Source organism: Brachycentrus maculatus, unplaced genomic scaffold (assembly GCF_059751285.1).
Source record: "Brachycentrus maculatus isolate JH-2025_06_01 unplaced genomic scaffold, ASM5975128v1 h1tg000315l, whole genome shotgun sequence".
In the NCBI taxonomy this organism is placed as follows: domain Eukaryota; kingdom Metazoa; phylum Arthropoda; class Insecta; order Trichoptera; family Brachycentridae; genus Brachycentrus; species Brachycentrus maculatus.
This window is the reverse complement of record NW_028281064.1, coordinates 3,298,208-3,401,426: the sequence shown is the minus strand read 5'-3', so window position 1 is coordinate 3,401,426 and position 103,219 is coordinate 3,298,208. Positions and strand designations below refer to the sequence as shown.

The following is a 103,219-nucleotide window of genomic DNA, read 5'->3' as shown; positions in this document are numbered from 1 at the left end:
ATAAATCGTGCAACTAAATGAAATTTAAAACGTAACATTATCCATCTCATTGAAGACTTGCCTTATTAGGATATATTATAATATTATACCAAAAAATATTTATTATGACATGTAACATATCGCTCACTCCTTTCAAGAACGTCATAAATCAAAAATCGTCAATTTTGAGTTATGCATGTTTTCGTAATGCCCAGAAAATGTACTATATCCCAGCAAGAGAGGCATATTTTTAACTTAATATTTACCCGCTACAGGGCAGAAAGTGTTATCTTTGCATTTTGAAGAAAAGGTATTGTTTAATTATTTTTTTAAATATGCTAAATATTTTTCAAATGGAGAAAAAATATTGAGGTTTTACCTAAAAAGATCTGTTGCACAGTAAAAAGTTAAATAAGTGGCTTGATATTTATTTTTAATACATTGTATTTTATGTTTGAACTTTAAAAACGTTCTCCTGAAAAATCAAGTTTTTTTTATTTATGACGTTCTTGAAAGGAGTGAGCGATATATCTAAAGGGAAATGTACTTGCAGTCCGTTAAAGTTAAAAGTAAAATGTTAACTTCATATACATACTTGTATGTATTGCTTTAAAAGATTACTAAAATGTTACAACACATCTAAAGACAGATGAAAAATAACTGATTTTTAGAAGGGAATATGGAAGTCTGGACATTTACAGAGTTTTTCAAGAAATACTAATTGCATAATCAAAGAAGCTCAGTCTGAAGGGCATAATTGCTATGAGTGAAAGGAAACGGAGGAAGATAGCAACAATGTGTAAGACACTCGAGTTTGCGTACCTATAATATACACAATATCTTTTTTTAAATGTTTTCTTTGCTTTTTGTTTCAAGCAATACTATGTATTTATTTCAGTTACTGGCACCCTAGCCATTTTGGAGTGTAATGATTGGCATACTTGAATATAAATATAATATTTGTGTATTTATTTATAAAAATATAGCTAAAATATAACATTTTGAGTGTGTCCAAATACTTGTTCACAAAATCTGGATTATCTCCAATTACAAGAGTTATTTTCATATTATTTTGTAACATCTCATCAAAGATGAAGAAACATATGGAAGTCTGGGCATTTACGGGGCTGATGACCGTCATAGGCTGGTTTAAGTGATCACTTTACACACGTGTAACGTTCACCAATTCTACCCATTATTGACAACCACACTATTCAAATTCTTGGAAGTTCTATATATATGAACCAATTTAGAAACCTTGTTCTTGAATCACTAGAACTTCACTAAAGACATCTATTGGACCTCACATACTAATATAAGAGTTTCTGCTTAATAAAGCTTCTTTACATCTCACCAATTTTTCTTCATCTTTGATGAGATGTTACAAAATAATATGCTAAAATATAATATATTAAATTACAAAATTTATTTTGTAATCAGGGAAAAGCACACCAAAAAGTCAGTTTCGAATGTCAAGCATAAAAATTATTTTAAATCATTAAAAAAATATAAAACATATTTAGTTTTGATGTGACATAAAAGTAATTTTTTCAATATGTATTTGATATTAGATAATATTCACATATGAATTAATTGGCTCAATATCTGAAGAATATCTTGCCAACAAAATCCCAGTTTACATGTACTCTCTTTATGTGCAACGTTTTCATAAAATATGTATACTTTTTATTTAAAAATTTGTGCGAGATATTATTTATTAAATTCCAATTACATAATTTGATTACATTACAATAAATTTTGATTACCCAAATTAAGTTTTTAAGTAATTAATGTTATTGGTTAATCAGATTTAAATATTTTTAATTAATAGTCACAAGCTCAATGATTGTTTTTAATCTTATTATTTATTTACTCTGAAATTAAATTTTAAATAAATATTACCCTTAATAAGTAATTTTGTTTTTTGTCAGTAATTTATATTGAAGTTTTTAAAAATAATATTTGTTATAATTCACGTTACTGAAGGAATTAAATCTACCCCGAAAATGTATTTTTTTAATTAATCTCGAAAAAAAGCTTTAAAAATAAAAATCAGTTAAGACTATTGAAAAAATAGGGCATGTCAAAAGTAGGTATTATATCATTCAGTAACATTATTTTTAAATATTTAATTTAAAATGCATAATATACATGTGAATAAGTAAGTACAAGCAATTTTAAAAAAAAATGAAAAAGATTATTTAAAAATTATGTTTTAATTATTTTTTTCCAATACGAAAACTTGTATAAGATGCATCACCAGCAATTTATTATGAAAATAATATCACTCAATTGTCTTTTGTTTAAAAATTTTTTTTCAACAAAAAAAGTACATTTCACAATAAATGTTCTAATGTATTGCTTAAATTATAACTTATATTAAAATCTCATATATTTATGCTAATTTTAAATACTGCATACAATTTTAAATCATTCATGTAAATATGCATTTTATGGGGTACATTGAAAGCTGTCCCACCGCATGCCCAGATCTGATAAAGAAGCATCTAGGCTTCCTGACAGATCTGCTCTTGCTAAGCAATTTTTTTTTAAACTAAGTTGCGAAATTTATTGAAAATGTGAAACAACATAAAATTGTATCCCGATTTTACTGTGAATTTACATTTAAAAGCTTTCAATATGCCTGTCACTGCCAATCTAAATAAATTTGGTGATGGACTTACAATCTTGTATTTTATGGGGTACAAATAATTTTAACAAGTGTAATAAATTGTAAAAAGACCTTAGAATATTTTTATACAGCATTTGATGTTCAAATATCACGTGCAAGTGCCAGGCAATAATTTTTAAATAGCTCATTTGAATAGCATCCTTGTATCGTATATAACACATGCTTTTTCATAATTTGTGTACTAATAGTTTATTATACATATTTATTGTGATGGTGCATCAGACATTATTCATGCATTTGATATTACTCATGAATTAAATATAATGTGTTTTCTTTTTAATGTAGATATTTTCAGAAAATGTATTTTTTTAACATTCCAACGGAAATGTAAAAAATAATTACTATAATATGTAAAAATGATTTTGATTTTAAGAAGGGTATTCATAAAGGTATATTTATTGATGGTACATATTTGTGTTATAATAAATGCATGTTGACATCTCAACATAGATGAACAAGTCTGGATATTAATAGGGCTTATGACCTATCATAGGGTGGTTAGAGGTACACTTTTCACACATTCACCATTCTACCCATGATTGACAACCACACTACCCAAATTTTTGGAACTCGTATATCATAAATCTCATGACGCTTCATAATTACGTTCATGGCAGTCATCTGTCGTTGGTTTAAAAAGCATTTGGCAGTGCCCCTTTATTTAGATGTATGCAAGATCCTAACTGTATTATTTTACATACTGGGAAATTAAAAACATGATTTTTAATTTGAATAAACAGACACACACGCATATACACTCATATAAATACAAACATAAATAATATCCTAATTCCCTAACATGATTTTCACAGTCTCAAAAAGGAACGCTTTTTTAAAATCCTTGGATCAACAAGAATTTCCTACGCATGTGACAATGGAATTTGTTGCCAAATGTCTTTGTTTAAATTGTTTTAAAACTCCCTTCATATGAGAGGTATATACATATGTTACATTAAATATTCCTCCGAGTGGATTACCAGATACCCTGTCTTTTTAACACGTTATTTCGAGTAGAATATACCTTCAAAAATGTATTTCAAAGACTAAAAACTTGTGATGAATTTTTATTTTAAAAGAATATGGTGACCCTCTAGTTTAATTTATTTACTTTTATTAATATTTTTGGGAATATTTACTATTCCTGCGTTGTTTTTGTCCGAAAATGTAAAAATGAAAATAAAAATTGTATTAAAAATACTGTATGATTATTTTTACTTTGTATTTCTTCTAATGTGTGTTATATCAGATCCCCCTGACTTCGGTTATCACTTGAGAATAATTGTCCTTGTCTTGGGCAGCTCTAAACAGCGCCTTGACGGTCCTGATCCCCGTTCAATCTCATATATTTGAGTCAGATCTGTCTTCTTCCCACAACCAGAAACATTGAGTGTACTTATGTATAGGTATCCATAAATAAAAATGTGACTGTAATTTATTTGTTTAATTGTCTATCCAATTTAAGTCTAAATTTTACTGAATAAAAACCAGTATTCCTAATTAATTTTTTTGACATGTTAGTTTATGATGCTGAATACATTGAAACACGTAACACAATAAATTTTACAAAGTGGTGGTATTTACCAATTAAAATTAAAGTTTAAAATTATTGAAATATTGTTTTACTCTCCAGAAACGCCACACGTTACCTATGCATAAAATTATTAGTAATGATGACATATCCACAATGCGTTTTTTGATTTTTTTTGAGTGACAGAGATGCCTTTTTGACTGTTTTTCTTTGTGGCAAAATTGATTTTTTATTTTCGTAGAATACAACATTATATTAATCATTCATATTATGTGATTTATATAATTTTTTGACATCTCATCAAAGATGAAGAAGAATATGGAAGTCTGGGCATTTACGGGGCTGACGACCGTCATAGGCTGGTTTACACGTGTAACATTCACCAATTCTACCCATTATTGACAACCACACTACTCAAATTCTTGGAAGTTCTATATATATGATCCTATTTAGAAACTTTGTTCTTGAATCACTAGAACTTCACTAGAGACATCTATTGGTGAGATGTAAAGAAGCTTTTTACTAAGCAGAAACTCTTATATTAGTATGTGAGATCCGAATCCTGGATTATAATCACACACATGAGAAACGCCAGAAAATACCATTTTCATTTTTATTATTAAGCTTATAATTTGACCAGATAATTTATTTACAACATTTTGAGTGTGTCCAAATACTCGTTCACAAAATCTGGATTATCTCCAATTACAGGAGTTATTTTCATATAATTTTTTGACATCTCATCAAAGATGAAGAAGAATATGGAAGTCTGAGATTATGTGATTTAATTTAAGGTTGATGGAAGATCAACAAAAAATTTCAATAAAAAAAACAAAATTGTAGATCTAGTTCAATTAATTTAAGTTGGGAATTTTCTAGGTTCAATATTCCACCATTCTTCGATTAATAAAAACCATCTATTTAAATTTATCCCAAAAATTCATCAAACTCGATAAAGTGGTCTTATACAATTTATTTTTGTATTTAAATCATCTTGTTTTTCCACAAAGTTAATGCCAAATCAATAAACAACAATATATTTTAAAAATAAAACAAAAACATTTTAATGTAAAAATCATTTAATATAATTATGATACAATCTTTGAATCCGAAGTCAGATAACCCATCTGAGCGTGGTAGAGAACTTCATTCAATAGTTTTTCTGTTATAATTCTCATATTGTTTGGCAGTCTTCTCAAATTAGCAGTAACATTTTTTCCTACTGCGTCAAATTCATCCTCATCTTGCGAAGGGTTTGAAGAGACCAGTCCTTTCTCAAGCTTTACTTTATTTTCAAAAATATCAACCATTTCGAATGGATATTTTTTTGACTTTTCATTTTCTAATGCTGCATCGGAATAATCATCTTCAATTTCGTCTTTCACCTTGAAAATAAAATAAAAAGTTTTGTAGCCATGATGACTTACATGATATAAACATACATAAATATATCTGGCATGAGTCTACGAGATAATAGAATAAGAAACACCAAGATAAAAGAAATATGCGAGATTAAGGATGTCTTTAGGTGGGAAAGGTAATGAAGAAGACAATGGTATGCGCATGTGATAAGTATGAAACCATTCAGACTCCCCCCACGTTACATTGCATAACTAAAGACTCACGGGCAGACCACCAGAGATGGATTGACAGCTGGGAATCAATATCGCAGGAGTCTAATCCCTCTTAAAAAGAGGCCACAAGGCCTACACCAAGAAGAAGATTGTTGTTTGTTTTCTAAAAAAACTAATAAATAATGAATGTTTAATTGATTTAATAATTAATTTAACATTAATTACTCAAGAAAAGAACATGATAGTTAAATCAGTTAAAAAATGTTCTCTGTATTTCCCATTGTTCATAATATCTTAACACACTTAGGACGGGAAAGGTATTTCTACCAGTAGGTTCAGTCAATTGATGATTAAGGACGGGAAGAGTATTTCTCCCTTCTGCGATGGCATAATTTCAAAGTCCGAAAAGAAGGAATTACATATTTAACGTTTTCATATGAATGTTATGTACCAATCTCTTTGTTAAGGTCTTAACTATAACTATATGCATATAATTATCAAATCCCGTCACCAGCGGTTCGCAGGCATAAAAACCACCAGTCGGAAATGTGTTAATAAAGAACTAAATTAAATCTCACCTCTTTTTTAATAACAACTTCCGTAAATCGATCTAAACTATCCTCTTCATCTGAAACAGTTTGACCAGAATTGGATGGGATTGGCTCCTTGTCTTCATCCAAAAAGGTAAATAAATTGTAATACCAAAGTTTTGGCGTTTGAGGAGTTCCATTTTTCTTTAATGTGGCGATAATTTTCTTCCGTTCTTTCCTATAGGTCGATCGCATCGTGCAAATCTTCTTCAACGCTACTTCCTTTCCCGCCCACGGATCGACATTCTTCAACACCCCGAGAACTGTTTCAAGGGCTCTATCCTTCATTTCCCTGTCACGGAAATCCGGAGACTTGCGATCCCACAGACAACGCTGATCCCTATAGGCGTTGATGAACGCCTTCAAATGATACCGCTCGTAGTCGTCCTCCCCGCGAGATGAATTCGGCAGATTCACTTGCTCTCTGAATTTCCTCTTTTTACCATTGTTTTCTATAGATGTTTTTGAAATATCAGTATCCATCGAGATGTATTCTATTTCATAGCTTTCATCATCCATCTGAAAAAATATATTTATAAAACCAATTGATTCATTGTTCAATTTTATTACTAGGCAATAAAAAAACTAAACAATTTTTACAAATCATATTTGAAACAATAACTTTGTAATTTTCCATTTCATAATTAGAATATAACTTTGTTTTAAAATCACTTACAATATTTCATTATAACTCAATAATAATGTCTTCCGGTTTTGTAGCTAACTGCTTCTTTTTCAAGACTGATTAATACTAAAACACAATCTCCTTAACAAAATTAAAAATATTTTGGCTGTTAGCATATATAAATACAACTTTCAAAAAAGCTTTCTTCTCACTTTTTGTATAGTGCGAGAGAAGCCAAAAAACATTGAACAGATCGGAATTGGGTTTCCGGTTACTTGTGATTAGGATACGAACCTAATTAGTATTCTAATTAAGGTCGGGGTTGATGAAAAAGCCGCCCGACAACAATGTGTTAGTAAATAATCATCCCCATTTGATACTTTACTCACCTCATTAGATGCATTACTGTCGGCGTCGTGGTCCTGGCTGTTAGAACTGTTTTCTGTATGTGCATTTGGCAGAGGAGATTCAGAATGTGGTTCATCATCTAAAAACGTCAGTAAATGATAATACCACAGTTTTGGCACGTGGAGTTTGGCTAAATTGTTAGATCCTTCCGTTTTCGGTATGGATAACAGAATTTTCTTTCTCTCTCTCCTGTACTTTGCCCGTAAGGAATATACCTTCTTCAACACTGAGGCCCTCGTCGCCCAAGGGTTAATCTTCTTCAATATCTCGAGTAGGTTCTCCAAAGCCGCCTCCCTTAGCTCCGGGTGATTGAATTCCAGCGATTTTTGTTCCCACAAGCAAGTGTGTTTCTTGTATGCGGTGATGAAAGTTTTCAAATGAAACCGCGCGTAAATATTGTCGATGCGAGCTGTTATTTCAGGCTTAGGTTCATTCGCTATTCTGAGTAGTTCAGATTTAGAACAATCCAGCAAAGGTGGCGATACCATAATTTCTTCTTTATCCCCGGATAGAGAAACGGAGTCTATTTCATTAGTTACATTCGCCTGAAAAATAATAATTAAGGAATTATTAGTCATCCTCTCTTGAAAAATCCGCTTAAAAAGGCAGAAATTAGATATAATTCAAAACAGCACCTACAAAATTACATGTATGTTCTTAGACATAAAAAATTTCAAGAGCCTTTCTTTAGAAATTAAAAATATAAAAGACAAAAACACCCAAAAAAATAAACTTAAGAAACACTATAAACGCACAGACTATACAATAAACATACACAAACCATACAATAAAGAATTAAAAAAAAAACTAAACAAGATAACTCCCTCTCCAAGCACAAGAGCTTTTTTTTTGGGAAGGTACCGCAAAATGCATAATATATACAGTCGGATAAATGATCATTTATATCATACAAATTAGTTGTAATATTACAAAAATTCAAGCCACAAGAACTGGCGTATACTGTATTACGAGTGTGATCAATATATCTAGAAGTTTCAAGAATTTGAGTAAGTGTGGTGGTCAATCAAGTGTAGAATTGGTGAATGTTACACGTGTGTAAAGGGATCACTCAACCAATGCCCAGTAAATGCCCAGACTTCCATATTCTTCTTCATCTATGTTGAGATGTCAAAAAATAATATGGAACATAATAAAAAATGTTAATTCCCACCTCCTCTGACGTATCCTCTGCATCTTCGTCTTGACTCTGATCATCATTCCATTTTTGTCTTCTGAAAGGTTCTGATGGGCACGGCTCATCACTCAGAAAGTCCAATAAACTGTAATACCATAGCTTTGGCACGTGACATTTTTTCTTCCCTTTTGACCCTGTGTCTTTTGATACAGACATGATAACTTTATTCCTTTCCTTTTTGTGAGCTGCCCGTAACGAATTTATCCTCTTTAGCATGGGATCTTTTTCTATCAACGGGTCAATTTTTTTCAGATTTTTCAGCATTTTGCTAATGGCTTTGTTTCTTGCCGTCCTGTTGATGTAGAGTTCTGATTTGAGATCCCACAGACAGGGGTGCTTCTTGTACTCTTTGATCAAAGCTCTCGTATAGCGTCGCGAGCAAATATCCGCCTTGTATAAGGGATGCTGGGAACTACCTTCGCCCGCGTTTTCAAAGTTGCTTTGAATGTTTTGAAAAGGACGATCGCATACATCCTTTGTTTCTGATAATTTAGAAGAATCAAGTGATATATCTGGTTCAGATAAATTATCTGTTTCAATAGGTAAGATATCCACCTAAATAAATTAATAAATTAATATATTTTGTATATTAAAAGCATTGTTTACATTGTGATATGGTTATATAACACTCCTTATTATTCACCGTTCACTTTGTGTAATACCACTTTTATAAACTATTTCGAGAAATAAAAATACTTTGTGTTCTGATCCACTCACATTGTGAGTGGATCAGAACACAAAGTATTTTTATTTCTCGAAATAATATATCAAGATGATCCACAAAGTTAATGCTTTCAATATTCAAAACTTTTATAAACACTTATTTGTGACTGCCAGTTTCGGAATAATCATTCCATCATCAGGTCATTAAAATAATACTATTTGACATTTGTACAAAAACCGACAGTAACGAATAAGAGTTTAAAAAAGTGGTATTACACAAAGTGAACGATGAATGATAAGGAGAGTGTTAATAAATTTAAATTAGTTCATTCATTCATTCTAACACACCCAATAGTGCATAGGGCACTGCATTTTATCGACGCAGTGTTATCTTAATGGTTACTAACATGAAGACAAGGTGATCACTCCTGCGCTTCAGGTACCACCAGGACCTTCAAGTACCAGTGCCCTATGCACCACTGGGTGCGGATAAGAGTTAGTAGCAGCAGTAGTGTAATGGTTAGCACATTTAGCTATCGTGCTGGAGGCCCCGGGTTCAATTCCCAGGGCAGGGTGGAAATAAATACTTGTGATTTTTCACTATAATATTTATTTAATATTACCCTGGAATGGTACCTGAAGCACAGGACTAATCACCTTGCTTTCATATATGAAATGATAAAAATGGTCAATAGTATTTTTATACAGTTATACTTTTAGTAAACGCAATTTAAGAATCAAGCTTTTTTTTTTTTCAATCCCCTTCAAAGTCCCGGCCCTTTTGGTGGCTGTTTGAGGAATAAGTCAATATTTAACTCTTCAACCCTCCGTCAAATTCATAAACAATGATAAAATAAATTTCTTTTGATTAAAACACATGTTTTACTAGTCATTGGACTGCCGCCGTCCGCCAAGCTGTCCCAGTTTGAGCGGCCATTTCATATTTTAGAATGCTCCGTGCCAAATCCACGTCCCAATCCGATTGGCGGAACGGATGACTTGCACGTGCGTGACGTCATTATTGATGATAAATTAGAGAACCCGCGCAACAAAATCCCATGAAAGGGTCAATTCATATAAACGACACCGCTTGGAATTGACATCCTTTCTGCGCAGGTACTACAAACTCTCTAGAATACTCGTGTTCTTTAGTTCGATTCATAGCCAAGAGATAAGAATATTGATATAATATTACTCAACAAATTGATCGCAAATTATACGTTTTTTTCTTCATAAATTAATCCGCACTAATAATCTGAATTATTGATATTTACATCGTTTTTACCATGGTGCTTGGGATATTATTTTAAAGCATGTACTTCATATATTAAAGTACACGTTTGTCAAAAATTAACATTTTTTTATGAAATTAATTCCAGTTAGATGTCGGTAATGTAGGCAACTGCGAGCATAAACAAAAATGAGTAAACGTCAAATCGTTTACAGTTTGAAGGCGTGCTCATAGATACCGCTATTTACCGTATTAATGACAGATAGATATCATAATATTATTATTTCAACGTTATATTATTATGTGTATGATTTTAACGTTAATCTCACCTGATTTGTTGTATTTTGGTCAATTTCTTGGTTAAAACTGTCATAGCTATTATCTCTGCTTGCATCCGAATGTTTTTTTCGATAAGCCTCCGAAGGACACGGCTCATCATCCAAAAACGACAATAATCTATAATACCAAAGTCTCGGAATGTGACACTTGACTTTTCCGTTGGATTTGTTCTTTCTCGACAGAGACGCGATCACTTTCTTCCGTTCCTTATAGTAAGAAGATTTCAGCGCGCTGATCTTCTTTGTGACTATGTGCCTTTCCGCTTTCGGATCAACCTTCTTCAACAACACGAGTAGCACGTCAATTGCGTCCTCTTTCATGTATTTGTTGTTGAAATGCGGTGAATTGGTGTCCCATAAATGGGTCTGTCTCTTATATTCTTCAATGAAGAGCTTCAGACACTGCTGGGAGTATAAGTTCTCTCTGATAGCCATGACGGAGTTGGCGCGTAGCCCCGTGCCGATCTCCGTTCTCTTACTAAAACGTAGTCGCACGCTCGGTCGGCTTGGAATGTGGATATGGCAGCATGGAGCGCAAGCGTAGACACGGCTTCAGTATAAATTTTGCCCATTTCAAAATAGGGCATTTTATTATCTTTACATTAGCGTTTTTATTTATTTATTTACACAAGTTTTAACACTCTTGTTCTTTTTTATTACCGTTTTATTTATTTTACTGACTGCTTAAAAATTAAGGTACCTACCTAAGGTAACAAACCTTCATTTTTAAAATGAGATTTCTACCATATTTATTATTAGATTGCAAAGCCAGATTTAAAAAAAATCAAAGTTTATAAAATTGAACTGACACTTAAAATCGTCATCTAAACATTATTTTTCCTCCTCTTCATCGTCATAAATCATCGCATTACATCACTGTAGTATGTTTTTGTGCACTATAAAAACACGTGTGGTGGACTACATTTTTTTATTGTACGATTCCCATCACTACAATGTTGCAAGATATAGATAGGTTTCTCGCGGCATCGAATATATGGACTGGCGGGAATTTTGAATCAAACACTGGACATCACTATATGGGCGTGAAGGAAGAAGCCAGGAGTGTATGTCAGGACAGAAGAGTGTGGAGTTGCATCTCTGCCTACCCCTTCAGAGAAACGGCGTGATAGTAGTAGTAGCAGGTCGATAACATTGTTCGGCGCATAGCGCCACCGCGCCAAACCAAAGTTCCACTCTGTGAGCTGCCAACCTTGCGTTTCATTCGCCCGTATAAATCGATCGTGAGAACGAGCGAGACGAAGATATGAGACCGAGAAATGTATGTAGTGTGGTATATGGGTGAACATTTCGATCGGCTGTTCTCTGTCAACATTTATCGTCCTCAGTCTGCCTCGCCTTGAGGCGTGACTAACAAGTAACTGTTACTTTTTCGGTTATACCGTTGAGTTGGTTATCTTCAGTGGTGGGATTCGGCCGGTTCGCACCGGTTCTAGCGAACCGGTGCCTAATTTTTTTTAGAGTTCGCCGAACCGGTCCTTAACCCTTTGTTGTCACACAGTATTCCGATGGAGATCATGTATCGGAGGACGCTTGGTTTACTTGGTGCGCCACGTTGTAAAAATATTTTAACCTCACGAAGAGAAAAAAAATATTAGAGGATAAAAAAAAAGTGGAAAAATTCAGTTTAGTTATTGCACTTAGTAAAAATTAGTATCTACTATTATAATTGGAGGATTCTCAGTTGTTATGTGAATGTTCTGTTTAAATGCAGAAGTAAAAACAAATAAATGAATAAATATAAAGACTTTTTTTATGTCTGCCTCCGTGGTGTAATGGTCAGCGTGTTTAGCTACCGTGCTGGAGGTCCCGGGTTCGATTCCCAGGGGGGTGAAAATAAATATTAGTGATTTCGCATTGCAATATTTATTTAATATAACCCTGGACTGGTTCCCGAAGCGCAAGAGTGATCACCTTGCCTTCATGTAAGTAATGATCAAGATAACACTGCGTCAATTCGATGCAGTGCCCTATGCACCATTGGGGGCGGATAAGGGTTATAAGTATGAGTATTTTTTTATAGGGGGGGATAGGGGTAGGGGTAACCTAAAGGGCGAACCGGTTCTTTAAAAAAATAATCTCATCACTGGTAAACTTAGAGATAAAATCAAGAGTTCACGCATTCGTGGAAGCCTGGGTGTAACTGATGTCAATAGTAAGGTAGAGGAAAATATCAATAGTAAGGGTGTGTGTTGGTGACAGTCAACAGTCCGCCTTCTCCTGAGGAGTTTTACGTGGTTTCCTCCCTGCAACGAGCTAATGCTGAGAAGTTTCTGATTCGCGCACACTAGATTATCCCTCCTGTTCCCAACACAGATTCAAATAAAGCATCTTTATTTAGTTAGAAGAAACAAAAGTCCACTTAATGAGTTATAAACCTTGCACATAATGAGCACGGTAAATAAAATAACAAGTACTTATTTATTTATTTTTTTACAAAAATGTTAATAATATTAGCATATAACCATAGATTTTTATGTCTTACTGTTTCGAGACGTACCCGTCTCTTCGTCAGGACAATCACTACCACTCGAAACCAGTAGACATAAAAAAAAGTGGTTATATACTAATATTATTAACATTTTTGTTTGAAAAAAATAAGTAAAAGTGACAAACCACAAAGTAAATGCTTTAAATATTAATAACATTGAGAATAAAATTACAAGGATACAGTTTTTCCACATATCGCTCACTCCTTTCAAGAACGTCATAAATCAAAAAACTAGATTTTTCAGGAGATCGTTTTTAAAGTTTAAAAATGTAATACTATGTATTAAAAATAAATATCAAGCCACTTTTTGAATTTTTTACTGTGCAACAGATCTTTTAAGGTAAAACCTGAAGGTTTTTTCTCCATTTGAAAAATATTTAGTAAATTTAAAAATTAAACAATACCTTTTCTTCAAAATGCAAAAACAACACTTTCTGCCCTGTTGCTGGTAAATATTAAGTTAAAAATATGCCTCTTTTGCTGGGATATAGTACATTTTCTGGACTTTCCGAAAACATGCACAACTTAAAATTGACGATTTTTGATTTATGACGTTCTTGAAAGGAGTGGGCGATATGTTTTATTTGATTAATAACCGGGTTTCATCGTTACCGACATCATCACTGGTGGGAAGCTAGACAATATTCTATGTTATAGACACAACTAGGCAGGGGTTGAAAACCACGATTCTATATACATTTTAAATTTACATTTAAAATTCTATTTTTATACTAAAATCATACTGAAAACGCCTACCATAACTTCTATAATTATAATTAGGTGTAGGTACCTAATTCAATCAATGTAAATTTATTTGCTCAGAATAATTTATATCATAAATATGAAAATATGTACATCTATGTAGTGTCCTATTTTATTCGCCACTAGCCAATACAAATCTCGTTGGAAGGGACAAGGTAGAAAGTGAATTAATTAAAGTCCAGGTGTAATTATTTTATTGTAAAACCTTTATACTGTAAAATGTTATTGTATCTTTTGTATGTAACGTATATAATCTAATAATTAAACAAATAATAAATAAATAAATTGTATTAACATGTAAGTATTTCGGCTCAACACAGACCATGCCTAAAGAGCCGTAATACATTTAATAAAAAATAATAAAAATGTGTGTATCTATGAAATAAATAAATAATAAAAAAATAATTTCGGTAACGACGAAACCAGGTCACTTGTCAAATAAAATAAATATGAAAAAAACTGTTTAGTTAATGCTTTATTATATAAAAAGCAGTTGCACCAAGAAATGTCAGTACAACACTTTAATCTAATAAAAAATATAACATATTATTATATTATATTTTTTATTTTCATTTATTTTATTTTCTCAACAACTTAGGTAATAGTTCTTAATATCCAAAAACAAAGAAACTTATTTACAAAACAAATTTCTTGGGAGTCATATACCTGTATATTAACGTATGCACATGTTATATACGTTATATTTATATTTTGTGTTTTTTTGGGCACATTTCCAAAAGATGTCTTCTAATTTTAGAAACTGTAGTACGGGTGTTAGATATTCCTTTTTTTAAATTCTCATTTGTACCTTTATTTTTTGTATTATTTTATTCAGTAAAAAATATGATCTTTCATCCAATGGTGTTATTCTTCCACAACGTCTTGCTACTCATTCGAAATTCGAAATTCATAACTGCTTGGATGTGGTGCGAGTAAAAAAGAATCGATATCTTTTTTAAAGAAAGAAATATTTTCATATTATTTTTTGACATCTCATCATTTGAAAATAACTCCTGTAATTGTAGATAATCCAGATTTTTGTGAACAAGTATTTGGACACACTCAAAACGTTGTAAAGAAATATTTGTTTTTATTGTTTACAAAAAATACATAAATTAAATGACATGAGTAACATTCATCTAAATTTAAACTTTACTTAAAATAAATACGAGTATAACCAATATCGATCCGATTAAACCGATTTGTAATTCTAATTATTTTGTCAGATAGCAATAATGAAACATGGAGTTGGCAATAGAAGGATGAAATAGACTGAATGCGGACGAATGTGCGGCAAAACAATATATGATAGATGTTCAAATGGTGATATGAGGAAAAAATGGAAGGCTGAGATAAGCATTACCTACAAAATTAAGAATGGTTTTTTCAGATGGTTTTGGCATGTGAATCGAATGAGCGAGGAAAGAACAGTAAAAAAATATGCGACGAATGTGGTTTGTAATAGAAGCAAAGGAAGACCGAGGAAAATTTGGCATTTTCAAGTATTTTGAATACTTGGGCGTGGTCAGGTCAGGAGTAAGAATAATCGACGGGTATGTATGAGAAGATCCATGAATGTGTAAGAGGCGATGGTTAGTTGGTTTGTTAGAGAGCCATAAAATAATAGAGATTGAGCTTAATTATTCGATCACATCGGTAGATACATTATGTAATGTTTTAAAATTTTGTTTTTATAAACCTAAAAAATAAAGAAAAATATTCATGAAAATTAAAATTCTTTTTTGCTTACTACGCCACTGATACTCAATTAGATACTGGTCCAGATTCAAGAAGAACGATAATGACTTAACTTTGGATTTCTGTTCTGCAAAACTGGCTCTTGATCCGTTTGTCAACAAATTAATGTAAAAATATATACATAAGTATATCGTAGTCGTACAGGAGAAATTGACCAACTAACAAAACATAAAATGTTCAGGAGGGCCATTTAACCGTTTTTACACTTTTTGTCATCAATGCAGTCATTTTTAACAAGTCAATACATTATACTTCCACGTTTAAAATCGCTTTGGGATTTTTTTCCAGGTCAACATTAAACTAGTAAGATGTCAAATAGTCAATAATCAAGTTTTTTTTTAAAAATGCACTTTTCTCCTGTATGAGGATATGCAGGGTTTTTTTTTAATATAACGCGGTGGAACGGCGTTCCGGCACTTTTTCACGGATTTTGTTTTTCAAAATCAACCAGACGAAACAATGTTAGCGCTTACGTAATTACAATCTATATTTATATAATTCGTCAAAATGATAGGAAAAGATGCTTAAATTTTATTGAAATGATATTTGAATATAATTTGTTTTGGTAAAAAGCTTGACATGAAGTGATTTCGGGACCTCTTTTGTTTGAAAAAAAGCCTTGCATTTTTAATTTATTATTAGATTAAAACCAATATTATTAGCTTTTCCACTTTTTTATTTGACCAGCGACCGGGTTTCGTCGTTACCGACATCATCAGACCAGTCTGATGATGTCGGTAACGACGAAACCCGGTCGCTGGTCAAATAAAAAAGTGGAAAAGCTAAAAATATTGGTTTTAATCTAATAATAAATTAAAAATGCAATTCCATCACGAAGTGTCAGTGGATAATATAAATCTATTAAAAAGCCTTGCATATTTCCATTCATTGATGATTCCAATTAATTTGTGAAAATATCTCTAATTTTTTATTTCTACGAAAATTTACCTTTTTTATATAGATGAGATAATTTTTAACTTAATACGGCCGGTCCTGTGTTAGAAAGGTAGATATATTTTTTTAAACGCAGATGTAATCAAATTAGAATAAAAACCTAATAAATTGCAATGTATGAAGGTAGGTATTATAGTATAATAAAAATAAATTGCAATGTAAGGCGGTAGGTATTATACCTGTTTTTTTTTTGTTGTAGCTAACTTTACTAAACTAAACTTGTTTTTTTCTCTTTATGAAGAAAGATTAAAATACGTACACATCCTCACTAGAGTCATATCTGTTCATCGATCACTCACATTTCGCTCACTCCTTTCAAGAACGTCACAAATAAAAAAACTTGATTTTTCAGGAGAGCGTTTTTAATGTTTAAAAATATAATACAATGTATTAAAAATAAATATCAAGCCACTTATTGAACTTTTTACTGTGCAACAGATCTTTTTAGGTAAAACCTGAAGGTTTTTTCTTCATTTGAAAAATATTTAGTATTTTTTAAAAAATAATTAAACAATACCTTTTCTTCAAAATGCAAAAACAACACATTCTGCCCTGTAGCGGGTAAATATTAAGTAAAAAAATTGCTTCTTTTGCTGGGATATAGTCAATTTTCTTAGCATTCGGAAAACATGCACAAATAAATATTGACGATTTTTGATTTATGAAGTTCTTGAAAGAAGTGGGCGATTTGTGACAGGTATGCTACTTCTCTAAACGCTACATTAAATAGAGCAATTCTACAGTCCGGCAGTCCGGTTTTGAAAAATAAAAGCGACTACGACAATTTAGCATGATCGAATTTACGCGCAACGTGTTCACGTACCGATCAAGAGCACCGATCCGAAGAAAGATGGACAAAAGCACAAGCCAATCCAAGCCAATCATCGTTTTAAAACGCTAACTGACGTGCCGGACGGTAAAATTTTATGTAATTCCGTGTAGTGCACAAACGCCCTAAGTATACAGTAGAACCCCGGAAATACGAAATTCCGAGAAATGCGAACAAGATTTTAAAGAAAAACATGTGTCTTTGCGTGTATCATTTAAATATTCATTACAACACCATATGTTATCATTTTGACGAATTATATATTGTATAAATATAGATTGTAACATTGTGAGTGCGTCGTGTAACTTGTTCACAAATCTGGATTTTCTCCAATTATATGAGTTATTTTTCATCCTAGTTTTTGACATCCCAACATAGATCAAGAAAATGGAAGTCTGGGCATTTACGGGGCTTACGGCCGTCATAGGCGGGTTTAAGTGATCACTTTACACACGTGTAACATTCACCTATTCTATCCATGATTGGCAACCACATCGCACTTTTTTTTTCGAGTAGTAATGTAATATAATATACTAACTAACTAACTAACCATTACTCCGCCTCCCCGCAGGGGTAGGCAGAGAGAATTGAACGCCACACCACTCTGTCCTTGCAAACATTCTTCGCCTCTTCCACGTTCATGCATCTCCTCATACATATCCGCCGATTGTTTCGACTCCTAACCTGACCACTTTCAAGTATTTGGCATACTTGATCGTGCCAAGTTTTTCTCCGTCTTCCTCTATATAATATACCTCATATAATAATCCTACTTACATATGCACATATTATTTATTTATGAAAATGAAATAATAATAGTTTTTATTGCATAAGTATGTACATTTTTTTAAGCTTTTCATTTTTTTATCAGATTTTTTTAGGTGAGTAAAATTTTGATAGGGGTTGGGGGGCGTGGAGATTTTTAAATCCTTGATGTATGTATGTATGTTGTTGATGAGGCATAGTACAAATAAATTGGGGAAACACTGTTAGATGTCAAAAATGTAAAAAAAAGAACTGCTGGAATGGAGGACCCCAGATTTGGACACACTCAAAATGATGTGAAATAACTAATACACTGAAAAATCACCCGTATTCTTTTGACTCCCCTGAACATTGAACCCGAGACTTCTACACAGTAGCCAACTAGACTACAGAGGTGGTGGATTTATATACCTTTTCTCCATTAAAAAAAAACACCTTTTAAATCTAATTGCTATTTTTATTTAATTTTTCGTTCTCATTCGACTCTGGGCGGCTGTTACGAAAAAAGCTTGGCGAAATGTAACAAAATTGAAACCCTACGCATTCAGTTCATTACAACTGCTCCGAGGTTAGGCACGGACGCACCGTTTGCGGTAGGCTCGGTTTGAGGTTATGGCCGTATAAAATACACATTTCAAAAAGAATTCGGCGAAGAGCGCCGCGTTCTTTGCGAACGTGTGCGCAATAATTAGGTTATGTCGTGTTTTCGGAGAATGTTAGCTTATTGATCCGCTCAAACAGATTAGCGTTTTGCGTGAATTGACTCATCGCGAATTTGGCTTTTCGTTACTCCAAAAAAACACGCATCTGTCATCTGTCGACTGTCACTTGTTTCGTGATTTTGCGCGGGAAACAACGTTTTCGTCGGTGGATTTTCCCAAATCTACGAGGTATGGTAAACATATTTTTTTCATTGACTCAATTCGTCAAAAAAATATATACAGTTTACTTTTAAGTAGTAGATACCTCTTTGCTACATTATTTTCATAACAGCATACATTAAACACCATGCACACACACACATATATACATACACACAGATATATATGTATATATATATAAAAAAAAAAAAAATATATATATATATATATATATATATATATATATATATATATATATATATATATATATATATATATATATATATATATATATATATATATATATATATATATATATATATATATATATATATATATATATATATATATATATATATATATATATATATATATATATATATATATATATATATATATATATATATATATATATATATATATATATATATATATATATATATATATATATATATATATATATATATATATATATATATATATATACATATATATATGTTTGTGTGTGTGTGTGTGTGTGTGTGTGTCTAAAGTGATCACTCAAACCAGCCGGGTCAGGTATTACAGATCGTAAGTCCTGTAACTGGCTAGACATCCATACTCTTCTTTATCTTATAGATACATATATAGTTTTCTGTATTTTAAATTTCACTGATTATTTGTAATAATTACATAAAAATAAGAAGTATGGATTGGGATACAAAATATGTTTTTCTTTATTTTACCGCATTTTTGAGCATTTGAGCATTTGAAATTCTATGCCTTCGTGTATAAATAATTGTTTAGTATGTTTAATATTATATCTAAAAACCATTTGATCCTTTAAACCTCATATCATGAACTATGTATATACTCTACTCCCATTTTGATTGTTAATTCTTGGGACCAACAAACTTTCTTTGTGGGTAAATCGTTGTGGTACTAGAAGATTTTTAAATATTTTTTATATATTTATATTTCAACTTGCAATTGCGAAAACAGGTATGCGCAAAAAAGTTTATCCCTAGAAACTTTTCACGTCCCACATTTGAGGAAACCCTGACATATCCAATTAAATTGTTGTGTTATCATCGAAATACTGCGCCTGCATATTAGTCACTACTTGTCTCCCTAAATAATTTATCAACCAGCTTACAATTAAAATTAAACATTCCAATATGTCGCTCACTCCTTTCAAGAACGTCATAAATCAAAAAACTTGATTTTTCAGGAGAACGTTTTTAAAGTTTAAAAAGAAATCACAATGTAATAAAAATAAACATCAAGCCACTTATTGAACTTTTTACTGTGCAACGGATCTTTTTAGGTAAAACCTGAAGGTTTTTTCTCCATTTGAAAAATATTAGGTATATTTAAAAAAATTATTAAACAATACCATTTCATCAAAATGCAAAAACAACATTTTATGCCCTGTAGTGGGTAAATATTAAGTTAAAAATATGCCGCTTTTGCTGGTATATAGTACATTTTGTGGGCATTCCGAAAACATGCACAACTCAAAATTCACGATTTTTGATTTATGACGTTCTTGAAAGGAGTGAGCGATGTATATCAGGCACACAAAGCACAACACACCAATTGAAATGAGTTACCCACAAATTGGAAAAGGTCAGTTTACAACAAGACCCATTGAGTTGTCGGTATGGCAATATTGTCTTAGCCTACATACATACTTAGTAAGAAGGGTATTAGTACCACTCTTCGACACTGACTCAATTATTGACTTCTTCAATGGATCAATTTCATGATGTGTTATGAGGTGGCAGTGCACAACGGAGTCCGGGTTCCAACTCTAATGTATGGAAGTGAAACATGGAGTTGGCAAAAGAAGGATGAAAGTAGACTGAATGCAGTCGAAATGCTATCTCGCAGAAGAATGTGCGACAAAACGATGTATGATAGATGTTCGAATAGTGAAATAAGGAAGGAATGCCAAGCTGAGATAAGCATTATCGATAAAATTAAGAAAGGTGTGTTGAGATGGTTTGGACATGTAGAACGAATGAGTGAGGAAAGAACGGTAAAACAAATTTATAAGGCGAATGTAATTGGAAAAAGGAACAGAGGAAGACCGAGAAAAACATGGCACGATCAGGTATGCCAAATACTTGAAAGTGGTCAGGTTAGGAGTCGTAACAATCGGCGGGTATGTATGAGGAGATGCATGAACGTGGAAGAGGCGAAGAATGTTTGCAAAGACAGAGTGGTGTGGCGCTCTATTCTCTCTGCCTACCCCTGCGGGGAAGCGGCGTGATGGTTAGTTAGTTAAATTAATATGAAAAATCACAAGACTATCGGTGACATTCTTATTGAAATCTGTAGAGAAGTTTGGGAGATGTTAAGGTTGAAACGTTAGATATTTGAATAAAACGAAATACGGACACCGCTATTGCATATATGGAATACAAAAATTATGTAATATGGATGTTCAATAATGGGAAAAATTATGACCAATTGAAAATAAATCTCTATTATATTCACCGGACCCGCGACGCCAGTTTCTCAGTCGAGCGTCTACCCAACTACGCCACAGCGCCGAATGAAACGAAACGAACACCTACTCGACCTTCGTTTGCTTTGAAATAATGTTAGTTACAACATTTTTAGTGTGTCCAAATACTTGTTCACAAAATCTGGATTATCTCCAATTACAGGAGTCACTTTCATATTATTTTTTGACAAAAAATAATTAGAAAATGACTCCTCTAATTAGAGATAATCCAGATTATGTGAACAAGTATTTGGACACACTCAAAATGTGGTAAATAAATATCTGGTCAAATCATAAGCTTAAATAATAAAAATGAAAATGCTATTTCCTAGCGTTTCTCACGTGTGTGATTATAATCCAGGATTCGGACTTACATACTAATAAAAAAGTTTCTGCTCAATAAAAAGCTTCTTTTCATCTCACCAATAGATGTCTCTAGTGAAGTTCTAGTGATTCAATAATAATGTTTCAAAATTGGATCATATATATAGAACTTTCAAGAATTTGAGTAGTGTGGTTGTCAATAATGGGTAGAATTGGAGAATGTTACACGTGTGTAAAGTGATCACTTAAACCAGCCTATGACGGTCGTCAGCCCCGTAAATGCCCAGACTTCCATATTCTTCTTCATCTTTGATGAGATGTCAAAAAATAATAAAAATGTTAGTTAATAAATTTGATTTTTGAATGAATATCGAGGCAATTTTTTTTTTTCAAAAAATGTGAGGAATTCATATAAGTACGAGTACATACATGTATGTCTCTCTGAAAGGTTATTATTACACATAGAGTTTCCATTGTGCACTCCTAATTCACTTCATACATAATAGATATAAAAATCACAAAAGAGAGGTCAGATAGATCTGTTGACAATATTTAATTTGTATGTTTCCGGTCTTTTTCCATATATATATTACAAATCGCTCACTCCTTTCAACAACGTCATATTTCAAAAAACTTGATTTTTTAGGAGATCGTTTTAAAACTCAAAAATATAATACAATGCATTCAAAATAAATATCCAGCCACTTATTGAACTTTTTACTGTGCAACAGATCTTTTTAGGTAAAACCTGAATGTTTTTTCTCCATTTGAAAAATATTTAGTATATTTAAAAAAAAATAATTAAACAATACCTTTTCTAATGCAAAAACAACACTTTCTGCCCAGTAGCGGGTAAATATTAAGATAAAAATATGCCGCTTTTGCTGGGATATAGTACATTTTCTGGGCATTCCGATAACATGTACAACTGAAAATTGAATATTTTTGATATATGACGTTGTTGAAAGGAGTGAGCGATATTATCAATAATATACACCACCTAACTAAAGGGTCCGCCAAATAACTTTTTTTTTTTAAAACAGGGCGCAAAACATCGAGTGTAGCTTCGGCTGTGTGGCACGTAGCGCCGTCCTGTTGAAACCAAATGTTGCCAATATCCTCCTCTTCAATTTTTGTGAACAAAAATCCGTTCAACATGGCCCGATAACGATCGCCATTGACTGTAACGGCCACTCCTTGCTCATTTTCAAAGAAAAATGGCCCAATTATGCCTCTGGACCAAAATCCGCACCAAACAGTGACTCGTTTTGGGTGTACCGGCTTTTCAATGTATGCGTGCGGGTTTTCTGTGCCCCAAATACGACAATTTTGCTTGTTTACATACCCGCCAAGATCAAAATGAGCTTCATCCGAAAAGATGATTTTTTTGGCAAAATCGGCATCTTCTGTAAGTCGATCGCAGGCCCACTCAGCGAAGCGAAAACGCATTGGATGGTCAGTTGGCTTCAACTCCTGAACCAATTGGACTTTGTATGGCGTCATACCAAGGTCTTTATGCAAAATTCGTCTCAATGATGTCTCCGAAATGTTCAATTGTTGAGAACGACGGTGAATTGATGTTGATGGCGCTTCACGCACACTTTCTGCCACAACATCGATATTCTCGGGTGTACGCACTGTTTTTGGCTTTTCACGCTTTGGTTTATCGATGAGGATGCCAGTTTCTTTCACTTTTTTCACAAGATAACGAACATACGGAGCTGACGGTGCTTCTCTTCTTCCAAAAACCGTACGCAATTTTCGCACACATTCTGCAACATTACCATGATTTTCAAAGTAATGTCGCAATATTTCCCAGCGTTGTTCAAGCGTATACACAACCATATTCGCTCAGCGGAAGGATAAAACTAATTATCTGTCAAATCAGACATGAGCTAAGTGTTACCATTCACGAAATAAGCACTAGTTGAAAAAAAAAACTTTAGATGGCGGACCCTATATAATATGTTTTTCTCTATTATGGTATACCTAATTCGTTTGTTATGCTAGGATTTCATTACATTTTATTGATTTGACTTCCTAAATTTTGACAAAGGTACAAACTTTGCGATCCATATTACGAAATAACATCACATGATTGCATGATAATTCGGAATTTTGAGACGACAAGTACACATTTTATCAGCTAAGGCAAATTAGGAGCATTTAAAATAATGATTTGATGCTACCCGTAAATTGATCAATGTATGTATTTGTAGTATCAAGAGCCGATTATTTTGTCAGTATACTCGTATAAACGGGTCTACCAAAGAATTAAATGACTCGACTGCAAATCAGAAATATTTGAAAAATTGTGGTCATGGTAGTTCAAAATAACTTTAGGGGTGTCAATTTTATATGTTATTTTAAAAGTAAAAAAAAAATCTCGATTAGTCGATAAGCAGGTCTACCTGCTGATGCCCGCTTATCGTTGAATTTAGGGACACCCTGTATATATGTATATATATATATATATATATATATATATATATATATATATATATATATATATATATATATATATATATATATATATATATATATATATATATATATATATATATATATATATATATATATATATATATATATATATATATATATATATATATATATTTATATTTATTTGAATGTTGGAATGCGCTTCCTCAGACGAATGTGTGGAAAATCATTGTATGACAGAATTAAAAACGAAGTTATAAGAAAGGAATGTAAGGTTGAACAAGGGATAATTGAAAAGATTAGGAAGAGTTATTTAAGGTGGTATGGACATGTGAAGCGAATGGATAACGAGTGAATGACTAAGAAAATATATGCGGCGAGAACTGAATGAGGACGGTCGAAAAAGACTTGGTACGATTAGATCAATTAGAACCTAAAATTTGGTGGTGTCAAATCTGCGTAATCGGAGGGCATGTATGAATATATGTATGGATATGAAGGAAGCGAAGAGTGTATGTAAGTCAGGACACACGTTTTTCTTTTTTTTTGAGACGGGATAGGTATTGGCAGTCGTAGTAGTCGTAGTCGTAGTAGATACACATCGTTGTTCTAATATCATAAAAAAGGATAAATTAAGTATTAAAAGTTCATCTATGTATGGCCGAGTAAATAATATCACGGTTAACCCAAATAATATCTCTTAGCGAGGCCATTACACCTACTGGACTGATAACTTGATAAGATACTTTATCTCTAGTGTAGTTACTGTTATATTGAAGGTCACTGTTTCTTCTAAAAAAATCTAGCAAACGCTGAATTTTCAATACCCGGATTTAGCAAGTTCTTTCCAGATTTTTTAACTGCTTGAATAAAATCCATTCGATCAATGAAATGATCGTTTATGGAATTTGAAATTGCCTTGGCGACTTATTTTAATTTGTTAAAAAATAGTGCTATCTCTATTTTAAGTTTTTGTTCATATGTCAAACCAAGGCTTTTTCGCTTCATGAATATCTCTTTTTGTTGTTTCGGATATCGTAGTCGTACAGGAGAAAGTGACCAACTAACGTAAAATGTTCAAGAGGGCCATTCAAGTCACTTGGGAAGAAAATAAAACTCAATGCAGTTAGTCATTTGTAACTCGATATATTTCGATATATTTTACTTCCAAGTTTAAAATTCTTTGGATTTTTTCAGGGCAACATTAAGCTAGAACGATATGAAATAGCCAATGATCACGGTTTGTAAATAAAATGCACTTGGTCACTTCCTCCTGTATGACTACGAAATGTTTCACTTTAAACATTACTGTCCAAATACTTGTTCACAAAATCTGGATTATCTCCAATTACAGGATTTATTTTCATATTATTTTTTGACATCTCATCAAAGATGAAGAAGAATATAGAAGTCTGGGCATTTACGGGGCTGACGACCGTCATAGGCTGGTTTAAGTGATCACTTTACACACGTGTAACGTTCGCCAATTCTACCCATTATTGACAACCACACTATTCAAATTCTTGGAAGTTCTATATATATGAACCAATTTCGAAATGTTGTTCTTGAATCACTATAACTTTACTAGAGACGTCTATTGGTGAGATGAAAAGAAGCTTGTGAATGAATGAGATGTCAAAAAATAATATAATTAATTTGAGTAGTTAATTTAATTTACGTATATAGTACTATAGGATTAATGTACTTACTTCAATATCAGTTTCAGTAATTCGTAATTCAGACTCCCGAAGACGTCTTCTCACGGTTCGTGTTGAAATTTTTATGTTGTATTCACTTTCCAGTTCAACACATAGGTTTGAAGACGTACTTAGACGATTTTTTAATGATTTACTAACTAAAATTTGGTCTTCGCGAGTTGAGGTAATCCTCTTTCTGCCAGTTTTTGGACGGTTTTCATATGAACTAGATTGAAGAAATCTTTTAATTGTTGTTTGGACTGCACACCGGGAGCAGTTAATTTTTTTGGCTATTTCAACCTGGGTCAACCCTTCTGAACTCAATGAAATTATTTGAGACCGCTCAGTTTCACTCAAATCACGCATTCTTGGCATTTTGATATAAAATAACGAAGGCTTGAATTAAAAGTATAAAAACATCGCACCTATTCACTGACTATAATAACTGTATAGCAACGTTGCAAATATTTAACTGACTTGTGAAATGAGTAAGATAAGGGTTTTTAAATAAATCACGCCCCTAATAGTAGGGATAGCAGGTAGTAAATACCAAGTAAAATCCATTATAAAACAATACAATCCGAAAAGATAGCAAGAATTCCAAGAATTGCGGTATTTAAAGACAAAAACTAATTATGTAGGGAATGCCTAAAACATATGGCCATAGCATATCGACTGTCCAAACTCAAAACAAAGTAGGGACATTTTTTTGTAGCATTTGTTTTTGCATTTTTGGACTAAGTAGATTCTACTTAGTCCAAAAATGCAAAAAATGTCCCTTACTGTGTTTTGAGTTTGGACAGCCGGTGTATACCGGTATAAATTCTATTAATTCTGAAACGGACGTAAAGTCCATGTTTATTATATGGTGTACCATATCATCCAACGTCCATATCATAAAGTCCATGTTTATTATATGGTGTCCATGTCTCCTTTACTTTATAAAAGATTATGTATGTATATACTCCTAATTTTCCAGTTCTTGAGTGTTTTACTATAATTTTTATTTGTTCATATAATACTTTTTTAAATCATTGTCTTTTGGCGTTGTTGGGACTTTAATTGGAATTATTTTCACATTAGCTGTGTATCCTTTAAGAACGTAATTTGGAATTATTCAATTTTGTGTTGCATTGTTCTTTTTTCCGCAGTTTTATTTTGGCATTTTTTTTACATTATACGCCACTGTGATTATTTTAATGCCTACAAAATGAGTTTATTAGTTTGCCACTATCCATTTTAAATTGGCCATTTCCTCTACACCTGGATTTCAATTATACTTACTTGTTTATTATCCCTCAATTTCAACAGCTATATTAAGTAGTGGTTTTTCCACTTTAGTGCATGCCACGTTCAAAGTGTCTATGCAGATCATCTTCGGAGAGGTTCTTAGCACTCTGAGACAACTAAAGGTATTTTTACAAAGTAAATTGACTTGTTTTGACTTTTGAAATGCTATTTTAGTATGTATATTATAAAAATAAAGGTCTAAATATATTACACAGATGCAATAGAGGACTATAATTAGATTACTTAGAAATATTACAAATTAAACAGGCAATTAATAATAATTTACAACTAATAAATACACAAGTAAATGATTTTCTAAGAGTCCGTTATTTAATATGTTTCCAATCACTAAATATCCATGATCCCTTTTGACTGTGACTGCCAATCAACACAAAAAATAAAGCCACTTGAGATCTACATAAGCTCCTTAGCCAAACCATCAAAATATTTTGAATTTTGTTAAATAGATAGTTTTTTAGTATTAATCAGTCTTGATAAAGAAGCGGTTAGCTTCGAAACCGGTAGACATTATAATTAAGTTATGATAAAATATTTATTGTGATTTTAAAACAAAGTTACATTTTAATTATCAAATAACACTATTATATCTTAAAATCTGTTCACTAATTTATTGATAAAGGTTTGTTCACCTAAACTTGAGATATTTGTCATAAGCAAAATTTAATATACTTATATGATATTATTTCCAATATTTTATACTCAAATCAATTAATTTTCTTATCTTTCTCATTGAATTACTAGAGGAAAAAACTGTATGCGCCACACACACATTCAGTAAATTCACGACATAACGGTTCAAACATATTGTTTTCTTTTTGACATCTCAAAATAGATTAAGAAGAATATGGAAGTCTGGATATTTACAGGGATTACGACCTGTCATTGGCTTGTTTAATTCGAATTACAAAAAAATGAGTTTTGTGGTTGTCAATCATGGGTAGAATAATGAATGTTACACTTGTATAAAATTATCTCTTAAACCAGCCTATAACAGGCCCAGTAAAATACCCAGACGTTTATATTATTCTTCATCTATATTGAATGTATTGCTTAGCACAATTTTATTTTTATTTATTTTCAAGTAAAAAATAATATTATTTATCAAATAGTTATCTATTTCTTTATCGGTGTTTCTTTTAAATGTTAACTTAATTTACCTAACGTCCAAATGACTTTGAAATCTAGCTACGGCTAATGCAACACCGCTTATCATGGTCCTACTAAGGCTTCAACTTTAAAGCCTTTACCTACTAGTGAGTGTATTTACTCTTTATGTTTTAACTTAATATGATTTCATGTAATGAGTGAAAATTCTAAGCAAAACACTTAATAATGTTGACTTATATAAAAAAAAACCTTATTTTTTACTTTAAACGGGACTAACCTTGTTAGTCAGGCAGTGCAATAAAAATATTATATATATATATATATATATATATATATATATATATATATATATATATATATATATATATATATATATATATATATATATATATATATATATATATATATATATATATAAATTAAAAATTTACACATCTATAAAGTGATCACTTATACCAACCTTTAACAGGTCGTAAGCCCATAAACCTAGACTTCCATATTCTTCTTCGTCTATGTTGAGATGTCAAAATGTAAAAATAACTCCCAAGTGGAGAGACCCAGATTTGTGAACAAGGATTTGGACACACCATTTGAAAATATTTTTCTCTTTTCTGGCTATTTTCTTCTCCTTCTTCTTCTGATTGGCCTTGTGGCCTGTTTTTAAGAGGGATTAGCCTCCTGCGATGTCGATTCCCAGCTGTCAATCCACCTCTTTGGTGGTCTGCCCGGGAGTCGTCTACCTTGGGTTTGGCCGTGCAGGGCAATGTGGATGAGTCTGTTTGGTTCCATTCTCCTCACATGCGCATACCATTGTCTCCTTCGTTGCCTTCCCCACCTAACGACATCTTCGATCTCGCATATTTCCCTTATCCTGTTGTTCCTTATTCTATCTCGTAGACTATTGCCACATATGCTTCTTAGAGTCTTCATTTCTTTATTTCATAAATATTTTACAGATTATTATTACACATTGTATTTTAATAAAATTTTACAAATATAAATACATACTGCATACCGATGCCCCTTCAAGCGCCGAAGAGTTAATGACGTTAAAATACATTGGTTAAAATAAATATTGAAAGATATTACAATAAAATATTTAAATTAAACTTTCATTCATTATTTATAATTCTATTGTAAGGCTAATAATATTTACATTCCTAACTGACTAACTAACTTACCATAACGCCGCTTCCCGCAGTTGTAGGCAGAAAGAATAGAATGCCATACTGATTTGTCTTTGCACACAATCTTCGCCTTTTCCTTATGAGGAAGACCGAGAAAAACTTGGCACAATCAGGTATATCAAATATTTAAAAGCGGTCAGGTTATGAGTCGAAATAATCGGCGGGTATGTACGAGGAGATGCATGAACGTGGAAGACGCTAAGAATGTTCGCAAAGACAGAGTGGTGTGGCGTTCTATTCTCTCTGCCTATCCCTGCGGGGAAGCGGCGTGATGGTTAGTTAGTAGTTCTTCTAACCCTTATCCGCACCCAATGGTGCATAGGGCACTGCATCATATAAATACAGTGTTATCTTGATCGTTAACATATGAAGGAAAGGTGATCAGCCCTCCACTTCAAGTACCAGTCGAGGGTTATATTGAATGAATATTAGAGTGAAAAATTTCTTATATTTATTTGACTCCCCCCCCTGGAAATCAAACCCGGGACCTCCAGAACGGTAGCCGAGCGTGCTGACCATTACACTACGGAGGCGGCCATAAAGTAGTTAGTAGTCAGTTAGTTAAAAAAGTAACGCGTTTGGAATCGACTCCCTACGTCAGCGGTCGGAGAACCGGGGTAAATAATTACCCCAAATGGGGTAAAAATCAATTTTTTTGGGGTAGTAAGGATTTTTTTCTAGTTTGCTATTACATAAACATGTTAGTATTTTTATAAACTTAAGCAATTCAGGTGTGCGCTACAGAAATCGATTGAACGCCGAAGACTGTATTAAAATTGCCCTTACATAAAAAAGTACCTATTTCAAGTAATTGTATTAAACATGAAGCATCATATATATTGTACATTTCTCCAAAAACTGAAAAGGAATCTGAAAACCTAAATGTTTGTTTCATCCCATTTGAGAATTTTATTTTGTTTGTCTATAATATATATCTATAATATATATTTTGTCCGCCTCCGTAGTGTAATGGTCAGCACGCTCGGCTACCGTTCTGGAGGTCCCGGGTTCGATTCCCAAGGGGGGTAAAATAAATATATGTGATTTTTTTCACTGTCATATTTATTCAATATTACCCTGGACTAGTACCTGAAGCGGAGGGCTGATCACCTTTCCTTCATGTGTAAACGATCAAGATAACACTGCGTTTATATGACGCAGTGCCCTATGCACCATTGGGGTGCGGATAAGGGTTTTATTATTATTATTATTATTATATATATATATATTATATTATATACTTACTTTTTTCATGTATTTTTTTTTTATTTTCCATGTAAATTAATTCAATATTTTTTTTTTATTTTTTTTTACTAAACACTTGAGTATAGTTTCAATTTTTACCAGAAGATGAAAATTTTCGAAACTAGTCGAATATATAAATAAAGCTCAGTTAGTGGGAAAAGAAGCAGAGGAAGACCGAGAAAAATATGGCACGATCAGGTATGCCAAATACTTGAAAGTGGTCAGGTTAGGAGTCGTAACAGTCGGCGGGTATGTATGAGGAGATGCATGAACGTGGAAGAGGCGAAGAATGTTTGCAAGGACAGAGTGGTGTGGCGCTCTATTTTCTCTGCCTACCCCTGCGGGGAAGCGGCGTGATGGTTATTTAGTTAGTTAGTTAAGTTCCCCGACCGCTGCCCTAGGTACATGTTAGATACGCCTCTATGCCTTGATATTATGTGATTACAATGGTATATTAATATAATGATAATTCCTATTGTTCGGATTCATTGGACACACTAGAACACGTGTTCAATGAGCAATGATAATACCCGCCATTTTGTTGGTGATTAATTATTTTATTTTTATTAATCAGATCATATTGTGTTTCGAGATTCTATTATCAATCTAGTTTTATTTAGTACGAGTATGCTGGTAGCTAGTTACAATTCATTCCTCGGCTAGCGAGGACGCGTTAAAAGGAAATTTGAAAAAAAATCGTTGTTTATTTCGTAGAACTGAATATCTATTTAGGTAAGTCAATTTATTTTAATTATATTTTTAAACCACATCCTGACTTATCGTCATAATTAAAAAAAATATATCGATTCATAACAGTGGAATTACAATAGGTGTGATGTTTGCTTCAAATAATATTTAATAAAAATTGTATTGTAGTCTCGTGGTATGTGTCGGGAATTCTGAGTCAGGGTGTCTGGGTTCGAACCCACTGTACTTTAAAAAAAAACACCTAGGCTTACAATAACAGTTAAATTTAAAAATATTTCTGTATTTAATAATAAAACGACAAAAATGCACATACTTATCTGTATAAAAATAGTGTTTATTACTTCGGCGAGCTGAATTTTTAAATGAATCTGAAGATTTACTAATTCACAAAAAAATATTTACTTTAGGTTAGCTTAGAAAACTTCGTCTTCTTCTTCTTCTTCTTAGTGTAGACTTTGTGGCCTTATTTAAAGAAGGGTTAGCCTCCTGCGATGTCGATTCCCAGCTTTCAATTAGGTATATTTAAAAAAATAATTAAATAAGTAATACCTTTTCTTCAAAATGCAAAAACAACATTTTCTGCCCTGTAGCGGGTAAATATTAAGTTAAAAATATGCCTCTTTTGCTGGGATTTAGTAAATTTTCTGGGCATTCCGAAAACACGCACAGCTGAAAATTGACGATTTTTGATTTATGACGTTCTTGAAAGGAGTGAGCGATATGTAAAAAAAAAACAAGTACTTTTTCATAGTTTTTTTTGTGTATTAATAAAAAGAAAAGGAATGTCGATAAAGAAAATAAGAGGAATAAATAGTATAAATATGAAAAAAAAATGTTGTTCAGGCCATCTAAAAACGGGACGGTCCCGATCAAAACGGGGCGTATGGTCACTTTAAGTATGAGTATGGTCAAATAATAAGCTAGTATAAAAAATGATATTTTCCAGCGTTTCTCATGTGTGTAATTATAATCCAGGATTCTAATGAAAGAGTTTCTTCTCAATAAAAAAAAGTTTTTTCATCTCACCATAGATGTCTCTAGTGAAATTCTAGTGAATTCAAGCACTATGTTTCGAATTTGAACAACATAAAAGGTTACATATAAGTTACAAGAATTTGAGTAGTGTGGTTGTCAATCATGGGTAGAATTGTTAAATGTTACACGTGTGTAAAGTGATCACTTAAAAACCAACCTATGACGGTCGTAAGCCCCGTAAATGCCCAGATTTCCATATTCTTCTTCATCTATGTTGAGATATCAAAAAACATTTTAATGCTAATAATTACATATTTACATCAAGGTTTCAAAAATAATTTACGTTTTTTAATGGATTTTTTAAAAATTTTATTTGCTTTAGAGTTGTATTACAGTAAAATCTCGATATAACGGACCTCTATTTAACGAACTTTAGATTTAACGAACAAAAATCCGGTCAAATGAAAAAAAATTAAAAACGTGCTGTTAATACTGCCATACATGCTTAAATTCCAGTGTCGCCGCATGTACAAAAATTTTAGCGGCCATGATAATCACAATTATAAATTTAATAACTATTTATTCGTATATAGTGAATTATATTTTATCTTAATATAGTGTTCATTTCTTCAAAAAACTTTTGAAGATATGTTATGTAGGTTTTAACGGACACCCTCTCCCCCCGATTAGTCTGTTATATCGAGGTTTTGCTGTATATATATATCACTCACTCCTTTCAACAACGTCATATATAAAAAATCGTAAATTTTCAGTTATGCGTGTTTTCAGAATGCTCAGAAAATGTACTACATCCCAGCAAAAGCGGCATATTTTAAATTTAATATATACCCGCTACAGGGCAGAATGTGTTGTTTTTGTATTTTGAAGAAAAGGTATTGTTTAATTATTTTTTTCAATGTACTTAATATTTTTCAAATAGAGAAAAAACCTTCAGGTTTTACCTAAAAAGATCTGTTGCACAGTAAAAAGTTCAATAAGTGGGATGATATTTATTTTTAACACGTTTTATTATATTTTTGAAGTTTAAAAACGATCTCCTGAAAAATCAAGTTTTTTGATATGTGGCGCTGTTGAAAGGAGTGAGCGATATGGCATTTTTCGATCAGTTTTATGGGTAATTAATTCCGTGTTTTTGTATTTTCCAAAGCTTCGGTCTCTAGGGGTCATCTTTAAATGTAAACGGTTGTATTGTCATGGTTGTATCGGTTATTTACATACATACATAGAGTGGCCTTGATCGTAAATTAATTCGTAGAATTAAAATACGTTTTTATATTCAAGTCACAAGACTTCACGTCACAAAATCACCCGTTTTTTAGGCCGTTCAGATTACCAATGTTTATGGCGGGATAATCGATAGCCCGCAGCTTAATTTTCTTTAAACCCAGGTAACATTTGACGTGATTGAATTGTTTGCTCTCCGAGCCCGTGGTTAGCATGTTTAGCCATCGTGCTGGAGGTCCCGGGTTCAATTTCCTGCCCCCCCCCGGTTGAAACAAATATTAGTGATTTTACACTCCAATTTTTATTTAATATTACCCTGGTCTGGTCCCTAAAGCGCATGCTTGATCACCTTGCCTTCATGTGAGTTAAGTTCAAGATAACACTGCGTCAATACGCTACAGTGCCCTATGCGCCATTTGGTCCCCATAAGGGTAAGAATATTTTTTTTGCTTAAAACACCGTTTTTAAATTGAAAAAAGTTTTTTTTTTTAAATATTCCTGAAATAAATACATGGTTTTGAAAAGAAATTAATTATTAAAAGGTAAGGAGTTAAAATTTTTTTTAAAAAATATTTTCAAAAAAAAAATTCTAAAAAAAAATGTGCGTGGACAACACGTGTGGCTACTGACGCAGCTGGTCGCGTACTGAATTGTATATTTGAGTGTACACCCTTAGACCGTTAAATCTTAATATTTCTTTACATACGGGAAAAAAATCAAATGTTTTGCTTTGAATTTGAAGCATGTAATAATATTATTAAATATAATTTATTAAATACTTTTCTATTATTGACTTTTTTTTAAATATATTATGTTGAGATGTCAAAAATGTAAAAATAACTCCCAACTGGAGAAACCCAGATTTGTGAACTAGGATTAAGACACACCGAAAATGTTATAAATTATTTACAACATTTTGAGTGTGTCCAAATACTTGTTCACAAAATCTGGATTATCTCCAATTACAGGAGTTATTTTCATATGAAAACAAGTCCTGTAATTGGAGATAATCCAGATTTTGTGAACAAGTGTTTGGACACACTCAAAATGTTGTAAATAAATTATCTGGTCAAATTATAAGCTTAATAATAAAAATGAAAATGGTATTTTCTGGCGTTTCTCATGTGTGTGATTATAATCCAGGATTCGGATCTCACATAATAATATAAGAGTTTCTGCTTAATAAAAAGCTTCTTTACATCTCACCAATAGATGTCTCTAGTGAAGTTCTAGTGATTCAGGAACAAGGTTTCTAAATTGGTTCATATATATAGAACTTCCAAGAATTTGAGTAGTGTGGTTGTCAATAATGGGTAGAATTGGTGAATGTTACACGTGTGTAAAGTGATCACTTAACGGCCTATGACGGTCGTAAGCCCCGTAAATGCCCAGACTTCCATATTCTTCTTCATCTTTGATGAGATATCAAAAAATAGTATTATAAATTATAATTATTTTTTATTTTTTCAGAATGGCGATTTCGGAGAGTTGCGAATTTTCAGTGAAATGAATAATAATACTTCATAAAAAAAACTGTTTTGAAAACAACAGTATTATTAGAATTAAAGGCATTTGGTGAATAGTGATAAAAAGTACTTAATTAATATCTGTGATATTCTTAATCAATACAAGTATTGAATATTGAATCAAATCTTAGTAAAATGAGTGAACTCAAAAAGAAGCCTTCGGTGGAGTGTGTGTCGACACAGTTAGACAATATTCTAGAAGAGTTGGGAAACTTTGGAAAATATCAGCTGCTAAATATCATTCTGATCATAATCCCTCTCGCTATATGTGCCTGTTATGGCCTGAGTTATGTGTTCACAGTCAACGAATCTCCTCATAGGTGAGCCTTTTTTCAATATTTTGTTATTTTTATTATTGGCGTAGATCTTATGGCCTTTAAGAGGGATTAGTCCGCCTCTGTAGTGTAATCGTACTCGTTCACCGTACTGGAGGTCCCGGGTTCGATTCCCAGGGGGGGTCAAATAAATATAAGTGATTTTTTCACTCTTATATTTATTCAATATTACCTTGGACTGGTACCTGAAGCGGAAGGCTGATCACCTTGCCTTCATGTGTTCATCAAGATAACACTGTGTTTATATGGTGCAGTGCCCTATGCACCATTGGGGTGTGGACAAGGGTTTGAATGAATGAAGTCTCCTTCAATGTCGATTCCCAGCTGTCAATTCATCTCTTTGGTGGTCTGCCCCGGAGTTGTTATCTTGAGGTTGGCTGTGCAGTGCAATGTGGGGGAGTCTGGATGGTTCAATTCTGATCACATTTGCATACCGTTTTCTTCGATGCTTTACCCACCTAACACCATCTTCGATCTCGCATATTTCTCTTATCATAGTGTTCCTTATTCTATCTCGTAGGCATCTGACAAATGTCAGATCCAATCCATCTCTTTGGTGGTCTGCCCCGGAGTTGTCTATCTTGACGTTGGCTGTGCAGTGCAATGTGTGGGAGTCTGGATGGTTCCATTCTCCTCACATTCTCACACCGTTTTCTTCCTTTCCCAACCATCTTTGATCTCACATATTTCTCTTTTCATAGTGTTCCTTATTCTATCTCGTAGACATTTGTCAAATATGCTCCTTAGAATTTATTTTCTGACACTCTTTTTTGTTATTTCAGCGTCTGTTCTGCATTCAATCCCATATGTAATGATGGGTTGCACACATGTTTTATATATATATTTATTTCGCTGCTAATTTTCATATCAGGTTTAATTTTATTTGTTTAATTAACTATTAACCATCAGATTTATTGATAATTCACTACAATTTGAGCTTGTTCAAATACTTGTTCATAAATGGGAGGAACCCATATTTGGGATCAAGTATTTGGACTCACTCAAAATGTTTACCTTCAAATTGTGCATGGATTTGCAATGATACTTACTATTCAGACCCACAAACCCTTATTTATTATTTTGGGACGTTCATCGTGGTGTAGCTGAACAACAACGAGAACAAGGACGTTTTTGTAAAGTGTCACAAGCAAATGCTACATGAATTCATGAAGAAACCATGTGATTGTAAACATGAGACGTGGAACGGTTAGAATCGAAAGTAATTTTTCAATTTTTAACTCTATTTTTCCACGTTTTTGGAAAAAAACATTAAGAAGCACTGGACATCCTCATAAAAATAAGATTTTAAGCGTAGATTGTGCATTAAATATATTTGAGAGACAGACAAAAATGACATTTACATAATCAATATCAATTTTTAGATTATTACAACCAATTATCTATAGCCCCAATACATCATAATTAATATTTATGGTGAAGTAAATCCACTATACAATGCCGTTGTACTTGTAAATCAGTCGAATTCTTATCTCGTTTTTGTTTATTAATATCATTCATTGAATACATGTATGCAACTATGTAGTTATGTCCAAAAGCTTTCGGCTTATTTAGTTAGAAAGGCATTTTAATTAAAAAAATTGTAGCTTAATCTTTCAAAACATGTCAGTAAAATAAGATGTCGTTCTACCTCAATAAATATTTATTTATCAGTCTGTCTGCAGAATAACTGAAGTCATTTCATGAATTGATTCGGCAGTCACTTTTTGGTAGTATCTACCAATTTTTATTTAAAATTTAAGTAAGTACGAAGCTGGAGATTAAGTTATTAATTTTACACTAATGTTCATTTAATTTCATCCAGTACTGTTACCTTAAACACAGGACTAATAACATTGCCTTTGTGTAATTAGCGATCAAGAATACACTACATCAAAATGCAGTGCCCTTTTCACCATTGGGTTGGGAGAAGGATTAGAATATATTGAAAGCTATCCCACCGCATGCCCAGATCTGATACAGAAGCATCTAGGCTTACTGACAGATCTGCTCTTCCAAAGCAATTTTTTTTAAAACTATGTTGCGAAATTTATTGAAAAAATGTGAAACAATGTAAAAAATAATGATTGAGTGGAAATGCGATGACTGACCATTCTCTGTAAATGTCTTTGCACTGTTCCGTGTCTGTCTGCTGTGCTGGTCGGGGTTGTGGGCGTCTGTGTACCAGCCAATGTCGGATCGGAATCGGATCTAGCTGAATAATTGAACTAAATACTAATCCCTTTCACTACCTACACCGGGGTACTTCTAGAAAATTTGGTGACGGATTTGTAATTTTGTATTTATTTAGATTGGCAGTGACAGGTATATTGAAAGCTTTTAAATGTAAATTCACAGTAAAGGATTAGAATAAGACGGGTTTAAAGATACATACTAAAATATTTGTTATGTACCTAATATTTGGCTAGTAACAGTACTTTTGTAAGATTCCTTTATTGTCCAGTAATTTTTTTGTTTGTTTTTTTTAGATGCGCTATCCGAGAATGTGACCCCCGTGTAGGAGTAGTCTTAGACCCTCCCTGGCTAAAGAATGCGGTTCCTTGGAAAGGTAATAAGTTTGACCAATGTGCGAGATACGCACCTAGCAATGCATCATCACTCTCAAACCGAAGCAAGAAATCGGACCAAGCTGGACTTGATTTTCATAAGGGAAAAGATGCCAACTCCAGCTGCCCAGCGGAACTATTCAACAGAGAAAAAATTGAAGCTTGCGAGACTTGGGTATATAATGACACCAACACCATTGTTAGCGAGGTAAATTACCATATTTTTAAATTCATTTATTAATCAATACACCCAAATAATTATATAAAGTATTTGTCCGCCTTCGTAGTGTAATGGTCAGCACCCTGGGCTACCGTACTGGAGTTTCCGGGTTTGATTCCCAGGGGGGGGTCAAATAAATATAAGTCATTTTTCACTATAATATTTATTGAATATTACCCTGGACTGGCTCCTGAAGCGGAGGGCTGATCACCTTTCCTTCATGTGTTAATGATCAAGATAACACTGCGTTTATATGATGCAGTGCCCTATGCACCATCGGGTGCGGATAAGGGTTTAAAAAAATATTACCCAGTGCTTGCATATGGATGTAAGATGTAAAATGCTCAAGTTGGTTAGTCTGTGGCACACGCAGTGCTGGCTACACTACGCAGGCACTGGCTGGCGACTCTGCTTCATACCTCAGCTAGTTAGATTAGGTTAGGTTAGAGGTTTAGGTTGGTTAGTCTAGGGCAGGGATGGGGAACTTTTTTCGCAAGTGGGTTTAAAAAAATTATACCATTTACGGATCACATAGTTTAAGTAAGTAAAACAATAACAAATAAAGGCTGTTACTTGCAGGTACATATTATAACTGTGATAAAAGTCCACGCTATGTTACTTGCATTATATTTGTGATGTTGGTTAGACGTTTTGATTAGTTTTCCAAATGCTGTCATGGGAATAGCATATAGTAAAAAGTACCGTTAACGCTGGGCACTATTTTACTTTATGGCTTAGATTTATCAATTTTTTTTGGAAATTTCGAGGCAAAAAGACCTTTCCAAGATGGCGTATTTTTATATTTTATTAAATGAAAATTTTAATTAAATATCAAATCTAAAAGTTCAAGCGGGTTAGATAATTTCTCACATGTGTCCCTAGTTCGCCATCTCTGGTCTAGGGAGCTTGCAGTGTTACACACATTGAAAACTATGTATTTCTTCTGTTGTAGGCATTCATGTGTCTCTGTTAATACAATAATAGAACATGTTACATATGTTTGTATACATTATCAAGAGACAGATACTGCTCCAAATTTTTAAATTGTTTATGATTAAAAATAGATAATAATAATTGGGTCAAGTATGAATGTATAAATTGTTTATAGTATTTATCTAATATTTACATTTTTTCAACCCCAAATGGATCAATGCGGTATTAACTCAATCATTGTATACAGGCAAGATAACACATATCGCTCACTCCTTTCAAGAACGTCATAAATAAAAAATTGTCAATTTTCAGTTATGCATGTTTTCGGAATGCTCAGAAAATGTACTATATCCCAGCAAAAGAGGCATATTTTTAACATGATATTTACCCGCTACAGGGCAGAAAGTGTTGTTTTTGCATTTTGAAGAAAAGGTATTGTTTAACTATTTTTTTAAATATACTAAATATTTTTCAAATGGAGAAATAAACTTCAGGTTTTACCTAAAAAGATCTGTTGCACAGTAAAAAGTTCAGTAATTGGCTTGATATTTATTTTTAAAACATTGTATTATATTTTTAAACTTTAAAAACGTTCTCCTGAAAAATCAAGTATTTTGATTTATGACGTTCTTGAAAGGAGTGAGCGATATAAAACCACTACTCTACAAAAAACTACAAAAATTATTTATTGTTACTGGTCTGCCAAGAGTTTCTCATATTCTCAGCGGTTTGCAAGTTAAAAAAGTTGGAGAAACTCTTACCGACAGTGTTTATCGTAGAATACTAAACTATCGTAAAAATTACGATAGCAAAATGATGATTCCTGGAAAAAACAACATTCCCATGACCCCTGCTTTACAGTGTCTTCCCAATGTACCTTATTTTTTTTAAATTATTATTACCTATGTGAACTCTTCAACCCAAAGCATGTTACTATTACAGTGAACCTCTCATAACGAGTAATTTGCATAATGAAAAAATATCAAAAAAATGTTTTAAAATTGCTCCCTTAAAAAGTGACATTTCACATAACGAGTAACAGAGAAAGGGCCAGTGTCCCTTTTTCACGACATTAACTTGTAAGCCAGGACTTTCGCGCCCGTCAAAACAAAAAAAATGTTCCACTTAATGAGTAAAATCCTGGAAAGAATTATGCTCGTTATGAGAGGTTCCACTGTACTTCTAAAATAATAAAAGTTTTTTATTATGGTATTTATTACTGTCATAATTTTTTAGAATGTTTAGTACTGTCATATTTTTTTAGGATATTTAGTAACAATGTCACTCGTAGAATAGCTTAGTAATCTAGGGTTAAATAAGTGTTCTTCTTCATGAGACCTCTGACCTCCACTGCTGGATATCAGCCTCTTCCCCTTTTTTTCATTTCCTCCGGTCGGTTCCCAGACAGTTTTTACCCCCCACAGCGACTATGTCGTCGCACCGACTATCTCTTTTGGGATCATCTGACACCTCTTTTGTTCTCCCAAGGTCTCCATCATAAAAATCTTGTGGTCCATCTTATTAAGGAACAAAACAGGACCCATAAGAAGGAGTGTTAGAGGAAAGATATTAACACTTTGACTGCCATGGAAATTTTCCCAATTCCAGTCAAAGCCAATTTCACAAACAATAAAAATATTATTCTTGATTTTGAATAAAATATTTTTAATTATATTTTCTGTTCATTTATTTATATATTTTCTGTTCATGTAAGCCAGCATTGATTTTTTATTATCTTCCCAGAAGCCATCTATCTATATTAGTACTGATATACTAGGAATTTTATCATAGCTGCACGAATATGGCAAGTAACACAGTACGAGATAACTCGTAGTCGGCATCTAGCAAAGAACGCAATCTACAATGTAATTGGCAGTCAACGTGTTAATGTTGTGTGTTTGAATTTCCAGTTTGACTTCGGATGCGATGAATGGAAGCGCACATTGGTTGGGACGATGAATAATGTGGGCCAATTGTTTGGGCTCCCTCTTTCCGGCTTTATTTCTGATAAGTTTGGCCGTCGTTCTGGTCTCGTTACCGGAGTATTCCTCAGTGCGTTGGCTGGTGCCGTGCGATCTTTTACTACCGACTACTGGAGCTACCTCAGCATGGAGTTCCTCGATGGAATGGGGGGAGCTGGAATTTACGGGGCAGGCTTCATCATGGGTGAGATGATACTTATATATGAAATTATAAAAATGTAAGTATTCGTCATGTTTGTCAACATTTCCATTTGACCGGTTCGGCGCTACGAGCGTGTTAACGCGCTCTTCAATTCCATGCTCGCCAGGCCGGCCATACAAAATGAGCGCTCCTTTGAGATTGATATTGGCTTGGCTTGATTTGATATTGGCTTGTCGCAAGCCAATATCAAATCCAATTGCATTGTTTTTAATTAGAATATATAAAGACATCTATTTCAAAAATCAAGAAATACTAAAATATTACAATTTACCGATATTATCATAGTAACAGTCATCTTTCTAAAAGCTTTCACATTTTTGTTGAAAAAATCATGGCCTGCTGGGCACAGCCATTCCTTCCGGCATTGAAAAGGTTAACCAAATTTTATGACTCCCCTATTTGCAAATGCCGTTTTGAAGAAGAAGACCCTAGATGTCTCTATTAAAAATTATAGTGATTCACATACAATGCTTCGAAATTGGGTCATATACATATCGTAGTCGTACAGGAGAAAGTGACCAACTAACAAAACTAAAAAAATGTTCAGGAGGGCCATTTAAGTCACTTTTGCTTCCTAAGAAAAAAAACATCAATGCAGTAAGTAATTTTTAACAAGTCAATATATCTTACTTCCAAGTACAAAATCGCTTTGGGATTTTTTCAGGGCAATATAAAGCTAGTAAGGTATCAAATAGTCAATGATCACGTTTTTGTGAAAACTGCACTTGGTCACTTTCTCCTGTATGACTACGATATATAGAACTTCCATGTATTTAAGTAGTGTGGTTGTCAATCATGGGTAGAATTGGTGAATGTTACACGTTACATATCGCTCACTCCTTTCAAAAACGTCATAAATCAAAAAACTTGATTTTTCAGGAGAACGTTTTTAATGTTTTAAAATATTACACAATGTATTAATAATAAATATCAAGCCTCTCATTGAACTTTTTACTGTGCAACAGATCTTTTTAGGTAAAACCTGATGGTTTTTTCTCCCTTTGAAAAATATTTGGTATATTAAAAAAAATAATTAAACAATACCTTTTCTTCAAAATGAAAAAAACAACACATTCTGCCCTGTAGCGGGTAAATATTAAGTTAAAAATATGCCTCTTTTGCTGTGATATAGTACATTTTCTGGGCATTCCGAAAACATGCACAACTGAAAATTGTCAAATTTTGATTTATGATGTTCTTGAAAGGAGTGAGCGATATGTGTAAAGTGATTAAACCACCCTATGACGGTTGTAAGCCCCGTAAATGCCCAGACTTCCATATTCTTCTTCATCTATGTTGAGATGTCAAAAAAATATAAAAAATAACTCCTATTATTGGAGATAATCCAAATTTGTAAACAAGTACATATGTATTTGGACAAACTCAAAATGTTGTTACATATATTTGTTTTTACTTTGTCTTTCAGGTGTGGAATATGTTGGTCCCAAGTACCGAACGTTGGCCAGCTCTCTGATCAGTTATTCCTACGCCTTCGGAGAAGTGTATCTAGGACTAATAGCCTGGCTGTTCCCTTACTGGAGAACACTCTTGCGTGTGATCTACATTCCTTCCTTCCTTTTCCTTTCCTACCAATGGCTCCTGCCAGAAAGCGTTCGATGGCTTCTGTCCAAAGGAAACTACAAGGCGGCTGAGAAAGCCCTCAAGAAAGCAGCAGCATTCAACGGGATAACGTTATCTGATAAATCCCTCAAAACACTTTACCACAGTGTGGAATATAACAATGTCAACGATGAGAATGAAAACCAAAGTAATGTCAAACAAAAAAGTGTGTTTAACCTAGTGTTTCGATCAAAGATTTTGATGATTAGAGTGTTCTGTTGTTCCCTTTGGTGGATTACTTGCACTTTTGTGTATTTTGGATTGTCGTTAAGTTCCGTTTCCATCGCCGGTGACATGTACATCAACTTTGTTTTGGTTTCACTAATAGAGATCCCCGCATATGCTGTGTATTATTTTGTAGTGGACAGATACGGAAGAAGATTGTGTCTCTTTGTGTCTTTGTTGGCAAGTGGAGTTGCTTGCTTCGCCTATATATTTGTTCCTTTAGGTAAGAACCAAATTTACTGTATTTATTCAAATAGTTTTATATGTTAATACGCGAAACTCTCCAAAACCACTGGGAACAATTATGTAAACCGTTTTGCCTGACATCTATGTACAGGTTGAATTACTATTCATCACAGCCATCTTTGTTTGCAGCATGTCACTGTCATTTTATATATTTTCTACTTCATCATTTTTTACATAACTTTGTGTTTATTCTTGTATTTTTATAAGTTAAAGGACAATGTAACATATTCTAAAGATAGTAAACTAGCATTGCTTAAAGAAAATATAATTATTGTTTTTAAATGAAACATAAATCACTCATCAGATCCTGAAATTGATTCACTACAGGGCCACTTAATAATTAATTAATATTTTGCATTCTTTCTTCGCTATAATTCTAATTTACTTAGCATTGCCATTTGTAATTTTCATATACATTACAATAAATATATAAAAAAACAGTACATTATCCAATACACTATTAGATGCACCCTTGTCACAATAAGGGTCAAATAAGTCTAATAGTTTAATTCTAATTTGTTGATGTGTGATATAATTAGCTAATTATATTAAAAACAAATATTTGACAACTCTGTTAAAAAACATACTGTTTCCTAAATTTTTCGTTCTAAAGATTATTTTGTTTTCGGAGTATCTTAGTTTTGAGCCGCCTGTTGATTAGAGAACTGCTCTATCGAACTTACAGTGAAATTAATTTCAATTAACTGTATCTTTTACAGATGTAACATGGTTGCAGCTTTGTTTGTACCTCTTTGGAAAGTTCAGTATTACGATTGCCTTTACAGTACTTTATGTTTACACAACGGAACTATTCCCCACTCCGCTGAGAGCTTCTATGCTGGGGGCATGTTCAATGTTTGGACGATTTGGGTCAATAGTCGCCCCACAAACTCCTTTACTGGTAATTAGTACTTTTATATAAATCTGATGTTAAATTAACCTAATACATATTGAGAAAAACTGCATCTATATTTAAATAAATGTAAAGCAAAAAATTTAATATATTTTTCATTTATCTACTTTCATTGAATATAGATTCTGTTTAAAAAATGATCTTCAGAGACGTAGATAGATATCTTTGGACCAAACTTACACAAATTGGAGAAATATGATTATTAAATTCTTTAAAATTAACTTGTCATGAATTTAGATTTGTTTGTCACCTTAACACATTACATCTGGGGTAGATATTGTAAAATATAATACCTTGGGGCGGATCCAATGTAAAAAAAGGATTACTCATTATATTAGTATATTTTACCTATTTATGCTTAGTCTTGGCTGAAATACTTAGATATCTAATTTGAATATCAATATGACATAGTTACAAATACATTTTATATTTACAACATATGTACATATTCTGTATTGTAATTTTGGTACCTCTAAGTTTGGTACAATTATTAAGGTAAATATTTTACATGCATTTAACAAATCGCTCACTCCTTTCAAGAACATCATAAATAAAAAAACGTGATTTTTCAGGAGAACGTTTTTAAAGTTTAAAAATATAATACAATTTATTAAAAATAAATTGTATTATATATATATATATATATATATATATATATATATATATATATATATATATATATATATATATATATATATATATATATATATATATATATATATATATATATATATATATATATAATACAATTTATTTTTAATAACAGATCTTTTAAGGTAAAACCTAAAGGTTTTTTCTCCATTTAAAAAATATTTAGTATATTTGAAAAAATAACTCAACAATACATATTCTTCAAAATGCAAAAACAACACTTTCTGCCCTGTAGCAGGTAAATATTAAGTTAAAAATATGCCTCTTTCGCTGGAATATAGTAGATTTTCTGGACATTCCAAAAACATGCACAACTGAAAATTGTCAATTTTTTATTTATGACGTTCTTGAAAGGAGTGAGCGAAATTTTTAAACAAATACAAACATTTATACGTTTACATATTATTTCCGAAAAAAAAATATATGTATTTTTGTATCTATGTATATTTAATTATGTAAATTTAACTGGTCAAATTATTTATTATTACTGTTGTAATTGTATTTTTCCAACCGCTGCACGTTTCACAAATAAAATAAAATTTAAATAATATTTGTTACAGAGTATTTACATGGAATCTCTGCCCCTTATTCTCTTTGGCGGAACGTCAATTTGTGCCGGACTCACGGTTCTTGCTTTCCCGGAAACCAACAACATCAAACTTCCCGACACCATTGAGGAGGCTGAGAATTTATCAAGAAAGAAAAAAAACCTTGTGATCATCACTGGACCCTCTTAATTAGATTTACTACGGCTGAGATAGTCCCAATTAGAGATTTGTCAATGTTTTCCCGCTTGTATGGTTTGAAATGTTGTATACTAGATCCCAACCATTTTATTTTATGAGAAATTTAAAAGGTTGCTAGTATTTTTGGCGAAGAAGTTCCACGTTTCTGAGATGATCTGGATAGTTGTCATCATGAAAATTTAATTACCTACCTGTAATTAATTTTGTTTTACCATATGAGTTGTCTACTTGCAAACCACGTTATATTAAAAAAAAATTAGCCAATGGCAGTATCTGGTAGAATATCAAATCTTCTACCGATTTGAGCTTTTTTAAAAAATATTAGAAAGAAAACTGTCGATCGGCACAGTGAGTTTTGCAAGAGTATTGATTTTTCTATTCCATTTTATTCCTTTTGTTTGTCCGCCTCCGTAGTGTAATGGTCAGCACGCTCGGCTACCGTTCTGGAGGTCCCGGGTTCGATTCCCAAGGGGGGTAAAAATAAATATAAGTAATTTTTTCACTGTAATATTTATTCAATATTACCATGGACTGGTACCTGAAGCGGAGGGCTGATCACCTTTCCTTCATGTGTAAAACGATCATGATAACACTGCGTTTATAAGACACAGTGCCCTATGCACCATTGGGGTGCGGATAAGGGTTTTATTATTATTATTATATTTTATTCCTAACTTTAAGAGTTTTGGCATATTATGTTAAATATAGACATCAATATTTTTAATTCATTACTGATTGGAGCCATTTTAAAAAGAAAACATAATTTTTTATCATAACGTGGTTTGCAAGTGAACTACTCATATAAAACTAGAGCAATTTATGTCTCTTTAATATTACTATTGGATATTTGGTCAATTTTGTATTGGATATATCATAAGTTAGATGTGCAAAATACTTGGTTTTCAAGCAAAATCTTTTGCACTTTTTCATATTTTGCATTTTGTATCCATTTTGTGAAATCTTACACTGATATGATATTACATTAAAATTGGAAATGTAAGTTTATTGAATATTTTGAATTACTTAAATGATAATCGTCAAATATATTTATTTGCTCACAGAACTACCAGAAAAATATTTATAAATATATTGAAAACACCCGAATTGGTTTATTCGAGCTTTGTATTTTTATACTGGTATTATGTACTTTAGACAATTGTAAACAGCATTTTTGTGAAGTATCTACCTTAATCGATTTTTTTTAAAAAGAATGTACAGAGTATTGTAAAATGTTATTGGAGAAGAATGTGGTTATAACTCGATTAATATTTTTTTGTAGTTTGGCATACAATACTATTTTGTAATAAATTGCTATTACATATCGCTCACTCCTTTCAAGAACGTCATAAATCAAAAATCGTCAATTTTCAGATCTGCAAGTTTTCGGAATGTCCAGAAAATGTACTATATCCCAGCAAAAGAGCATATTTTTAACTTAATATTTACCCGCTACAGGGCAGAAAATGTTGTTTTTGTATTTTTAAGAAAATGTATTGTTTAATTACAACATTTTGAGTGTGTCCAAATACTTGTTCACAAAATCTGGATTATCTCCAATTACAGGAGTTATTTTCATATTATTTTTTGACATCTCATCAAAGATGACTATCAACTATGACGGTCGTCAGCCCCGTAAATGCCCAGACTTCCATATTCTTCTTCATCTTTGATGAGATGTTAAAAAATAATACATTATACTTAATGCCAAGTCGAGGAAAACTGCTTAAATTGTTTAATTATTTTTTTAAATATACTTTATATTTTTCAAATGCAGAAAAAACCATCAGGTTTTACCTAAAAAGATCTGTTGCACAGTAAAAAAGTTCAATTGATGGCTTGATATTTATTTTCAATACATTGTATAATATTTTTAAACTTTAAAAACGTTCTTCTGAAAAATCAAGTTTTTCGATTTTTGACATTCTTGAAAGGAGTGAGCGATATATGAAAAAGACACATATAATAATTAGTTTATTGCACATTGCAACATAGTATTCTCATACATATTTACTTATGAATGATATTTTATTTTTCATAAGTAATATTATATTTATATTATTTAAAATAGCTAAAAATAAGAATATGGTGAAAATTTTAATTTCATTACTCTGCTATGATTTATAATTCGTTATTTTTATTTTCATATGAATAATAATTTTAAAAAGAAATACTTTATCAGGGTCACAGGTTCTGCTGAGTGAGGCCTTTATAAATAAATAAGAATGTCTTTTAAAAAGTAATATAAATATGAAAGTAGTGCATTGTGACACCCCTCAACTTTTGTTATATGTATTTATTAATGTAAATTATTCCATTTTATCTAATGATGTTTATTTCGCTCACTCCTTTCAACAACGTCAAATATCGAAAATCATCAATTTTCAGTTGTGCATGTGTTCGGAATGCCCAGAAAATGTACTATATCCCAGCAAAAGTGGCATATTTTTAACTTAATATTTACCCGCTACAGGGCAGAAAGTGTTGTTTTTGCATTTTGAAGAAAGGGTATTGTTTAAGTTTTTTATGGACTAAATATTTTTCAAATGGAGAAAAAAACATACAGGTTTTACCTAAAAAGATCTGTTGCACAGTAAAAAGTTCAATAAGTTGGCTTGATATTTATTTTTAATACATTTTATTATATTTTTAAACTTTAAAAACGATATACTCAAAAATCAAGTTTTTTTATTTATGATGTTGTTGAAAGGAGTGAGCGATTTGTCCTGCAAAAATACTTAGCGCTCTTCCACTTGTTTATTGACCAGTAAGCACTCTCACCCAATGATGGGCATCTTCAGACAAAATAATGTATTCATTAGAAAAGCAACTAACTCTCAAAGTTTGTACGGCTTTCGAGTTTTGTAATTATACCAGACACATTTTTATGTTTAAAAAAAACTAATATCCCTGAAAACTTTCACTTTAAAATAATTTATGTTTAGCCTAATAATATAAAATCTTGTTTTTTCTTTCGGAAGAAAGAAAAAACAAGATCTATTCCATAAAATCATTATATTTCTCCTGATAAAAAATTAAGTGATTGTAAGAGTGCTTGTGCACTAGATGGAATTTTACTGTCCGGCTGTCCGGTTAGCATGAAAAAACGGATGATTGGCTTGTGCTTTTGTCAATCTTTCTTCGGATCGATGCTCTTGATCGGTGCGTGAACATGCTGCGCATAAATTCGATCACGCTAAACTGTCATAGTCGCTTTCATTTATCAAAACCGGACTGCTGGACGGTAAAATTCCGTATAGTGCACAAGCGCCCTTACTCTCCACTGTAAAATTAAGATTGCTTGCTAAACTACACATGAAATTTGTGTACATTACACTCAAATACCTAAGTAATTATTTTATATAATAGGAAAATATTTTAGTTTAGGTAATCACATAATTGTTTACTAAGTGCCTTTTTTATATAAAAGATGTATAAAAATAAAGATACACTCAATCACTTGCTTTATATTTGAAAACCCGAAAAATCTCAGATATGAACACTTACCTTTTTTCTGTTTCTCCCTCTTTCAAGTTTGATAGTACATGTTGCACATGTATAGGGTTTTTTTAGTTTGTTTGAAGTATACGATTTCAAATTTCCCGCAGTATATTGATGGTGGCACCCGCCTTTTGGCATGTTGTGTCATCTTGTTGAAACCACAGTTCTGTCAGTTTATTGCGAGAAATTAGAATTGTATAATAATAAAATAATAAAACCCTTATCCACACCCCAATGGTGCATAGGGCACTGCGTCATATAAACGCAGTGTTATCTTGATCGTTTACACATAAGGGAAAAGGTGATCAGCCCTCCGCTTCAGGTACCAGTCCAGGGTAATATTGAATAAATATTACAGTGAAAAAACCACTCATTTTAATACCCCCCCTGGGAATCGAACCCGGATCCTCCAGAACGGTAGCCGTGCGTGCTGACCATTACACTACGGAGGCGGACATATACGGAGGCGGATATAAACTAAAGCATAATTGTATACCTCTAAAACACAACCTATCAATACATAGATTTGGAATTAGGATAAACATGCTTGAAGTTATAGAATATCCAGAATCCTTCTGTGTTATCACAAGTAGAAGGAGATAAGTTGACTCAACAAGTAAACCTGAAAAAATTATAGATAAAAATCATTAAATGGTTTGAATATTGTATGGTGAATTGTAATGGTAAATTTTGTCCGCCTCCGTAGTGTAATGTCAGCACGCTTGGCTACCGTTCTGGAGGTCCCGGGTTCGATTCCCAAGGGAAGTAAAACAAATATCAGTGATTTTTTCACTGTCATATTTATTCAATATTACCCTGGACTATTACCTGAAGCGGAGGACTGATCACCTTTCCTTCATGTGTAAACAATCAAGATAACACTGCGTTTATATGACGCAGTGCCCTGTGCACCATTGGGGTGCCGATAAGAGTTTTATTTTATTTATTATTTATAAAATGTAATGAAAAAAACTTTTTGGCATGACATTTATGAAAACAAAAATATCATTTTATCATCATGGTTAAAAATTATATTTTTTGTATCATTCGTTTTCATATTTTTTAAATTCATGTATTACGGAGTCAGGTATCGGTAATGATAACTCGTAATTAGAATGCAATCGGTTAATTCAACAGGTTTATGACAGTACACGAACAAGTGTGTGCAGTCTCCTTTGTGTTAATCTTATAAGGGTTGGGTCTAATAACATAAACATTCCTCGCGTACACCCCTGCCCTGTGCCTAGCAGGCACTTGGGGTCAAAGCTCAAGTTGTTAGAATTATTGCACCATAACACATCAATGTTTCGCACTTCTGAAAAAACTGTTTATTTTTATAAATAAAATTTAAAAAACAGCTTAGCCGATTAGTCGGCTCAAGAAAATGTTAACTAGTTGGTAGTCGGCTAGTCTCCAAAATAATTAGTGAATTGCCATCCTAATTCAATGCACTCGCCGGCCTTCATAGTGCCTTTGCACAAGTTTTTCTTTTACCCATTAAGGTTAAAATTACATCCAGTTTCAACAGCATTTCATTTTCAAAAAATTGGCAATAATGAGAAAAGGAAGAGGGATTCTCGTTCCAAATTGTACTAAGGATCTTGTTAGAGTTGTCTTTCAAACAATCTTATATCGTAGTAATTTCATAAATATTTTTTTCCAATAACTCTTTGCTGATATATTTATAAAATGAGATATTGACATGAAATTTAACACAGATGTCAGTGACAGTACTACCAACCTAATTTTTTTTGTTGTTGCCAGAATCGAAGCGCCGGCGTATTTAAAATTTCATCGTATTTTATGATCACGGCAGTATACAGTTTGTAAAACTTAAAACATAAAAATGATAGGTTTCAAACAGTAATACATTAATTAAATTTGATTCAAAGTAATCTGATTTTCTGGTTCAAATTTTATAAATACATATATATCATTAATAAGTAATGAGTTTATAGTAAAATAAATATCCATGAAAATGCATGCTTATGAACATGAGGATTCTCGTCACAATGGTTTTAAATGAAGTAATTTAAAAAAAAAACAAGGAGTGTTTTAATATTTCTATTAATATATAAAAATACAATTTGAATATTACACATTCATCACATAATTTGTATGCAGTAATTCATTTTATATAACTGTGATATAAATTACTATAGAAAAACCATAGCTAATTTTACTCCCAATGATACAAATAAAACTGTCTTTTTAAACATACATACATTACATACATATATGTAACAAGTATTCAATAGAATACATATCGCTCACTCCTTTCAAGAACGTCATAAATAAAAAATCGTCAATTTTCAGTTGTGCATGTTTTCGGAATGCCCAGAAAATGTACTATATCCCAGCAAAAGAGGCATATTTTTAACTTAATATTTACCCGCTACAGGGCAGAAAATGTTGTATTTGCATTTTGAAGAAAAGGTATTGTTCAATTATTTTTTTAAATATATTAAATATTTTTCAAATGGAGAAAAAACATTCAGGTTTTACCTAAAAAGATGTGTAGCACAGTAAAAATTTCAATAAGTGGCTTGATATTTGTTTTTAATACATTGTATTATATTTTTAAACTTTAAAAGCGTTCTCCCGAAAAATCAAGTTTTTTGATTTATGACGTTCTTGAAAGGAGTGAGCGATATGTATAATATATACAATTTTAGATTATAGATAATTTAGTAAACAATTGTTCAAACAAAGGATTGTCAAATTCACTGTAATTTTCTTATTGAATTCCATAAGGAGTTAAGTTCTTATTCCACATGATTTTATTAGATACATATATTATGAAAAAAATATTGTATGTACATCTAAATTAACTACTGTCCCTGTAAAAGGTATGTATAAATATATCATCAGGTTTAAAACTAATAATAAAAATTAACTACATGATCTGATTTGAGCAGTTTCTGTTTGTAAGGCTGGACCCAATTTGTAATATAATATATAAATATATATGCATACACTTACAGGGTCCATAATTGCATATTCTTGTACTAGACAATATACACTATTGTACAGAGGTATTCTAAACAGGTGTCTATAGTGTACTGTATATTATTAGTACGAAACAATATACAAGAAAACACTTCGTTTTTTACCACTTGAGTTTTATTATAGACTACATGTTTCAGAAGTTAAAATTCCATCATTCAGGTCTGTATAATATGTTATTATACAGACCTGAATGATGGAAGTTTAACTTCTGAAACATGTAGTCTATAATAAAACTCAAGTGGTAAAAAACGAAGTATTTTCTTTAATCATTGTAACATGTCTTACCACAAAGTTAATGCCGAAACAATAAATAAAAAACAATATACATTTATATTATCCACTGACACTTCGTGATGGAATTGCATTTTTAATTTATTATTAGATTAAAAACAATATTTTTAGCTTTTCCACTTTTTTTTTTGACCAGCGACCGGGTTTCGTCGTTACCGACATCATCAGACTGGTGAGAGGCTATACAAATTGTTATGTTATATATAAAAGAAGGCAGGAGTTAATAACCATGATTCGATATAATTTTATTGAGAAATTAATTTAATTTGAGTGAATTTAAGTATTGTATGATATTAAAAATATTTTTTATGAAGGTTTTTTTTTTTTTTGTATTGAGAGCACGATTTTATATAAAGTTATAATAGATTTGCATTATTTGCTCTCAATACAAAAAAAAAAAAAAAAAACCTTTATAAAAAATATTTTTAATATCATACAATACTTAAATTCACTCAAATGAAATTAATTTCTCAATAAAATTATATCAAATCATGGTTATCAACTCCTGCCTTCTTTTATGTATAACATAACAATTTGTATAGCCTCTCACCAGTCTGATGATGTCGGTAACGACAAAACCCGGTCGCTGGTCAAATAAAAAAAGTGGAAAAGCTAAAAATATTGTTTTTAATCTAATAATAAATTAAACAATATACAAATTATCATAACCCTTTTGTCTTTTAAAACTATTGTAAGTAATATCAAATATATTTTTCAGTCAAGATGGAATACACAATATAGTATTGAGCATAATTTAACAAACGTCAGCTTATTTGACTAGGAAAGCTAACACATTTCATTTCCATTTTTATTTAAGTTAATAATTTACTCGAATTATTTTACATACATAGCACACTTTTGACTGACCCGGTTTAGGTTAGCTGGGAAATGATTTGACCAGAAAGCCGATTAACCTGGAAAAAGCTTAGCCGGGATTTATTTGGTTTTACATTTATGATGGTGAATTTATTGTCTTCTGTACGCGGCAGGACTAGATCTCAAAACTTTGAAGGGTACTAAAAATATTAGTTTGAAAATAAACAATTTTCTTAATGTTTTAAAAATCCATCATTAACCTTTAAGATTTCATTTTTCTGCATTGAAAAATCGGAAAAGTGAGTGAGAAAATGTTCTTTTTATAGCTTCCGTATCATACAAAAAGTTTTTTTGGCAGATGGAAATAGTGATAGCATTTTATTTTGCTTTGAATCTCTGATATTCATGAAATTTTGAATTAAAAAAAATAAAGAAATGTACAAGCAGCATTTTGCCTGTTTGCTTCAATGATTCCATAAAGTAAATAAAAAAAAATTTAAAATACAAAAAATTACTGTTCATATTAGAAAAAAGGACACAAAAACATCACGACTTTTTCACATACCTTTGTACAAAAAATTCATACCAAGATCCTTCAAAAACTGCAAAAATGTGATTTGTCCCAATTATAAATCCTATATTTAGTAACCCCCAAGTTTCAGAAACAGGCAAGGAAACACGGTATATGTATATTATCTTATCTTCTCTTCCAAACCCTCAACCCCATCCAATGGTGCATAGGTCACGCACCGCATTATCGAAGTGTTATCTTGATCATTTATAACACAAAGGCAATATGGTCAGTCGTATGCAGCAGGTACAAGACCAGGGTGATATAAAATATATACACTTGGGTCTTTTTTTATGTGAAACTTTTTTATGCGATTTTCAAATGTAATGGAACCTATCCCTTATTTTTGTATCCAGTTCAAGTTTTTTTTATGCGAATTCGCATAAAAATAATAATAAAAAATCTCAAATTTAGACTAGTGCAGGTTACAACCGTTAAAGTGTGGTGGTTTCACTGGCACAAAGTTAAGCTGAAATCTTACATCGTATTCAATAGATGCTTTATTGGAAAAAAAAACTGAAAAAGCACTTGTAATTTGGATTGAATATTTATCTCAAAAATGATTTCCCATATGTGGATATTTAATTAAGGAAAAAGCTCTTCTGTTTTTATTATTATGATTTTTTTATGCGATTTTTGGTACATTCTATCATTTTGATTTGAAGTTATGCAGTTTTTAAAAATAATGGAACTCATCCCCTAGTTTTGTATCTACTTCAAGTCTTTTTTTTGCGATTTTTTTAATGCGACTCCCTGTGGAACGTCGCATAAAAAGAGACCCAAGTGTATTAATAAACTAGTGAAAAATCTATTTTTTCTCCCCCTGAGAATCGAGCCCGAAACATCCAGCACAGAAGCCAAACGCGTTGGCCACTACCACAACGCGTTAGTAGTTTAACAATAATTATAATTTTTCTTTCTCCTATATTTTAATCCCTCAAGAATGTTCCAGACATTATTAAAATAAACCATTTTCAAATTGGTAAAAATGAAAGAATAATCATTACAATTTTATTTTCATCAATAAAACTATAAAAATTTTAATTCACCATTTAATTAAGTACATAAAAAAGAAAAATTTATTTATCATGTTTTAAATTGGTCATAAAATATAACGTAATCATACAGTTTACTCTATTATATATTAAAATGTTTTTAAATGTGTAGGTATCTGATATTAAGAACGATATAAATCGTGATTGAAGATACTCAGTATCAGTATCAAATAATTATTGTGAATTTCAGTCAGTTTTGAAATATAGATGAACAACATTGTAAAATTTATACAATGCAGTTTGTGGCACATGAATTTGTAAAGAAGCTTACAGTCTAAAGTATATAAAATCTACACATTACGAACACATTTCTATATAAAAATATAAAAAGAACATTACTTTTAAGCATAAAAATATCATATTCTAACATTGATAATTATATTTTATTATACATAGTAACATTAAGGCAAATACGTACATTGAAATGTGACATGGAGTTTGACATAACAATGTACAAGTATATCACATTTATACATACAAAAACATCAAATCTGTTATTGAGCGACCAAAAATTTTGTATGGTTCTGTAATATTATCGTAATACAAGGTCATTCTGAAAGGAGTGTACCTTAATCACCAGATTACACCATTTCAGTGTGGTAGGGTAAAGAAGCCAGTTATTGGCCCTTTGAGCAGATTGGCTCAGTCAATATTGGTTTACATCTCGACAGTTTAGCGTGATCGAATTTACGCGCAACGTGTTCACGCACCGATCCGAAGAAAGATGGACAAAAGCACAAGCCAATCCAGGCCAATCATCATTTTATCACGCTAATTGAAGTGCCGCACGGTAAAATTACACAGAATGTTACCGTCCGGCACGTCAGTCAGCATTTTAAAACGACGATTGGCTTGGATTGGCACGTACTTTTGTTCATATTTTTTCGGATCGGTTCTCTTGATCGGTGCGTGAACACGTTGCGTGTAAAATCGATCACGCTAAACTGTCATAGTCTTTCATTTTTCAAAACCGGACTGCCGGACGGTCATATTCCGGGTAGTGGACAATCGCCCTATGTGTCTAATATCAGATAATTTTTACAGATACGAAATCAATAGGCCCAATGACTCACTGTTTACCCCATGTACATTATTTACCACACTTCTCAAAATTCCAAATATGTCTTACCATATTTATATAAGTATAGCGTTCAAACTAACTTTTCGAGATTAAAAGAAATCATTAAGTAAATGTGTTTAAATAACTATGGATATACATGTAGTAACCAGACAAACATTTTGGATTACCTCCCATTTCAAAAATTTTGGAAAGAAAACATTATTTTGCTTTACATTTTTTCTAAATGAAAGGCTGCTTATGTAAGTACATGAAAAATATCATAAAACCCTGATACGGAAAACATTTACATACCATTCAAAATGGAAACACAAACATACTTCCATAATATTCTATTAATTACAACAGAAAGCAAAATGTTTGTTTTCATAAATCAATTTACAAACCATTCGGATAATAAATTATCCAAGTTGGGAGATAACGCCACATGTAATAAAATAACCGAAGCAAACATTTTTATTGTGTGTTTATCTCACTTCGAAACACTCAAGATAATATGATAAATCATTAATATCTTAATACTCTGTCCTACACAATGAATATTAGAATCTTGGGTACGCACCATGTGCTGGAAAATTTGTGTGCTAAGCATGCGGTGGGCATTATCAAAGGTGACACAGACTGTGTGCCGATCACGCCTAAATAATGTATTACATAATCGCCATCCGCTCGGCAAGAGCCTCAGAATTTTGATAAATTCCCCTATCTTTAATTGATATTCTAATATTTATTCTAATCTTCATTTAGCTGACGGCTGATAAAGATGGCTATTTACATAGCTCATTCATTGTGACATCGAAACAGCAAGGGTTAAGGAAAATAGTAATTTAGGCAAGGATGAACCCTCGTTGTTCTGAGGCCACGAAAAAGCTTTTTTTGAATGTTCTACGAGAAAAACATTGAGTGTTTTATTCAACATTTACAAAACACTATTTTTTCCTATGAATCATTCAATTGGTGAAATATTTATCCAAAAGATAAGCCCAAAACATAACGAGTAATAATTACATCATTTTAAGATTACATTGGGCAAAACGATGGATGGTGCAATGCAGTTCGAAAGACCAGAAAAAACACAAACAAGACTTACAAAAAAAATCTACATTGACAATATTAAATATCTATGATGATTGACCCTTAAGTTGTTGGTTTTAAAAAAATGGTGCTCGTTTACAAATGGATGAAAATAATTTTACTCTTGAAGCGAGGGATTCATAACTAAAAAAACATATTAAATCTATAATTTATTGGACAGTGATACGCACATTTATTAATTTAATATCTGTATAAATCTCTTTCCCTATCATATTTATATAAAAGATAACTTAAATACATATTTACAAGTATGTGATAACTAATCAAAGAGATAAAAAAAATAGCATAGAAAATATTTTTGACGAAAAAGATTGCGCAACATAGGGTCGATCTCTGTACTAGAAATATTTTTCACCACATGATGAAAAGTTTACTCGGTCAAAACAAAATGGGCTTATCAATTTATGGAAAATATTTCTGTATTTATATATCTTTATTTATCTTGTCAACCAAATTAGAAGTAAAATGCAAATACTGAGATTACAGATTATACAAAATTAAGGTTAGCATATCAGTATCAAAAAATCTAACAGTAAAATTATTAATATGTAAAAAAAAAAACACAGACATAATATTATTTGTGAAAGTAACATAAAAATATTACTCCAAAATACATAATCATCTTAAAGGAGATGAGAATAATGAAAGAATTTGAAGCTAAACAAAAGTTATTGTATTTTTTTAAAAATCATTGGACTGATGGCGATATGTAGGTGATATTTAATTATCACAGTTCTCCTGTACTATGCATATCTGCAATTGATATTATCATTCAATATTGTTTTGATGATAGGAAAATTTTGCAAAGTTATATGATAAAACAAAAGCAATATGTTTGGTACATAATGCTATTAAAATATTATCAAAATGCCTCCAGTTTTGATAGAAGGATAAATCAATGCTGTGATTCACTACTTGCAACATTTATTTAGGAAAGCAAGCCTTACAAAAACTGTAGGTCAATTGTATGTTAAAATAATAATAATAAATATAACCCTTATCTGCACCCCAATGGTGCATAGGGCACTGTGTCATATAAACGCAGTGTTATCTTGATCGTTTACACATGAAGGAAAGGTGATCAGCCCTCCGCTTCAGGTACCAGTCCATGTTAATATTGAATAAATATTACAGTGAAAAAATCACTTATATTTATTTTATCCCCCTTGGGAATCGAACCCGGGACCTCCAGAACGGTAGCCGAGCGTGCTGACCATTAAACTACGGAGGCGGACAAAATGTTAAAATAAGTGCATTAAAAATCACAAATATGTATAATTGATATTAATACATAAAATAATCCTTTATTTAGAATTATTTTTCTCGATATCCAGATCAAACTAAAATTAGTGTTTTTAGCGCTTGTTAAAGTCGGATAAATGTGCCATAGAACTTTTCGATTCTAAAAAAATAGTCAACCAGAACTGAAAATTCTCAACAGAGTAGCACCTAAAATTCAATAAAAACATGGTAATAGTTTTACGTTACTAACAAAATGAAATGTCAATAAAAACACTGTGAGATTAAAATGATCAAATGATCAAATCGAATTTGGTGGGTTTTTATAACACCATCTAACAAATTTAACACCTGGTAAAATCGAAGCTACGAGTTAAAATCATAACTTTTAAAATCCTAATATCTAAAGGCACATTAATAACTAATCAATATTTTTTTAAAGATTAAACTTGTTTTAATTCTGAATAAACTTTTAGATTTGACAAAAGTGTGTTCAAATTTCAAGTTGCTACGTAAATAATCATTCCAGCAAATAATTTATCATACAAAATGCATAACACAGTCAGTTGATAAGAATCAATTATATACGTTTGGTAAATTCTACGTATACAATGCGTGTGGTGTCCAAATAAGTTTTGGAGCATTGAAAAATTAAAATTAAGGCGCAAATTTAGAAACAATGTAATTTTTATCGTTTTTTAGTAATAAGGTTTTGCGATTTGAAGTCTTTCTTCAATTGACTAAAACACACTACTCATAAAGCAAATAATATTTTATTATTAAATGTTGGAAGAAACGATCATGTTAATTCCAACAGTATAAAAATTCCAATATCAAAAGGTAAAAAAATTATGTACATTTTCAAAACTATTCTCAACCTGTCTAAATTCTTTAATTGGTAATTGTGAAGGGTTGGTTATTATATAAATACATATATATGTATGTGTGTATACGTCTTGTATAAAAATATATATAACGTTCATTTAAGTACATTTTAGGATTTTTTTTTTTTTTTTTTAAATAGAAATATTTGTGTTTTTATTATTTACACAAATATTTCAATTTCATACTATTTCTGTGAGCCTAAGCGGCTCATTATTAGAAATAGGTATCAAATTGTGGTAGAGTGGGTTCGAACCGAGAAACTCTGATTTTACAGTCCGAGACACTAACCACGGGACCACAACCCGACACAATCGAATAAAAATATTACCAATAATATTTCCCTGTATATATTTTTTTTGCTACTTTTAAAAGAAAAAAAAGCACATTATATACATTTTAAGCAGTGGACAAAAAAAGGAGACGTCGCCGCGTCGAATATTTTATTCACATAGTCTCCAATCAATATACACGGGCAATGTATCACATTACAGACCAACCCGAATAGATTGCCTTTAAATTATTTAAAACACCAATTTCAAAATGTTCTCAATTGCTAAAATAATCCTAGTTTTATTTGGAAACGCCGTTACGCTTGATTCCGTTTAATTCCTGTAATTCCGTGGCGGGTTTTTCGTCCAGTTCCGGCGGGATGAGTCTCTTGTTCACTATCTGTATCCAGGTCATGAAGACTATCATGACCCCGGTCGTTATTGAGAAGGTCCATATGGGACCGAGTCTAGAGTAGACATAACCTACAAATACTGGTCCCATTACGCGGGATAGGCAACCAGCACCAGTTAGGAAACCCATCCAGACTCCCTGAAAAAATAAAACAAATGGGTCACAATGAGGTAGTACGGTGAATAATTAATACTATTCTTTTGACCCTTTGGTTTCCGGGAATTTTGGGGTTACTATGCTAGAAAAACCTCAAATCAAACAAAAAGAATTCATTTACAACATTTTGAGTGTGTCCAAATACTTAAAAATAGTAAAATGAAAATGATACTTTCTGGCATTTCTCATGTAAGCGATTATAATCCCAGGATTTGGACTTCACATACAATTGAAACAGTTTCTGCTTAATAAAAAGCTTATTTCATCTCACAATAGATGTCTCTAGTGAAGTTCTAGTGATTCAAGCACAATGTTTCGAAATTGGATCATTCAAAGCTTTTCAAAGCTTCCAAAAATTTGAGTAGTGTGGCTGTCAATCATGGATAGAATTGGTTAATGTTACATGAGTGTAAAGTGATAAACCATCCTATGACGGTCGTAAGCCCCGTAAATGCCTAGATTTCCATATGATTTACATCTATGTTGAGATGTCGAAAAAATATACTTAATCCATCAATTACATTTACATATTTAAAAAAAAAAAATTTAACGCCGTACTCATACCATTGAAGATCAAATGATGCCGACATAACTGCCAACATCCCGTAACGAAAGGAACACTGTAGGGATGTAAGTAATTAAGATTTTTTTTTTTTTTGATCATACAATGTATGTATTATATTTGTTACACAGTGTATAAAAATATCACTTAAACCTGCCAACGACCAGCCGTAAGTCCTGTAAATGCCCATACTTCCTTATTATTCTGCATCTATATTGAGGTATCGATAACTAAAAATCTAGATAAAATCTTAATTTTATCACCATGCATAAGGAAAACAAATCTAATTCAACTTGACATTGAACTGAACTCTTTCATACGCCTTTTTTACAGTTTTATTACCTAATAATACAACAAATAGGAATAATAAATATAAAATATGATGTTTACCAAGAAGAAAACAAAATTTGAAAAAAAAACTTAAAAAAACCAGTTGCGTATCTCGCAAAATATTGACAGTAGCCATGAACACTGGTTTACATTCATATGTAAAAAACATCATTGAAAAACATTGAACTTTGAACAACTTATACTATCATTATGCAAATCGATTTAGAGATATTTTTTTTTGTACATAAAAAAATAATTTTGTTTTTATATCTATTTTTCTTTGACCATCTTTTAGTTGAGATGATATGATAAGCGGGTAGATTTTTTTTTACTAAAAATTCTTAATATATTGAGCCTTTCCAGGCAAAACCAATTTTATGTAAAACATAGTAAAAACTATAGGTACTTCATATGTAACAATGTATTATTATTTATCAGCTTAGTTTGTAGGATGGATAAAAATAATAAATATTTTGAATGTGTCCAAATCCTTGTTCTCAAATCTGGGTTTCTCCACATGGGAATTATTTTTACATTCGAGATCTCAACATAGAAGAAAGAGAATATGGAAGTCTGGGATCACTTAACCACCCTATGACAAGTCATAAGCCCTGTAAATACCCAGACTTTCATATTCTTCTTCATCTATGTGGAGATGTTAAAAATGTACAAATAATAATAAACCCTTTTTGAAAAGTGATCACTTACAACAGCCATTAAGGTCTTCGTCTTCAAGCCAGTAAATACTCTTCCATATTCCTGTCTCAATAAAAAGTCTTCATCTATTTTAGAGTATCATAGTATAAATTTAAATAGAATGCATCAAAATTGTGTTACAATAGATTTTAAGGAATAATGGTATTTACCAAGTGAAATTCGAATAAAAAATGGACAGGTATTACCACAAAATGACTGCCGAATCAATTAGTGAAAATATTTCATTTACCTGAGGCCGAGGTCCCAAAAGTTTGGAGAAAATTGTCACAATGAGCGAAATTCCCAAAGGATATCCGATAGAGGCAAACGCATAGGCGACACAGAGTTGGGTGACCGTCAGTGCCGGAGTGTATTCACACCAAACTTGGGAAATAGGACAGCCCAACAGCTCTTCCCCTGGCCTCGTCAGGTTGCTTAGTACTTCTTCCATCGTATAATTTGTAAAGTTGAAGCTCTTGCTCAGGTCTCTCAAGGCACTAAGAGTCAGGTTCTGCGGGATGGCCATCTTAGGGGGGTCAGTGCCCCAGGGAAGAAGAGATATAGATGCCAACATGGTGATTAAAAACCCTCCCCATAGCATTAGCTTTCTTTCCGCGAAGAGCTTTGTCATGGGGTTTGTAATTGCAAACACTACGCAGGCGATTACTCCGCCAATGCTCATGATGATTGACATGTAATATAATGATTTAGTCTTGTCCCAAGCGAATTGATCCATTGTTAAGGATGTCCCGAGAGTTTCAACAAGCACAAAATTGAATACGAGAACGAAGAATGCAACAATGAGTGTCCAGCAAGCTAGCCAGTCGGGTTTGATCGACTTCCACGCTGCTTTCTCTGCAATAAAAAACAAAAACATTTAAATAATTTTCTCATCAAACACTTAATCAAAAATTACAATTTACAATAATGTGCCTTATTGGTTTTTCCCATGCCAATGGCACATTTTATGATACCGTTCCATAAAATTATATAAAAAGCATCATGCAATCAAATATGACATGACCGAATTATGCGATCTATTTTAGATCTAACCTCTGCCATAATCCAATTATGAATGGCTCTTTTATACATACGTAGTTTCGTTATTTAATGACTTGGATAACAGAAGAATATTGTTTAACTTTATTGCATAATATTCAAAGTTCCTATGGCCAAAACAGGTATTTGTTAAATTTCGTTTGATGTGATTAGTTTTGATTTGTTTTGAATCAAAACATTTTGCACAACCCTAATTAACATATCTTAATGTATCTAATACTTTTATAAATCGTGTCCGATCCGACGAATCCAGTATTTCTCGCTAGAGTACTGAAATCCGATATATCGGATTTGGTAGCCTAAGGATTAATTTTATCTCCCATGTCCAGTTCAGTATCCTGTTCTAGCTAAAAATAGCCAAATGAAATAGAACAGTAAATACCACTATTTCTAAAAATCTATTGTAACACGTGTTTCGATGCATTTCGCATCCTTTTCAAACAGCGTACGGGGTTTGAAAATTATGCAGGATGCATGCGTCACAATGGATTTTTAAGAAAAAGTGCTATTTAACAAGTAAAGCAATAATTGAAAATGAATAGATATTACCACAAAGTAACTGAATCAATTAAAGAAATAAAACAGTTCTTTTTTTACCGCTCTCCAATCCTTTGTGCAGCATCAGCTCCTTGGCCGCGATCTTGTACTCTTGAAAGCAGAACGGCAGGAACAGGACAAAGTTCAGTAACCCAAGGAGGACGTTGATCCACCCTGTGGCCGTGAACATGTTCATCTTGAGGCCGCCGTAGATGGTGAAGCCCTCCTCGCCGAGCAGCGTGACCACGCCCTGCAGTACCGGACCAACCACGAACCCGAGGACCTGCGCCAGGGAGATCATGGCGATGGCGCCCGTGCGTTCCTCTAGACGGGTGGCCGCGGAAAGATACGAACGTGCCGCGACCACATTGGCTGTGAGAAACAAACAAATAAACATTATTTTAGACATCTCAGCACAAATGAAGAAGAATATGGGTATAAGAATATAATTTCTTGAATGTTTTCCGCAGATACTTTGTGGCACATTTTATAAATTTTATAAAATTATTATTCTAATGTTTTAGAATTAAATAAACCCTGACGATGACTAGGTTTTTTTAAGTTTATAAGAATATAAGTCTGGGGATTTACAAGGACTGACGACCATTGTTACCTGGTTTAAGAGATTACTTTACACACGTATAACATTCACCAATTCTACCCATGATTGAAAACCACACTACGAATATTCTTGAAACTTCTAGATTTATTAAATAAGAATGTAAAAAATAATTCCTGATTGGAGATAATCCAGATTTGTGAACAAGTATTTGGACACACTAAAAATGTTGAACATAATGGTTATTTTGCTCCATGATAGAATATGGAAGAATATGGAAGTCTGGAATTTACAGGGCTTACGACATAGGCTTAGTTAAGTGATCACTTTACACATATGTAACATTCACCAATTCCACCCATGATTGACAACAGCATTACTCAAAGTCTTGAAACTTCTAAGATTCGAAACTCACATACAAATCGAAAGATTCTCTTCTTAATACAAGTTTTCATCATCCCATCATAGATGGCTTTTGTGAACTCGCACAAAGGTACTGTATTACGAGTTTGATCAATATATCTAGAAGAAAAAGCTCAAACTGATTTTACTGTATTATTTTATGAAGTAGTTGAATTATTCTTGTGGGTGGCTGTATGTGTATGGACCGTAGTGGACTCTGTCGCCCAATATCATTATTATTTCATATGATTCAGACATTTCTTAAAACACACTAAGGACGGGAACAGTATTTCTACCTGTTCGATCGATTGATGCTTAAGGACGGAAGGGTATTTTTACCTTCTGCACCAGCCTCATTTCAAAGTCAGAAAAGAAGTTATTTAATTTTTTTATATGAATATTACTTACCAATCTCATTGTTAAGGTCTTAATTATATCGCTCACTCCTTTCAACAACGTCATATATAAAAAATTATCCATTTTCAGTTGTGTATGTTTTCGGAATGCCCAGAAAATGTACTATATCCCAGCAAAAGTGGCATATTTTTAACTTAATATTTACCCGCTACAGGGCAAAAAGTATTATTTTTGCATTTTGAAGAAATGTTATGGTTATTTATTTATTTTTTAAATATACTAAATATTTTTCAAATGGAGAAAAAACATTCAGGATTTAACTTAAACGATCTGTTGCTCAGTCAAAATTTCAATAAGTGGCTTTATATATTTTTTTAATACATTGTATTATATTTTAAACTTTAAAAACGATCACCTGAAAAATCAAGTTTTTTGAAATATGATGTTGTTGAAAGAAGTGAGCGATATGTACAAAATTTTCAAATCCCATCGCCAGCGGTCTGCGAAACCACCTGTCCGAAATGTGTTAGTACATTTATTCATTCAAACACTTATCCACACCCCAATGGTGTATAGGGCACTGCATAATATAAACACAGTGTTACCTTGATCGTTAACACATGAAGGAAAGGTGATCAGCCCTCCGCTTTAGGTACCAGTCCAGGGTAATATTGAATAAATATTAGAGTGAAACAATCACTTATATTTATTTGACTCTCCCCTAAGAATCGAAACCGGGACCTCCAGAATGGTGGCCGAGCATGCTGACCATTACACTACGGAAGCGGACAAAAAATACATGCATATGAAATAAAAAACCTACCCCTTTTCCAATTCAAACAGTCGAAATAAAATAAAAAGTAATTGAAAGGATAAAAAAATAAGATTAAAATAAATTGAAGTGAATAAACAGACCTGAGCTTATTCCGATGAGGAGTCGGGACAGGAGCATCCAGTACTTCTGGTGGGTTTGGAAGACCTCCAGGAAGGCGTGCATGCCGCTGGCGAACACAAACAGCATCAGGGTGACCAGCAGCGGCATCCGGATGGAGCCGCTTCTGTTGGCCCAGAGGCCGATCGCGGGAGAGAAGAGCATCTGCCCGAGGGGGTTGGCAGCCACCACGAAGCCCATGAACTCCTTCCCCGCAGTGGGATCCAACTGGAAAAGAAAAATTCAAAATGTTCAATATTTAATTTTATTAATTGATTTGACAGTCACATTGTGACCGACCGAGTTTCTCCAGGGTATGGTATGCTTGGCTACAATAGTTTAGAGACTAGAAGGAATGTGTATTTGATTACGCATTTTTATCGATTGTTGTGCGGTATGATCGATAATCCTGAAATTATCCGGAGCATTGGTCTGTATGTTCCCGATAGTTACCTAAGACAGCGTCGGCATAGATTGTTTCACATTCCTATACACAGGACCAACCTGCGTATAGGAATGTGAAACAATCGAGCTATTGTTCAACATAGCTACCGCTATGTTGAACAATATCTCATTGGATTTTGATCTGTTCCATGTGTCTGAAGGAGTTTTTCAAAGCGGAATTCTTCTACACCTTTAGCAATAGTTCTTGCATATATTTTATTTTAATGTATTTTTAATTTATACGATTTAAATTTTTTATAGTTTGTAATGTATATATTAATTCTTTAGTCTTATATATAATTCTGTATATATTAATTTTATAGTTTGTAATGTATATATTAATTTTTGCAGTCACTTTGTGGTAAAATCATTTTGGAAAATGATGCGGAATGCATCGGAACAAAAACAAATGCCATAATAGATTTGAAGAAATTGTGGTATTTACCAAGCAAAACTTATATTAAAAACATTATTTATTGATTCGGCATTAACTTTGTGGAATAAAATGTTGATTATTTTGACTTTTATTATTCACCTGTAGATGAAAACAACTGTAGTTTTCGAAACTTTGTCATGTGTATTGAAATAAATCTCATGAAGCGGTATTATACAAAAGTACTATTCCATATGTACCTGCAATTAATCTCGGTATGTGAATCGAATGAGTGAAGAAAGAATAGCGAAACAAATTTATGAGGCGAATGTAGAGAAAAAGGAGCAGAGGAAGACCGAGGAAAATTTGGCATGATCAAGTACTTTAGCGGTCTGGTCAAGAGACAAAATAATCAGGGGGTATGTATGGTATGAGGAGATGCATAAATGTGAAGAGACAGACTGTTTACAAAGTGGTGTGGCGTTCTATTCTCTCTGCCTACCCGAAGCAGTGTGATGGTAAGTTAGTTAGTTTTATTTAAGTAGAAGACTGGTAGTATACGTTATATAAATATTTGAATCTCATTGTCATATATTTCCTTTATTAAGACGGATGCTTTGTGAATATATGAACATGTGTATTTAAGAATTTGCAAAACAAAGAAAAGTGATACAATACAACAAAACGTACAACACGTAACACATTCATAACATACAATATGTACAAGAAATAAGGTCAATTCTTCAACAATGCTTTTAATGCTTAAAACTTATTATATTAATTAGTTCATAAAATAAATTTCAACCTAAGCATCTCGGCTGTCCAAATTTAAAACACAGTAAGGGACTTTTTCTTGTAGTAGGTTTTTTTTGCAATTTTGGACTAAGTAGAGTCTACTTAGTCCATAAATGCAAAAAAAACCTACTACAAAAAAATGTCCCTTACTGTGTTTTAAATTTGGACAGCCGATCTTATGAAAGGTGAAAATATAAAATAAACGCAAAAAAAGACAATATTTTGAGTGCATCCAAATTTTAGTTCACAAATTCTAGAGTTTGGTTCATTAAAGAGTAATTTATATCAAGATTTTTTTATTGATATCTCAACATAGATGAAAAAGAATATGGAAGTCTGAGTATATACATGGCTTTCGACCTCTCATAGGCCGGTTTAAGTGATCACTTTATACACGTGTAACCACCATGTCTACATGCAAAGATTTGGACACACTCAAAATATTGTGAATAAATGAGTGGTTATATCGTAGTCGTACAGGAGAAAGTGACCAACTACCAAAACGTAAAATGTTCATTGGGGCCATTTAAGTCACTTTTGCTTGGCAAGAAAATAAACACCAATGCAGTTAGTAATTTTTAACAAGCCAATATATTATACTTCCAAGTTTAAAATCCTTTAGGATTTTTTCAGGGCAATATTAAGCTAGTAAGATATCAAATAGCCAATGATCACGTTTTTGTAAAACAATGCACTTGGTCACTTTCTCTTGTATGACTACGATATTTAAGTTTAGTAAAATACGAAAAATTATGTTTTCAAGCGTTTCAATGTAAAAAAAAGGATCTTGCATTAATTTCATAAAGGTTCGCTAATTGAAACAAACTTACTAAAACTCAATCAAAGATGGTGCAAAGTAGCATGTGCAAAAACGTGTCAATTAAATAATTAGTACAACAATGAGAAGTATGGTTGTTAATCATGGGTAGTAACCACTTAAACTAGCCTATAATAGGTCGTAAGCCCTGTAAATACCCAAACGTTTATATTTTTCTTCTTCTATGTTGAGATGTCTATATAAATAACTCCTAAAGTGGAGTCAAACCCAAATTTGCGAGAAAAAAAACACGGTAGCTTTTTGCAGATACGGCTCTTTTCGTTGGACGTGTCGATAGCACACATAAGGCACGCAAAGCTGTGTGTAATGTTAAATTAAATAAACGCAAACATTAACCCTTTCCTTTCTAATCATCCAAAAATTACACGTGATCCGAAGGGGGTACCAAAAGACCCCCCAGCTCATATTTGTATGGAAATCGTAATACACAGCTCGCAGCAAGTACCAACTCGCCACCATGAGTCATACGGACACCACGTCCGTGCCAACACCGTGCCGTGGCGACTGAGTGCGGGTAGCGGGACACTAGATACTAGAATAGCGTCCCAGAGTAGTTCTCTCGCTCTCTCTTTATGGTAGTACCACATTCATAAGAGTGAAAGAAAAAACATGTCGGTAGTAGACAAAAAATTAACGTGCTGATATATAAGTACGTAGATCTCGCGGCACCAACCTGTACTTTTTACCAAAAACAATATTTTGAAACATTTTTCTTATTCTCCGTATTATTCCTTATTACTGAGGGTTGTGACCTTTGTGGAAGAAATGACTCTTCTCCAGTTATCCCTTGACAGCGCTGCACGTAGCGCTCCAACCACCGAGGTGCCTGCTGCTGACTTAACTTGATCGGTCCATAGTGTGGAGATCTTCCTCTCCCTCTCTTCTCCTCCAGGCTATCCTCATTGCCACACACACAATTCCAAAGAACTGGAGAATCCGTCGTGTACAGACATTGGCCAGAGCCAAGCCACCCAAGAGTAGTTTCTGGCGAATGGACTCGTTGGTGCGTCTAGCTGTCCATGGAATTCAGAGCATGCGTCTCCAACACCACGTTTGAAATCATTAAAAAATTCAATGATTTGAAATTATAAATATAAAAAAAGTTAATTTTCGTTAATATTATTTTCAAGATTAAAAAATATGAAGTAAGTACTGCGTCTCTTAATACTTAAATTATCGTATTAAAATTAATTTTGGGGGATTACAATTCCCCTGTTAGATTCAGCTAGGTTAAACGAGTTTCTTTGTCTTCCGCAGAAAACGATATCCATTTTAACCTTGCAGTCTCGCAATCAGATTTCTGCCTTTCCACGCAAAGTGATAAAACAACCATAAAATTAAAATACTGAATAAATATTATAATTTATCGCGCATTCGACTCTCTGAGTTTAACGGCCTTGCCAATGAAAATAAATATCAGCGTAATGCGACGATACAAACAGTCATTGGAGGTCTAGAAAAGCGTAAGTCGATATTAGCGACGTTTGGCTGAACAAAGGTTTATTTTAATATGCGATGAACAATGGTATAACGTTGTATTTTATAATTTTTTCTTCTTCTATATGTATCATGTCAGCTCTGCCGACGTCGACAGACGATCACTTGAGAGTGATTATCCTTGTCTTGGGCAGCTCTAAACAGCGCCTCGACGGTCCTGATCCCCGTTTTATCTCGTATATTCCGGAGCCAGGAGATCTGCCTTCTGCCCACACCTCGTCGACCCTCTATTAGGTGCAAAAGCTCGTACTTGTCTCCTCTCAGCACATGTCCCGGATAGGACACCTTCCGGACATTGATGTCAGTCAGAAACTGTTTTCTTTTCTTTTGAAATATTTAAAACACGAAATTGACAGGAGATATCGCTCACTCCTTTCAACAAGCAACGTCATAAATAAAATAAAAACTTGACTATTCAGGAGAATGTTTTTAAAGTTTAAAAATATAATACAATGTATTAAAAATAAATATCAAGCCACATATTGAACTTTTTACTGTGCAACAGTTCTTTTTAGGTAAAACCTGAATGTTTTTTCTCCATTCGAAAATTATTTAGTGTATTTAAAAAATAATTAAACAATACCTTTTGTTCAAAATGCAAAAACAACACCTTCTGCCCTGTAGCGGGTAAATATTAAGTTAAAAATATGCAGCTTTTGCTGGGATGTAGTACATTTTCTGGGCATTCCGAAAACATGCGCAGCTGAAAATGTACTATTTTTGATATATGACGTTGTTGAAAGAGGTGTGCGATATATATTCGCAGCGAATATCTTTGAGACTTGTACGAGGATATGTACTCTTCAAGCGGCCAAAAGTATCTGATATGTAGCCACATACATAGCAACAGTATGTTAAATAGGTCTTATTTGAATTTGATGTAATAAGCGTAGAATGGGCCACTTTACCGGCATTATTGTCGGAGCTATAGAGAGTGTTTAGTGGACCATGACACGAACATTGACCAGATTGGTACAGATTGTCATCACAATAAAATCCAGGCAGTAAAATGACAAACCCCGATCTAATTAATTAAAACCAATATAAAGGCGGTGAAATCTGAACATATAAGGGTACTAATACACTAGTACTATTAGATTCGAGCTTTTGTAGAACGCCTGACAATAAAATTATTAGATTGATACACACTGGGCTCAATTTTTAAACGATTTCGAAATAACACGATGATTAAAAGAAAAAGAAAACGTTCATTTAACCCTAGAATACTATCGTAAAAAATACGAAGGCAAAATAACGATTTCTAGAAAAAAACTATGTTCGCGTCGTTCCTGCGCCCCCTGCTTCATAGTAATAACTAACAAACTAACTAACCATCACGCCGCTTCCCAGTGGGGGCAGGCCGAGAAAATAGAACGCCAAATCACTCCGTTTTGCAAACAACCTTTGCCTCTTCCTCATTCACACATCTAATCACACATACCCGCCGATTATTCTGACTCCTAACCTGACCACGCCCAATTACTTGTAAAACTTGATCATGCCACGTTTTCCACAGTCTTCCTCTGCTTCTATTACCAATCTCATTAGCCTCATAAATTTGTTTTACCATCCTTTCGTCACTCATTCGTTCAACATGCCCAAACCATCTCAACACGCCTTTCTTCATTTTACCGATAATACTCATCTCAGCCTTAATTTTCTCTAAATTCGAACAAGTTTTTCTTCGAAAAATTTTTTTACAACTACTCCTACCATCAGGGTGTTTTTTTTTTCTGCAGGGGTAGGCACCTGACCACTTTCAAGTACATATTTGAAACACTTGATTAATCAATTGGCGCTGGTACTAAACACGTGTACGATATATGAGACACACTGTACATTGTGCAGTTTTCCTCGACTTGGCATTAAGTATAATGTACGAGTGGTTTAATGATTTAAAAAAATCTGGCAAACATTTCAGTTTATTGAGAAATTGACGCCGTCTGTCTGAATGAATGAAATGCATGGACGTTCGCTATGCGGAACAGTGAATACAATGTAAATAAGGCAGTGTTCCTATTACCGATGTATTTCTATCATGCAAGTGACTTGGGCATGTTGACATCAAGTAAGTAAAGGGTCCGCCAAATAACTTTTTTTTTTGAAAATGCTATAAAAAACATCGAGTGTAGCTTCGGCTGTGTGGCACGTAGCGCCGTCCTGTTGAAACCAAATGTTGCCAATATCCTCTTCTTCAATTTTTGTGAACAAAAATCCGTTCAACATGGCCCGATAACGATCGCCATTGACTGTAACGGCCACTCCTTGCTCATTTTCAAAGAAAAATGGCCCAATTATGCCTCTGGACCAAAATCCGCACCAATAAAATATGTTGAACGGATTTTTGTTCACAAAAATTGAAGAGGAGGATATTGGCAACATTTGGTTTCAACAGGACGGCGCTACGTGCCACACAGCCGAAGCTACACTCGATGTTTTTTATAGCATTTTCAAAAAAAAAAAGTTATTTGGCGGACCCTTGATTTTCAAAGTAATGTCGCAATATTTCCCAGCGTTGTTCAAGCGTATACACAACCATATTCGCTCAGCGGAAGGATAAAACTAATTATCTGTCAAATCAGACATGAGCTAAGTGTTACCATTCACGAAATAAGCACTAGTTGAAAAAAAAAACTTTAGATGGCGGACCCTATATAATATATACGTAAAGGCGGATTAAAACGTTTTTAATTTGGGTGATTTTAATACCCTGTATTCGTCAAGTCGCAACTTAATTTTCTCTAAATCCAGGTAACATTTTACGTAGGTAATTGATGATTTTCCTAAAATACCGTTTTGCATTGAAAAAAAATATTTTTCTTTTTTATTTTTATTTATGTTTTTATTTTTATTTATGTATATGTATTTACATACATATACATAAATAAATATACATACAGTACATATTAGTTGCCTTAGAAAATGATATATAAAAAAACATTGGTTCAATTAGGGTTGAATCGTACATAACATATCGTTTTCGTGTAATATTGTATTCTACATCATTCGAGTGCAATGACCTATACACAATTTAGTAAGAAAAAAATAAAAAATAAAAACTACAAACACATTTCATTTTTTTTTTCGCGTAGTCGGCTTTTCAACAGCTTAATACTTATAAAACTTACCCAGTGCCCGGCCCATTTTTGTGAAATTTCATGTTTTGTGAAGGGTTTCTTAAAAGTATTATAATTATGAAAATGGTGGGTTAAATAAAATAAAATTTCTGTTATTTATTTGAAATACTCTGATAAATCATCTTTGTTTGGTATTTTTTCCAACATTGGCTTTTATGGAGAGGTTTTCGCGAATTTTACTCGTACGAATCGAGTAAAATTCGCGAGAACGCGCTATGATCGCGTAATCGCGTTGCATTATGAGGACGCCTTAAACTAAATGTTTTAATCAATTTTTTGGTCACATATATTAAGAGAATGAGTTGGGATGGAGCCAGAAAGTAGAAAGAAGAAACTTTATTTTTAAAATAATAATAATACTATTATTAATTCAAAAAAAGCGTTTACACAAGGATTTTCCTCGATATAGTGCTTTTCATAACAGACGAATGGATCGGTTATAGGACAATTACCTTGATTGTGGCACAAAATTAATTATATTTTTATTTATTATAATTTTTGCAAACGGCGTCGTACGTCAATCATATTTGACATTTGTGAACTAGACCATTGTTCCGCAATTGTGCCACGGCACACTGGTGTACTGTGGTGATTAGTTAGTGTGCCGCGGAAAAAAGTCTAGTTTTGTGGAAATAACACAATACCTCCCAATTTCGATTGTCTGTGCTCAGTCAAGTAGGCTCACATTTCGCATTGAACATAATATGGTAAATATGTTACCATAATTCGGTAAATATGCACCTCTGAAATTTCTTAATTTGGTAGGTGTACCTTGAATAGAAAAAGTTTGCGGAACACTGAACCACACAGCTATAGTATACAAACAGATTCAGGCTGGCTCGAAATTAATCATACAATTTTGTTTTTGAATAATTTTTTTACTAATAAAAAAAAAAATTTGAGTGATTTAAATCTTTATTTAATAATAATAAAACCCTTACCGCACCCCAATGGTGCATAGGGCACTGCTTCATATAAACGCAGTGTTATCTCGATCGTTTACACATGAAGGAAAGGTGATCAGCCCTCCACTTCAGGTACCAGTCCAGTGTGATATTGAATAAATATTAGAGTGAAAATATCACTTATATTTATTAAACCCCCCTGGGAATCGAACCCGGGACCTCCAGAATGGTAGCCGAGCATGCTGACCATTACACTACGGAGGCGGACAAATCTTTATTTAGACCTTAATAATGTCTTTATAAAGCAAAAAAGATGACATCCGTCAAGCGGCTGCCGCCAGTATTCATACATGTTTGTGCCCGTTTTATTAACACGTTTACATACTGCAGCTGTCCAGTTCACAAATTGCTCACTCCTTTCAAGAACGTCATAAATCAATAATCGTAAATTTTCAGTTGTGCATGTTTTCGGAATACCCAGAAAATGTACTATATCCCAGCAAAAGAGCCATATTTTTAACTTAATATTTTCCCGCTACAGGTCAGAAAATGTTGGTTTTTGCATTTTGAAGAAAAGGTATTGTTTAACTATTTTTTTTTAATATACTAAATATTTTTAAAATGGAGAAAAAACTTTCAGGTTTTACTTGAAAAGATCTGTTACACAGTAAAAAGTTCAATAAAGTTCGTTCTTGAAAGGAGTGAGCGAAATTTTCAAACATGATTGACGCACGACGACATAAAAAAAGCGAAAATTTACAACAAATAAATTGCAAAAATTATAACATCTTCCGATAGGGTCATTAATCTGGTGCCACCTGTATAAACATTGTTTGCCAAGTAGCAGATTTACAAGTGATTATTTTCAATATACAGTGGTACCTCGACATACGAGTTTAATTCGTTCCGCAACCTTGCTCGTATCTTGAATTACTCATATCTCAAAGCAAATTTCCCCATACAAAACAATTGAACTACCATTAATCAGTTCCAACCTCCAAAATATCACCCCCAGTTATTTTTGTTACGTGGTTTTGAATAGTAAAAACGTATTTATAAATATCAAATATTTATTGCACAAAAACAAAAAAGAGAATAAAAAGAAAAAAATTAGATATCCTCACTGGTCTTTGCCTTTTTCGCTACATTTTTCTCGCTTTCACCTATAGGCCGTTTAAAAAAAAACATGTCCAAGGAGGTTTGTTTCTTCCTCCCTCTCAGAATGTTCTGGAAATGAGTTAGGCAAGTGTCATTAAAAAGGTCAGATGCACGACCTATTGCAACTTTTTCTGGGTGTTTTTTAGCACGCTACTAACTGATCGTGATGGCGCGACTGCGTGTTACTACCGAACCGAACTCGTATCTCGAATTTCGCTCGTAACTAAAAGCAAAAAATCACTTGCTCGTCGGCTCGTATCTCGAAAAACTCGTATGTTGGGGCACTCGTATGTCGAGGTACCACTGTAGGTAGTTAGGTAGATAGGTGTGGAAAGTGCATATCGTCATATCGTGTGCACATAGCTATATTTTTCTACGCTTATCATTCATCTTAAAATCCATACTTTTACTAATATTTTTATTCAATTTCATAGTAAGTATACGGAAATTGATTAAATTTCTTATTTATTCAACTTCCTTGGTATTCGGTATAATGTACGGGAAATATGGTAGGTATTATCACTCGGGAGGAATATCTAATTAACTAACTAACTAACCATCATGCCGCTTTCCGCAGGGGTAGGCAGAGAGAATAGAACGCCACACCACTCTGTCTTTGCAAACATTCTTCGCCTCTTCCACGTTCATGCATCTCCTCATACATACCCGCCGATTATTACGACTCCTAACCTGACCACTTTCAAGTATTTATACCTAATAATAGGATAGGAATATCTAATTTAACATACTTAAAGGATTGTGTAAGACTCGTTTTGTGTTTATAACAACCGATATAATCAATATTTTCATTTATAATTTTCTTTTGCAAAATTCGCCTTCGTAAAAACGTTGTTTTCGTAAGTTGGTAACGAATGACGTCACAGAAACGAATCCACTCTACTACTATTACAGCTCTGAAAATCAGATACATAAAGGGATACACCCTATAACACATCTGATGACGTAAAATTTGATGACGTAAATCGATGTCCGTTTTTCGTTTTATTAAAATATCCAAAGATTAAACCTTCATATATCCCTTACTTCTCTACCGATTTCAATAAGAATGCTACCGATAGAATTGTGATTTTTTAGTCAATAATAACACAGCACGAGAATGATCCATTATTTACTCGATATGTCGAATTTTTTTCATCTTCAATAAATGAATTTATATTTTCCACTCTCCGTTTGAAATCTAATGTTGGTACGCATGCACGAATGATTTGCAGACAAATGAATGTCAAACCATCCGGTTTATAATACGATTTCTGAAAGGCGGTGAAGTCTGTAAGCAAAGTAAGTTTTGACAACATTTTGAGTGTGTCCAAATCCTTGTTCACAAATCTGCGTTTCTGCACTTGCGAGTTATTTTTTTATCATTTTAATTTAAGCCTTACGTGATAAATGAACTATTCATTAATTTTTACTGCCGTGCGAAGTCAACGACATCAAAATTAATACAAAGAAATACATTCACTTGTCACATAATGTAATAAATAGATAATAATAATATGCAGTACATTAGGTACTCGCATGACCTTATGGACTTTACCCTGTTTCTTAAGTAGGTAGGTACTTAACGAATTACATTGTTGGCTCAATTATGTTAGTTATTAACGATTTATTTTTTAAATTAGTTAAAAAAAACAACTACTGACATCGGCTGTCCAAACATTTTTTTTGTAGTACGTTTTTTTTGCATTTTTGGACTAAGTAGATTCTACTTAGTCCAAAAAAGCAAAAAAAACGTACTACAAAAAAGATGTCCCTTACTGTGTTTTAATTTTGGACAGCCGACATGCTCTCACTGTCGTTTTCTGTCAATGGATCTTCGTCAGACGGGAGGAATATCTAATTTAACATACTCAACCTTTAAAGGATTGTATTAGACTCTTTTTGTGTTTGTAACAGCCGATATAATTAATATTTTCATTCATCATTTTCTTTTGAAAAATTCGTTTTCGAAAAAACGTTATTTTCGCAAGTTGGCAATGAATGACGTCACAGAAACGATGGAGTTATTTTAATGTTGGTGTCATTGCTACATTATTGGCGGCTCTATTTGTTGATGTCTATGGTTCACCCTCCCACTCCCACACTCCCCTGATATTTGTATAACACAGATGGTAGTGTAGTGGTAAACAAACAATCCATACTGCTACTATTACAGCTCTATAAACCATAGACAATAAACTATATGACGTAATAAAACGTTCGATAACGGAAATTTGATGACGTATGCGAACGCACGTTTTACGTTTTATTCAAATATCTAAAGTTTAAACATTAATATCTCCCTTAGTTACCTACAGATTTCAAAAAGAATGATATCGATAGTCTTGTGATTTTTCATATTAATTTACTAGCCAATAATCCAACGTCGTGACAAAAGCCTATTATCATATTCTGCAAGTCATAGTATCTTTTTAAATTTCAATAGCAAAATTTTATTTTGCAGACACCCGAGTCGTAAAAAAGACACTCGTATTCGTAAAGGCAGACCATTAGAAGCCCGAAGGGTCGACCACTCCAGAAAATAGCAGGTGGCTTTGAGCATTTAACGTACATGCGTGCCAGTAATAATAGAATTCAACTCGACTTGAACAATACGTTCATACAATATACACTTGACTTATAACAAAGCAAGGCTAATGACAGAAGTGGTAGGTCACATTTTAAATACAGTAGACACCGGTTATAACGCGTCTTTTATAAAGTGCATTCGGATATATTGCGGATCTTCTCATGCCATTTTTTGCCCAATCAAATGTTGCAAACAATATTTTGAGTGGGTCCAAATACTTGTTCACAATCCTAAATTATCTCCAATCAGGAGTTATTTAAATAACCCCAAATTTAATATTGTTCAGAATTGTAAAGAAGTATTTGGACACACTCAAAATGATGTAAATAAATTATTAGCTAAAATAAATTGAAAATCATTTTTTCAATGGGTTTTCAAGTACATGAATATAATCCAGGATTCAGACCTCACATACAAATTGAAAGAATATTTGCTAATTAAAAGCTTTCCTCATTCCAACATAGAACTCGTACATACTGTGTTACGAGTTCAATATATATAGAAGTTTCAAAAATTTGAGTAGTCTGATAGTCAATAATAGGTAAAATTGGCGAATGTTACATGTGTACAAAGTGATCATTTAACCAAGCCTATGAACGGTCATAAGCACTGTGAATGACCAGACTTCCATATTCTTCTGCATCTATGATGAGAGGTCAAAAAATTTATGTTTATAATGTTGCATTTAGTTATTCTGAAAATATCTATTACCAAAAAAGATCCTTTAGAATTAAAACCGCAAGGGATTACTGATAAGTGGGTGTGTTTTGTTTATAATTTACAAAAATGTTTAAAAATTATAGAGAAAATTTAAAATTGTGTTTCACAGAATTTTTTTTTAAATTTTGGACAGTTAGTTTATATGATCGTCGGTGATTGTATGACGCATACGCCGCCAGCAAACCCGCGTTATAACCGATTTCCACTGTACACACAGTATATTGACACGTGCAATGGTCATCTCTAAATGACGATGCATTTCGGTGCATACAACAAGAATTAGTAGCGATTATATATGCATTATTTTCACGTCATCGGCTGCCAACGAGCAGACATAGACGGGAGCGCAGACCCAAGCGTAGGAAAGATCGAGTTTACAATGCGAGCCAATAATTGCAAGCGCCTTGAACTTGAGAGAGAAAATGCACTCGTCAAAATGACATTGCTACAAATACAGATACTAAAATAACTATATTTCGGTTGTACGGCTGTCCAAACTCAAAACACAGTAAGGGCCATTTTTTTGTAGTACGTTTTTTTGCATTTTTGGACTAAGTAGATTCTACTGTCTAAAAATGCAAAAAAAAACGTACTACAAAAAAATGTCCCTTGCTGTGTTTTAAGTTTGGACAGCCGTGTAGAGAAAGTTTCACAAAGGGAGATAGATAATCTTCTTCTTTTAACCATTATCCGCACCCAATGGTGCATAGGGCACTGCATCGTACTGACGCAGTGTTGAAAATTTGAGTAGCATGGTTGTCAATCATGGGTAGAAAGGTGAATGTTACACGTGTGTGATCACTTTACCAGCCTATAATAGGTAAATACCTAGACATTCATTTTCTTCTTCATCTATGTTGAGATATCATAGCTCTGAGAGTGATAAAATTGCAATTATATAAGAGATAAAAAGGACGATCTCAAAATTACTTCAAATACAATTTATTTGCAGAAGGCTGAATTTGTGGTATTTGCGCAGATAACACACTGTCACTGTGTATGTAATATTTTTCCTACCAGACAACAGACATAACAAACAGTATAATCGGAAAGCATGCAGATGTACTCGTATGTCGTGAATCATAACTACGCGATATATCACTATCATTTCGACGAATAGGCTGTCGCCTGTTAGTCATTATCTCTAGAGTTATATGCATATATGACGGTCATTATGAAAGAAGATAATAATTACTTCTTAAACCCGAAATTTGTGCATTTTTTTGTTCATCACTGTTAAAACTACCTACTAAAAAGTACAATTTAAACAGTAAAAACTCGATATAACGGACCTCTATTTAACAAACTTCGAATATAAGGGCGTTTGTGCATTACACGGAATTTTACCGTCCGGCACTTCAGTTAGCATGATAAAACGGATTATTGGCTTATGGTTTTGTCTTTCTTTCTTCGGATCGGTGTGCTCGATCGGTGCGTGATTACGGTGCGCGTAAATTCGATCACGCTAAACAGTCGTAGTCGCTTTTATTTTTCGAAACCGGACTGCCGGACGGTAAAATTCCGTGTAATGCATAAGCGCTCTAACGGATAAAAAATCCGGTCAAATATACAAAACCAACAACAAAAAACGTCCTTATTTATTGTAACTGCGAATAGTTGGTAGAATTCCATATTGAATTGTTGACGAAACGCGTCACGTATTAAAATATACATAAATAAATGTAGAATTCAACCAAATAAACCGTGTTTAATTTTGGATATATTACCCAACAAAAAACGTCCAGTTAATATTATACATGCTTATATTCAAGTGTCGCCGCATGTAAAAAAAATAGCAGCCATGATAATCATAAATTATTATATATCACAAAACTTCAAAAGCAAACAGATTGATAACTGAAAGCGAGCGCGTCGATATCAAACAGGAACGTCACTTAATGATGAGTGCCCGAAGACAATAAATAAAATTTTGTTTTTGTTTTACAAACAAAAGTACATTGTTTATGTATATCTACTAAATACAGTGGTCGTATTAAAAAAAAAATATTTATTTGAAACCTATTTTTATATAACGGACTTACGGCTTCAACGGACACCCCATCCCCACAATTAGTCCGTTATATCGAGGTTTTACAGGAATTGTATTTTTTTTGGTATTTTCACGAGGAAACGGTAAAATATCTATTGATAGTAAATAATGTACGTAATAATGTAGAAAGTGCCTAGTGATAAATTTTATGATAAATTGAATACGTATTTTTTAAATATTTTTATTTGGCAGTCACCAAGTTAGAGGATGTTTCTGCCAATTTGATACACGGTTAAAATAAAATATTGTTTTTACCATGTAATAAAATAAAAACTTTCAAGAGTTTATTTTATCATTTTCATGATAACTTTATGCCAAGGCGGTGACCTTCTGATTAAATTATTTAAAAAAGTTGTTATTTAATAGGCTAGACCAAGGTCAACCGGTCAGGAGCCTTAAACGAGATAACTCGCTCTCCGTTGAGGTGCTTGCTCAGGAGGTCGGCCGTACAAAAGTAGCGAGTATTCTCGTACAACTTTATGTCTGATTCCGAATCATTTCTAATACGAATTCAAATCATGTAAATTATGGATTTCTTTAAAAATTAAACACTTATATAATACGACCTAATGAGTATGATTTCATTACACGCGACTAGTTTCGAAAACTAACAGACGTTTTATCTACAGGTGAAAATTTTATAAAATTAAAAAAAGTTTACCAATGAAATAAAACTCATTAAGTGGTATTATACAAATTTAAAAAAAAAAAACAAGTCATTCCACAAAGTTAATGCCGAATCAATAAATAATATAAAATATGGAACATATCGCTCACTCCTTTCAAGGACGTCATAAATCAAAAAACTTAATTTTTCATGAGAACGTTTTTAAAGTTAAAAAATAACACAATGTATTAAAAATAAATATCAAGCCTCTTATTAAACTTTTTACTGTACAACAGATCTTTTTAGGTAAAACCTGATGGTTTTTTCTCCATTTGAAAAATATTTAGTATAGTTAAAAAAAAAAAAAAAAAAACATTTTCTCCAAAATTCAAAAACAACACTTTCTGCCCTGTAGCTGGTAATTATTAAGTTAAAAATATCGCTCACTCCTTTCAAGAACGTCATAAATCAAAAATCGTGAATTTTGAGTTGTGCGTGTTTTCGGAATGCCCAGAAAATGTTCTATATACCAGCAAAAGCGGCATATTTTTAACTTAATATTTACCCGCTACAGGGCAGAAAATGTTGTTTTTGCATTTTGATGAAAAGCTATTATTTCATTATTTTTTTAAATATACTAAATATTTTTCAAATGGAGAAAAAACCTTCAGGTTTAACCCAAAAAGATGTGTTGCACAGTAAAAAGTTCAATAAGTGGCTTGATATTTATTTTTAATACATTGTATTATATTTTTAAACTTTAAAAACGTTCTCCTGAAAAATCAAGTATTTTGATTTATGACGTTCTTGAAAGGAGTGAGCGATATAGAAGAAATATGTGTTGGAAGTGGGGAGCCTTTTTAGTTTTAAAAAAAACCTGTTAAAAAGCATTGTATAATGTGCCTTTGGAACGGGAAAACTCAGTTAAGGCACATTATTGTAATTTGTAATTATTGTGTATGATGAAATATATGAAAATAAAAATAAATGATTATTTTTCATACCTTGTCCAGGAAGGGCCAAACTGCAGTCAGCACAACACTAAACCCGAGTGACATGAGGAACATTGTGAAGTAGATGACCCTGACTGATACCATCCTCTGTCTCTTCTCCTCGGCTGTCTCCAGGCCGTCGTCTTCCTTGATGGCCGGCTGCTCCATCGTCGCCACCGCCTTCCACTTCAACTTCTTGATCCAGTCCATCCTGGGCCTGGCTATTGACGACTATGAACCAAACGGAGATATCCTGGAACAACAAAAAAATAAAATTATTTACAATATTTTGAGTGTGTCCAAATACTTTTTATTGCATTTCACAATATATTATAGTTGCAAGTGCAAAAAATAATATAATAGCCCGCCTCCGTAGTGTAATGGACAGCACGCTCGGCTACCGTTCTGGAGGTCCCGGGTTCGATTCCCAAGGGGGGTAAAATAAATATAAGTGATTTTTTCACTGTAATATTTATTCAATATTATTACCCTGGACTGGTACTGAAGCGGAGGGCTGATCACCTTTCCTTCATGTGTAAACGATCAAGATAACACTGCGTTTATATGACGCAGTGCCCTATGCATCATTGGGGTGCGGATAAGGGTTTTATATATATATATATATATATATATATATATATATATATATATATATATATATATATATATATATATATATATATATATATTATATATATATATATATATATATATATATATATATATATATATATATATATATATATATATATATATATATATATATATATATATATTGTTTTAAAATCACTATAAATATTTTATTATAACTTTATTATAATGTTTACCGGTTTCGAAACTAACTTATTTTTCAAGACTGATTACTATTATAATTTAATAATATAATGTAATCAGTCTTGAAAAAGAAGCGACTCGACTCGACTAACCCCAATAGAAGATCAGAATATCCAAAGAACAATATAAGTTCCAAGGCTACCCTAACCAGCGAATCCCATTAAGGTTTAAAGCGAATTACAACAAATAAAACAATTTTGTCTAGACTAGGTACTTAAGGTAAGGTTAACTTTATAACTAAACCGTTAGATGTATTTTTTGTTTAGAATTTTTTACCTGAAATTTGATTGTTTTATTCCCTTTTTAAAGTTCTTTATCTAGACGTAAACAGTAATTTGTGTTTACTTTCGGCAAATAGCAAACAATGTGACAAAAACACACTTCAAAACTTAATCCACATAGCCTGAAATTTTATCATAGGGTTTTAAACCCTGGAGCCTAATATAGGAATTATGGCGACACAATACAATATGGATAGAGAGATAACAAACGGAAGGTCGAATCACTCTTTCTGTGTTTATGTTATTAAACATGAGAATAGTCAAAGTTCATTATACTACAATGTGGTTAGTTTATCGGTAGCACCAGCGGTTGGCAAACTCTTTAGTCGAGAGAACCAAATCGGCTGCCCAAACTCAAAACACAGTAAGGGACTATTTTTTGTAGTACTTTCTTTTTTGCATTTTTGGACTAAGTAGATTCTACTTAGTCCAAAAATGAAAAAAAAAGTACTATAAAAAAATGTCCCTTACTGTGTTTTAAGTTTCGACAGCCGAATGTATACAGTACAATGATTGATATCTTTTTTGAGCCTACTTGAAACTTCATAGGGTTATTAAAATATTTAAATATATAGGCTTAATTATATGCTTAATTCAAGTTTATAAACTTAATAAAGTTTTATGTCTTAATTAAACTATAAGTACAATGAATAAAACTTGATTTACTTAATAGGTATTTAACCCTTTCAATACTATCCCTAGACATATTGCCCCATTGTTAAATAATTTGAATGCTTTCAAATGCATTGGGATCTGGGATTTTAGTACTGTACGGTCATAGGCTGAATAAAAAAGAAATGTTGAATCACAAGAATGTTTTTCTTTTCTTTTTTTTTCTTTTTAGTGCAACATATATTTTATATGCCCCACTATTTTACTATCATGAATATCTATAAATCAACATATATCGAATGCAGAGCGGACACCGCAATAACGAAAAACGCGCTAAGAGCGTCAGAAATGAAGACTCTGAGGAGCATATCTGGCAAGAGTCTACGAGATATAATAGAATAAGGAACACCAGGATAAGAGAAATATGCGAGATAGAAGATGTCGTTAGGTGGGGAAGGCAACGAAGAAGACAATAGTATGCGCATGTGAGGAGAATGAAACCATCCAGACTCCCCCACATTGCACTGCCGCCAACCCCAAGGTAGGCGACTCCCGGGCAGACCAATAAAGAGATAGATTGACAACTGGAAATTGACATCGCATGAAGCTAATCCCTCTTAAAAATAAGTCACAATGCCTACACCAAGAAAAGGAAGAAAAAACGTGTAATTTTATTTATAAGAGAAATATTTGTGTTTTTATTATTAACACAAATATTTCAATTTCATACTATTTCCTATGTGAGCATAAGCGGCTCATTATAAGAAATAGGTGTCAAATTGTGGTAGAGTGGATTCGAACCGAGAAACTATGACTTAAGAGTCTGCGACACTAACCACGGGACCACAACCCGACATCGGTTTCGAACCTAATGTTATCCTAAACACAGAATTACACAACATTATATAATTTCAGATAGCGCTGAAAGTAATCATTTTAATAGCGTTATTATATTTCAAAAAGATAGATATTTTTGCAATAACCCCGTGTCATAGATTAAATGGGTTATCAGTTCGGATTATTTCAAGGTTTAACCGCAAAATTAAAAAATAAATATTTGTTGCTGTTTGCAATTCACTTATAATTATTTACATGGTTTAAGTTTAACTAAAACAACAATCATATTATTTTTTGGCATCTCATCAAAGATGAAGAAGAATATGGAAGTCTGGGCATTTACGAGGCTTACGACCGTCATAGGCTGGTTTAAGTGATCACTTTACACACGTGTAACATTCACCAATTCTACCCATTGTTGACAACCACACTACTCAAATTCTTGGAAGTTCTAAATATATGAACCAATTTTGAAACATTATTCTTGAATCAGTAGAACTCTACTAGAGACATTGCTTCACTAGAGACTTGGTGAGATGAAAATAAGCTTTTTATTCTGTGACGGCCGTCAGCCCCGTAAATGCTCAGACTTCAATATTCTTCTTCATCTTTGGAGAGATGTCAAAAAATAATATGAAAATAACTCCTGTAATTGGAGATAATCCAGATTTTGTGAACAAGTATTTGGACACACTCAAAATTTTGTAAAACAACAATCGGTCGAAACAATTCTAATGATAGTGGATTTTTTTCAAAGTTACCCAACGATCAAGTGACTCTAATCTAATGAAATCTAGCCACGGCTTGTGCAACACCGCTTATCATGGCCCCACTTAGGCTCCGACTTTATAAGTTTTGTAGCCTATTCTTACTTGTGATACGGTGACACTTGTGATTTACTCTTTATTTTTATAGTTACTATAATATCATGTAAACCACGAGTGAAAATTCTAGGCAAAAACACTCGCCTTCATAGTGGATAGTGGGGCTATGTCATTTTATAACTCTAAGGGTAAGGCGGCATACAAGAAATCTGGTTCAACGCAACGGTTCTAGTTCAGGCAACACTCGTGGTATAGTCGTACTTCGGCTAGCGAACAAGCCAGCTAACGAATAGGGATATTCGACATACGTCGATACTAGTATACTCATAAGCAAACCTGTTCACACTTGCTCAAAACACTCCACCTTTCACCAACGATACAAGTAGCATCTCCGAAAATCGAACGACTGTCGATTTTTGAGCATGCTCATTTTTAGAAAAGTACGTACACGCAGAGGCGTGCATTCTATGTAGGCAGAAAAGCAGTGCCTACCCTGGATTACTCACGTTCCATATGGAAACACGACTAGTGCCTAATATGGCTTATCCGTACCCAACCCTACTGCCTACTCTGATTGAAAACTCTCTGCACGCCACTGAGTACACGCATGCTACTAGGTAGCACTTGCTCAAATAAAACATACTAATTTGCTCACTGCAGGTAGGATAGTAAGGAAAGGGAAGGTCAATGTGAAAAATGCACCACAAACACCCAGACCAATTGAAAATAAATATTTCTCGAGAGGGATATTGAAATCTTTTGAATATAAATTCACAGTAAAACAGGATACAATTTTGTTCCGCATTTTCTATAAATTTCGCAACTTAGTTCATGAAACAAAAACAAAAAATTGCTTTGCAAGAGAAGGTCTGTCAGGAAGCCTAGATGCTTCTGTATCAGATCTGGGAATGTGGTGGGACAGCTTTCAATCAAGACCTTTGATTTGGTTATAGTAAACATAAATTCATTCACAGTGAAGCGCCCTTGAGGTATTATTTTACGAAAATGGCGGTATATAAGTTATCCAAATCATTATTTTATTATATTATTAAATACGGTTATGGTTCGCTGATGTGTAACCGGCTCATGTGACGTTTCTGTTCATATTTAGACTGATTAGATAGTTGCTTGTCGTCGACGACAGCATTTGAATTTTTAAAATCATTATCCTTAAAAACAATAATGGACATTGTAGTAATCTACAATTATTATCTTATCTATTAATAATTATTGTAGTATTATCTCTGGGTGAGTATTTATGGTTTTATCACAACAAATGCAAGATAAAAATATTGATGTCACGATGGATTTTTCTCATGATTACTATTAGCTAATAAATTAATATGAAAAATCACAAGACTATCGGTACGATTCTTATTGAAATCTGTAGATATATAAGGGAGATATGTAGGTTTAAACTTTAGATATTTGAATAAAACGAAAAACGGACACCGCTATACGTCATAAAATTTTACGTCATCGGGTGTGTAATGGGGTATGTATCCCTTTATGTATCTGCTTTATAGAGCTGTAATAGTAGTAGTGTGGATTCGTTTCGGTGACAACATTCGTTCATTCGTTGCCAACTTACGAAAACAACGTTTTTACGAAGGCGAAATTTGCAAAAGAAAATGATGAATGAAAATATTGATTATATCGGCAGTTATAAACACAAAACGATTCTAATACGTATCTTAAATTCGATATTCCTCCCGTCTGAAAATGATCAATTCACAAAGACGTACGAGTATATTGACTTTTCATCTTCGCATATTAAATTATATTAAAATAAATATTTGTAATTTAATGGTAAATGTATACAGACAAATTTCTACGTATAAATTTTTATTTAAATTAAAGTATTTTTAGAAGAGCCTAAGCGGCCAGTGTTTGGAAATAGGAGCCAAGTTGTGGTAGAGCCCCCGTAACGTAATTAATGGTTATTTAATGGTCTATTAATGGACAGTGGTCCCCAGCTTTTTGTATTTAAAAAAAATATTTTTACGGGTCATGGAGCATTTCGAGAATACCTCTTCCGTTTTAAGATCGGACAAAACTCTACTTGTGAATGTGATGAGACGTCATCACAAGATGTCCCTCATTTAGTGTGGATATACACTATATATATATTGGTGAATGTTACACGTGTGTAAGTGATCACTTAAACCAGCCTATGACGGTCGTCAGCCCCGTAAATGCCCAGACTTCCATGAGATGTCAAAAAATAATAGTGTGGATATGTCCAATTTTTTAAAAAGAAAGATTTAAATTGGAAACAGAATGTGTGAAAGAAGGCGTGCAGTTGACAAAAATTTGTGAGGCAACAGGACGTAAAGATCTATCAGATGGTGTCTTGGTGTGTGTATTAGTGGTGTCTTGTTTAGAAAATATGGCAAGACGAATAAGGCAAAGAAATGTGTCGCCTGCTTTCAAAATCCGCCAGATCCATGTAAGTCGAGTTTACAAAAAATGCTAAATTCTCCGGGTAACATTTATGTTTAAAATATTTGTCCAAATTTAGATGAAATATTATGAAATATAGAATTTACCCATTTTTTTAAAGAAAATTATTCAGTATTAAAAAAAACAAGGCAGAAACCGATAATGACGTCATATTAATTTATGTATTAATTTTAAATCAAACACAGATTTTTGAGTCTACTAAGTTGTATTTTATTAACAAAAACACATAAAAAATTATATTGTGACAATTGTTTCGCCTTGTTAGGGCATTATCAAACGAATGTCAATTCGTTTGATAATGCCCTAACAAGGCGAAACAATTGTCACAGTATAATTTTTTATGTGTTTTTGTTAATAAAATACAACTTAGTAGACTCAAAAATCTGTGTTTGATTTAAAATTAATATATAAATTAAAATGGAGTTCTACAAATTAAACGCCAAATCAATAAATAAGTCATATTAATTGTTGACCTATCCCCGCTCTCTGATTGGCTGATATGGGTCAGAAGGCAAGTTTCATGAATATAGCGGAATTTGAAATACAGTGCTGTTTTTTTTAAGTATTTTTTAGCACGGTTTTCAAGTATATAAATATTTTAAACAATAAAACCCACAATTGGCATTCCGATAGAGTATATATTTTTAAATCTTATAAAATTGGATCTGGCGGATTTTGAAAGTAGGCGACACAAATGAACTATGTGACAAATCTTGATTGATATAAGATATCGAATCCATTGTATTTATTGTATTGTATTCTTTCTAGGGATCAACCTTATTTATTTATTATTTACTTCACACATCCACTATCATTTTTAAGATATATAAATTGAATATGCTATAAATTCTTGTACACAATATAGGCAAGGATTATTTTCTTAGGAAACTAAAAAATATTATTAAAAAGCCCGCTGAGGGGGTGAGGGACGTTGATATTTTATGATACATTCAAACATTTTGAGTGTGTCCAAATCCTAGTTCACAAATCTGGGTTCCTCCACTTTGGAGTTATTCATTACAGTGTCTCTCAGTGAGTAAAATAATTCGGTAAGGATCTTGCTTACATTTAAATAAAGGGTCTCTGCTAAATAAAAGCTTTCTCAAATCAACCACAGATCCTGCCCCGAACTCAAACACGGAAAAGAGTGAGAATAGTATCATATATGTATGAGTTACATACGTTTATCATAAATCTCATTTATGATAAATGCAGGAGTTCCAAAAGTTTGAGCAGTGTAGGCATCAATCATGGGTAGAATGGTGAATGTTACACGTGTGGAAAGTGATCACTTAACCAGCTTATGATAGGTTGTAAGCCCTGTAAATGCCCAGACTTCCATATTCTTCTTCATCTAAGTTGAGATTTTTAAATGTATTGTAGATTTAACTACTACAATACATCAATAATATCAAGCCACTTACTGAACTTTTTACTGTGCAACAGATCTTTTTAAGTAAAACCTGAAGGTTGTTTCCCAATTTGAAAAATATTTAGTTTATTTTAAAAAATAATTAAACAATACCTTTTCTTCAAAATGCAAAACAACACTTTCTGCCCTGTGGCGGGTAAATATTAAGTTAAAAATATGCCGCTTCTGGTGGGATAAAGTAAATTTTTTGGGCATTCCGAAAACATGCCCAACTGAAAATTGACGGATTTTGATTTATGACGTTCTTGAAAGGAGTGAGCGGTATGTGACCCGTTTTCGCGACATGTTTTTTTTAACCAAATTTAACTAACTTCTAAAAAAGGTTCACTCTCCCTATCTGGGGCTAGTGCTTTTCCTTTTACGATGCCTCTGACTTTACGTTGCGTCGGTAGACACAAGTAGAATACCAATCACAACGTACCGTAGAGATTTTCAGTTTATCTATCCAGCCAGCGCGTGGGAGTGGCGTAACTGGCATAGTGAGTGGGTCATTACACGCATTACCATACTAGAGTACAACTATCCAACCCCAAGTTACGTACATAACCGTCGCCTTAAGTAAAATGACCCAAAAATGCCAGCCAAGCTAAAGGGAAAAGTGTGCCAAAAAATCGTCTGAAATACTCCTCTATGGCTCCGAAAGCTGGACGATGTATAACCCTACTCTAGGCAACCGGAAACTACTGAAATGCGAATGCTTAGATGGTCAGCTGGAGTGTGCCTTGTAATAAAGAGTTCACGCATTCATGGAAGCCTGGGTGTAACGGACATCAATAGTAAGGTAGAGGAAAGGCAATTGAGATGGTATGAGGTATCTGATCATATTGTAAACCAGGCAATCGCCTGACTCTTCCTCGAAAGACATCTAGAGGAAGACCAAAGAATTCATGAACGCTACAGAAAGATAACATGATTAGAACGATAGGCCTAGGTGACGTTGTATATGATAGAAGGACCTACAACCTGAAGACGAGGAATGCTGACCCCAAAAGTCTACAAAGACGAGAAGAGAGAGAGGGCTACTATAACGCGCGCATGCACGATACTCTTATTGTATCGCTTTGTATCCATTGCTCTTTTTTGCTCCATTCCCGTGACGTCGGAATGTATACTTCTCTTTCTCTCTACGTCATCTTATGTCTCTCTCATGTAACGAAATATGCCTAGTAAACGTGACGCATCTTTAAAATTTCTCTCTTAATTCTTCCCCAATTATCGATTGTCGGGTTGCCGTTTATATGTGTAACTTAAAAAATAAATTGACTTAGGATACGACACGATCACGACTTAGGATAGTTCTGCATTAATGTGACGATACGAACAAAGTTTTTTCCTACTCCTGATATGTCCACATATTTACTAGACTCGGTGTACCAGATCATGCCATATCATTGTCGACCTTATAACTTGTTTTACCGTATGATCGTCGTTTATACCCTGTACGTGCCTAGACCGCCAACCTAGACCAACATTTGTTTGATAGATTATCCTTATCTCAGAATTTCATTGCTTTTTTCCGTATACAAAAAGTAATATAAAGATTTGATGTACATAATTAAATAAGTAAGTCTCCGGGTCTTAACGAGACGATTTTAATACCATTCTTTATTTTATCTCATAGTCACATCTTACAATGATATATTTGCAATAGAAAAGCAATGCATGCCGTCAATAATTGAAATCGCAACAGCAAAGGCACATTTTCCGAGTTTGAAAGCTGGTTATGAACTTTTAAGGTAATCCATGACCATAGTAGTAGTGGTAACCGATCGAAGCTTCGTTTTCTCATCACTAAGGCAGACGCGGAGAATTCCCATGAATAGACCACAGCCGACCAACCTAGCCAATCCTCACACAAAGTTATTAAATAAAAATATTTTTACTAAATACATGGTAAGAATTCTTGTACATCATAAGCAAGGCAAAATAATAATAAATAAAAAAGACCTTATCGAAGCGTAATACGCCTTTGAGCTGATTCGTCTGTAAAATTCAGTTGTTAATGTCGTAAATGTGAAGCATCGCAAGTTGAAACATGTCGGACTTATTATTATTTTGAAATATATAGCAATTATCTGGTATGTCTGCATTTATGGTATGTTGCAAGTTGCGAGTCCAATCTTTGTTCATAAATCTATGTAAATGTGTAAAATGCAAAATTGGTTTATTAGCGAGTATTGTAAAACCTCGATATAACAGACTAATCGGGGAAGGAGTGTCCGTTAAAGCCATAAGTCCGTTATATGAAAACAAGTTAAAAAGAAATAAATATTTTTTTTTTAAATATGAACATAGTATTTAGATATAAATAAACAATACAAAACACAAAAAAAATCTATGCATTGTTTTCAGACACTCGTCGTAAAATGACGTTGCTGTTTGATATTTTGACGCGCTTGGTTTCGGTAATTTTCCCTTTTTCCTTTGCCTTCCTAATTATCATCAATTTGTAATTTATGCTTTTTTTAATGTTCAAGTACTATCTACCCTCTAATTGCAAACACCTATATATGGTATCAAACGTTTTGACCAATATCACTAGTTTATTTTTGGTTGGTAGGAAAATATTGCTTTTTAGCAATAAGCCCGCCAATGTACTTTTTTCTTTTCTGTACATGAAGTTTTAAAAATATGCTATGAAAAAGGTATTAAGTTTCGTTTGCACTTTTGAAGTTCGAATGTTTTTTTAAAATTTTTATAATCAACTCTCTGTTGACAAGAACTTCGTTATATGACAAATAATTATTAGATTGTCGAGATGTGATCTTACCACTGATAACATAATTTATAGCAGTGTTGTTTCTTCGTATTCGCCATCTTCACTTTCATTCTCATTTTTTAGGTTCATAACTGCATCTGCTATTTCACTTTCAGTAATGATATTACACCTAGGGTCACCTTCATCTTCTTCTAGCCATTGTAAAACATCTTCCTGAGCTACTACTTTTTGGGCATAATAAACAGGACGTTTTTATTTATTTTTTACGTTTCACAGAATTTTTTTGTCCGTTACATCCGAAGTTTATAAAATAGAGGTCTGTTATATCGAGGATTTACTGTATAAAAATATTATTATACCCAATAAATCCTTTCCGATATGATATTATATATTTTGATTTTCGAATATCTGAGGTTCAGTTGGTTTACAAGAAAAGCTTCATAACTTTGATTGATTTTCGCGTGTAGCCTTTTTATATCTTAAATCATAAATTACACTGGGCAACAATTTACGACTTTTATTTTGTAACTGGTAGGAAAATACCTGATCTTTATGCACTTTGCATAGCTGAATTTAAAATCGAAAGCAAATGTGCAGTCGCTACGAGTCCACAACAACGTACTTATCCCTCGTATATTGAAAAACACGTGTTACATACGTCAATTTAAAATGGTACTAAAAACTGATTAAATTGAGTCAGATCTTCTGATAACCCAAAAAAGATGATAGGTACAGTTCGTCTGTCAAACTCAAAACACAGTAAGGAACATTTTTTTTTGTAGTACGTTTTTTTTTGCATTTTTGGACTAAGTAGATTCTATTTAGTCCAAAAATGCAAAAAAAGCGAACTACAAAAAAATGTCCCTTACTGTGTTTTAAGTTTGGACACCCGAGTTGACCGATGACAAATCATTTTTCGACGCTGTGTTGACAAGGTTTGGTAAATCATGACAATGTACCTACTTACCAATGAATTTTGAAGACATAAAAACGCAGCAGTATTACTAATAAATGTGCTGCCAAAGAAATGAGAATACAAAGACCTTGTGGAACGGATTCTCAGGCCATTTAGCCTCCAAAGTCTTTCGTAATCCATGATTTATCAACACTTGCAGTTTTTAAGACCTTACTCGCAACAATAAAATTTAGTAAGCGTCTAGCAACGCTGAGAGCCACACGTTAGTTGACGTCCAATTTTTTTTAGAATATACATAGGTTTTGTTTTTATTTTTTATTTTTAGAGTAAAAATTAAAATATTTTTTAACTGCTTACCTTTCGATAACTCTTTTCTTTTTACAACTAATATATTTATTTTGAGGAAAAACTTATTTTTTCAATACAAAAACGGTATTTTAAGCAAAAAAAATCAATATTGTTAAATGTTACCTGGATCTAAAGAAAATTAAGCTGCGGGCTATCAATTTCTCAGTATTCCGTACGAAAGCTTGCACAGCTACAGAAGGTGAAATTTTTGAAGCTAGCATTAGCGAAATCGTTCGGATTACAGCGCATTTCGGATTACGGAGCGTTCGGATTAAGGAGCTTTTAGATTACGGAACGTTCGGATTACGGATTGTTTGGATTTAAGAGTGTTCTGATATGGAGCGTTCGGATAACGGAGAGTTCGGATTACGGTGAGTTCGGATTACGGAGAGTTCGGATTACGGAGCTTTCGGATTATGGAGAGTCGGATCAGCGAGCTGGCACTGTAGTGACCCTCTTGGGGGTCACATGGTCGAGAGGAAATGCCCCTCTTGACTCTAGTTCTAGGAATCTATATTTATCTCTCAATGTGTAGGTACCTACAACAAGATAGCATGCATCACGGAAAGTTGAACGACCTTATTTATCAAAGGGCTTAGTTTACGAGCAACTGCAGAATGCTGAGATGTCATTGTTTTCCAATGTATTTAAATTTTCTCTAAAGAAACAACAGCGACAATAACAAAAAAAAAACAAAGAACAAAGGACTTATGTGACACCTGTATACTTGTAGTAATAAACAGTGAATCAGTGAAGATTAAAACAACGTCAAACATAATATTAAATTTAAAATACGCACTATAACTATGTAACTTACTAACTAACCATACGCCACTTTCTGCAGGAGTAGGCAGAGAGTATAGAACGACACACTAATCTGTCTTTATACACAATCTTCGCCTCTTTCACATTCGTGTATATTCTCATACATACACGCCAATTATTCCGACTCCTGACCTTGTTTTTTTTTTAAATTTTCAATGTACTGTATATATAATATTTATTTATATTTCATCATAAGCATGATTATAAATTGCAATCGTGTGCCCTTACTGAGTTTTCCTGTGCCGCACATTTTATAATACTTATTTATAAAGTTATACGAAAGATATAATGGATAAATATCACGATGTGTGATTTTTGCCTAATAAATTAATACGATAAATCACAAGACTATCGGTGACATTATTATTGAAATATGTAGAGAACTAAGGGAGATATGAAGGTTTAAACATTAGATATTTGAATAAAACGAAAAAAGTTCGTGCGCATACGTCATCAAATTTCCGTCATCGAACGTTTTATGACGTCATATGGTTTATTGTCTATGGTTTATAGAGCTGTAATAGAAGTAGTGTGGATTGTTTGTTTACCACTACACTACTATTTGTCATCAACAAATAGAGCCGCCAACAATTTAGCATTGTTACCAATATTAAAATAACTCCATCGTTTCTATGACATCATTCATTGCCGACTTATGAAAATAACGTTTTTTCAAAGGCGAATTTTCCAAAAGAACATGATGAATGAAAATATTATATCGGCTGTTATAAACACAAAACGAGTCTAATAAATCCTTTATAGGTTGAGTATGTTAAATTAGATATTCCTCCCGTCTGACAAAGATCCATTGATTATGAAATACAGTCAAATACGACATAGCTGGATAATGTGATCCATTTCAAATCTACCCACATCCATTATTCAGTTATAAACAGGTCTCATGCTTAGTTTTTTTTTAAATGACATTATTCCATCATAATTATAAGAGTTCTTCTGAATAAAAGAGGTACATATGTGCTAGGTTTTGTTCGGTATGTTTTGGACCTTATAGTTCTATGTACGTATATCTATATGTGCTACATATAATGTATATCGTATGCACTTGAAACACGTTTTCTTCGAGTGTCTCAGAGTGTTTTCTGAAGCGTTAGTCACGGGTTCGAAGTCCAGATATCTTATTCAAACATAATTTAGCAATTTGTAGTACGTTTTATTATTCATTTTACATTTCGGACTTTTGACCACATAGTTAAATATTTGACTTCAAATAATTTCAAAACAAGAAAAATACAAAAAGTTTCATTCATCGGACCTAGGCGACCATTCTAAAGCAATGTTACAAAAATACAACAAAAAGATAACGCATTAATGATGTACAGGTTTTTTAAACTTCAAATTAGATGTTTTACAAACCAAATTGTACGCCTTATCAAATCGGACGTTTCAGATTCAAATTGGACGTTTATTGTATTTTATAAAAGTTAGAATCTTTAAAAATATATTCATATTAGTACTACATATACCGCCAGTGTATTTTTACATTTTTCATTAAGATTTTTAATAAAATACGTACAGATTTTATAAAAATTCCAGTTTTATTTGGTAAATAAACACTCCATAAGACAGAGAGTAAGCTTTTCATGGATTTGTTAATTTCTAACACTATTTTCTACCCTATTTACAAAGCAATATTTTATTTCAAAATAATCAATAGGCTGGGAATATTCAAGCCATAAAAATCAAACCTGATTTTTCCGTAGAAAAATGTCTAAATCGGGACTTTATATGTAATAATGTTTTATTCATTAAATACGATAACTATAAAGTTTTTGTTGGGTAATATATCCAAAATTAAACACGGTTATTGGATTGAATTCTACGTGAGTGATTATGAATGTTTTATAATGTCTTAATAAGACGAAACGCATATTATCATATATGTATATGTAAATATAAGTCGAATTCAATCCAATAACCGTGTTTAAATTTGGACATATTGACCAACAATTCAATATGGAGTTAACTGTCTGCAGTTACAATAAATAATAAGTTTTTTCCACGTGAATTTTATTTGACCAATCACCGGGTTTCGTCGTTACTGACATCATACACGCCAGTCTGATGATGTCGGTAACGACGTAACCCAGTCATTGGTCAAATAAAATATGTGTTAAAAAAAAACTAAATAGTTGATATTTTATTTTATAAAATGCAGTTCTAACAAGTTATTTCAGTTCAAAATTTAAATCCAATATTTTATTTACTTAAAAAAACGACATCAATATTTTGACTACATGAAAATCTTTGAACACAAAAACTGGATTCAACTTCACATGGGCTTATCAAGATTTTTAGTGATATTTGACTTAACAGAGACGGAGAAAAAAATGTGAAATGTTACTGTAAAAATGAAATTATAAAAGTAAAAAATGGTTTTCAATATGATTATTCAACCATAAATAGAACGGTTAATATTGCACAGAATATTTAGTAATTTAACTCACTTAATCCAGCTAACGGCAAGTCATCATAATATCAAATGAAATTATACAGGTAAAACTTTAAAAAATGGTTGTACCAAAATTAATAGAATGTTGAATATTGCACAGAGTATTAAGTGATTTAACTCACTTAATCCAGCTAATGGCAAGTAATCAGCCTTCATGTTCAATAACTTCTTCGCCTACGTTGAGTTATCAAAAAACATAATTCTTATTTTTCACGTATTTACATTCATTTTCTAATCTTTAAATGTCTTAATTACATTCCTTTAATCGTATTAAAATGAGCGTCAATTTCAAAAATAAAAACCGATCTAATTGTATTATTTTTAATACTGAATACAAAAAGATATTAAAATTTAATATGCTGATATTTAAACATAATTTTTCTAACGATAAATTACCAAAATATTTTAAGGATAAAATAGTTTTTAACAAAAATTGTCATGAACATATTATATTACTAGAAATAAGAATAAAATAAGACTGCCATTTATAAAAGAGTCGCAAAATTGTTTAATGTATAAAAGTTTGAAAATGTATGAGATGCCTGAATGTATGAAGAATGAAAAGAGTCTGAAAGAATTTAAAAATAAATGTTTTGTTTACTGTAAGGGAATGTAAATATATAAATATAGATGTAGTAAATTAAGTGTATATATTAGTTTATATTAGTTGTAAAATAAGCTAACTTAAAAAATAATAAAATAAAAAAAAATAAAAATACAAATGAGCAAATACTTTTCGATTTGCATCAATTCAACGGTAAATCTACTTTTGATGGCCGTAAAAAACAGTGCAGGCAACGAACGGCCTACACGGCCAACTCTCACTTTCGATAGTAAACAAAGGAACTCACTTTTGTTTTGCTGCAAGCTGTCAGAATCGCTCCGCTGAGATCTCGCGAATCACTGCTTATTTCGAGAAGCCAAACAAAGCGAGCGAGAACTGACAACCATTCTACACAATCTTGGCCAAATGTCAAACTTATATTAATGGGTTTATATGGCAGTAGAAAATATGGCACTGTTTACACTGTTGACGAGATACGGCGGAGACGACGATACAACCGAGCGTAACCTACCATTCGACGGGACGGCCGATTGCCGACTGAAAACTGAATTCTCTTTGTGTTTGGAATTGAACCTCACAGCTGATTTTGTTATGTATATACCAGTTGATCTAGGTACCTACTTTGTGTGCATTTTTGGTAGCAATGCTTATACCTACATACATCGCTCACTTCTTTCAACAACGTCATATATATCTAAAAACTTTTCAAGAGGTCGTTTTTAAAATTTAAACATATAATCAAATGTATTAAAAATAAATATCAAGCAACTTATTGAACTTTTTACTGTGCTACAGATCTTTTTAAGTAAAACATGAATGTTTTTTCTCCATTTGAAAAATATTTAGTGGATTGAAAAAATAATAAAACAATACCTTTTCTTCAAAATGCAAAACAACACTTTCTGCCCTGTAGCGGGTAAATATATAAAATGAAGCGGGTAAATATTTAAAAATATGCCACTTTTGCTGGGATATAGTACATTTTCTGGGCATTCCTAAAACATACACATCTGAAAATTTACGATTTTTGATATATGACGTTGTTGAAAGGAGTGAGCGACAGGGCATTTAGGGAAGAATAGATAAACATTTTATAGATAAACATTTTGAAGTTCCCGTTTTTTCTTTCCTAGTAATAATAATATATATTTTTTCTTCCATATATATTTTTTTATTTTTCTTGAAAAATTCGTTTTTACCACGTTAAACTTCAGGGGATACAAAGAAGCACTATCAACAGCCGACCGCTGGAACACGTTTTTCCGCTCCCGATTTTTTTAAAGAAAGAATATTGGATTTTTTGGTTTTTAGAATACACATATATTTTTTTTACATTCCTTTCCTTTCAATAAATGTTTCAAAGAAAAACTTATTTTTTCAATGCAAAAACGGAGTTTTAAGTAAAATCAATTACGTAAAATGTTACCTGGATTTAGAGAAAATTAAGTTACTACTTAACGAATACAGGGTCTTAAATTAAAAATGGATAGATATCACTTACTCCTTTCAAGAACGTCATAAATCAAAAAGCTTGATATTTCAGGAGAACGTTTTTAAAGTTTAAAAATACAATGTATTAAAAATAAATATCAAGCCACTTATTGAACTTTTAACTGTACAATAGATCTTTTTAAGTAAAACATGAAGGTTTTTACTCCATTTGAAAAATACTTAGTATATTTTAAAAAAAACCCTTTTCTTCAAAATGCAAAAACAACACTTTCTGCCCTGTAGCGGGTAAATATTAAGTTAAAAATATGCCTCTTTTGCTGGGATATAGTACATTTTCTGTTCATTCCGAAAACATACACAACTGAAAATTGACGATTTTTTATTTTTGACGTTCTTGAAAGGAGTGAGCGATATGTATTACCACAAAGTGACTGCCGAATCAATCAATTAAATTTATTTTTTAAAGGTTCCAAATTATGACATTAACTTTTTTACGTTTAGGAAACGTTTTAAGTTTTTTCAATCACAATTTAATTTCCTATGACTTTTTGCGTTTGTCCAAAATAATGCGTTTTTATAATTACAAGGCAAAGTAGCGTAGAAGTTAACACGTTTGTTTACCACAAGGAGGTTCCGTGTTCGATATCCGAGCGGGTATCATATTTAAATAAATACAAGTATTATATCCGTTTGAACTTTAAATGTAAAATTATGATTATTTGTAATAAAAAATGAAGTCAATAATACTGGTTTTATACAAGTCGCTCACTCTTTGCAAAAGAAGCATATTTTAAACTTAATATTTACCCGCTACAGGGCAGAAAGTGTTTTTGCATTTTGAAGAAAAGGTATTGTTTAATATATTTTTTTAAATATACTAAAAAAATTTCAAATGGAGACAAAACCTTCAGGTTTTACCTAAAAAGATCTGTTGCACAGAAAAAAGTTCAATAAGTGGCTTGATATTTATTTTTAAAACATTGTGTTATATTTTTAAACTTTAAAAAAGTTCTCCTGAAAAATCAGGTTTTTTTTATTTATGACGTTCTTGAAAGGAGTGAGCGAAGTGTTTTATTTTTAATATTTTAACATCTCAACGTACATGAAGAAGAATATGGATGTCTGGATATTTACAGGGTTTACGACCTGTCAAAGGTTGATTAAGTGATCACTTTAAACATGTGTAACATGTAACATGATTGACTACCACACATATTTTCGGAACTCATTTTGGAAGAAATACATCAACACAATCACGCATTATTTTTTTTAAATCTATTATTATTTCTTAAGTGTGTCGGGTTGTGGCCCCGTGGTTAGTGTCGCGGACTCTTGAGTCAGAGATTCTCGCCTCAAACCCACTCTACCACAATTTGATAACTATTTCTAATCATGAGCCACTTAGGGCCACAGAAATAGTATGAAATTGAATTTTTTTTGTAAATAATAAAAATACAAATGTTTCTGCTTTAATTTAATAATTTCAAATAAAAAAAATCTAAAATAAACTCAATATTAGTGATTTTATAAAAGTGTTTTAATTTGAATTTCAAAATCGTTGTCATTCCACAAATTATACTCTTTTTTTCTTTTGACCCTTATACACACCACATAGTGCATTTGGCACTGCATCGTATGGATGTAGTGTTTTCTTGATAAATCACATGAAGGCAAAGCGATCAGTTCTGCGCTTTAAGTACCAGATATAAGATACAATCTAGTTTGTCATGTCTGTGGATTTTTTGTTGACACTAAATATGATAGAATGATGTCTCGCACAACGAACACCTCGCATAACGAACGCTGCGCTTAACGAACTTTTTGTTCGTCGATTATGCTACTCATACAAAGAACCTCGCTTCATACAACGGAATGTATCGTGTCTCTTCTTGTTGCTCGAATGCTGCAAGGTAACAAGTACCCAATTCACTTGTACTGTACAAATATAAATCAGTGGTTCTTCTCTGCGCTTATCTGGCGATCTTGTTTGTTTTAATATATGTTTTTTGTGTGACCATATAATGGCTTCTAAAAAATCAAGAAGGCACTTTCTGCAGAAATTCGGTTCCGTGTCTATCTGCTGTGCTGGTCGGTGTTGTGAAGGCATCCGTGTACCGGCCAACGTCGGGTTGGAGTCGGATTTAGCTGACTAACTAAACTAACTACTAATCCCTTTCACTGTCTAAACTGGGGCACTTCTAGAAACTGAGTGATGGGTTTTAAAACTAAATTGGCATGGTTACATGGATATTGATGTATATTCACAGTAAAATTGGGATTCAATTTTGTTTCACATTTTCTAATAATTTGCGCAACTTTTTGCGCAAGTTTATAAAATAAAATTGTTGTGCAAGAGAAGTCTGTCAGGAAGCCTAGATGCTTTTGTATTCTTTTCGGGAATGCTTTTGAGAGAGCTTTCAAAATTGAAATAAAATAAGAAATAATTCAAAAGAGTGAATGTGGAGTGAAACAATGTGTTTGGTCAAAGGGTATGGTCATAGTCTCACCAAGACCATCATCAGTACTATTTTGGCATTTTTTTATGTTACAGTACCGTTTTTTTAAAAACATGTATTGTAATTGGAAAACGCGTTTTGTATAACGAACTGATTCCTGGAACAAATTAAGTAGGTACGTTATGCGAGGCATTACTGTAATACAGTGCTGGTGTTTTTTTTAAAGCGAATCGTAAATTGCAATGCACAGAATGAAGTATAAGCGATGTATCTTGTTTGCAATAGCCGTTTTCTTATACAAACCAGTTTATTCCAGTCTTCATTATACGTAGGCGAGTTGCAGAAGTTGCTGAAATGATAAGTACAGTCAGGAGTGCAACCGGATATCATAACGCCATATCTAAATAAATACTTTAAATTCAAATTATAAGCTTAAATACTAAAAACCAAAACGATATTTTCTGGCGTTTCTCATGTGTGTGATTATAACCCAGGATTCGGACCTCACATACTAATAAAACAGAGTTTCTGCTCAATAAAAAGCTTCTTTTCATCTCACCAATAGATGTCTCTAGTGAAATTCTAGTGATTCAAAAACAATGTTTCAAAATTGGTTCATATTTATAGAACTTCCAAGAATTTGAGTAGTGTCAACCACACTAAATCAATAATGTAGAAAGTAATGGTAGAATTGGTGAATATTACACGTGTGTAAAGTGATCACTTAAACCAGCCTATGACGGTCGTCAGCCCCGTAAATGCTCAGACTTCCATATTATTCTTCATCTTTGATGAGATATCAAAAAATAATACGGAAAATACTTTAAAGATTATTTAAAGTAATTATTTAGATAGGGAGTATTTTTAAAGATCACGGGAATGTTTAAATTGGGAGCATATTTTTTTCGGTATCTGGTTATTCTCACTCATGTGGTGTATAGGGCACTGCATCAACTCGATTCGGTGTTAACTCGATCTTAATAATATGAAGGTAGTGTAGGGTGATCAGTTCTATTCTCCTAATTCATAGATATAGGAAAGGAATATATTTGCACAGGTGTAGATCAATCTGAAAGAGCTCAGGATGTTGCAAATTACTTCTTTATTGAAAATGAAATGGAGGTAAAATAGAAGGTAAAAGTTTTAGGAGAAGAAGAATAACAGCAATTACTAGATCACTCGGGGTTTCATATCCTTATTCATACGAGCTTGTATAAATTCTCAAGAGACAAATATTCTTTTATTATTTTATTCAACATGTTTTATTCTTCTTAGAAAATAATCGTATGAATAGAATTTTCGGTATTAGGATTGGTTGGTATAAGTTGAATGTAATTGACTTTATTCAGATAATAAATATCTACATAAGTCGAAAAGTATTATGATGATTTTTTTAAAGTAAAAAAAATGTTTTGGATGTCATAATTATGTCAGTAACGTTCTTTTCTAGAACAGGGATTCCGAGTACCTACGCTCGAAATTATTACTGTTTTTTCCAACAAACAAAAATAACTTTTTTTTTCTTCTAATTTTTAATATTATTTTATAAGCCCAATTTTGCGCCCCCCTCTGGGCTACTCTGTCGGCGCCTGCGCTTGCTCGTAAGGTGCTGTGTACACATTAAAATTTATCTATGAACATTAGCAATAGGTACCCAAAGATTATATACTAGTAACCTATAGATTTAATACTAAACTGAGGTAATTGGCATTTTGTGATAAATTTCTTCTACGTGCCTGTGATGATAAAACGACGAATTAATAATGTCGTTTGACAACATTATTTTTACCATAGTAACTAGAAGCAATAACGCATTGCGAGACGATGCCGGGTATAAGTAAATGTATTTATTTAGTGCCGTATTTAGGGGGTGGCTTCTCAGGGTCTCGCAGTAAAAAAGCTACGTTTTGGAATCCCCCCCCCCTCCTTACAAAAAAATAGTGATGGAACCCAAAAGACGTCAAAAGTTCAGCGCGATTGTGGTCAAATGTGACAGTTAAAAAAATTAAGCCACTAGGAAATTTTAGGAATAAGTAAAGATTCATGAAAAAAAATCCTCTCAGTTTATCAATATTTTTGAGGACGAAAAAACATGTTTTCTGAATTATGCAGACTAAAAA

The 103,219-nt window shown here is 32.7% G+C and overlaps 3 protein-coding genes across 4 annotated transcripts; 1 reads left to right on the top strand and 2 right to left on the bottom strand.

The window, feature by feature from the left end:
- Positions 1-5,260: 5,260 nt before the first annotated feature.
- On the bottom strand, positions 5,261-11,303 carry LOC148304505 (uncharacterized). The gene is made up of 5 exons (XM_088268279.1): positions 10,815-11,303; positions 8,568-9,146; positions 7,378-7,941; positions 6,352-6,882; positions 5,261-5,584 (listed from the first exon to the last, which is right to left on the bottom strand). Exons 1-5 carry the CDS (start codon positions 11,256-11,258, stop codon positions 5,288-5,290), a joined length of 2,415 nt encoding a protein of 804 aa, XP_088124405.1. The 5' UTR covers positions 11,259-11,303; the 3' UTR covers positions 5,261-5,287.
- Positions 11,304-18,946: 7,643 nt separating this feature from the next.
- Positions 18,947-47,526, top strand: LOC148304504 (solute carrier family 22 member 21-like). 2 transcript variants are annotated; one of them, XM_088268172.1, is made up of 7 exons: positions 18,947-19,290; positions 35,463-35,838; positions 38,340-38,625; positions 41,481-41,736; positions 43,181-43,822; positions 44,565-44,746; positions 45,970-47,526. In XM_088268172.1, the coding sequence occupies exons 2-7, from the start codon at positions 35,654-35,656 to the stop codon at positions 46,144-46,146; spliced, it is 1,728 nt and encodes a 575-aa protein (XP_088124298.1). In that variant the 5' UTR covers positions 18,947-19,290; positions 35,463-35,653; the 3' UTR covers positions 46,147-47,526. The 2 variants fall into 2 exon arrangements, with proteins under 2 accessions (XP_088124298.1, XP_088124297.1); XM_088268171.1 differs by lacking the exon at positions 18,947-19,290 and adding an exon at positions 31,704-31,796.
- Positions 47,527-57,704: 10,178 nt separating this feature from the next.
- Positions 57,705-97,730, bottom strand: Cln7 (CLN7/MFS domain-containing 8). The gene is made up of 6 exons (XM_088268278.1): positions 97,478-97,730; positions 82,078-82,318; positions 65,947-66,190; positions 63,774-64,085; positions 62,368-62,972; positions 57,705-60,511 (listed from the first exon to the last, which is right to left on the bottom strand). Exons 2-6 carry the CDS (start codon positions 82,273-82,275, stop codon positions 60,263-60,265), a joined length of 1,608 nt encoding a protein of 535 aa, XP_088124404.1. The 5' UTR covers positions 82,276-82,318; positions 97,478-97,730; the 3' UTR covers positions 57,705-60,262.
- Between the last annotated feature and the right edge of the window lie 5,489 nt (positions 97,731-103,219).

What these genes read in the sequence shown, in the direction of transcription:
- LOC148304505 (XM_088268279.1), bottom strand. Translation starts at nt 11,258, where the DNA reads ATGGCTATCAGAGAGAACTTATACTCCCAGCAGTGTCTGAAGCTCTTC. An exon ending in CAGAGGATACGTCAGAGGAG is followed by an intron (nt 7,942 to 8,567) that starts GTGGGAATTAAC and finishes ATTATTTTTCAG; the next exon opens with GCGAATGTAACTAATGAAAT. An exon ending in AAGTTGTTATTAAAAAAGAG is followed by an intron (nt 5,585 to 6,351) that starts GTGAGATTTAAT and finishes TTTATTTTCAAG; the next exon opens with GTGAAAGACGAAATTGAAGA.
- Cln7 (XM_088268278.1), bottom strand. Translation starts at nt 82,275, where the DNA reads ATGGACTGGATCAAGAAGTTGAAGTGGAAGGCGGTGGCGACGATGGAG. An exon ending in GCACAAAGGATTGGAGAGCG is followed by an intron (nt 62,973 to 63,773) that starts GTAAAAAAAGAA and finishes TTTTTATTGCAG; the next exon opens with AGAAAGCAGCGTGGAAGTCG. An exon ending in TTTTGGGACCTCGGCCTCAG is followed by an intron (nt 60,512 to 62,367) that starts GTAAATGAAATA and finishes TTATTTTTTCAG; the next exon opens with GGAGTCTGGATGGGTTTCCT.
- LOC148304504 (XM_088268172.1), top strand. Translation starts at nt 35,654, where the DNA reads ATGAGTGAACTCAAAAAGAAGCCTTCGGTGGAGTGTGTGTCGACACAG. An exon ending in GTCAACGAATCTCCTCATAG is followed by an intron (nt 35,839 to 38,339) that starts GTGAGCCTTTTT and finishes TGTTTTTTTTAG; the next exon opens with ATGCGCTATCCGAGAATGTG. An exon ending in CCCCACAAACTCCTTTACTG is followed by an intron (nt 44,747 to 45,969) that starts GTAATTAGTACT and finishes TATTTGTTACAG; the next exon opens with AGTATTTACATGGAATCTCT.